The 144,179-nt window shown below is 32.8% G+C and overlaps 4 protein-coding genes across 6 annotated transcripts; 3 read left to right on the top strand and 1 right to left on the bottom strand.

Annotated features, from left to right (window-relative positions):
- Positions 1–28,371: 28,371 nt before the first annotated feature.
- Positions 28,372–35,785, top strand: LOC127732552 (uncharacterized). The gene is made up of 2 exons (XM_052241601.1): positions 28,372–28,396; positions 33,687–35,785. The coding sequence occupies exon 2, from the start codon at positions 34,556–34,558 to the stop codon at positions 35,645–35,647; it is 1,092 nt and encodes a 363-aa protein (XP_052097561.1). The 5' UTR covers positions 28,372–28,396; positions 33,687–34,555; the 3' UTR covers positions 35,648–35,785.
- Positions 35,786–43,106: 7,321 nt separating this feature from the next.
- On the top strand, positions 43,107–44,547 carry LOC127732478 (uncharacterized; the record flags this gene model as incomplete). The annotated part of the gene is made up of 1 exon (XM_052241516.1): positions 43,107–44,547. A coding segment is annotated over one exon (1,329 nt), but the record flags the coding sequence as incomplete, so codon positions are not given.
- Positions 44,548–52,107: 7,560 nt separating this feature from the next.
- On the bottom strand, positions 52,108–136,921 carry LOC127732554 (antistasin-like). Of its 3 annotated transcripts, none has more exons than XM_052241604.1 (7): positions 136,818–136,921; positions 135,747–135,765; positions 134,596–134,709; positions 133,428–133,532; positions 131,918–132,202; positions 129,765–129,861; positions 52,108–52,117 (listed from the first exon to the last, which is right to left on the bottom strand). In XM_052241604.1, the coding sequence occupies exons 1-7, from the start codon at positions 136,863–136,865 to the stop codon at positions 52,114–52,116; spliced, it is 672 nt and encodes a 223-aa protein (XP_052097564.1). In that variant the 5' UTR covers positions 136,866–136,921; the 3' UTR covers positions 52,108–52,113. The 3 variants fall into 3 exon arrangements, with proteins under 3 accessions (XP_052097564.1, XP_052097563.1, XP_052097565.1); XM_052241603.1 differs by lacking the exon at positions 52,108–52,117 and adding an exon at positions 128,582–128,755 and having other exon boundaries at positions 136,818–136,920; XM_052241605.1 differs by lacking the exons at positions 52,108–52,117; positions 133,428–133,532 and adding an exon at positions 128,582–128,755 and having other exon boundaries at positions 136,818–136,920.
- On the top strand, positions 85,602–89,033 carry LOC127732550 (uncharacterized). Its single transcript, XM_052241598.1, has one exon. It carries the CDS (start codon positions 85,608–85,610, stop codon positions 87,393–87,395), a length of 1,788 nt encoding a protein of 595 aa, XP_052097558.1. The 5' UTR covers positions 85,602–85,607; the 3' UTR covers positions 87,396–89,033.
- Positions 136,922–144,179: the final 7,258 nt, after the last annotated feature.

Raw genomic sequence — 144,179 nt, 5'->3', positions numbered from 1 at the left:
TCTGTTTGTTTTGTTCACACATTGTTGTCAATATAATGGAATTTTATGAGTCTGTCATACAAGTGAGAGGTTTAGCTAGCTATAAAACCTGGTTTTTCACTGAACCAGTACACAATTTTATTCAGGGGCCAGCTGAGTACCACCTCCGGGTGCGGGATTTTCTCGCTGCGTTGAAGACCCATTGGTGACCTTCGGCTGTTATCTGCTTTTTGATCGGTTGTTGTCTCTTTGACATATTCCCCATTTCCATTCTCAATTTAATTAATCCACAATTTTCTACATAAGAAAATGCTTGTACCAAGTCAGGAATATGACAGTTGTTTTCCATTCGTTTGATGTGTTTGAGCTTTTGATTTTGCCATTTGATCAGGGACTTTCCGTTTTGAATTCTCCTTGGAGTTCGGTATTTTTTTATTTTACACTTTACAATCAGGAATCAAGATAAAACTACCTTTCTGGTATTTTAAGATCTGGGACTGTTAAAACATACTGCTAAGGAAAACAAATATCTTGCATGCAAATACATTTATTGAGTTTTAATTTAAATAGTAAGTTTTTACTAGCTATACTTCCACTTAGTGCAGGTCTCTCATCTATAAAAAAAGTAGAAATGAAAATTATAAATAAACACAGATTAAATAAAATAAGAATAAGGGTACAGTTTTTTTATGTTGATAAGAGTAAATTGATACTTGTCTCTCTTTAACTGTTTGAATTTAAAATTTGAAAGCCTTTAAAAACTTAAAACCAATCAAACAATTAATCAGTATCTCAAGACAATCAGACAAATGCTTTTTATTAATGTATCACAATTTCATAATATCAGATGCCTTGAGAGGTACCGGATAAGGACACCTGTAGCAATCATAAGATAAAAACTTAAAATTTCGTACTAGAAGATGTTATATTCGATTGTCTTTTCTTATACCTAACTAATTCCTTTAACCTATTATACACTCAAGCCTGTATATAAGGGTAAACCACATGACCAATACTGACCTTTTTATTGAGATTCAAATTGCACATGCATTTCTCTAGTTGAAATCTTATTACATTTATATGTATCATGTTAATTACATGTGTTTATTAATACATATATATATATATATATAATAATAATTATGTATAATCTTTTAAGGATTAGCAAAACTACAACATTTGATTGGATTGGTACGTTACAATTCCTCCCTTAGTTTACACTTTAATGGACCCTGGTACCGATACTTCTTTCGTAACCCATGTAAATAATACATGTAATATGTTGATTTGGCTGTGACCTATTCATGTGGTCCTGGGGTTTCAAAAAATTTGAAATTTAAAAAAAATAATACAGAAACAATATTCCTATATCATTGCAAAACAACAGAAAATCATGCATTACAGCTTGGAAAAATGTATAAAATCAAAATGAAATAAAATTCCGCAAAATTTAATGAATGATCTTGGCGCGTTAACGTTATAGCAAGACGTCTTGTTTTTAGAATGAAAACTCGCAGGCTGAAGGTTTTTGAGTTAATTGTTCCAATACAGTTCGGAAAATATTTCCTCACAGTAGAGTTGTTGATGTAAATGTTTATTAACGTTAGATTTTATTGCATTGGTCTATCTTGTTTTGAGGATTTCAGCTAGTTGATATGGTACATGTAGCGCACTCATTAGTTACGACATGACAACTGTGGATATCTAAATGCAAAGGTTCGTGTTAACAATTCGAAGGATTAAACACATTTATCTAGAGTTTATTGGTGTGTTAACTTGGCTGTTGACTCACAAACTTTACATTCAAGTCTTTTATATTGTTATTCAGTTTGTGAGTTATTTGGCCAATTTTACACGTCAGTTAGCTCTAAAAGAAGATTAATTCCATAGTAAATCTGTTGTAATGTAGCTTTTCTAGGTTTAAATGTTGGTAAAATGAAATAAACTGTATTTTCAATTGGTTTTCTACTCCATGTTTTTGTCCTATGGATTTTGTACTAGTTTACGGAAGGAATAGAAAGCAGGCAAGTACCGTTAAAACTATGTTAACTAGTTTCCTACATCCTTCCCCACAGAGTCATGTGACTGTGTTGTGACCTCTTAGCCTTTCAAATCCTTTCAAACACTGGAGGTTTCATTAAAGTTTGTGATCTTCAAACTTTAGTTTTATATGTTGTGATTTGTAAGTAGTCGTTCGTTTACTTTCTGTTTTAATGGTGTTTGTATTTGTATTGCTTACGCTTTGCTTCTGCTACCTTACTATGTTCTTTTTTATTTACTCATTGTAGTATTAAATATCATTCACTTAAGTAAGTGACATGAAACCATTGTCGTGACGTCAGCCTATTCATTTACCGTGGATTCTTTTTCTAGAATCAACGCTTCCTAAATCTGTCGCTAAAATGAGCTCACCAAATTTTATTCATTTGTTTCCTTTGAGTGTCTAATTTCATTAAGTTTGAATTGTTTAATTTACTGATTTCTGTACACTAATGGAATTAATTTATAAACTTACCTTTAATTTTTGTAATTTTTATATGCCTTCACTTGGAATCGAACCCCTCCTTGAAATCTGTTTTGTGTGACTGACATCAACACATTGACGGAACCTTTCGGCTTCAATGGGTTGCAATTTAGATGTCAACTATAGGACCGGGACATCGATGCGGACGAAAATCATTTCAACATCTTTATCCAAATCTCTGTCTTGGGTCCGTTTCATCGATGATGTTGACATGCAATGGCTTGAATCCCAACAAAAACTGGATGATTTTTATCAGACATGCAAACAACGCCCACCAGTCAATTAAATTTACATATGAAATTTCCGACTCTAAAATATCTTTCTTAGACACAACTACATCTATAAAGGACAGTGTCATATCAACAGACCTCTACTGTAAACCTACAGATAAACATCAGTACCTTTCTCCTCAAAGCTGTCACCAAAAACACTGCACAAAAAGTATCCCGTACAGTCAAGCTCTTAGAGTAAAGCGGATTTGCTCCTCTGAGGAGGCTGTCACTAAACGGTTACAGGAACGTCGCGGATTTTTTACCAAACGAGGTTATAAGAAATGGGACGTAGATAAGGGGTTTGCGCGTGCTAACAATAACAATAATGACCCATTACAGTACAAACAGAAAAGGCGCAGCGAAATAGTTCCATTTGTTTTAACATATAATCCCGCCTTTACTAACTTTTCACGTTTGATCCGTGCCAATTGGCAAATTATTGCCAAGCACCCAAAATTATCCAAGATCTTTCCTAAACCTCCTGTCTTAGCTTTTCGGAGACCAGCAAGTCTAAAAGACTTATTTGTGAAAGCTGATGTCTCCTCTAATGAAAGCTGTTCAACTGCAGGATGGTGCAGGTCGTGTGATAACAGAAGATGTCTGACTTGCCAACAAATACTGAGTACTCAAACATTTACTTGCCATTCTACTGGGTCTGTGTACACTATATTTTGCAATGTAACTTGCAAAACCTAGAATGTTGTATACCTTCTTCAGTGTCGATGTGGCATGTAGTATGTTGGCGAGACAGAACAGCTATTCAACAAACGCATGAATGGTCATCGAAGTGACTACATCTGCAAGCCCGACCTCCCCGTTAGTCGTCATTTGAGATCCTCTTGGCACGGTTAAGCTGATCCCAAAAACCTTACCATCACTATCATAGACCACAACGAGGATTGGTCAAGGGTCGACAGACTTACTCGGGAAAGGTTTTGGATAAGAAAGCTAAGGACAGTTTCCCCAGAGGGCATAAATGAAAAAAACATAGAATGAGTCACTCATTTTCCCTACCATCACTCATTTTCCTACCATCACTCATTTTCCTACCATCACTTGTTTCCAGTAACTCAGGCTTCCGTACTGAACTCTTACAGTTTTAAGGAATTTATTCCTCCTCCCAAACATCAATATTGAAAAAAATTACCAGCGTATTGATCATTGATAATTTGTATAGCAATCAAGATTATTATTTCAGTTTGACTACCATATGTCAAGATAAGATTCATTTTACATCTTACTGATGAGGTATTAGTTATCCGAAATATCTAACATTTGTTCATGATTTTATTATTTTTTGGTGATGTTGTACCCTTTTAGACTTGTTATATATTATCTTTTGTAGTGTATTGTATCATAATTATATGATCCATCGCCCCGTAAGATTTATCGTTGGCTATATATATAAACGAATATATGATACACATCGGTACAACGGACACACCGGGCTTGTACCTTTATATATACATAATAGGCAATCGTATGGTATAAGTTGGTTGCCGCGAGGTTAACATGGCTAAGATCAATGAGTTAAAGAGCCTAGTTAAAGGTAGAGACTTGTCGGTTAAAGTTCGAATTTTTGTATTCTCTTTGAAGTCCCTATTCTTTAGTTTTTCCGTTTTTCTTATTTTGTATGTTATTGTGGATATTTTTGCAATAACAGCGGGGTTTTCCGTTTATCTATGGATTTTTATTGGCTTTTCACATATTTGAAAAGAAAATGATTACATTCAATTTGTCCATTTTTGTTTTATAAACATAGTATGATTTCATCTGTTTTACTACATATCTTTACACATGTTTATTCGCAAATCCTAATGAGAGTAAATCGTGATGTGCCTAGAATTAGGCTTCTCGCTAGAAAATGCGATAACATAACATACTTATCATATATACTTAGAAATAAGTTCGATTATGTCTTATTTTGTAAATTACGAATATTATTCAGATGCCTGATAATTAAAAGAAAGACCCCGCCGCATTTTTGTGGAGTTTAGTGTGATGTCCATTTTTTCTGAACTAGTACACATTTTTGTTTAGGGGCCAGCTGAAGCCCGCCTCCGGGTGCGGGATTTTCTCGCTGTGTTGAAGACCCATTGGTGGCCTTCGGCTGTTTTCTGCTCTTAGGTCGGGTTGTTGTCTCTTTGAAACATTCCCCATTTACATTTTCAATTTTATGTGTTCTGTTATATTTGTATGTCTCTAACCAATTAATTGTGAACTTATATTATTAATGCATCGTTGAATATGATAACATGGTTATTTAAACTCACTTGCAATACCTTCTAATTAAGAAAAGGCTTTAATTCTGAAAAGACATCAACACAATAGTTTAAGTTAGAGATCAATGATAAGCGTTGATTCATGAAAAACAAACCATTCGCCCTCCGGGCTCATGGTTTCTTTTTCAAGAATCAACGCTTATTCATTGTATCTATAATACGTATATGTCAGATGCACTTACCGAAGTACTTTATGAATTACTTTAAACCCAAGATAGTTATGTTTCTCATTAGAGTGGAAGTGTATGAACACTGTTAGACGAAGGATCATCCTGATATATGGTCAACCGTTGGTACGGTCCATTACCTAAAAATACTGCTATTTTATCTGGTGTTATTTGTCCGTTATAAACCTACACAGAAATATATATATCAATACGCATTCATATTTATCTGTTTTATTATGATTTTATGTTGTGACTGATGAACATATTGTAAACACAGCTATCATAGTTATTGATGTCATTGTTACAATTATGATGCAAATTAAATGATTTATAAAACATAACCACCTCTGTTTGATGCTGTTTTGCTGTTTTCATTATCGTTACTTTATCAATTAATAAATAGCAAACACACACTTGTATATGTGTCTGAATTGAACGATTTTCGTTTTTAAAATTATGGGATCATAATGATATTCAATTGATATTTTCCATTCACTGTATTTACTATTTTCGCTCATTAAGAAAAAAAGACAACTTAACCGTCAATTATTTAAAGAAAAATATATGATAATGTTTGACGACGACGAGGGTTTTTCTTAACGACCTTGACTACCCATGACGGTCTTGCACGTCGGTAATGTTGTATTATTCAATGATAATGTTTGAAGACGACGAAGGGGGTTTTAACGACCTTGACTACCCATGGGGGTCTTGCACGGTCGGTAACGTTGTATAGTTCAATGATAATGTTTGACGACGACGAGGTTTTTTTAACGACCTTGACTACCCATGAGGGTCTTGCACGGTCAGTAATGTTGTATAGTTCAATGATAATGCTTGACGACGACGTGGGTTTTTCTTAACGACCTTGACTACCCATGAGGGTCTTGCACGATCGGTAATGTTGTATAGTTCAATGATAATGTTTGACGACGACGAGGGTTTTTCTTAACGACCTTGACTACCCATGAGGGTCTTGCACGGTCGGTAATATTGTTTAGTTGAATGATAATGTTTGACGACGACGAGGGTTTTTTTAACGACCTTGACTACCCATGAGGGTTTTGCACGGTCGGTAATGTTGTATAGTTCAATGATAATGTTTGACGACGACGAGGTTTTTCTTAAACGACCTTGACTACCCATGAGGGTCTTGCACGGTCGGTAATGTTGTATAGTTCAATGATAATGTTTGACGACGACGAGGGTTTTTCTTAACGACCTTGACTACCCATGAGGGTCTTGCACGGTCGGTAATGTTGTATAGTTCAATGATAATGTTTTACGACGACGAGGTTTTTCTTTAACGACCTTGACTAACCATGAGGGTCTTGCACGGTCGGTAATGTTGTATAGTTCAATGATAATGTTTGACGAGGACGAAGTTGTTTTTTAACGACCTTGACTACCCATAGGGTTTTGCACGGTCGGTAATGTTGAATAGTTCAATGACAATGTTTGACGACGACGAGGGTTTTTCTTAACGACCTTGACTATCCATGAGGGTCTTGCACGGTCGGTAATGTTGTATAGTTCAATGATAATGTTTGACGACGACGAGGGTTTTTTATAACGACCTTGACTACCCATGAGGGTCTTGCACGTTCGATAATATTGTATTGTTCAATGACAATGTTTGACGACGACGAGGTTTTTTTTTAACAACCTTGACTACCCATGAGGGTCTTGCACGGTCGGTAATGTTGTATAGTTCAATGATAATGTTTGACGACGACGAGGGTTTTTCTTAACAACCTTGACTACCCTTGAGGGTCTTGCACGGTCGGTAATGTTGTATAGTTCAATGATAATGTTTGACGACGACGAGGGTTTTTCTTAACGAAATTGACTACCCATGAGGGTCTTGCACGGTCGGTAATGTTGTATAGTTCAATGACAATATTTGACGACGACGAGGGTTTTTTTTTAAACGACCTTGACTACCAATGAGGGTCTTGCACGGTCGGTAATGTTGTGTAGTTCAATGATAATGTTTGACGACGATTAGGTTTTTTTTAACGACCTTGACTACCCATGAGGGTCTTGCACGGTCGGTAATGTTGTATAGTTCAATGATAATGTATTACGACGACGAGGTTTTTCTTTAACGACCTTGACTACCCATGAGGGTCTTGCACGGTCGGTAATGTTGTATAGTTCAATGATAATGTTTGACGAGGACGAAGTTGTTTTTTAACGACCTTGACTACCCATAGGGTTTTGCACGGTCGGTAATGTTGAATAGTTCAATGACAATGTTTGACGACGACGAGGGTTTTTCTTAACGACCTTGACTATCCATGAGGGTCTTGCACGGTCGGTAATGTTGTATAGTTCAATGATAATGTTTGACGACGACGAGGGTTTTTTATAACGACCTTGACTACCCATGAGGGTCTTGCACGTTCGATAATATTGTATAGTTCAATGACAATGTTTGACGACGACGAGGTTTTTTTTTAACAACCTTGACTACCCATGAGGGTCTTGCACGGTCGGTAATGTTGTATAGTTCAATGATAATGTTTGACGACGACGAGGTTTTTTTTTAACAACCTTGACTACCCTTGAGGGTCTTGCACGGTCGGTAATGTTGTATAGTTCAATGATAATGTTTGACGACGACGAGGGTTTTTCTTAACGAAATTGACTACCCATGAGGGTCTTGCACGGTCGGTAATGTTGTATAGTTCAATGACAATATTTGACGACGCCGAGGTTCTTTTTAAACGACCTTGACTACACATGAGGGTCTTGCACGGTCGGTAATGTTGTGTAGTTCAATGATAATGTTTGACGACGACTAGGTTTTTTTTAACGACCTTGACTACCCATGAGGGTCTTGCACGGTCGGTAATGTTGTATAGTTCAATGATAATGTTTGACGAAGACGAGGTTTTTCTTTAACGACCTTGACTACCCATGAGGGTCTTGCACGGTCAGTAATGTTGTATAGTTCAATGATAATGTTTGACGACGACGAGTTTTTTTTAACGACCTTGACTACCCATGAGGGTTTTGCACGGTCGGTAATGTTGTATAGTTCAATGATAATGTTTGACGACGACGAGGGTTTTTCTTAATGACCTCGACTACCCATGAGGGTCTTGCACGGTCGGTAATGTTGTATAGTTCAATGATAATGTTTGACGACGACGAAGTTTTTTTTTAACGACCTTGACTACCCATAGAGTTTTGCACGGTCGGTAATGTTGAATAGTTCAATGACAATGTTTGACACGATGAGGGTTTTTCTTAAGACCTTGACTACCCATGAGGGTCTTGCACGGTCGGTAATGTTGTATAGTTCAATGATAATGTTTGACGACGACGAGGTTTTTTTTAACGACCTTGACTACCCATGAGGGTCTTGCACGGTCGGTAATGTTGTATAGTTCAATGATAATGTTTGACGACGACGAGGGTTTTTCTTAACGACCTTGACTACCCATAGGGTTTTTGCAAGGTCGGTAGTGTTGTTTAGTTCAATGATAATGTTTGACGACGACGAGGGTTTTTTTTAAGGACCTTGACTATCCATGAGGGTCTTGCACGGTCGGTAATGTTGTATAGTTCAATGATAATTTTTGACGACGACGAGGGTTTTTCTTAACGACCTTGACTACCCATGAGGGTCTTGCACGGTCGGTAATGTTGTATAGTTCATTGATAATGTTTGACGACGACGAGGTTTTTTTTAACGACCTTGACTACCCATGGGGGTCTTGCACGGTCGGTAATGTTGTATAGTTCAATGATAATGATTGACGACGACGAGGGTTTTTCTTAACGACCTTGACTACCCATGAGGGTCTTGCACGGTCGGTAATGTTGTATAGTTCAATGATAATGTTTGACCACGACGAGGGTTTTACTTAACGACCTTGACTACCCATGAGGGTCTTGCACGGTCGGTAATGTTGTACAGTTCAATGATAATGTTTGACGACGACGAGGTTTTTCTTAACGACCTTGACTACCCATGAGGGTCTTGCACGGTCGGTAATGTTGTATAGTTCAATGATAATTTTTGACGACGACGAGGGTTTTTCTTAACGACCTTGACTACCCATAGGGTTTTTGCACGGTCGGTAATGTTGTATAGTTCAATGAAAATGTTTGACGACGACGAAGGTTTTTTTTTATTACCCTGACTACCCATGAGGGTCTTGCACGGTCGATAATGTTGTATAGTTCAATGACAATGTTTGATAATCTCCTTCAATCGTGATGTTATAACAATGATCTTGATCATTGCAAAAGTAAGAAGGATAATTTGTTGAGGTAAAACTGTTTGGGTTTAGTTGGTTAGTACTTCGCTTGTGTAAATAGAATACGTATGAACAGTTCTGATTGCTTTTAATGACTCTACTTGCTTGTATGACTACAATAACGTAATAATCGTGTTGACATTACAAAGGTAACGTTAGTTACAGTCCGTGAAAGAATAGCGTCAAAATACTTAACACTGGGGGCGCCGAGAAGTGAAAATGATAAAAATTCTTAATAAATACATAGATATCACAAATATTCAGTTTAACTTAAAGTCAATGTATGTAGAAAATAGAATTCATTTGAAAATTAAAGTCTGTATAAGTATCAAATTAAGACATCAATTGGCGAATCTTTTCCCTGGCGTCCTTCTTCGATTAACGTTCTTTGGTGTCAAGTGTTGATTGAAACAAATCGCAAGAAACCTCTATAGGATATAACTTTGAAATTGGACGATTTGTATGTCCATTGTTTGTACGCAAGTTCACTGCTCTAACGAGTCCATTCTTGCCATCCAATAGCTCATCTACAATGGCTAGCTTCCAATTAATTCTAGGCGAATCTTCATGTATTTGAACCACATCACCAACTTTGATAGTCTGATTATTGTGTCCTTAAGTCGTGTGGTATTCCCTTAATGATGTAAGATATTCATTTTTCCATCTTCGTCGAAAATGTTGAATAATGTTGTGCTGATCCTGTAGACGTTGATTCAAGTTGTTATGTGTACTTGGTTCAACATTAATCAAATTGTTCATGTTTGTAGACGGATACGGTAAACATCTTATTCTCTGGCCACAAAGAAGATGAGAAGGTGCCAATGGTTCAGATTCGTTCACATCTGATGATTGGTCGGTCGTTCAATGTAGATTCCTATTGTTTGATGTCCAAGACCTAAGATGAAATCCTCCTTTGGATAAAAGTTGACGTGATTCTTTATAAAATGATTGTAAATTCTCCTCGCTATGAAAGCTCGACAACGTTGTCCACATGCAGGTCTCTCTTCATACGCTAGTAGTATCTGACAAATTATTTTTCAGATGTTTCATGATTGTGGCATTCAACATGAATGGAGAACAAGTTGTTCCGAAAAGAACTACACGGAAACGATAGGTGATTAGTGGACTAGTAGGGTCGCTCGAATCGCTCAACCAAAGAAATCTTGTTACATCTCGGTCTTCTTCGTCTAATTGAATCTGTAAAAACGTCTTCTCAATATCTGTTGTTACTGCGAATTTGTGTAGTCTGAATCTTGTGATAATTCCTGTCAAATCATTCATAAGTGGTGGAACTGAATTGAGACAATCATTCAAGCTGGCTTTGTCTTGTGATTCTCTACAGCTACAATCGTAACCTATGCGTATTGGTGTTGTTGTTGAATCTTTTTTAACAGCATGATGTGGAATGTAATGAATTCTTGTACTTCTGTCGGTTTCCTCATTAACCTTCTCAACAAATCCACGCTTTTCTTGATCTTTAATTATACTTCCGTATATTTTTAGCATGTCTTGGTCCTTACTGAGCTTGTTTATTAAATTTTCAGTACGACTTTTTGTTATATTGTAGTTAGTTGGTAAGTCCTGAAAATCGTCTTTCCACGGTAATTTGGCAATATATCGATTATCTTTGTACATAATACTAGATTTCTGATATGTTTCATAAAAATCTATGTCTGTCTGTGTTGACTTATCGTCTGCTGTTACTCCCATGGATTCCAATTTCCAAAAACGCTCTAAATCAATCTCCTCCTTCTTATGCTGTACCAAAATATTAATCATTGAAGCTGCAACTGTATTACCTGTTGTGTTGATCATCGGTCCCGATAATAAATACCAAATTTTTGATTTCACAGCTGTTGGACCATTTCCGCGGATTATATTGTTTTCAACAATGTCCCAATTGTAGTCTGCGCCTATTAACAAAGAAATATCAAATTTATCGTCTTAAAATACGGGGTGTGCTAATCTTAAACCTTTTAAATACGGAAGTTTAGATGCTTCGTAATTCATTGGGTTCTATAGAGGGGCAGCTATTGTGGGTACAATAAGTACTTCCATTGGTATTCTTTCTCCTTGCTGGGTTTCCAACTCAATAACCGCTTTATCAAGGCTACGTACGTTCCTGTTTGCGTCTCCAAATGCAGCTAGACTGACTGTGGTGGTTCCCTTTGTTGTAATTTGTAATTTGGTAGCTAAATTTTCTGAAATGAAAGATTTCTGTGAGTCTTCGTCTAGCAGTATATTTGCGTATACGGTCTGGTTTCCTGTCCAAACTGGTGAAATTGCTGTTTTCAGTAGTGCATCAGTTCTAGATTGCATGGGCAATGTTGACGAAGTGTAAAATATAGATTTGTTACTATTTCCCTCTTCAATATCAACTGTATTTACAGATGCGGTTGTCGGCTCATCGTGTTATTTTGTCTTGTCTTTATTAGGCTTGTGTGATGTTTGTTATTACATTTACGGCATTTAAATTTAGAACGGCTTTCTGAAACTTTATGATTTCCGAGACAATTGAAACAAAGGTTATTCTGTTTAACTATGGTAAAGCGTTTTTCGTGGTCTACAATGTTTGTACAATCTACTGACGAATGCGACTGTTTGCTATATACACATGGTTTAGTTGTCAAGCGTGTATTCATGGTCTTGATCTGATTTCCCCTAAATTGTTGTTTATTTGTGCTTGTCTTAGGAACGGCTCCCGTGTGAAAAGACGCAGTTGATGCAATATTATTGGACACACATGTATTAAAATTACCAGCCTCTTGTACATACATCTCCTTTGCTAAAGCTTCACGCAGCGATATTATATCCCAGCTATTTTTTCCGTGTTCCCGTGTTAAGTTTTTCCTCATTTCTGCGGGTAGTTTCCCGAAAATTATGGGTACAAGAAGGGATCCATATGTATCTTGCGTCTGACCTAGGGATTCAAGTCCCCTGATATTCGTTTCCAATCTGTCATAAAATGACTTAATACTACTGAGCGTAAATGAAGGACTTGGTAAATCAAGAAGATTTTGCATGTGTGCGTTGATAATTTTCTGTTGTTGAACGTAACGCTCCTTCAGTAAATTAATTGATTGATCATAGTTTGCGTTGGTAAGGGCTAACCCTGTAATACAATGTGCTGCTTCGTAATGGAGTTGTGAATTTAAATAACTAAACTTTTGTATGTTTGTAAGAGCAGGGTTCTGATGAACGGTTGATTCAAACGAATCAAAATATGTCTGCCAGTGTAAAATATCTCCCGAAAATGAAGGCAAGTCTAACTTTGGTAGTCTATGATAGAAATTCGGAGAAGGGTTATAAGTTGCGTTTGCTCCGTGATTTACAAAAGTGCTTTGAATAGCATCCTGTGTCTGATTTGTGTTGTGATTAATATTGCTTGTTGTTGGAAGTGTTGAAATATGTGCTGCTGGACCTTGATTTAAAAAATCACTCACCGTAGGTTTTAGAACGCTAGCTCCTGAGTTTGATGTAATGTCCTTGAATTTGTGAATTGACACTTCCAAATGTAAATTGAATTCATCACTATCCAAAATTTCCTGTTCCATATCTCCAACTTCTGTTCCATCTAGAATCTGTGTGTCCAAAGTTTCGAGTAAGTTCCTCTTCTTCATCAGAGTGTCTGTGGCTGCCGAAAGTTCTTAATTCTCGATTTCATTTTCTGAAATTTTCTGGTTAGTTCTATTGATTAGTCTTGTGACGGCGCTTCTGTGTCCACCACGAATTGCTTTCAGGTTCTCCATGAGTCACGGCACCAATGTTTGGGTTTAGTTGGTTAGTACTTCGCTTGTGTAAATAGAATACGTATGAACAGTTCTGATTGCTTTTAATGACTCTACTTGCTTGTATGACTACAATAACGTAATAATCGTGTTGACGTTACAAAGGTAACGTTAGTTACAGTCCGTGAAAGAATAGCGGCAAAATACTTGACAGAAACTTCCCTCCACATTCACCTGGTAAAAAGATTAGAAATGGAAAACGGGGAATGTGCCAAAGAGACAACAGCCCAACCAAAGAGCAGAAAACAGCCCAATGCAACAAATGGGTCTTCAACTCAGCGAGAAAATCCCGCATCCGCGTGAATTAGATGTTAATCATTATTCTCATGTATTGTTAAAAGATTTGCCGATCAAAATGTTGCCTATTTCCAAATGACTTGCAATCGCGCTTTTATCAGTTCGAAAAAGTATTCAATAAAAAAATCGCCGTTTACATGGATTCAATCATTTGCTTATTAAGTTTTGTGACTCTAAAATTTAACTGATGAATTATAAACCAAAAACAAAGTATTAAAATTGAAATTTGTTTTCTCTTTCTTCTTCAAATGGTACATATTATTGCAACATGGGTCAAAGAAGTTTAAATGTCAATATCAAAACTGAGGGTAAAAGACCTTGTTTTTATCGTTAAAATACGCTAAAAGTAGCGAAACAACAGGAATCTTATATGGGTTATATAGGTGAAACTTAAATGTGACATAAATAAAGACAACAGTAGTAAACCGCTGTACAAAAGTAAAAAATCGATTAAGACCAAACAAATCAGGGTTACAAACTAAAACCGAGGGAAACACATCAACTATATGAGGAAAACAACGGGACAACAGACACATTGAACTGCAAAAATAAAAACAAAAGTAAAGAAATGATGATACTATATTTGTTGTTTTCTTCTAGGTAAATATTATGATTGTAAACTTTTACTATTCAATGCATTTTTGGTAATATCTTTTTTGGCGTGGCTCGGTACTTATATATCCCGCGATTGCGTTTTGTGCTATGGTCTCTTTTTGTATTGATGTTTTTCATTTTTTGCTTATGTGATTTGTCTATATGCCACTTTGTTTTTCTTTGTTTTCATATGTGTTTGTCTTTATAGCGAATAATTTATAACACAATGTTGACTGCTATACCCTATTTTTGAAATGTTTATTTATTATGTCTGTTTGTTTTGGTCACACATTGTTGTCAATATAGTTGGATTTTATGCGACTGTTATACAAGTAATAAGGAAATGTCTGGAAATCGCACTCAAGACCTTAAGCATATGTCGTTTGATACCTCTACACCAGGACGATAACTCTCTGTTAATTTTACATATTTAAACATTGTTACCGGGGCTCATAAAGGGTATATATTATATAACTATATATAAAGTTTATTATAATTATTGTATGGCATTCTGAACTAGATGTTATGAAGCGTAAATTTCTTTTTCATATAGTCTACAAAAGCTGGGATGTAAAGTAGTTTTCCTACTCAGACTTGGTGTGTCAGTGTAACATCACCCTCCGGCATCCGGCCATCGGGATGTTCTTACATTGACACACCGCGTCCTCATCGGATAACTATTACTGAAATTATAATAAAATCAAATAGGCGAAATACTATTCACAAAAATACGAATATTGATATCGTTTAAAATTCATTGTATTGATTTTACACTAGGTATCATAGAACAATACATGTGATGTGTAGTTAATATTTGTAACTGTTCCATGAAAAGCAGAACCTGCTTACCCTTCTTGAGCACCTCAGATCATCCCCAGTTTTTGATGGGGTTCGTGTTGCTCAGTCTTTAGTTGTCCATGTTTTGTTTTGTATTCTTTTGTTTGTTATTTGGTCATTCATTGGTTTTTCGCTAAGGCATTGTCAGTTCGTTATCTCCTTTTGAATTAGATTATCCTTTTGGCATCTTTTCGCCTCTCTCTTGTAAAATGGTTGTTAATATTCCTTCGTTTAAAAAGACATTTGTTTGTAGATGCAGTGAAACGTAGTTAAATAGGTTTAAGGTCTTGGTGTGCTGAATAATGGAATGGAATGAGCTTTCAAAAACACGATAAACCCTGCCCAAATTCTGCATGTGTCAGTTCCGTTTGTTTTGTTCACACATCGTTGTCAATATGATTGAAATTTATGCGACTGTCGTATAATTGTGAGGTAAAGCCAGCTATACAACCAGGTTCAATCCACATTCTACATACAAAAATGCCTGTTTCAAATTAGGAATATGACATTTGTGATCCATTCGTTTGATGTTTGATGTGTTTGAGTTTTTCATTTTGCCATTTAATTAGGGATTTTCCGTGTTGAATTTTCCGCGGAGTTCGATATTTTTGTTATTTTACTTTTTCCAGTTACTAGTCTGGACATCAGTAGTGACCGATTTACAAACATATTTAATCAAAGACATTTTGACTGTACAAGACCAAAGTCAGGAGTCTACAAATCAATGGTTGACTTTCGTTGCTGTCAGTAATATTTAGGTCTTACCACTTTTTATGTAAAGACCTATAGATGTTGTTGTTATAATTATATTCAGGCAATCCAATGTTTTTTTTTCTTTCGGTGTATAGTGGTAGCAACTTTCTATTAATGAAAAACTTTTTTATCTTGGAATGAACCATAAAACCTTTTAGAATTCAAACCGAAAAGTCCATAAGCAAATTCAAAAGCACAAACATATCACAAAAATGAATAACGACTGTCATATTCCTGACTTAGTACATGTAATTTCTTATATAAGCTGGTTTCTCTTTTATAATTCATCGGGTCAATTTCATTAGTTTGAAGAGTAAAATATTAAAAGCACTATTGAATGATGACAAAAATAATAACAAAATTAAGACCTCAACACATTTCAGCGAAAAGGACAGATGAATATATCCACATATACTAGCTTCCGTAATTAATATTTCCCTGATTTAATTCTACAACTTCTGCAAAGTACAAGTATATTGACTTATCATTGTGGGCATTTGTTTTTAATGTTATCTGTAGCTTTTTATCGAAAGCATTTGTTTTACAAGAGATAAAAAAGATCGAAATATACATTTGAGTGATGGATTTACTAGTAGAACCAAACATGTAACCCACCATCTCGAATGACTTAAAGGCTTGTGTCGAGTAACATGAGTAGCTTCGACTTCGAACTATCGAGTTCCGCCTGTTTATAGCGAAACAATTAAAACATCGAATACGACGCTTGTTGTCCATTCGTTTGATATTTTTGAGCTTTTGATTTTGCCATTTGATTAGAGACTTTCCTTTTTGAATTTTCTTCGATGTTCCTTATTTTTGTGATTTTACTTTTTAAATTGTTTAGCTTTTTTAGAAAACTATAAAACGTTCGGGTATGCAGTGAAATAGAGAGTCATATATGTATAACAAAGGGAACATAAAGTGTTATATCTTTATTTATGTATAATACTTATGTTATATGTTAATTGATGGATTAATTGATATCTATAAGTATTCAATTGGTCATAACCCGACTATGTTTCTTTCATGCGAACAGTCACGTGATGTTGTTATACTATAGTTATCGATTATATATGATGCGCAGTAAAAATAGTCCTAGAAATTAGACTTTGGTCTATTTTTAAATAACGGCAAATACCCTTCAATTGGTACATGATCTATTTGTTTTTGTTCCGTCTTTCATTGCAATCTGAATAGCCAAGACCGTTCCTACTTAGATTTATAGTTATTTGTAATAGTGTGTTGTTACAACAATGTCCCATGTATAAATCTTTAAACAAATTCTAGTGAACTGCTGACGAAACCTTTGTATAGCATCAAATTTTAACAACAAAAAAATCATACATTAATTCGACCCTTGTGGTGATGCAGCCATTGTTTTATATTTGATCGTATCTTTTATATTCACAACATTTATAATGACTCAAACATAGAATTACGTAGTTGTAAATGAAAAGTTTCATCTGAAAAGGAAACGAAAGTAGATTTTAAGTAGATACATATTTCGCACTTAAACCACAACAGACTAACAAGATGGAAGGTAAACAATAACTTTTATTTATATATTTTTAGAAATCCTTATGTATCAATGGCATCATTCGATTTATCTATGTATTATTACGCTGATCTTTGTTTACTTAAAGTTATAAAAGAAATCGGTATGTTCATGGTGCACGAGTCCGGCCGGTTTGGAGTAATTTGTAAAATGTAACTACACAATTTGAAAAATCTTTAGAATTTTAGTTTATAGTAAATAGGTTCACCATTTCAAGATGAACAACGGTTTATTCAAGAGTCAAATGTTTAAGTTCTCTGAATAAAACTGAAAGGTAGCAAGACACTCCATCAAATCACCCATACAGTCATTTAAAGAAAGAGTAGAGAATTGGAAATAAAAATTAAACTTTGCACTAGAACATTACATGAACACGGAAGAAACTAAATTGTTTTCTGAGTAGATAATGTTAATACAATATATTTTCAATGAACTAGAAATAAACTTTCCGTTGACGAATACTATACAGTTAACCCAGTCCTTTGATAATGTATTACCATCTAACTGTTGCAAATTTTATTTACTAATTTCTTTTTCCATCATGTTTCACGTGATTAAGTCCGTCAATACAAAAAGAAAATGTTCACTTCAATGGTGAACTTGTTAATAAAACTGGCGTTCAAAACTGAATATGTTGCATTCCCATGAATATTATCAAAAACCTAAATAATGTAAGTCACTAGGATTATAACACAATGTTGACTACTGTTCACCCATTTTTTGACATCTTTGCCTATAATGTTCGTTTGTTTTGTTCACACATCGTTGTAAATTATAATGGAATTGTAAACGACTGTCATATAAGTAAGAGGTTAAGATAGCTATAAAACCTTGCTTAACCCACCATTGTCTGCATTAGAGAATGCCTGTACCATGTCAGGAATATGACAGTTGTATTCCATTCATTTGATGTGTTTGGTTTTTGATTTTGCCATTTGATTAGGGACTTTCCGTTTTCAATTTTCCTCGGAGTATTTTTGTGATTTTACTTTCCCACAATTTATATTTCCCTGATTTTATTCTATCATAACTTCTTCAACGTACTTGTATTTGTGAACATTTGTTTTTTTTTTCTGTAGATTTTTGATAAAAAACATTTGTTTTTAGAAGTGATGAAACAGATCGAAATAAACATTTAAGTGATGGTGTTACTTAGTAGCACTTAACATGTAACTCGCCATCTCGAATGACTTGAAGTCTTGGGTAGCAGTAAAATAGAGAATCATATACCAAATAGGGAAATAATGTTTTATCTTTCAAAATTGTTATATTCTTATAAATGGATAATACTTATGTTATATGTTTAAGAGGCAATGACAGTAAATTAATAATCATCGATTTGACTCAAATTACCAGATCTGATTCATAACTTACTAAAACTTATATTCAAATTAAATTATTTACTTGTAAGTTGATATTTCGTCATTGATGTTTCTTAGCAATTCCTAGCAATAGGCTTTGGTCTATTTTATAATAAGGGTGAATACTCTTTAATTGGTACATCGTCTATTGTTTTTTTTTTTATTATCTTTCATTGAAATCTTAATAGCCAAGATCTTTCCTACTTAGTTTTACAATTATTTGTAATGCTGTGCCGTTACAACGATTTTCCATGTATAAATACTTTAAATGAAGACTTATATAGTATCAAAAAGTAAAATTACCCCTAAATGGTAACGAGATAGAGAAGTATGGTCACCATTGGTCTTCCTCTGACCGGCAGTTAGACCCTCGCCAAAGTGTGGCGTCCGTCTGGCTGTGCGGGATGTACACATTTGCAGCCATGTCCGGTCAGATTTGGGCGTTAAATCCAATGACTCGTGTAAAGAGAGTGCCACGCTATTGAAAATTTGTTCTTGTCCTGAAAACGCATGAAATACTTGCCACTGAACGTTACACAACCAACAATCAATCAATCAAAAAGTAAAATAGCAAAAATACCGAACTCAAAGGAAAATCTAAGTTTAACATAAAAACAGTTTTATGCAAACAACACATTAATTTCGCCCTGTGGTGATCACATTGTTTTATATTTGATCGTATATTTTATATTCGCAACATTTATAATGACTCAAACATAGCATAACGTATGTGTAAATGGAAAATTTCCAGCGAAAAGGAAACGAAAGTAAATTTTAAGTAGATGCATATTTCGCACTTAACCCACAACAGACTAACAAGATGGAAGGTAAATAATTACTTTAGTCTATACATATTTACAAAATAATTGTTAACATATCAAGGGCATCTTTCGATTTATCTATGCCTTATAACTTTGATCTCTGTTTTCTTAAAGTTGTATAGAGAGTCTGTCTGCTCTTTGTGCGCGATATTGGCCGGTTTGAAGTTATTTGTAAAATGTTGCTACACATTTTGTTAAATAGTTAGACTTTTCTCAAAGGCGTTTAGTACAATATACACACACTCACATATATATATATGTATATATACTAATAGTAAATAGGTTAATTCAAGAGTTATATGTCTAAGTTCTCTCAATAAAACTTAAAGAAAAAAAAATAGAGATGCGGATATAAAAAGTGAACTTTACACTTAACACGGAAGAAACGAAATGCATAGTTATTGTGTTTATTGAGAAAAGAATGTTAAATACAATATGTTTTCATAGAACTAGAAAGAAACATAAATTCCAATAAGGAATTTAATACAACTCCTCTCACTGTCCATTCCATTTGGCGTTCCTGGAATCAGAAGAAATTCAATACAATTCCTCACCCTGTCCTTTGCATTTGGCGTTCTTGAATAAATAAGTATACCGCTTTTCAAAAGTCATAAATCGATTGAGAGGAAACAAATCCGGGTAATAAACTAAAATAGAGGGAAATACATCAACTATAAGCGGAAAACAACGAAACAACAGAAACACTGAATTGCAACAAAAACAAACAACAAGGCAATATACATAGAATCTAACTAAAAGATAACAACTGCCATTTTCCTGACTTGGTACAGGACATTTTAAGAAAAAAATTGTTGAACCTGGTTTTGTGGCTAACCAAAACTCGCGCTTTGATGGCAATGTTAACTATATTACTAAAATGACAACATTACAGAAGGAGTTCAATAGAATTCCTCTAACGGTTTCACCGCATTTGGTGTTCCTGAAACAGGAAGGAGTTCAATACAATTCCTCTCATTGTTCCTTTGTATCTGGCGTTCCAGTAATTAAAGGAGTTTAATGCAATTCCTCTAACGGTTTCTCCGCATTTGGCGTTCCTGAAACAGGAAGGAGTTCGATACAATTCCTGTTGCTGTTCCTTAGAATTTGGCGTTCCTGAAACCGAAAGGAGTTTGAAACAATTCCTCTCACTGTTCCATCGTATTTGGTGTTCCTGAAACAATTGTCTTAGCAATTAGGCGTTGGTCTATTTTTCAGTTACGGCCAATTCTTTTCAATTGGTACATTATCTATTGTTTTTGTTACGTCTTTCATTGAAATCTTAATAGCCAAGACCTTTTCTACTTAGATTTATAGTCATTTGTAATGTTGTGCTTTTACAACAATGTCCAATGTATAATACGTTAAACAAATATTTGTGAACTGCTGACGAAACCTTTGCAAAGCATAAAAGTTTAACATAAAAAAAAAGTATTTACAACTTCATTCAACCCTTTGGTGATACAGCAATTGTTTTATATTTGATCGTATCTTTTATATTCACAACATGTATAATGACTCAAACACAGCTTTACGCGTGTGTAAATGAAAAGTTTCATCGGAAAGGAAGCTAAAATAGAAACATATTTCGCACTTGACACACAACAGGCTAACAAGATGGAAGGTAAACAATTACTTGTATTAATATTTTTACAAATCTTAACATATCAAGGGCACCATTTGGTGTATCTATGCCTTATAACGCTGATCTTTGTTTTCTTAAAGTTATATAGGAAATCAGTATGTTCATGGTGCACGATACTGGTCGGTTTGGAGTAATTTGTAAAAAGTTACTACACAATTTGTAGCATTTTTTTGGAATGTGTGTTTATAATAAATAGGTTCACTATTTCAAGATGAACAATGATAAATTCAAGAGTTAAATGTCTAAGTTCTCTGAAAAGCAACAACGGACTCTATCAAATCACCCATACAGTCATTAAAAAAAGGAGATTTGGAAATAAAAATTGAACTTTGCACTAAAACATTACATGAACACGAAAGAAAGTAAATGATAAGCATTTGTTTTCTGAGTAGAGAATGTTAAATACAATATATTTTCATAGAACTAGAAATAACCTTTCCGTTGATGAGTAATATACAGTTAACCCAGGCCTTTGAGAATGTATTACCATATAACTTTGGCAAATTTATTAACTTATTTCTTATTCATCCGTCAATACTAAAAGAAAACTTTAACGTCAATGGTAAATTCGTTAGTAAAACTGATTATGTTGCATACCCATGAATATAATCAAAAACCTGAGTAATGTTAGTCATTAAGATTTTAACATAATGTTGATTACTGTTCCCATGTTTTTTTACATTTTTACTCATAATGTCCTTTTGTTTTGTTTACACATCGTTGTCAATATAATCGAATTTAAGGAATGTGACAGTTTTAATCTATTCGCTTGATGTGTTTGAGTTTTTGATTTTGCCATTTGCATAGGAACTTTCCGTTTAGGCTTTTCCTGTTTTTTTTGTTGTTATTGTACTTTTTTCTTTCATACATATCTTCTTTTACATCGTATAAACCTTTGAAATACGAAGTAAATGAAAAAAAAAAATTTACCATAGAAGTAGAAATACTTGTGTAATGTCTATCAGTAACATAATTGTCCTGAAAGATATTTCAAAGAAAAAAACAAGAAGTTTCCACGAAATAAACAAAAGGATACATCATAAAATCAGATATACTCTCAACAGACCAATAAACTGACCGAGTTACTTATCATTCGACTATTTTTAAATTCATCACAATTATAGCTCAATAGGACACGAAATGAGTCCTCGAATATCTGAATGATGCCATTGATTTATGTGATAAATGTTTTATTTCCTTGTATCATAAATTTCTGTTTTCACAAGGAAAATGAAAGGAAGTCAATTTTACATTGCTGATAAATCATTCAGCAAACGTTTGCATTAAGAGGGGTATACTTTGGTTCAGAGAGATATCTCTTTCAATCAGTTATACGTTTTAAAGTCAAGTTTCATCAATGTATTTTATGCATTTACCTGAAACAGATTTGAAATAATCTATGGACCCTACAAGCTTAATATATATTATGAAAACAGTTGACTAAACGTATTGATGATTTTAAGAGTTTTTTCCCTTAACCAAGGTCTACCTTCTTCAGTGCATGTCTCCGACGAATCCACGTAAAGTCAACCCGAACCGAAATAAAGGAAAAATTACATAAATATGCAACGTAGAGAATCTTCAAATATTAAAAACAAATAATTGAAAAATGGCAATTTCGTAGTTTACTTCAAATCAGAATATTAAATTTTTGGAAAATCACTTCCGTATGTGACAATTTTTTGTTTTTGAAAATACACATTTATGGGTATGACTGAACACTAGTTAATATGAAAATGTTATTACGGAACTTCAATTCTTTATGAACACATCATTAAAAAACGGCAAACATAACATCGCTATAGATTTTATTCTACCATATATGGACCAGTAAGGGTTCAGAAACAAACTATATCAGTTTTTTAAGTGATTGGAGTTCTTGTTTACATTTTAAGTCTAAAGGTACCAGTCGTGTATTACAACTTCAGTTTCCGGTTCATGAAGTGACATAAAAGTCCATATTTTTCTGAAAAAAAAACAAACATTCTGGACTATTTTTATTCTGTTTGATTAAAAGTTGATTCTGATTTGAAACATCTGTTTAGATTAAAAAAGAATATTGCATCTTTTTTTTTATATCAGACCAGGAAAGTGGAAGAATATCATGTTTACTTGAAGTGGTGCGATTTAGTAAAAACAGCAAGCAGGAGTAGTGGTTTCGACTTCAGGGTTTCCTAACCCTTTATTCTTCGAGGCATGACCCACATTTCCCCCATTAAATCAAAATTTCGTATTGCTACATACATGATATATACAAAAAAAGAAATTGTATTAAGCATTTTATTTTCTAAAAAATTTCAATGATCAGCTGTTTTGCATGTAAGCCTATGGAGCAGTCAATTACAAGACTGCAGTCTAACTGGGTTTGTATTGCTTTGAATTCAAACAATGACATGACGTTTATTTTTTTGCAACAAATAGTAAAGACATAAGAAATCAATTATCTAAATTATATGTATCACAATTCTGCCCAAAATAACTGGAATTCCATATATGTTACCGTTTTATTTCAAATGCATGTTTTCTCTCTTATGTATTTTTGAATGAATAGAATTAGGAAGATTTGGTATGAGTGCAAATGCAGCATGAGTGGCGTGTAAGATGAAACATTTAGCTTTCTGTTTGGTGTGAGCCAAGGCTCCGTGTTGAAGGCCGTACTTTTACCTATAATGGTTCACGTGACTTGGATAAAGAGTTGTCTCATTGGCACGTTGTCGAGTGTTGTATGAACCTGCGTGACCTCAGAATGTGTATTGCAGTCGCATTTCAATGACGTGTTTTCTTCACCTTATACGAACCCTAAATTATTTTTTAAAATATTTACTTTAACAAATGTTTAATAGTAAAATGAACTTTTTTTTTTCACAGTTTTTGATTCATGTTTTCTTACTACAGACACTGTAACACCAAACATATCAATAGCACTGTATCATTATCTTTGTTTACATTTTGAATAAAGTGTAATCTGTGTGTCATGTAAAATGTATTTACTTTAAATTAATAGTACTTTTTTATTCACAGTTTTCATTTTATTTTTTCTTATTACAGACACTATAACACCAAATATATCAATTGCACTGTATCGTTATCTGTGTCAACATATAGTAGGCTCAGAAGATCAAGTTAAACAAATTAGATTGATGAACGCTGTCAGGGACACTTTACAAAGTAACAAGAAAGAAACAACTATAACAAGTGGAAGTTTTGGTGAACGACTTGATATGCGAGGCAGTGATTTAGATATAATGTATGTATCAAGAACCTTAGAGGTTTATGAAGATGAAAAACTCCAGTTTAATCCAAATAAAATATATTTTTCAATGGAAATAGACGATGTTAAACCTGGTTATGCGCAGTTGAAACTAGATCATTGCGAATTTCGGAGTGATTTAAAACAATGTGAACAACAAAATGGTGAATATTATTTTTCGAGTACATTATATAAACAACTGCACGTCAACAAAGCTAATCTAAGTACGATTCATGGACCCTGTATATCTGACCCGACAGGATATTTGGACTAAGCTTGTTGTTTACATTGTAACACGTGGGTATCTCCTGCAGGGCAGTGGATCACAAAATCAAACAATTCATGGCCGAGTCATAATGTCAAACAAAGTATTATAAATCACGGAGTACTTTTTGTACCAATCGGAGTTAAGGGCTCACCAAAAGAAAATATAATGGCGAATATCTTTTTCAGTTGGTGAAAAAATTCTAATTAATACCTTTACACACACTCAACTACTGTGCTATGCCCTCTTAAAAATTATATTGAAAGATGTAATATCTACTTTCTCCGAATGTAAAGATTTACTCTGTTCTTACTTCCTGAAAACAATTTTGTTCTGGATATCTGAAGAACTGCCACATTCCGTATGGAAACCTTATTACATTATTCCTTGTTTTATGCGATGTTTCAGCAGGCTGGTTTATTGTGTTGAGCACTCAGTTTGCTTACATTACTTCATTCCGGAGAACAACATGTTCGAAAACAAAATTGTGGGCCATGCTCGTACAATACTTTTAGAAAAACTATATATGTTGCATAGTTATAATTGGCGATGCATTTTATTTTCTGATCAAATATCTATCTTTAATTTATCTATTTGGAATTTCTCCATCGAACCGCATGCACTTTATTCAAAAGAAGTAGAAAAAATACTTTCATCCAAGTTATTCCTTTCTGCAAATCCTACCTTAACATTCAAGCCACCAAATATAATGAATATTAGGATGATACAGACATTTTCGAGTCGTCGGTCTTCTAAGTCTTCTATTGAAGACGTATATAAATTCAACATGTCAAAGTACCGTCATGTTCATGCCCAGCGTGTTCGACTCATGAGTACATTACGTAATACTAAGTACCAATACAAACAGTACAAATCCTGTCTTAGTTTTGTCATAGAAAATATCTATCATGACGCTGTATCTGGATGGCTGATGGTTGCTTCTCTTTTCTATAAGACAAACCAGTACAGTAAAGCTTTATACATCGTCAGATATTCTTTATCGAAATGTACTCCCGAAATTCTCTGCCACTCGATGACGTTTTCGGATATCCATCTCCAGTTGTTAATACAGCGAACATTACAGAAAAAGAATTTGGTATATTTTCTGAAAACATTGGTTGTGGGCTATGTACTATTTGATGAGAATTCTACGTTATTACCAGATGAACTTCAAATAAACCAATTGAATAACGTGTGTGTATTTCAATCTACAGCGTATGCTTATTTCCTTAATTGCCTTTGTAATTTATTATCATCTCAATGATGTCAGACAATGCCAATATTCCCTCCAAGGTTTACAACTGGTTATAGATGAAGGTTATTTAATGGCATCTCCATATTTAAAAACTGGAGCTTATAATCTGTTGGGAATCGCTCTACAGTTACTAGGCGATAAGGAATCCGCAAGACACGCATTTTTACAATCAGTTAAATCATACCCGTCCGAATTTCGCAATTCTGCGGCAAAGAGACTTTCATTAATAGGTTAAATGTGACATATGTGTACTCATTTGACCTTCGGAAATTGAGATAATTGTGATAATAATTGTCTATGAGGCACAATTAAATTTCATTAAACGGGTTCAATATATAATTCTACCTGGAAAAAGTATCAAATTACCTTGATGGAGCAACTTGTCACTACAGAATGACGAACAATACAGATCATATATAAATATTGATTGAGTTACATGATTTTTTTTCCTGAAAGTCACTTCAAATAAACAGATATTGTTTGTTTATTTTTGTTTTTGTTTTTGTTTTTGTTTTATGTTTTGTTTTTATTTGGTCGTTTTTCTTTTTTGTCATGGCATTTTCAGTATGTTCCGACAAGATACGCGTCTCCTAATATGCATTCAAAAATGTCAAATTATTCAATGAAAAAACTCAAAATGTTGGAAAATCAGACCACGTTTGTAAATAGATTAGAGATTGAAAACGAGGAATGTGTCAAAAGAGACAACAACCCTACTAAACAGCAAAAACAGACCAAGGCCATCAATGGGTCTTCTACTCAGCGAGAAAATCCCGCAACCGTCTTTTAATTTTGCTAATGTGCTATGTCTATATGCCATTTTGTTTTTCTTTGTTTATACATATGTTTGTTGTCTAATAATGATTAAGAATATAACACACATGGTGTAACTGTTGTACCCCTATTTGTAACAATTTTAATTACTATATCTGTTTGTTTTGTTCACACATTTGATGCGACCGTCGTACAGCATTCAATATTTTAGAACCTAATTTCGGCTTATAAGCAGGTTTCTGTATTATTTTATCGGGTATATTTCACAAGTTTGAAAGGTAAAATATTAAAAAAAAAACCAATTGAGTGATGACAAAAATAAAAACAAAATTAAGACTTCAACACATTTCAGCAGAGAGGACAGATGAATATATCCATATATACTAACTTCCACCATTTATATTTCCTTGATTTTATTCTATATAACTTCTGCAGCGTACATGTACAGTCAGTTGACAAAAGTGAGTTCCCACTTAAAAATATGTCCTATCATTTCAACTTCAATCAATAGTTTTTTCAAAATGTTTTAAAAAGTAACTCCAAGACTGATTTATTTGAAATAAATAACATAAGATATGTTTTATATCATAATAAAAAAATCAAAATACTATTCACAAGTAGCCATTAATAGAGTGTATTAGCTAGCTATCAACCAAGGTTTAATTCACAATTTTCTACATAAGAAAATGCCAGACATGTCTACATATTAATGACATTTTTTGAGTGGGAACTCACGTTTGTCAGGTGACTTAACTTATCATTGTGAACATTTATTTTTAATGTTTTCTGTAGCTTTTCATTAAAAGCATGTGTTTTAAATGTGATGAAAAAGATCGAAATGATGGATTTGCCCAGTAAAACCAAGTATGTAACCCACCATCTCGAATGACTTAAAGGCTTGTGTCGAGTCACTTCGACTTCAAACTATCGAGTTCCGCCTGTTTAAAGCCAAACAATGAAGCTTTTGAATACAAAACTTGTTTGTTTAAATTGTTAAGCTTTTTATAAAACGATAAAACGTTTGGCTATGCAGTGAAATAGACAATCATATAAGTATCACACAGTGAAAATAAAGTTTTTGCTTCAAAAACTGTTTCATACTTATTTGTGTATAATACTTATGTTATATGTTAATTGATTGTTTAATTGATATCTATCAACATTCAATTGGTCATGATCCGACTATGTTTCTTACATGCGAACAGTCATGTGATGTTGTTATACTATAGTACACCATTATAAGATACATAGCGAACAATTGTTCTAGCAATTAGGCGTTGATCTATTTTCCAGTAACGGCATATACTCTTCAATTGGAACATTGTCTATTATCTTTACGTCTTTCGTTGAAATCTTCATAGCCAAGACCTTTTCTACTCCGATTTCTAGTTATGTTTTATGGTTTGCTGTTAAAAACAATGTCCAATGTATAATACTTTAAACAAATATTTGTGGACTGCTGACGAAACCTTTGTATAGCATCAACATTTAACAGGGAAAAAAAATATTCACACCGTAATTCGACCCTTTGGTGATACAGCAATTGTTTTATATTTTATCGTATCTTTTATATTCACAACATTTATAATGACTCAAATATAGCATTACGTGTGTATAAATGAAAAGTTTCATCGGAAATAAAATAAAGTAGATTTCAAGTAGATACATATATTTTGTACTTAACCCACAACAGGCTAACAAGATGGAAGGTAAACAATAACTTTTATTTATATATTTTTACAAATCCTTATGTATCAATGGTATCATTCAATTTATCTATGCATTATTACGCTGATCTTTGTTTTCTTAAAGTTATATAGAAAATCAGTATGTTCATGGTGCACGGTTCTGACCGGTTTGGATTAATTTGTAAAATGTTACTACACAATTTGAAGAATCTTTAGAATCTTAATATATAGTAAATAGGTTTACCATTTCAAGATGAACAACGGTTTATTCAAGAGTCAAATGTTTAAGTTCTCTGAATAAAACTGAAAGGAAGCAAGACACTCCATCAAGTCAGTCATACAGTCATTTGATAAAACAAATAGAGCTGCGGAAATAAAAAGTGAACTTTACACTAAAACAAAACACGGAAGAAACTAAATGGTCAGTAATTATTTTCTGTGTAAAGAATACTTAACATAACATAATTCATTTTCATTGTTACTCCCCCCCCCCTTTTTTTTTTATCTGTTAGTTTTTTCCTACAAATACATATATATAAACCCAATATCTCAATGTCAAAGATCTAGACACCATTTTTATTATTGTTAGCATATTAAGCTAATTCAAACTTGTTTTAACTTGATGGTCAGGTAAACAATTGTTTTAGTTTATACATATTTTACTTATATTAACACATCAATGGCATCACTTGGTTATTACGCTGATTTTTTGTTTTCTTAAAGTAATATAGGAAATCAGTCTGTTCATGGTGCACGTTACTGGCCAGTTTTGAGTAATTTGTAAAAAGTTACCTAACGGTTCTGGAAATTTGTTTATTCTCAACCAGATTTTTTGTCCAATACCCCTTGTAAGCATGATGTATTTGTATAGAATAAGTCTTTCCAGTTGATTTTTTTTTTATACCTCAACATGTTGAAAAGTTCTTGACCAGATTTCCAAAATAATATCAACGTCGACAATGAAACGAAATCAAGAAACAGGGGCAGTAAAGATAGGTATTAATAATTATCATTTAGGATTTTCCCTTAAAGAAATTGCAGTAGGTCGGAAATAAGTATTAAGAATCGAAAGAAGTTCGATACAACTCCTCACACTGTTCCTTTGCACTTGGTGTTCCTGGAATCGATAGGAGTTCTATGCAATTTGTATAACTGTTCCTAAGCATTTAGTGTTTCTGGAATCAGAAGGAGTTCGATAATATTCCTCTCACTGTTCCTTTGCCTTTCGGCTTTTTTGGAATCAGCAGAAATTCGATACAATTCCTCTTACTGCTGCTTTGTATTTGTCGTTCCTGGAATCAGATGGACTTCGATACAGTTCCGCTCATTGTTCCTTTGCCTTTCGGCGTTCCTGGAATCAGAAGGAGTTCGATACAATTCATCTAACTGTTCCTTAGTATTTGGTGTTCCTGGAATCAGCAGGAGTTCAAGACAATACCTCTCACTGTTCATTATCATTTTGTGTTCCTGGAATCAAAAGGAGTTCGATAATATTCCTCTCACTGTTCCTTTGCACTGTTCCTTTGCCTTTCGGCGTTTCTGGAATCAGTTGAAGTTCGAAACAATTCCGCTCACTGTTAATTCGCATTTGGCGTTCCTGGAATCAGAAGGAGTTCGATATAATTATTCAAACTGTTCCTTTGCATTTGGTGTTCCTGGAATCGGAAGGAGTTCAATACAATTCCGCTCACTGTTTCTTTGCGTTTGGCGTTCATGAAATCGGTAGCAGTTTGATACAATTCCTCTAATAGTTTCTTCGCATTTGGCGTGCCTGAAGACGGAAGGAGTTTGATACAATTCCTCTCACCGTTCCTTTGTATTTGGTGTTCCTGGAACCAGAAGAAGTTTGATACAATTCCTCTCACTGTTCCATCGTGTTTCACGTTCCTGGAATCGGAAGGAGTTCGATACAATTCCGCTTGCTGTTCCTTCGCATTTGGCGTTCCTGTCAATGAGTAAAGCTATACAAACACAAAGCAGATTATTTGCTTTGAAGAAATAAAATATCAATGTCTTGTTAAAGTTTAAAAATCTTTAAATATCAAATTAAGACAATGATATATGTGTCCTTATAATCTTTAGATATAAATAGAAGACAGTAAACTTGGGTTAACTTTCAACAGACCAATAAACTGACCGAGTTACTTATCAACTGACCATTTATCAAATTCATTATAATTATAGTTCAACGGGAAATGAGTCCTCGAATATCTGAATGACGTTCTTTATTAAAATGTGAAAAATGTTTTATTTTCTTGTATCATTAGTTTCTGTTTTCACAAGGAAAATGAAAAAAGTCAAATCAATCATCGCTGATAAATCAAACAACCAACGTTTGCATTAAGTATGTATGCTACTCTGTTTTAAAATAACAAGCTTTTTAAAAGATTTTTTTGAATTGGTATTATATAAATAAAGGAACTAAATAAGTAGAAAAAAATAAAGGGTCCGAATGCTTGTTTTCGATATATAAGCCATTCAAATTTGGCGTGAAATAACTTTCTAGATTTTTCATTCATTTAACACAATTTTATTTTATATAGTTTAAAGAGGAATATTTGAAAATTCTTTCAAAAACTGAGAAAAAATGACAAGGATTTTATAGGATTTTCATATATGGCTCTTTATATGAATTATATGGTCATTTTTAAAAGTTTTCTGTTTGCAAAAGTATGAATTATTCGAAATACTTAAGATTTTCTTATCCCAGGCGTAAATAACCTTAGCCGTATTTGGCACAACTTTTTGAAATTTGGGTCATCAATTCTCTTCAACTTTGTACTTGTTTGGCTTTACAACTATTTTGATCTGAGCGTCACTGATGAGTCTTATGTAGACAAAACGCGCATCTGGTGTATTAAATTAGAAGCCTGGTACTTTTGACTATTAACTATATGGAATAAAATTATGAAGAGAAATGTAGTTGTTAGCAGGGATTTTTTTTTAAATTGTACTACATGGATAAAACCAGAGGAATCCGAATCTCTGACAAAAATTCAAAAACAAAAGAGGCGAACAGCCTTAAGTGCCTGTCTCAGACAATTCCATGCAAAGTCTTCTAGAACCAAACTAAGGGAAACATTACATAGATATTAAACAATGGAAAATAGCAATTTCCTAGTTTAAATCAAAACACAATATTAAGGTTTTGGGAAAACATTTCCGTATGGGCCTATTTGTTGTGTTTCAAAATACACATGGGTATGACTGATCACTTAGTTCTCACGTGTAACCATGGTAACGTTATTACGGAACATTAATTCTTATTGAACACATTATTAAAAAAGGGCAAACATAAAATTGCTATGGATTTTATTTACCCTATTTGAACCAATAGGGGGTTAGTAACAAACCATTTAACATACATCTGTTCCTCAATTGATTGGAGTTCTGGTTTACATTTTTAGTCTAAAGGTACCAGTCTTGTATTACAACTCCAGTTTCCGGTGCATGTCAAAACATGGAATGAAATAAAAGTCAATTTAAAAAAAAAAACAAAAACATTCTGGACTCAATTTTTTCTGTTTTATCAAAAGTTTATTCAGAATTGAAACATAAAAAAATATTGTATCTTTTTTGGAATATCAAATCAGGAAAGTGGAAGGATATCATATTCACTGGAAGTGGTGCAACTGCGTAAAAACAGCAACAAGAAAGTAGAAAAAAGTCGTTTTGACTTTAGGGTTTCTTACTTTTTATTCTTCGTGGCATGACCTACTTTTTCCCAATTATATTACGATTTCAAATTACTATATACATGATATGTAGATGAAATTTTTGTTTATGCAGCATTTTTTTTTGGAAAAAAATCAGAAATCTGCTGTTTTGCATGTAAGCCTATGGAGCAATCAAGTACAAGACTGCAACCTAAATAGGTGTTTTACTTTTAATTAAAACATGGACATGACGTTTGTTTTTTTGCAACAAATAGTAAAGACATAAGCAATCAATTATCTGATTAATATGTGTTAATATTTTTGCCCAAAATCACTGTAATTCCATATTTGTTACCGTTTTATTTCAAATGCATGTTTTCTCTCTTATGTATTTTTGAATGAACAGGAATAAGAAGATTTGGTATGAGTGCCAAAGAAGCATGATTGGCGTGTAAGGTTTTTTTATATAGATTAGACCGTTGGTTTTCCTGTTTGAATAGTTACACTAGTCATTTTGGGGCCATTTCTGTTCGGTGTGAGCCAAGGCTCCGTGTTGAAGGCCGTACTTTGACCTATAATTGTTTACTGTTTACCCATTGTGATTTGGATGGAGAGTTCTCTCATTGGCACGCACACCACTTTTTCTTGTTTATACTGTAAACCAACTTATTTTCGCAACTTTTGCGAGTAGAAAAATAACGCGATTATAAATGGTCGCGAATATGTAAAACTTGGATTTTCCCTTATCTATCTACATCAAGTAAATTTGAGAATCGCGTATTTAAATCGCCGCGAAATCGGTTAGAAAGGATTAAACGATAGGTTATCAACATACTCCGTCTTGCTATTTTCAGAGTTTATCTAATCCCACATGTTATCAACATACTCGGTCTTGCTCCATTCAGAGTTTATTTAATCCCACATGTTATCAACATATTCGGTCTTGCTCAATTCAGAGTTTATTTAATCCAACAGGTATCAACATACTTTGTCTTGCTGCTTTCAGAGTTTATTTAATCCCACTGCAGCCGGTTGTACGAACGTTGCATTAGCCTAATGGGTCATTAAGTTTTCATTTAGCCTTTATGATGCATTAGGTTAATGAAGACTTAATGACTCATTAGCCTAATGACACGTTCGTACAACCGGCTGCTGGTAATCAACATACTCGGTTTTGCTACGTTCAGAGTTTATTTAATCCTACAGTTTATCAACATATTCGGTCTTGCTCCGTTCAGAGTTCATCTAATCCCACAGGTTATCAACAAACTCCGTTTTGCTCCATTCAGAGTTTATTTAATTCCACAGGTTGTCAACATACTCGGTCTTGCTACGTTCAGAGTTTATTTAATTCTGCAGGTTATTAACATATTCGGTCTTGCTTTTCACAAGTATACATTTTTTCGCTTAAGTTAACCTATTTTATACATAACATGATTTGTTTGTTTAAATGTTACATATCGTATACATACACAATTCACGTTAGTTGTCATGGGAACAAAGACATAATACAGTGTGAAGAACATAATAATAAACATTGTTATTCGAATGCATTATTATCAATGTTTACATTTTGAATAAAATTTGATCTGTGTGTCATGTAAAAATGTATTTACTTTGATAAACAGTTTTCATTACATTTGGTCTAATTACAGACACTGTAACACCAAACATATCAATAGCACTGTATCGCTATCTATGTCAACATATAGTAGGCTCAGAATATCATGTTAAACAAATTAGATTGATGAACGCTGTCAGGGACAATTTACATAGTAACAAGGAAGAAACAATTATAACAAGTGGAAGCTTAGGGGAAGGACTCGATATTCGAGGCAGTGATTTAGACGTAATGAATGTATCAAGAACCTTAGAAGTTTATGAAGATTTAAAACTACAGTTTAATCCAAGTATAACATATTTTTTAATGGATAGAGACGACGTTAAACCTGGTTATGCTCAGATGAAACTTGATTACTGCAAATTTCGGAGTGTTTTAAAACAATGTGAAGAACAAAATGGTAAACATTATTTTTCGAGTACATTATATAAAAAACTAAACGTCAACTCATTTCATAATAATCTAAGCACGATTCATGGACCCTGTATATCTGACCCGACAGGATATTTTGACTTAGCTTGTTGCTTACATTGTAACACGTGGGTGTCTCCTGCAGGACAGTGGATCACAAGATCAAATAACTCATGGCCGAGTCATAATGTCAAACAAAGTATTATAAAACACGGAGTACGTTTTGTACCGATCGGAGTTAAGGGCTCACCAAAAGAAGACCTAGAATGGCGAATATTTTTTTCAGTTGGTGAAAAATTTCTAATTAATACCTTTACACACACTAAACTACTATGCTATGCTCTATTAAAAATTGTATTGAAAGATGTAATAGCTACCTTTTCCGAATGTGCAGATTTACTCTGATCTTACTTCCTGAAAACAATTGTGTTCTGGATATCTGAAGAACTGCCACAGTCGGTGTGGAAACCTTATTACATTATTCCTTGTTTTATGCGATGTTTTATTAGGCTGGATTATTGTTTTGAGCACTCAGTTTGCTTACATTACTTCATTCCAAAGAACAACATGTTCGAAAACAAAATTGTGGGCCGTGCTCGTGAAATACTTTTAGAAAAACTATATATGTTGCATAGTTATAATTGGCGATGCATTTTATTTTCTGATCAAATATCTAACTTTAATTTATCAATTTCGAATTTCCCCATCAAACCGCATATACTATTTTCAAAAGAAGTTGAAAAAATACTTTCATCCAATATATGGAGTTTGTCAAATGCTATTTTCACATTCACGCCATCGAATATAGTCAATATAAAAATGAAACAGACATTTTTGTGTCAGCAATCTTCCGAGTCTTTTAGAAAAGATATATTTAAATTCTTCATATCAAAGTGGTGTCAAGTACATGCCCAGTATGTATCACTCATTAGTACATTTAGTAATAATAAATACCAATACAAACAGTACAAATTCTGTCTTAGTACTGTCATAGATAATATCTATCATGACGCTGTATCTGGATGGCTGATGATTGCTACTTTTTTCTATAAGACAAAACAATATAGTAAAGCTTTATACATCGTAAGTTATTCTTTATCAAAATGTACTCCCGAAAAACTGTGCTACGTGATGTCTTTGTCGGATATCCATTACCAGTTGCTAAAACTGCAAACATTTCAGGAAAAGAGTTTGGTGTGTTTGCTGAAAACATTGGTTGTGGACGATGTACTATTTGAAAAGAATTCTACGCTAATACCAGATGAACTTCAAATGAAGCAATTGAATCAAATTTGTGTATTTTCATCTACAGCGTATGCTTATTTCCTTAATTTCCTTTGTTATTATCATCTCAATGATGTCAGACAATGCCAAGATTCCATTCAAGGTTTACAACTGGTTATAGATGAAGGTTATTTATTAAGATTTAAAATTTTTAGAGCAGGAGCTTATAATCTGTTGGGAATCGCTCTACAGTTATTAGGCGATAAGGAATCCGCAAGACGCGCATTTTTACAATCAGTTAATTTATGCCCGGTCGAATCTTACAACTCTGCTATAAAGAGACTTTTGTTAATAGGTTAATTGTGACATATGTGTTTTCAGTTAAACTTAAGAAAATTGTAATATTTGTGATTTTTTTGTCTATGAAGCAGAGTATGAACTTGATGGAGCCACATGTCACTACAGAATGACGAACAATACATATCATGTATAAAAATTGATTTAGTTACATTATTTGTCTGTGAAAGTCACTTTGAAAAAAGAGATTTTGTTTGTTTTTGTTTTTGTTTTTGTCGTTTTTCTTTTTGGTCATGTCATTTTCAGTATATTCCGACAGGGTACGAATCTCCTGATATGCATGCAAAACTGTTAAATTTTTCAACGAAAAACTCAATTGCAAAGCTTGGAAATCAGACTACGTTTGTAAAATCTTTTTGTGGAAAATGAGGACAAAAATTAGTACTTAATTTCGAAAATGAAAATTTATTATTCAAATATCTGCACAAGCATTCACAAGTTTAATCAGACCATGTTTAGTTTACCTTTTTTTAGTTCTATTACAGGTGGTTTATTTTATGAATAAAGAGTTTTGATGTAAATATGAGACAAATTAGACATGTTTAAGTTCAGTAACGTGTGTCTAATTTTATCATATATTGAAAATGCATGGACTTGTGTTTTATATTGTTGACAGTTCGAACATGACATTTTGGTAGTATTCGGAATAAACCTTATATTTAGAGATTATGGTGTCCTTCTTGAAGGTAAGGACACATACTGATAAGGGATCGAATGGTTTAATGCAGACGATATGATACATAATCCTTGCCAAGCTATCTGTCATGCTCTCTGTATGTCAGAAATACTAGATTTTCATTATTTTATCATGACTTTCAACGAATAAGAAAAACGGATAAGCAATTCACCACATTCCAACTGTATATAAAATGACAAAAAACAGTCAAGGGAGAGAACTTATATGACAGTTATTATCCATTCGTCTGATGTATTTGAGCTTTTGATTTTGCCATTTGATTAGGGACTTTCCGTTTTGAATTTTCCTCGGAGTTTGGTATTTTTGTTATTTTACTTTACCATCAATAATTTTACATTTGAAAATTGTAATAATTTCTACTATGGGATGTCTGGGAAAATGGCGTATGATAAAATAGATTCTAAAGTTTCATAAAAAAAACAACACCAAAAAGCGGATAATACCAAAGATCATGTAGTATTTTATCCATCTGCCAACAACGCCATATTCTTGCATGACGCTGCGATGCATATACGAATATGTATTACTACAAAGGCCAATGAAACATTTTTTTACATATCCCAAGGCAGTGACGCTTTCATGTCCAGAATCAGTGTGTGAAGGTTCACGAATCAATGTCCGTAACAATATTTAGAGATTTAAATGATTTTTCGAAAAGGAATGATAGTTCAACATGAGTAAATTGTATCAATTATGATTCGCGCAACGAAATTGATTGTATTACCCGTCATCTATCAGTATCGTATGATAGTTTTAGGAAATATCTAATAGTTTTGAGGAATGTCTAATAGTTTTGCATACTTGGCATTACTCTTATGTCATTTATTCTTCTCCCTATATAAAAGTAACTTTAAAAATGACATTTCCCTATTCTAGGACTTTTCTGGAATACGAACTGAATTGCCTTGTACTTATTTTCATAAATGTTTATTCATAACTGCATTGATATTATATCTTCAGGTATAGTTGTTTATTCAAAGATTGAATATTAAATCAAAATCAAATAATCGTTATACTATTCACAAGTAGCCATTAATAGAGTGTATAAAGCTAGTTATAAACCCAGATTTAATCCACCGTTTTCTACATAAGAAAATGCCTGTACCAAGTCAGAAATATGACAGTTGTTATTCATTCGTTTGTTGTGTTTGAGCTTTTGAATTTGTCATTCAATTATAGACTTTCCGTTTTGAATTTTCCTCGGAGTTCAGTGTTTCTGTTATTTTACTTTTTTTTTCATACTAAAAGGAAAACAACATTTTAGTTTTCAGAACCTAGTTTCGGCTACTAAGCAGGTTTCTGTATTATTTTTCATCGGGTACATTTCATAAGTTTGAACAGAAAATAATAAAACACTATTGAATGATGACAAAAATGATTTAACAAGAATAAGACTTCGACACAATTCAGCGAAGAGGACAGATGAATATATCCATTTGCCTGAACCACAATATGAACTTCCGCAATTAATATTTCCGTGATTTTTTTGCATTATAACTTCCGCAAAGTACATGTTTATTGACTTATCAATGTGAAATTTGTTTTTTTAATGTTTTATGCAGCTTTTTATCAAAAGCATTTGTTTAAAAAGATCAAAATATACATTTAAATGATAATTTTATCTAGTAGAACCTACTATGTAACTCGCCATCTCGAATGACTTGACGGCATGTGTCGAGTCACTTCTCCTTCGAACTATTGAGTCAAACAATTAAAATATCGAATATAAAGCGTGTTTGTTTAAATTGTTAACCCTTTTAAGAATGGTAAACAGTTTGGGTATGCAGTAAAATAGAGAATCATATACAACATAGGGAAATCAAGTTTTTGCTTTCACTTCTGTTTTATTCTTATTAATGTATAATGATTATGTTATATGTTAATTGATTGTTTAATTAATATTTATCGGCATTCAATGGTCATGATCCGACTATATTTTTTTATGCAAACAATCACATGATGTTGTTATACTATATTTATTGTATATATGATTCACAATACAAAATATTCATATGAATAAGGCTTTGGTCTTTTTTCATTAACGGCAAATACCCTTTAATTGTTACATTGCCTATTGGTTTTTGTTACGTCTTTCATTGCAACCTGAATAGCCAAGACCTTTCCTACTTAGATTCACAATAATTTGTAATATTGTGCTGTTACAACAATGTCCTATGTATAAATACTTTAGGTAAACATTTATATAGTATCAAAAAGTAAAATAGCAAAAATACCGAACTCCATGGAATAAAAAGTTTAACAGAAAAAAGGTTCTATGCAAACCACACAATTCGACCTTGTGGTGAAACACAAATTATTTTATATTTGATGGTATCTTTTATAACTGAAATAATAAATTAGAGATGCGGAAATAAAAAGTGAACTTTGCTCTTGACACGAAAGAAACTAAATGCCTAGTAATTGTGTTTATCGAGAAAAGAATGCTAAATACAATATATTTTCATAGAACTAGAAATAAACTTTCCGTTGATGAGAACTATACAGTTAAAGCAGTCTTTTGAGAATTTATAACCATTTAACTTTGGCAAATTTATTTACTAATTTCTTTTCATTCATGTTTCACGTGATTAAATCCGTCAATATTGAACGAAATCTTTTAACCTCTATGTAAGTTTCATAATAAAATCTATGACATATTTGTTATATCATTTGTCATCCTGAAATTTGTTTAAAAACAAAACAAGAAGTTAATTCCATGATAAAGCAAAGAATCAAATGAATTTACATAAATTCCAAAAAGGAAAAGGTTCAATACAATTTCGTTCTCTGTTCCTTTGCACTTTGCATTCCTGTAATCGGTAGGAGTTTGATACAACCCCTCTCACGATTCCTTCGCATTTGGTGTTCCTGAAACCGGAAGGAATTCGATACAATTCCGCTCACTGTTCCTTTGCATTTGGCTTTCCATAAATCAGAAGAAATTTGATACAATTCCTCTTACTGTTCCTTCGCATTTAGCGTTCCTGAAACCGAAAGGAGTTCGATATAATTGCTTCCACTGTTCCTTCGCATTTAGTGTTCCTTTATATTTGGCGTTCCTAAAATTGAAAGGAGTTCGATATAATTCCACCCACTGTTTCTTCTTTTTTTGGCGTTTCTGGAATCAGAAGGAGTTCGATATAATTCCTGTTACTGTTCCTTCGTATTTGTCGTTCCTGAAACAAGAAGAAGTTTGATACAATTCCTCTCACCGTTCCTTCGTATTTGGCGTTCGTGAAACTGGAAGAAGTTTGATACAATTCATATCACTCTTCCTTCGTATTTGGTATTTGTGTAACCAGACGGATTTTGATACAGTACCTCTCAATGCTCCTTCACATTTTTCCTTCCTGGAATCAGAAGGAGTTCTATACAATTCCGCTCACTGTTCCGTCGTTTTTGGCGTGTCTGAAATCGGAAGGAGTTCGATACAATCCCTCTCACTGTTCCTTTGTACTTTGTGTTCCTGAAACCGGAAGAATTTCGATATTATTCCACTTGATGTTCCTTCGCATTTGGTGTTCCTGTCAATGAGTAAATCTATACCAGTACAAAGCACATTATTTGATTCGAAAAACTTAAATATCATTTTCTTGTTAAAGTTAAAAAACAGTCTTTAAGTATCAAATTAAGATAATGAAATATGTGTCCTTATAATCTTTAGATATAAAATAGATGACAGTAAACTTGGGTTAACTCTCAACAGACCAATAAACTGACTAAGTTGCTTATCAGCCGACCATTTATGAAATCATTACAATTAATAATTCAACGGGAAATGTGTCCTCGAATATCTGAATGACGCCCTTGATTGTCATGTGATAAATGTTTTATTTCCTTGTATCATAAATTTCTGTTTTCACAAGGAAAATGGAAGAAAGTAATTCAACACAGCTGATAAATCAAACAACCAACGTTTGCATTAAGGGGGTAGACCTTGGTTCAGGGGTCAGTTTATTTTCGATCTATGAGTTTGACTGTCCCTCCGGTATCTTTCGCCTGTCTTTTATTTAACACATCATTAAAAAACAGCAAACATAAACCGCTATGGATTTTAACTACCCTATATGGACCAGTAGGGGATCAGTAGCAAACTATCTCAATTTCTTTAATTGATTGGAGTTCTGGTTTACTTTTTTAGTCTAAAGGTACCAGTCTTGTTTTACAACTCCAGTTTCCGGTGCATGGAGTGAAATAAAAGTTTATATTTTTCTCAAAAAAAATATTCTGGACACATTGTTTTTCTGTTTGATGAAAAGTTGATGCTGAATTGAAACATCCGTTTAGATAAAAAAAAATATTGCATCTTTTTTGGGAAATCAAACCAGGAAAGTGGAAGAAGATCATGTTTACTGGAAGAAGTGCGGCATAGTAAAAACAGCAAGTAGAAAGTAGTGGTTTTGACTTCAGGGTTTCCTTACCTTTTATTCTGCGTGGCATGATCCAAATTTTCCCCATTAAATCACAATTTCACATCGCTAAATACATGATATGTCCATGAACAAAATTTCTATTAAGCATTTTATTTTTAAAACTTTTTCAAAGATCAGCTGTTTTGCATGTAAGACTATGGAGCAGTCAATTACAAGGCTGAAACATAAATGGGTTTGTCCTGCTTTTAATTAAAACATCGAATTGACGTTTTTTTTTTTGCGGCAAAATAGTAAAGACATTAGAAATCAATTATCCGGTTTACACGTTTTGAACATTTCTACCAAAAATCAATGTAATTCTATGTTTGTTACAGTTTTAATTCAAATGCATATTTTCTCTCTTGTATATTTTTGAATGAATGATTAACAAGGTGAAACATTTAGAGCAGGATATGCTTATGGTGTTGAGTGTCCCGGTTTTGTTACGTGACAAGGTGAAACATGTAGAGCAGGATATACTTATCATGTTGAGTGTCCCGGTCTTGTTACGTGACAAGGTGAAACATGTAGAGCAGGATATGCTTATCATGCTGAGTGTCCCGGTCTTGTTACGTGACAAGGTGAAATATATAGAGCAGGATATGCTTATCATGTTGAGTACCCCGGTCTTGTTACGTGACAAGGTGTAACATGTATAGCAGGATATGCTTATCATGTTGAGTGTCCCGGTCTTATTACGTTCAGAGACAAGGTGTAACATGTTGAGCAGGATATGCTTATCATGTTGAGTGTCCCGGTCTTGTTACGTGACAAGGTGAAACATGTATAGCAGGATATGCTTATTATGTCGAGAACCCGGTCTTGTTACGTTTAGAGTCAAGGCGAAACATGTATAGCAGGATATGCTTATCATGTTGAGTACCCCGGTCTTGCTACGAATAAAGTTCTATTTTATTTCTAATCTCAATTTTGAAAACCAGTTATATCTCTAAAAGCTATTTTCTCTTGAATTTAGCAGTTTTATACATAACATTTTTTTTTTGCTTAAATGGTACATATCATATACATATACAATTCACGATAGTTGTCATGTGAACAAAGAAATATACAGTGTGAAGAACAAAATAGTACACATTGTTATTCGAATGCATTATGGTCAATGTTTACATTTTGAATAAAATTTAATCTGTGTCTCATGTAAATCGTATTTACTTTAATAGTAAACCTTTTTATTCACAGTTTTTTTATTTTTTTTTCTTATCACAGACACTGTAACATCAAACATATCAATATCACTGTATCGTTATCTAATTACAGACACTATAACACCAAACATATCAATATCACTCTATCGTTATCGTATTACAGACACTGTAACACCAAACATATCAATAGCATTGTATTGTTATCTTATTACAGACACTGTAACATCAAACATATCAATATCACTGTATCGTTATCTAATTACAGACACTATAACACCAAACATATCAATAGCACTGTATCGTCATCTAATTAAAGACACTGTAACACCTAACATATCAATAGCACTGTATCGTTATCTTATTACAGACACTGAAACACTAAACATATCAATAGCACTGTATTGTTATCTTATTACAGACACTGTAACACCAAACATATCAATAGCACTGTGTCGTTATCTAATTACAGACGCTGAAACACTTAACATATCAATAGCACTGTATCGTTATCTAATTACAGACACTGTAACACCAAACATATCAATAGCACTGTATCGTTATCTAATTACAGACACTGAAACACCAAACATACCAATAGCACTGTATCCTTATCTATGTTTAAGTTTTGAATACAGTTTAATCTGTATTTCATGTAATATGTATTTACTCTAATAATTAAATAATGTTTTTTTTTATTCACAGTTTTCATTTTTTTTTCTTATCACAGACACTGTAACACCAAACATATCAATGGCACTGTATCGTTATCTGTGTCAACATATAGTAGGCTCAGAGGATCATGTTAAAACAGTCAGATTGATGAACGCTATCAGGGACATTTTATCAAGTGAAAAGGAAGAACCAATTATAACAAGTGGAAGCTTTGGGGAAGGACTTGATATGCGAGGCAGTGATTTAGATTGAATGAATGTATCTAGAACGTTAGAGGTTTATGAAGATTTAAAACTACAGTTTAATCAAAATATAACATATTTTTCAATGGATAGAGACGATGTCAAACCTGGTTATACTCAGTTGAAACTAGATCGGAGAGGAGTTTTAAAACACTGTGAAGAACAAAATGGTAAACATTATTTTTCGAGTACATTATATAAACAACTGAACGTCAACAAAAATCATTGACCTGTTCATACTATTTGTAGTGCTTTTTTGTTATTTAATGCTAACATGTATTTTATCAAAGTACGATTCATGGACCCTGTATATCTGACTCGACAGGATATTTGGACGTAGATTGTTGCTTACAATGTAACACGTGGGTATCTCCTGCAGGACAGTGGATCACAAGATCCAATAACTCATGGCCTAGTCATAATGTCAAACAAAGTATTATAAAACACGGAGTACTTTTTGTACCGGTTGGAGTTAAGGGCTCACCAAAAGAAGATCTAGAATGGCGAATATCATTTTCAGTTGGTGAAAAATTTCTAATTAATACCTTTACACACACTCAACTACTGTGCTATGCTCTCTTTAAAATTATATTGAAAGATGTAATAGCTACTTTCTCCGAATGTGAAGATTTACTCTGTTCTTACTTTCTGAAAACAATTGTGTTCTGGATATCTGAAGAACTGCCGCAATCCGTATGGAAACCTGATTACATTATTCCTTGTTTTATGCGATGTTTTAGCAGGCTGGTGTATTGTGTTAAGCACTCAGTTTGCTTACACTACTTCATTCTAGAGAACAACATGTTCGAAAACAAAACTGTGGGCCGTGCTCGTGAAGTACTTTTAGAAAAATTATATATGTTGCATAGTAATAATTGGCGATGCATTTTATTTTCTGATCAAATATCTTACTTTAATTTATCAATTTGGAATTTCCCCTTTGAACCGCATACACTATATTCCAAAGAAGTAGAAAAAATAATTTCATCCAAGTTATGGCATTTGGCAAATATATCCTTATCAGTCACGCCATCGAATATAGTCAATATGAGAATGAAACAGACATGTTTTTGTCAGCAGTCTTCCGGATCTACTATTAAAGACATATATAAATTCTACATGTCAAAGTGGTGTCAAGTACATGCCAAGTGTGTACCACTCATTAGTACATTAATTAATAATAAATACCAATGTAAACAGTACAAACTTTGTTTGAGTACTGTCATAGATAATATTTATCATGACGCTGTATCTGGATGGCACCTATACAAACAGTACAAATCCTGTCTTAGTGCTGTCACAGATAATATCTATCATGACGCTGTATCTGGATGGCTGATGGTTGCTACCCTTTTCTATAAGACAAAACAATACAGTAAAGCCTTATACATCATCAGTTATTCTTTATCGAAATATACTTCTGAAAAACTTTACTTGAGGACTATATCGGATATCCATTACCAGTTGGTAAAACTGCAAATATTTCAGAAAAAGAGTTTGGTGTGTTTGCTGAAAATATTGGTTGTGAACGATATACTATTTGATATGAATTCTACGTTAATACCAGATGAACTTCAAATGAACCAATTGAATGAAATTTGAGTATTTTCATCTACAGCGTAAGCTTATTTCCTTAATTTCCTTTGTTATTACCATCTCAATAATGTCAGACAATGCCTAGATTCCCTCCAATGTTCACAATTGGTTATAGATGAAGGTTATTTAATGGTATCTGCAGATGTGAAAGCAGAAGCTTATAATCTGTTGGGAATCGCTCTACAGTTATTAGGCGATAAGGAATCTGCAAGACACGTATTTTTACAATCACTTAAATTATTCCCGTTCGAATTTTGTATATCTGCTGTAAAGAGACTTTTGTTAATGAACTAATTGTGACATCTGTTGAACTGCCAAAATTATGACATTTGTGATTTTTTGTCTACGAGGCAGGGTAAAATATATTTATATATGTTCAATATATAATTGTACTAGAAAAAAGTGCTATATGAACTTGATGGAGCAACATTTCACTACAAACTGACGAACAATACATATTATATAAAATATTGGTTTAGTTACTTTAAATCTTAATTTGTGAAAGTCATTTTGAATAAACAGATATTTTTTTATTTTTTTTCGTTTGTGTCATGGCGTTGTCAGTTTATTCCGACAGGGTACGTGTTACCTGATATGCATACAAAACTATTAAATTATTCAATGAAAAAACTCACTTTCAAAGCTTGGAAAATCAAACCACGTTTATTAAATATTTTTGGTAACAAAAATCGGTATTTAAAATCGAAGATGAAAATTTAGTATTCAAATATCTGCACATGCATTTACAGTTTTAATCAGTCCATGTTTATTTTATGTTTTTCTAGTTTAATTAGAGGTGGGTTTTTATTATGAACAAAGAGTGTTGGTGTAAATATGAGACAAACAGGACATGTTTTAGCCCAGTACCGTGTATCTAATTGTATCATATATTGAAAATGCATTGCCTTGTGTTTTATATTGTTGCCAGGTATGTTTGTTGTAACAATAACTTTTAATTTCAACACACATTTTACAGAGTTGAATATATAAAACTTGATAAAATAACTACCGGTTACATACTAGCTTTACCATGTTTAATGGAAACTTTTTAGACGTGGGAAATATCAACAAAAGATTTGTTCGTTTTCAGTGAACCGTGAAATAGGGGTCACAATTGTAATTTGGAATGAAAATGAAAAAAGTCCGCCAAAAACTGAATCATTTGTAAAAAGTTTCAAGTTGATGTGACCGCTTCTACCTCAACCTCAAACTTTAAGGTAAGAATATACTTAAGTACAGCTATTTGTAAGAACCAGGCAGATATAAAAAAAAGTGATTCATCCAATATACCAATTCTCAGTTTATTTTGTTTAAATATCTTCACTATAGTATTAAAGATATGAATATACAAAAAAATGTCATCAACAAATAGTGATACAAATAAAATTAATGATTTTAAATCACTAGTTGTTCCTATCATTCCTTTGTAAATAGCACACTATTCTATGATGCTTACTTGAATGAACAAGTAAGAACCATGTATAACTATACACCAAATTGAAGTTTTATAACTCCTCTATGATTCTCATTTAAAAAAAGGATGGGTTTTTATACTAAAAGTGTACGAAGGACATACGAAACCATTTGATTTCCTACAAACTTGGAAAATGTACATGCTTAGATGAGGGGCATTTTCATGCTTTGATTTGTTATCAGGCTGGTATATTTTCTATCATGGGAGAATATTCTGTGTCCTACTCACTTCTTTTGGTATCAAGTGGAGGAGGAGTAGCATTTTATGTGGACATCCTGATCACCTGGTAAATACAAACCAGAATCCGACTGGACTGTCACACCTCAAATTAGCCACCACCTTTTCGGGACCAAAGAAGTTGTGCTACCAATAGGATCAGGTAATACTCTTACATTGAAAGATAAAAGAGGGACGAAAGATACCAGAGGGAGAATCAAACTCATAGATAGAAAATAAACTGACAACGCCATGGCTTAAAATAAAAAGACAAACAGACAAATTTTAGTAGAGAAGACACAACATTCATGGCCAAATTTTGAGGTAAAATTTTAATTGAACATGTCGAACAGCATGCATATTGTATATTATACAAAGAATATATGAATATAACAAGACAATGGTTTTTCAATGGCCGGATACAGCTGGTCCCTACACGATGATTGGATACTGCCCCAGCTTAAATGGACGTCACAATAAAATCCAAAATACATAGATGAGCCAAAATCAAGAAACTCCACACTTGGGACAGGAGCAAAAATGTGGCGGGTTTAAATCTATTTCGTGAGATCTTGAACCTCCCCTGAACCTCTAGCCAATGTGGAATAAATAAACACAGCAAAACGCACAGTAAAACTCAGTTCAAAAGAAGTCCGAGTACGATGCTAGAATACTTTACTACAGAAACAAACAATATGACAATGATACATAAATCAACAAAAGACTACTAGTAGTTACTTACCAGACCTCAATTAAACTGATTAAAATATATAATGTCTTCATCAGATAAAAATCAATCACAATCCCTCCCGATAGGGGTTTAGTGTCATACCATCATGAAATGTACGAGAAGAACATAACCCATGTCATGCCAGCAAATGGTTTTCTAATAAATGTGTCCATTTCCGATGCAAAGACCCTATGAGTGAATCAATATGACTGTGGATTCATTTATTTTCGTGGGTACCAATTTTTGTGGATAAGGGAAAACTTGCATGTTCGTGGATAATTATTTTCGTGGTTTTGATATACAAGCCTATAGAAAAGTTGCCATTCGTTGAACATTTAATTTCTTGGTTCACCTGTAGCCACGAAATCCACGAAAATTGGTATCCAACGAACTTTAATGAATCCACAGTAATACCAAAATATGCCATCCTTAATGACCTGACTACGGTATCGTACCTATATCCCTTCTGAATAAGATTGTTTAAAAGTTCGGTTAGATTTTGAGATGAATGACGACATGTTAGTGCGTTGTATAATATATCACCATAAATAAAGGCAACAGAAGTATACCGCTGTTCGAAAGTCATAAATCGATTGAGAAATAAACAAATCCGGGTTACAAACTAAAAGTGAGGGAAACACATCAAATATAAGAGGATAACAACAAAACTACAGAAACACTAAAGTGCAACAAAACCAAACGACAATGCAACACACACAGAAACGAACTTTAAGATAACAATTGCCATTTTCCTGACTTGGTACAGAACGTTTTAAGAAAAATGGTGGGTTGAAAAGATGGGATGTTAAGTAACTAAACGTATAAGATGTCTTCACGTTGATTGATATTTACGAATGATGTCCTTGTTTTTATGTTAGCATTAGCGGTGATATTGTGTATGTGTTAAGTCAAATGTAAGTCAAATTGGAAAGTGATGCTAAGATATTATAGTGAGAAAACATATTTTAATTGTATTGTGGTGAAAAATTTAATGATGTTTTCGAATTAGATCATAGCGGAAACTGTTTAAATATATGTGTTTTTCACGGGTTCCAGCTACCAATTAAACAATCTAATATTTTTAACAGTTTATATGTCCCTACCCTATGTCTATACCAAAATATGCCATCCTTCATGGCTTGACTACATTATCGTAACTTTATCCCTTCTGAATATGTCTTATTAAGGGTTTGGTTAGCTTTTGAGGTGATTGCCGACATTTTTGTGCTTTGTAAAGAATATTACCATAAAAGATTGGATGTGAAATACCTGAACGTACAAGATGTATGCATGTTGATTTATATTTACGAATGATGTCCATGTACCGATAGTAACTAGTTTGTGATATCGAAAACCCTGGTGTAATAATTTTTCAGTAACACATATATGTTTTCTTAAAATCAAATACGTTGTTACAAACACAAGCGCATCCAATCAGTTGAGAAAAGTTAACACCTTCCGATGTTGACATAAGAACGTCACCATCTAAAACTGGGTAATTAACAACAGCAAATGAAAAATCCTATCTTTTTTCATAAATTTGGGTATTACGCTTCTCGTTAAAGATATAGATATCAAGATCCAGGAAGGGGCAGTGTTAATAGTTCAGTTTTAACTTTATTTAAAGTAAGTTCGGCAGGATAAATCTATTTAGTGTACATACTGAAGTCGTCATTATTAAGAGCCAATATATCATCAAAAGATCTTTAAGAGTTATTAAATTTTTGTATCAGATGTTTTTTTCGATGGATCTTTGCTGATTTGAGTCATAAATTGTAACTCATAACAATACAGAAAAAGGTCCGCAATAGTGGTATACAGTAAGTACCAATTGGAATTCCGATAACTTGACGATATACGGAATCTCCATAGCGAATAAATATTTTATCAAGTAAAAATGCAAGGATAATTATAGTATCAAAGCAGGTCCAATTTACATAGTTATTTTGTTTGGTGTTTCTAAGAAATGACCTCAAAGAGTTTGAACATATATATTCGCATTCTGACTGTTTAAATGCCATAGCTTGAATATTATTATAGATAGAGATAAAATGTAATCAGCAATCATGTTCAGCAAAGTAAGATCCACAAATAAGTTAATAGAACCAAAACTGGTAATAGACCCCATAATGAGTTATTGCCATTTATAGTCATTTCTAAAACAATTTTTCGTAAACTTTTGTAATCTTTCACAAAAATCTTTTCCAGTTAAACAATTGGGCCAAATAGAACCAAACTTGGCTACAATAACCATTAGGATATTGATTTTTAGAAATGTGTCCGGTGACCCCGCCTGCTATCAAAGATGGTGGACGTGGCTAAGAATAAAACCTATGTGGTTAAATGCAAGTTTTGTCTATTATTTTGATAATCGTTATAAATGAAGGAAAACTGAATAGGGTATAAATGCTTAATATGTTGAGCTCTACCAATTGTCCATACACGTCAAAACTGACAGACAATTTCCTGTAGGAGTTATTGCCCTTTTTAGAATTACAAATTTACCTCTTTTTTTCATTTTTGCCTATTATCTTTAAAATTATAATAGATAGAGAAACTTTAAACTGCAAAAATTATCAGCAAGACAAGTTCTACAAATAAGTTAACATTGTCGAACAACAGTCTTATAGTTGAAATCGTCAGTTGACTAGAGCTATTGCCTTTTGATGACGATAAATACAATTTTATGGCGTTTCTCTCTTATAACTAAAAACTTATACTTGATAGAAAGAAACTTAAATAAACAAAAATGATCCGCAAAACAAGATCTACAATTAAAACAAATGGCGAAAATTGTCCGACGACTCCTTAATGAAGTTAGTGCCCTTTAACGACGTTTATAACCATTTTTGGTTTTGCCTTATATGATAGAAATTATAAAACATTTTGAGATAGATTCAAACTTGAATAATCAAAAATGCAAGACAAAACATACGAAAAAGTCAAATTTTGCCGATATGATTAGAAGACTGTTACCTTTTATAGCAGCCATTTCCCTTAGATTAGGAGTTTTTTTTAACATGTTTTGTGTTTTGAGCAAAAGCTTAATGAGATAGAATGAAACTAATCAGCAAAGTTAGATTAAAATAAACAAAGATTTTTGTCATTATTTCTATTCTCGTCTACAAAGTTGGAGTGGTGTCCTTTGTTGAATATGCATACAGACCAAGGTGAACGACACAGACTCTATAGAGCCTCTCATTATTTGTTTTTTAATTATGCATTTTTTTCATGGTGTTTCAGTGGTTAGAACCCCCTTTTAAAATGGATGGATTCGGGCATGATATACGGATGATTGAAATTGATATCATGATGTTTGTTGGAAGTATATGCTGATACTGTTTGAAATTACATATATGTATATATACTTTTGTAAGTGTATTGAAGTAAAGTGTATTACTTTAGAACAATCCTTTTGCGCACAGGATCCGCTACTCATACATGTGCTTTTTGTCATTACATAATTATGTAACGTTGTTACAAATGAACTTAAATTAATCAAATCAAATTAAGAAATTAATCTTCTTGTAAATATGTGACTTAAGATCAGCAAGCATTAAACTTTGTGTTTGGTAATTTCTATTTTGTATTAATATTGTAGTTATATAAAAAGAGCATAAACATAATACATCCTTTTGGTCCAAAGTTGTTCATTAGTTTGATGACAGCTGTACAAGGGTCTTGATAAGGTTGCCAGAATATAGAGATTACAGATGCAGGTCCATGATTTTAAAAGAGATGACCGGGACCTTGAAAGCCAACGCTTAATTAAAGAAAAGAAAAAAATACGACCAGAAAATACAAAAGGGATTAATTGGATGTTAGAATATACATATAAAAAACCATGGCAAAATAGTCGAAAAATTAAAGAATACAGAAATGATGTACCCCAATTCAGACTCTCTTGTGTGATCACAGACAACCAACATGTTGATAAATTACAACAATTATTATACCTCAGTCATCACTTTCTATATTAAATAAATACACAATATTTTCACTATTTTTTTCAAATATCAAGCGTTGAACTATTAGACCGGTCAATAGTTTCCAACTATTGGACCTCGGTGAAACTATTTGACCGCAAGCGACATTATATTTCGCGGAATTTCAATGCTTATTTTGAGATGCCGCGGGAGTTGCAACGTCGAGTTTTACCTCTTGTATATATCTAGAGTTGTATCAGTGTAGAACGTAGCCTTACCATTCAGAATATATATAAAGTAAACATGAAATAGTATGGTTGTGTTTCTGTTCTTTATATTACGATAGTAGATTTATCCCCGACATTTATTGTCTGGTGTCTCTTTCGATATGATAAAACACTTACTGACTGGATATTTCTGGAATAGTAAGTCTATTGTGCCCTCGGATACAACTATTGCCATCGGTTGTGCCTCAGGGCAATTGTTGCACCAGTCAATAAGTATACACTATTGTAGCGGTTTTGTTCATGTTCGCATCCGTTTAAGATTCTCCTTTATGTTTCAACTGACACGTGGAAACCCGACTATATTACTAAGGAATGTAAAACCTATTACATAGGGGTCGGGATGGGGGTCCCTTATCTTTTTTAATTCTTTTTTTTTAATTATTTTTCAAATCGTGTTTCTCTATTTGTTATTTATTATGGCCATTTTTCTATTATTCTCTATTTTTTTATATTTTTGCACCTCGTTTTCTCTATTCTCTATTTTTTTCGACCAAAGTTTCTCTGTTATTTATCTTTATTGTCCTTTATTCTTTACATTTTGTCCATTATTATCTGAACTTTAAGTAGATCGGAATACCAAAAAAAAAACGATTTGGTCTGCTTCGAATCTTGACCTAATCCTAGAAAATTAGTACACTTCAATTTTTTACATATTTAAATTTCATTCTTCACAAATCACTCAGATACGGCATATATATCAGCCAGTTGGTACAAATTCAAGTTGATGTTTTTTTTTCCAGTACACTGTTTACAAGGAAGCAAAATGCATTACATTCTGAAACTGTTCCGAATTGTGATTAATTTCAGAATGTTATCAGTGATTGGGTTAATTGTAAAACACAGACGAAAATTTCTTTATAAAATAACAACACCAACAAAGTTCAAACAAGTTTTATTAAAAAACAGTCAACAAAAAACATGAAGATAAAGTACCATACAACTTAAATGGGGACGGGGAAGGGGGGAGTTAAACGACTTACCACTGCACAAGTTTCATAAATCTTCTTGGAGTTCTTGATTCTCAAACGGTTACCAACCTTTTTCCCACATACTATCTACAATAAATCAGTATATATATATATATATATATATATATATATATATATATATATATATATATATATATAAGAAGATGTGGTATGAGTGCCAATGAGTCAACTCTCCATCCAAGGCACATTTTGTAAAACTTAAACCATTGTAGGTCAGTGCACGGTCTTCAACGCGAAGTTTCGGCTCACACTGAACAGCAAGCTTTAAAGAGCCCCCAATATGACTAGTGAAAACCATTCAGACGGGAAAACCAACGGTCTAATCTATATAAAAAAGAGAACATTTTGAAGTTCTAAAATTTGTAGAAGAGAAGATGTGGATCATTATCTAATTCAATGTTCTATTCTGTTTGCACTGTTTTAAATTCCTTCTGGTTAGTACCTTACAAAGATTCTACAAAAGCAGATTGTTTCCTTGGACTGGTTTCTTGTCCTGTATTTGTTTTGCTACGACGCCTATAGTTATCATATACCTCTGCATAACAGTTTATTATTGAATCTATACACATAATCCCACGTTTCATTGTTCATAATGAGCCGAAGTATATCTATCTCCGATACCCGTATGTTGCAAGGGAGAGAACAAGCCTATTGTTGATTATGAATCGAAGTATATCTGTCTCCGATACCCGTATGTTGCAAGTGAGAGAACAAGCCTATTGTTTATTATGAATCGAAGTATATCTATCTCCGATACCCGTATGTTGCAAGGGAGAGAACAAGCCTAGTGTTCATTATGAATCGAAGTATATCTATCTCCGATACCCGTATGTTGCAAGTGAGAGAACAAGCCTATTGTTCATTATGAATCGAAGTATATCTATCTCCGATACCCGTATGTTGCAAGTGAGAAAACAAGCCTATTGTTCATTATGAATCGAAGTATATCTATCTCCGATACCCGTATGTTGCAAGGGAGAGAACAAGCCTATTGTTTCCTTTGAATCATTGTAGACTCGTTTTGGAAGCGACCGTGTGCTTCTTCGTGCTTATGCTGTTGGCATACACATGTTTTCTTTGTTATTTGCCTGCATGTAGCGACCATGCATATCACGGATGTGTGTAAAAGAAAAAAAATATATTTTAATTTCTTGAACAGAGAAAACAGTGTAGTTTTTTCTTTATACCGAATAAATAAATTCCAACATCATGCTTTAGCCGACACATTTTCATGGTCCCAAAATATGGATATCCTTGCAGAAAACCTGATTATGCCGACACCCTGCTTTATCTGACATATTTTCTGGTCCCCCAGTGTGTCTGATAACACAGGTTACACTGTAAATGATTAACACTAACCATTTATTATTGTATCAGAAAGTATAATTCCACGCGTTTCATCGTTCTTTTGAAAGATAAAAACATTATGAACCGAAGTATATATTTGTTCAATTACCCGTTAGGTGTCCGGTGGGGTTTATTTCGCGTGAAACATTTACAGAAAAAAAAATCACCTTAAGTATTCGCAATTTTAGAATATAAAGCATTCTGGGTAATATTTTTCAAAAGCATACACCAAAACGTAGTGATTGGTTCAAAGGGGCATACACAAGGGAAATTAAACAAATGACGAGACGTTTTTGTTTAATTTTCATTTTGGGGAATGAACAATCAAATTAATCATAGTCCTTAAGATTCGGATACGCCCAAATAGAGACTAGGAATACAATCTCCATTATATGATGTTCTTCTCCGAATAATGAACTTCCAACGGTATGTTTATTCTGTTTGTAATAACCTACCTGCATCCGCACGTTGGACATCCATGTCTATCTTTCAAAGGGCCCCCACCAGGGTAACAATGTCTTGACAGACACATAATCCTAGGACATGGATAAGCTGAAATATAAAGATAATTGATGGACAGACAATTGGAGAACAGCCATCATCGGCAGTGATATACGTTTTCTTATTTCCTTATTCACGTGTTCATGAGGAGCAAACCCAACAAAGGAGAAATGCAAATGTTATGTAAAATTGAGAATGGAAATGGGGAATGTGTCAAAGAGACAACAACCCGACCAAAGAGCAGAAAACAGCCAAAGTCCACCAATGGCTCTTCAATACATGGTTACCAAGGATGGATGTCTGGATGGTGATTACAGATTAGAGAATAATTAATAGAGAAAAATTAGTAAAAATATAAAGAATAGAGAATAATATGATGCAAAAGAATAATAGAAAAACTGTTGAAAACAAAAGAATGAATAAAATACTGATTACAGTAATGAACGATGTACATCATAGTAATTACAGAAAATTCCCCTAAGATGTACCTTTTTCCAATAGTCCAATCAAAAGAAGCGTCCAAATATAAAACACCCCAATTTCAACATGTTAACCAACAACACAACCCATATTATCGACTGATTGATTAATGACTGTTTAAAAAACGACAATCGGCCGATATTAATCAGGATGGTAACACGTTAATCAATCTAATAAAAACATAGATACATATCTGATTTGATTTTGTTCTTCCTTCGGCGCATGCCAATCACATGACAATTACATGATGATCACAGATATTCTAATCAAAACGCCCCAATTCCACATGTTAATTTACATATTACGACAATCGGCAAACATTAATGAGGACAGTAACACGTTAATCGATCTAATACAAATATAGATACATATATGATTTCATTGTACTCATACTTCGGCGCAAGTCACAAGTGTTATCGGGTTTATACTTACACGAGCACGAAAGCTTGTGCCACATGTGAAGCAGGAATTTATTACTCTTCCGGAGCACTTGTAATTAAACCCGGTTTTTGGTGGGGTTTGTGTTGATTTTTCTTGATTTGTTTATGTTTTGTTTATTGTAATGGCGTGTGTCTTTTCTTGCTATGGATTTGTCAGCTTCGAATGTCCCTTTGGTATTTCGTATCTCTTCTACGATAGATCTATATTTTCATGAAAATGCACGTTAGTGCGATATGAATTACTGTTCGTGAACTAGAAATATAGTTTTCTTTATACAAGACCGAAACGCTGAGTCTGTTTCACAAAACATGTGACAGTTTATCAAAAGATATATATTACAAAACTCCTAACTTATCATTCTTTTTTAGCATGTTTAGTGTCCATCGGTCTTAACATGCCAAATTCATGAAAAAAAATACAAATGGTGTCATGTAAAGGTCTGCAAAGTTATTATTAAAAGAATAACTAATCCAAGAATTCAATTAGAGAAAAATATTCAACGAGTGACCGAACAACACATAAATTCACGATTGCGCGTAGCGCCTGAGTTAGTTATCATTGGTGTATGACGTCAGAGGAGTAAAATAAGGACCTACTTTTTCAAAATTGGTGGATCTGCGCCTTGTATTCTGATGCTAGGCCACACAAAAAAGAGTGGTTGTTTGAGATTCTTATATCAATACGAGTTAATAAAGGCATTAACATAAACTCCTTTAATCTCCGTTTATATATACATGATCATATAGGTTACATTGTATATCGGATGATAAACTCGCAATGAAACTCTCAGGGAACTCAGAGATGTATTGTTTTGCTCATTGTTGAAGACCTTACGGTGATCTATAGTTGTGATAAACATCTATGTCATTTGGTCTCTGGTGGATCATCTCTTTATTCTTATATACTAATGTGAAGGTTAACAGTCACAATAAAGTTTTACATCTATGAATATCAAATGTGTATCAATGTATACTTACGTAAAGGTTTACAGTCTCAAGTTTTACATCTATGAATATCATATGTGTATCTGTGTATACTTACATGAAGGTTTGCAGTCACAAGTATTACATCTATGAATATCGTAAGTGTATCTGTGTATACCTACGTGAAGGTTTACAGTCTCAAGTATTACATCTATAAATATCTTATGTGTATCTGTGTATACTTACGTGAAGGTTAACAGCCACAATTAAGTTTTACAACTATGAATATCAAAAGTATATCAATGTATACTTACATGAAGGTTTGCAATCAAAGGTATTGCATCTATGAATATCACATGTGTATCTGTGTATACTTACATGAAGGTTTACAGTCACAAGTATAACATCTATAATATCATGTGTGTAGCTGTGTATACTTACGTGAAGATTTGCAGTCACAAGTATAACAGCCATGAATATCATATGTGTATCTGTGTATACTTACGTGAAGGTTAACAGCCACAATTAAGTTTTACAACTATGAATATCAAATGTATATCAATGTATACTTACGTACAGATTTACAGTCTCAAGTATTACATTCATGTATATCATATGTGTATCTGTGTATACTTACATGAAGGTTTAACGTCACAATTATTACATCTATTAACATCATGTGTGTATCCGTGTATACTACCGTGAAGGTTTACAGTCACAAGTATTACATCTATGAATATTATGTACTATGTATATGTGTATACTTACGTAAAGGTTTACAGTCACAAATATTACAGCCATGAATATCATAGGTGTACCCGCGTGGACAATCGCTACTACATTTAACCTCGGGGCAGATATAATCTATTGATAGTCTTTTAACTGAAATTAACAATTGGATTATACATTTTAGTTTGTGCTGAGATAAATTACGAAACTAAAGTAAAAGAAAACAAATATCAAATTACTCCTTTATGAAGTTTTCAATATTCTATCACATTTTTTTCAAAGTTTACTGGAAAAAAAATACTCTTCAAATGGTTAATAGAAGTAACAAACTGACGCCCCTGCAATCTCCTCGTCCTCTTCAACCATAGGTGCTTGGGGATAGGACAATTATTTTCAGTCCTCTCCTTTCCCTTCTTTAATTCGTATTTTTTTTTTTTTCATTGCTGGTATTTTTGCCTTTTTCTTTTATTAACTTACACAAATATTCTAGAAACTATTATATTTATATTATCAATTCCTAGTTTACTGATACTATATTATATATCTATATTGGGTGGAAAGGTAGCAAAATAATTGTCCTTTTCCCCAGTATCTACCAATATGACGTAAATGACGAAAAACGATATATTCTTCTAAATTTATAAATACAATTTCCATCGATCGCCCGTTGATTCAAGTCGGACATGCTACAATAGCTTTACTATTAGTGTAAACATATACATGTATGATACAAAGAAAATATGCTTTTAATGTGTGTATATTTTCATTTACTATAAACAAATAATAATTATACATATTGACGTAGTTTAAATAACACTTACTCGTTAGAGATGACACATACTGAAATATAAAAATGCAAAATAAATTACTCACTGTGATTTGAGATGAAGAACAACAATAAAACCGCTGCTCAGCTTTTTGTGTGTTTGTTTTTGGTGTGTCATGGATGGATGCTCAAAAGCCTTTGGTTTTCTCTTATTTGTACAAATTGGCATGTAGCATAGGGAAACAAAACTTTTGCTTAGGTATAATTATTTATATAATCAAGTTAAGTGTTCAATCAATTAAAAATCTAAAGTTTTCCTGTAATAGACTATAATATTGAATAGATGTGTCAGAGAGACAACAACCTGACAACAGAAAAGAAAATCATGCACCCGGATGCAGACTCTAGATGGCCCTCAACAATAAAATATTTATAAACGCCTAGCATTTGTCATTTTCAATGCACAAATTTAATATAGATTTATCGACTGAAGGCGTTGGTGAATTTTTACTCCGTGTTAAAGGCCTTATACATAGTTACATAGAGATCAAGAGCAGCAATACATCAAGAAATAGAAAAGTCCGAGTAAAAAAATATTAAATCTGTTCACATGATTAATAAGAAGTTTATACTATAATAAAAGCGCTGATTCAACTAAAATCAAATATGTAATTGACTGGTCCAGCATTCTTACATAATGGTCAGAAAGAATTAGTCGTATTGTATTATCTTATCAGTATCAACAAAGGTAGTTTTCTTATTCGAAAAATATATCAATAATGGTACGCTCAAAAAGTAAAAGTAGGACTCGAAATAAATGAATATTTATTTTCAATTTCAGCAAATGTAAATATTAATGTAAAATAACGTTAACAAAGTAAACAAAAAGTGTCCTTTTTAAATATATGTATTTACCTCAATACTTAGTGACAAAAGTAAACTGCATATAATATTCCGTAACATGTTAACAGATGAGATACTTTTACATTCTCTGTCAAAAGTTTATATAACAGGTAAATTTATCATGCAACAAACATAAACATCCGCGTCATTCAGCGCGTCAAATGAAACGTCAAAGATGAAACTAAGGCCACCCCAACTACATTGTGGATTTCCTGATCTTAAGTTTTTACGCAAACAGTTTTTGATAATAAAACTTTTAAATATTTCCAGAAATCATAGATTAGCGAAGAGTATTCAATATCTTACAAGTTTTCAGTTAAGGGTTTCAATATACGAATTCAAAAGTATTTTTCTTTTATGAAATATGCATTTAAAAGAGCTAATAGAGTCTTGAATAACATGGGTACCTCTCAGAGGCGGATTTCGCCGGTGGACGGGGAGGGGGTCGTGGTAGAGGGCGTCACCCTTAGGGAGCTGCATATTTAGTTAACACTTAAACGTTTCACATGTCACCCTCCAAACGTTGTCTCGTTCGTCCCCCTCTTTTTTCCTTTTAAATCCTTATCTGCATCTGCTTCTTATATGTGAGATAATAGGTAGACTAAAAGTCCACATCATGATATGTCTGCATCAGAGTCGACTTGTAAATATTTATTGAAAAAGAAAGACAAGTTCACACTACATCTTAGTTGTGGCCTACATTTATATATGTAACATCCTGTTACGTTGCCATCCATGAATAATGTGTACAACAAAACAAAAACAAAAACACAAAGCATAAATATTTCAATAAAATCCTTTTCAGAATTGGACTTCAAGAATTATGTGCAAATGTATTTAATGTTAAAATATGAAATTACTACTTGGGGTTAACATTTTACCTCGTATTTCTTTGTTGATTATGCGTCAATGAAATTGACAGTCACACCTTTAGGGTTCAGCATACTCAAGAGAATGCGTGTTTTGTTTGTTTTCTTTTTGGCTTTCTTTTTTTGCACAGCTATTTATTGCAATATAGATTAATAGCAGTGCATCATAAGTGTTTGAAGACTGCCTGATATGACATCGGACTCGTTCATTTAAACTGAGTTCTACTGTGTGTATTGCTATATGTTTCTTTATTCTACATTGGCTAGAGGTATGAGGTCAGGTATAGGGGAAGGTTGAGACCTCACATAACATGTCTAACCCCGACGCCTTTTTGCGTCTGTCCCAAGTCAGGAGCCTCTGTCTTTTGTTAGTCTTGTATGTTTTTTAGTTCATGTAGTTTATGTTTTGGAGTTGCTTGTGAGGTCTATTTTCACTGAACTAGTATACAATTTTATTTAGGGGCCAGCTAAGGACCACCTCCAGATGCGGGATTTTCTCGTTGCATTGAAGACCTATTGGTGGCCTTCGGCTGTTGTCTGCTCTTACGTCGGGTAGTTGTCTCTTTGAAATATTCTTCATTTCCATTTTCATCTTTATTTAATTACTGTACTTAAACATGTTGTTGAAGTATAGTAATTAAATTAATGTGTTTTTTAATTTGATAGATGGTTTTGTGCCTTTTTGTAAATTATTGTTTGTTTTGAGATTGTAACACAGTGATGACGGCTGTACCCATATTTTGACTTTTGTTTATTATGTCTGTTTTGTTCACGCATCGTTGTAAATATAAAGGAATTTGATGCGACGGTCATATAAGTGAGAGGTTTAGCGCTATACAAACCAGGTTCAATCCACCATTTTTTACATTGAAAACGCCTGTACCAAGTTAGGAATATGACAGTTGTTGTCTATTCGTTTGATGTGTTTTGTCATTTAATTTTGCCATTTGATTAGGGACTTTACGATTGAATTTTCCTCGGAGTTCAGTATTTTTGTGATTTTACTTTGTATTATTATGTTACATCAAGTTGAACTATAAAATAAAAAAATGTATATATACAAATTGTCACGGTTCATATCCTCTGAACATGTTTATACCTACAAATAAAGTTTTCGGGAAATCACCATATCCGTCCGTCCATTAGTCTTTTTGTTTGCTTTTACAAATCTGTATATCCGTGTGTCATTATTTATTAAACCGCAACACGCTACATCCTAAACCACGGGGGTCATTCGGTTTATCGATTAAACGACTGTGAAAGAAGAACTAACTGTGGTCAAGCATTGCGATCGGATCGTAAAAGCAATTTCATACAATTTCACTGCTTAATTTGTGAAAATATGATGTATTATCAACATGCGGGCAAATTTGGAAAAAAGATATACGTCTTTCAAAAATGGTGCAACTTCTTTAAAATTAATGTTCAAGAAGTAGAAAAAAGGTGACACATTTCTAGTATAAGACTTATTAGATAAAATTACGCTTTGTACCTACAATCTTTATAATGGTAACATTGTAATAATTCATTATAAATTTGAAAATTGATCTTCATTGTATCCGGTAGTCCAGTAATATAAAATAAAATTGAGAATGGAAAGGGAGAATATCAAAAAGACAACAACCCAACAAAAGAGCAGAAAACAGCATAATCCCACCAACGGGGTTTCAATGCAGCGAGAACAACCCGCAACTGTAGGCGGGCTTCAGCTGGTCCCTTGTTTTGTAGGTTACAATTAACCATTAGAATCTATGAGCGGAGCCATTTTATGAACATAACATGGTTTTCAAAAGTAAGAGTATAGCTAATCCTGATTGGTCGATATGTGCGCCCGTTATCTTATGTTATAGAGACTTCAGGAACTCTGCATTATACAAAAGGCAAAATAAAATATTTTCCTTAGCCCTAACGAAAATGTGATGTTTTTTCAACGATAAAATGAGACACGTATTTTTAGTGCAAAATTGAAAGTCATGGGAGATAAATACAAATAACTCGGAGAATAGCAACGGGAACCCTATAATTTTTGGTCCAAAAAATACTGTCCAAATAAATTTTCTTTAATTCTAGCAAGATTTCTTTAAAAAAAATCATTTTTCTAAAGTCTGTATCTCGAATAGCTACCAATGTCACCTATGGGAAAGTTAGTTGTTTATTTTAATCTGTTTAGTGTTTAGTGTCCTGCATCTATTTTGATGCCATCAAACAATAAATAAAAGATGTGGCATGAGTGCCAATGAAACAACTCTCCATCTAACTTACACGATTATACCTCCTTATTTCAAAGATCAGTCTGTACCAATCATTTCTTATACCCATACCAAACCTATTGCAACTAAAATTTTCAATTACAAACATGTTTTGCAGGATGTCAATATTGACGACTTCAAGTCTAAACCTCCTGATTGCACTTGTGCTAGTTGTCAATTCACATATAATACGGCTAATCACGTTATTACCGGTGACCTCAACATTGTCCATTACACTTCCCTGCGAAATGTGTTATCGAAAGGTCCGAAATATCGTGAGCCTAAATCCATCAATTGGAAATACAACTTCAAAATTTTGGTGGATTCAGTCGAGGATTATGCCAGGCAATGGGCTAAGCGCGAGAAGCAAGACGTAGACACTCTTTCCGAATGGATAAAGGCAGTGAGGTCGTTGATCCAAATCAAAATTAAGAAACTGAATGGGTCTATCAATGCCCACGCTACGTCAATCTTTAAAGACCCATATGTTGCAAAACACTTATCTTACCTCCATGACAAATATGTTGTTGTCCCCGCAGATCAAGCCCCAAACAACATCGTTTTTGTGTGTAAAACTCATTACAATAACTGCTTGATAAACGAATTATGTATTGACAATTCACTTGGAAACGCAACATATACCCTCACGACACTTACCAAAGAGGAAATCCTGGATAATCATAGGTCTGTTCTATGTTCCTTAGGAATTTTAACCAAAAATGAAGAACTGGATCTTCCATCACTGTATTGGATACCTAAACTACATAAGTATACAAACAACGGTATATTGCTGGGTTTTCCAAGTGCTCCACAAAACCTCTTTTTAAATTATTAACATTTATTTTATCAGCAGTTAAAGACGGGCTTCAAAGTTATTGTGAAACTGCCTATTCTAGAGGTGGCAGAAATCAGATGTGGATACTTAAAAATTCCAAAGATCTTTAGGAGTACATACAATCTAACTCTCTTTCATCTTGCAATAGTATTAAAACATTTGACTTTTCTACACTTCACACAAGTATTCCACATTCCAAACTAAAAGACAAATTGAAAGAGTTGGTATTGCTTTGTTAATGAAAAAGAATGGCCAACGTAGATACAAGTATCTTGTCTTAGGAAGCGATAAATCCTACTTTGTAAAGGATCACTCTGATTCAAACAAAAAATTCTCTGAAACTGACATTATCAAGTTGCTTGATTTCTTGATTGACAACATATTTGTTACGTTCGGAGGACGTGTTTTTCAACAGACTGTCGGCATTCTAATGGGAACCAATTGTGCCCCTCTTCTTGCCGACTTGTTTCTTTATTATTATGAGGCTGACTTCATACAGGAACTTCAAAGGAAGAAAGATAAGAAGTTAGCAATATCCTTTAACTCTTCTTTTCGCTATATAGATGATGTTCTTTCACTAAATAATTCAAAATTTGGTGACCATGTTGAACGCATCTATCCCATCGAACTAGAGATAAAGGATACAACAGATACAATTAAGTCGGCATCATATCTTGACTTACATCTAGAAATTGACAATGAGGGTCGGTTGAAAACAAAAGTTTACGACAAAAGAGATGATTTCAGCTTTCCAATTGTGAACTTTCCATTTCTAAGTAGCAACATTCCAGCAGCACCTGCATACGGGGTATATATCTCCCAATCGATACGATATTCCCGTGCTTGCATTTCCTATTATGATTTTCTTGATAGAGGGTTGCTGCTCACAAAGAAGCTATTAAACCAAAAGTTCCAAATGGTGAAGCTGAAATCATCCCTTCGTAAATTTTACGGACGCAATCACGAGTTGGTTGACCGTTATGGAATATTTGTTTCACAGATGACTAAGTATTTTGTTTCCACTTTTTTTCTGTGTAAAGCTTTAGCAACCGTGTAACCTCAAGTTTCCAAAAAATTCGAGCATATTGAAGAGTGTATAGAATATCTGATATCGAACCATGCTTATTGAGAAACTTGTTATGCACGATGTCAAGCTTTGAGATTTGTTTCTATAATGATTGTTAGAAAATATAAAAATCGAATATCTAAGCTAATGTTGATAAAATTTATCTTACAAATATTATATTTGAAGTGTAAAAGTGCATCCGAAACAAACATTAGACAACAAACAGACACTCAAATCTATATTTAGAATCTTAAAGCAAGCGACCACAAAACAATTTCACTTCTAGAACAAAAAAAAAAATAGAACTGTGAAGTATACATCAAAAGTATAAAGAGGTTTTCTACTTTTGCTTTTTACATTTTGTCAGATATTCAGAATCATTTAGTTTTATCCATGTACTGCCATTAAAAAATTGCCCGCGTAACCCCTACTTCTCTGTTCATAATTTAAGTACTTACAATTTGAACAAAATATGTTTGAAAAATCTATTTTGATGCGCTAGAGGCGCGCTTCGTCTAAATAAGGCTCAAACAAGCATCGACCCAGTGGTGTAAATAGCTATCAAAGGTACTAGGCCTATAGTTTGATATATCAGACATACAATTTATCATGTTAGAGAAGATTGTAAGGTGAATAGTGTGAGTGTTTGCATTATTGAAAAAATACAATTTTGCCATTGATTAAATGTACATCGTATTAACCTTTGACAGATACAAATTATCTTGATTTGATACAGGCATTTCCTTATGTAGAACCAAGTGGATTTAACCTGATTTTAAAGCTAGCTAAACCTCTGAAAGTGTACAATTTCATTTATTTGAAAACAATATGTGAACTAAACAAACGCACATAACAGGTAAACATGGGTTGTTTCTCTCGTGATGTTGATACGGAATATTTTTCAACAAGGCCTTGATATCATAAATGAACTTTTTTAGAAAGAGGATGAGACGTTCTTTGACATTGCCCTGATTCATCAGCTTTCTGTCCATATACTGGTGACATTATATAAGGTATTGGTAGCAAGTGTATACTAGCTTAACGGATGATCTACGTTTTCTAATGTTTATCTTTATTTTTAATCTGCACTACTTTTTTTATTGCTATATACCCGAACACATAATATTTTCAGATGGAAAGTTTGAAAACTTAAAACTTAAAACGTGAATTAGGTGTATCTTGTGAATTTGTTACATGTTATTGACTATGTGGAACACTGAGATCAAACTTCTTTGGATTTTGTATGTTCGTTAAATTCTTTTAATCAATATGCAGTAAAGATTAACATTATTTTTTTTTACTTTTCAGTTTCCCAGGCTTCTAATACAACTATTTTTGAAAAAACACAAAATAGTGCGTCTTTCAACGCATTCTTTTTTAATAACACAGTTAAACTAATAATTTCTTTAAAACTTACAATAGTTGTTAACTTTAGTAGTTAGTTTAGTCATTGTTTTAACGTTGATTTACTCGACTTTTTTTATAACAAGAAAGAATGTTTTTGTGTAATCGTTTATCGGTTTATCCGCTGTGTCATATTTAAATCAAAAGACAAAACTTCCTAAAAAAATGAAAATTATAAGTGACTTCATCAATAAATTAAATAAAAAAAAATTTAAGTAATAACAATAAAAGGCGATGACCACGCAATGAAACATGTTCTCCAGCTTGATGCAAAAATGCATAAATGAACCAAAGTCATAAAATAACCAATGCCATTTTAAAAAGTAAAATATCAAACAAAAACCGAAATTCAAATCGAAAAATCTCTAATCGTATGACAAAATTAATAGCTCAAGCACATCAAACGAATAAAAACAAACTGTCACACTCCTGATTTGGTATAGGTGTTTCTGTATGTAGTAAATGGTGAATTAAGGTAGTCCGGGGGTATACCGCCATCTTTAATTATACAATCACAGTAAATAATCGGTCTTTGGCCAAATCTGCAAATTTGGAGGCAAATTTACAATTTATTGGTTTTCTATATGAGGAAAACTTAGTTATCCATTGCATTATCGAAAATGTTTTAACAAATACCAAATATTTATGCTTTTAGAATTAATTTTTAAAATAAGCCATGTAATTTTAGTACAAAATTTATACTGGACATATAGGAAAATTTTCATATTTTTACTTATAGCAAGAAAACAAGTTCGGTGACACCATTTTTTAATTTTTATTTTCTTGAAATATATTATAGAACCTATCTTCTCATTTTTATTTCAAAATTCTGTCTCATAGATTTCTTCTTATGCACAAACATGTGTTTTTTCATGAAAAATCTAAGCAAATTTTGGCAATTTTGAACAACTCGTACCTTGAAAATAGCGCGGTGACCAATACTTTTTATCATTTTTTTGGAAAAAAAGCATAGTACAATCTTCATTTTGGCAAAGAATAAGAAAATTCTGTCAAATTTTTTCTATACCCTTGATTTACCTTTAACCAGGTTTTATAACTAATTAAACCATTGACTTGTTTGTCTGCCGCATAAAATTACTATACATTGACAAAAATTATTCAATTCTTTTATGCTTACCAGTATGTTAACTACAATGGTGCTGTTGATTCTAAAACTTCTAGGAGGTATCACATATCGAATAAATGCAGTTACGTGACGGTAAATGAAGGTAAACAAATCAATGTCCGTAACAATATCAAATCATCTAAATGATTTTTGAAAAGGAAAGATAGTTTTGGGGAATATCTTATAATTTTTGAGAATATCTAATAGTTTTGGGGAATATCTAAAGGAATGATAGTTCAACGAGAGTAAATTGAGTCAATTATGATTAGAGCACCCAAATTGATTGTATTACCCAACCATCACTCAGTATCGTTTAATAGTTTTAGGGAATATCTAATAGTTTTGCATACTTGGGAATACTCTTTATATCATGTTTTCTTCTACCTATATAAAAGTAACTTTAAAATGACCTTTCCCTATTCTAGGACTTTTCTCGAAAACGAACTGTATTTGTTTGTACTTATTTTCACAATTGTTAATCAACTACATTGATATTATATCTTCTGGTAGAGTTGTGATAATAAATCTTCTTTATCAATACATTATCTTATCGCTTTGTTGTTTTATGTTTCCATATCTATGATATTGTATTTAAATCCAATAATCGAATTACTATTCACAATATATATCCTCGTCTCATGGGATTTCGTACTATTAAGATTTTATTGTGAAGTCACAATCCCCGTTGAAAAAGCTTGCATAGTACGAATTCATTTGACGAACGAAAACATATGACCATACAAATATTTACATCGTTTAAACATAATTGGTATATTTTGCCTTTCTCTTGTTAAAAAGTAAAATCACAAAAATACTGACTCCGAGGAAAATTCGAAAAGGAAAATCCCGAATCAAGTTAAACAATTGTTTTAAGGTTTGAGGTTGTGGGGTTGAACAATAGTGTTATGGGGTAAGCTTTCAAAACATGATAAACCCTTCTCAAATTCCGTATGTGTCAGTTCCCTGCTCTAATTCTGTATTTGTCAGTTCCAGTTGCTGATGAACAAATATATCTAATTAAAGACATTTTACTGTACATGTCCGAAGTCAGGAGTCTATAAACCAATGGTTGACTTTAGTTGCTGCCAACAATATTTAGATTTTTCCACTTTTCTTTGGTTAAACTTCTTGATTTTCTTCTGCTATTATATGATTTCCACTTGGTCGTGTTTTTTTTTTTCTTGCAGTGTGTAGTGGAAGCAACTCTCTATTAACGAAAACTGTTAAATATTGGAATAAAACATTAAACAGTATAGATAATAGTTCAAAATGAATTGAACCACAACTTTAACGTGGTGAACAGATGAACACAAGTAGCCTTTAATAATGTGTATTAGCTAGCTATAAAACCAGGTTTAATCCATCATATTCTACATAAGGACATTAAATGTAATTAGTCTGAAACATGACAATTGTAATTTAATCGTTTGATGCGTTTGAGCTTTTGATTTTGTCAATTGATTAGGGACTTTCCGTTTATAATCATATTCGGTGTTTTTGTTATTTTACTAATTATTTTTAAGCTTTTAAAACCTACTTTCGGCTAATAAGCGAGTTCCAGTGTCATTTTTCATCGGTTTCATTTCATAAGTTTGAAAAGTAAAATCCTGAAAAAAACAATGCAATGATGACAAAAATGATACAACAAGAATAAGACTTCAACACGTGTTAGCGAATAGGACAAATGAATATATCCCTATATACTAACTAAATTGTTTTAACCGCATTACAAACTTCCGCATTTTTATTCTATTATAACTTCAACTAAGTACATGTTTATTGATTTATCTTTGTGAACATTTGTTTTTTATGTTTTCTGTAGCTTTTCATCAAAAGCATTTGCTTTTAGACGTGATAAAAAAGATCGAAAGACATATTTAAGTGAAGGTTTTACTTAGTGTAGAACCTACTATGTATAACGCCATCTCGAATGACTTGAATGTGTGTGTCGAGTCACTTCCGTTTCGACCCATTGAAGATAATTGAATTCCACCTGTTTATAGCGAAGCAATCAAAATATCGAATACAAAGCGTGTTTGTTTAACTTATTAACCCTTTAAAGAAACGGTTAAACATTTGGGTACCAGTTAACTAGAGAACCATACACCCCACAGGTAAATAAAGTTTTGGCCTTCACAACTGTGATATACTTATTTATATGTAATCATTATTTTGTATGTTAATTGATAATAGAATTGTTTGTCAGCTTTCAATTGGTCATGATCCGACTATTTGTCTTTCATACTAACAATCACATAAATATGATATTCTTTTGCAATCGTATATATGATGCACAGTAATAACTTGTCCTAGCAATAAAGCTTTGGTCTATTTTTCAGTATCGGCAAATACTCTTCAATTGGTACATTGCCTATTGGTTTTTTGTTTCGTTTTTCATTGAAATCTTAATAACCATGACCTTTTTCTACTGAGATTTATAGTTTTGTGTAAGGGTGTGCTCTTAAAACAATGTCCAATGTAAAATACTCTAAATTATATATCATTTTTTTCTGGTATCACCTAAGTTGCACAAAGGTATACAGAAAAACGTATTAATTATATTACATTGCGTTGTACATTAATTAACAAATATTTGTGAACTGCTGACAAAACCTTTTTATCGCATTAGACACAAAAAGTATTCACACCTTAATTCGACCCTGTGGCGATACAGCAATTGTTCTATATCTGATCGTATCTTTTAAAATGACTCAAACATAGCATTACGGAGGTGTACATGAAAAGTTTCCAGCGAAAAGGAAACGAATGTAGATTTTAAATTTTAAGTAGATACTTATTTCGCACTTAAACAACAACAGGCTAACAAAGATGGAAGGTAAACAATTCATTAATATATTTTTACAAATCCTTGTTTATGAATGGTATCATTCGATTGATATATGCAATATTACTATGATCTTTGTTTACTTAAAGTTATATATGAAATCAGTATGTTCATGGTGCACGATTCTAGTCGGTTTGGAGTAATTTGTAAAATGTTACTACACAATTTAAAGAAACTTTAGAATTTTAGTATATAGTAAATAAGTTCATCATTTCAAGATGAACAACGGTTTATTCAAGAGTCATATATTTGAGTTGTCTGAATAAAATTGAAAGACACTCAACCAAGCCAGCCACACAGTCATTTGATAAAACAAATGGAGATGCGGAAATAAAAAGTGGACTTTACACTTAAACAAAACACGGATGAAACTAAATGATCAGTAAATATTTCTGCGTATAGTATACTTAACATAATATAATTCATTTTCATTGTTACTCCCCCCTTTTTTATCTGTTAGTTTTTTGCTTACAAAAACATATGATTAAACCCAATATCATAATCTCAAATATCTAGACACGATTTTTTTTATTGTTAGCATATTTAGCTATTTCAAACTTGTTTAACTTCATGGTCAGAAAAACATATTTTATACATATTTTAATAATATTACCACATAAAGGGCATCATTTGGTTATTTTGCTGGTTTTTGTTTTCTTAAAGTAATTTAGTAAATCAGATTGTCCATTGTGCACGATACTGGCCGGTTTGTAGTAATTTGTAAAAAGTTGCCTAACAGTTCTGAATTTTTTTTATTGTCAACCAGAATTTTTGTCAAATACCCCTTGTAAGTATGATGTATTTGTATAGAATAAATCGTTTCAGTTGATTTTTTTTTATACTTCAACATGTTGAAAAGTTCTTGACCGGAATTACCAATTAATAGTAACGTCGATAATGAAACGAATTTAAGAGGCAGTAAAGATAGGTATAAATAATTATCCGCTATGATTTTCAATTAAAAAAAAATACAGTAGACAGAAATAAATATGTCCCTTATTAAGACTCGAAAAAAGTTCGATGCAGCTGCTTTCACTGTTCTTTTGCATTTTGTTTTTCTAAAACCAGAAGGACTTCGATACAATTCCTCTCACTGTACCTTCGAATTTATAGGTATTCCTGTTCCTTCTTATCTGATGTTCTTCAAACTGGAAAGAGTTCAATATAATTCTGCTTGCTGATCCTTCGCATTTTCAAACCGGATACAATAACTCTCCCTGTTGCTTGGCATTAGGTATTCCTGGAACGGGTAGGAAGTCAATACAAATCCTCTAACTGTTCCTTTGTGTTTGGTGTTCCTGGTACTGTAAGGAGTTTGATACAATTCCTCCCATTGTTCATTTGCACTTGTTGTTCCTAAAACTGGAAGGAGTTCAATACAATTTCTCTAACTGTTCCTTTGTGTTTAGTGTTCCTATAACTGGAAGGAGTTTGATACCATTTCTCTTATTGTTCATTTTGCTTGGTGTTCCTAAAACCGGAAGGAGTTCGATACAATTTCTCTCACTTTTCCATCGCATTTAACATTCCTGGAATGGGAAGGAGTTCGATACATTTCTGTTTTCTGATCCTTCACATTTTGCGTTCCTGTCAAAGGGTAAATACAAGGCAGTTTTGGTTTTTTTTTTGCATTGACGAACTAATTTAATATCGTTGTCTTGTCAAAGATAGAAACCATTATTTGAATATCAAATTAAAATAATGAAATATGTGTCATTTTTATCTTTATCTTTAACAGATGACATTAAACTTGGGTTAACTCTCAACAGACAAATAAACTGACCGAGTTACTTATCAACCGAACATTTATCAAATTTCTAACAATTATAAATCGACGGGAAATGTGTCCTCGAATATCTGAATGACACCCTTGATTGTCATGTGATAAATGTTTTCTTCCTTGTGTCAATTATTTCACAAGGAAAATGAAAGAAGTTCAATTCAACATTGCTGATAAATCAAACAAACAACGTTTGAATTAAGGGGGTAGACTTTGGATCAGGGAGATGACTCTTGATATCAGTTATGCGTTTTTTAAGTCAAGTTTCATCAATGTATTTTATGTATTTACCTTTAACAGATTTGAAATAATCTAATATGTAAACTTAAAGCTTTGAATATATTTATGAAAATGGTTGACTCAAACGTAGTGATGATTTTAAGAGTTATTTCCCCTATTCTGGTAGAGTTGCGATGAGAAATCTTCTGTATCCATAGCTTTGTTAATCGCTTTGATGTTTTATATGTCTTAATATGAAATTATATCAAAACTAAATAATCGAAATACTATTCACAAGTAGCCATTAATAGAGTGTATTAAGCAAGTTATAAACCCAGATTTGATCTATCATTTTCTACATAAGAAAATGCCTGTACCAAGTCAGAAATATGACAGTTGGTATCCATTCGTTTGATGTATTTGAGCGTTTGAATTTGTCATTTAATTATTGACTTTCCATTTTGACTTTTCCTCTGAGTTCGATGTTTTTGTTACTTTACTTTTTTCATTCTAAACAGAAAACAACATTTATGGTTTCAGAACCTAGTTTCTGCTACTAAACGAATTTCAGTTTTATATTTCGGATAAATTTCACAAGTTTGAAAACTAAGATATTGAAAAAAACAATTGAATGATGACAAAAATGATTTAACAAGAATAAGACTTCAACACATTTCCGCAATGTATATTTCCTTGATTTTAATCTATGATAACTTTCGCAACGAATATGTAGTCAGTGGACAAAGTGAGTTCCTACTTAACAAATGTCCTATCATTTCAACTTAAATCAATATTTTTAAAAACAATATTATTAAGTTACTACACGACTGATTTCTATGAAATAAATACCATGAGATGTAGAAATGATTCACGTTTTATAGTATATTTGACCATGATAATATTCCGGCTCATTTTAATTATCTGACGAGGTGAACATAAAGAAAATTTTATCTGGAAAAGTTTGCTATGTATTCTAACCAAATTAAAATCGTAAAAAAATGCATTTGTGTTTAACCTTTTAGAAAATGAAAACATCTCTCACGAGAGTTATTGTTTCAGTATAACTTTATCGGGTATATTTCACAAGTTTGAAAAGTAAAATATTAAAACAAAACACAATTGAATGATGGCAAAAATGATTTAATAAGAATAAGACTTCAAAACCTTTAAGCGAAGAGGACAGATAAATATATCCATATATACCAACTTCCGCATTTTATATTACCCTGCTTTTATTCTATCTTAACTTCTGCAACGTACGTGTACAGTCAGTGGACAAAAGTCAGTTCCCACTTAAATAAAGTCCTATCGTTTCAACTTAAATAATATGTTTCAAAAATATATTAATAATTTACTACAAGACCGGTTTATATGAACTGAATACTATAAGATGTAGAAATGATTACAGTTTTATTTTTTATCTGACCATGACATTATTCTGGCTCATTTTAATTATCTGACGAGGTGAACACAAAGCAAAATATATCTGGAAAAGTTCGTTATGTATTCTTACCAAATTAAAATCGTAAAAATCTGCATTTGTGTTTAACCTGTCAGAAAATGAAAACGTCCTTCACGAGAATTATGGCCAAATAAACAATTAAACTTCAGACATTTCTACATCTTATTGTTCTATTCTATAAAAATCCCTCAAAATGTCACTTGATAATATTTTTTTTTGAAAAATATCGATTTTTGTTGAAATGATAGAACATGTTAAGAGTGTAAACTCACTTTTGTCCAGTGACTTTACTTATCATTGTGAACATTGGTTTATAATGTTTTCGGAAGCTTATCATTCAAAGCATGTGTCTTTAAATGAGATAAAACAGATCGAAATATAGATTTAAGTGATGGATTTGCCTAGTAGAACCAAACATGTAACCCACTATCTTGAATGACTTGAAGGCTTGTGTCGAGTAACTTCGACTTTGAACTATCGAGTTCCGCCTGTTTGAAGCCAAACAATTAAAATATTGAATACGAAGCCTGTTTGTTTAAATTACTTATAAAAAAAGAACATGTGGTATGATTGTCAATGAGACAACTCTCCACAATAGACCAAAATGACACAGAAATTAACAACTATAGGTCACCGTACGGCCTTCAACAATGAAGAAAGCCCATAGTCAGCTATAAAAGGCCCCGAAATGACAATGTAAAACAATTCAAACGAGAAAACTAACGGCCTTATTTATGTACAAAAAAAAAATGAACGAAAAACAATATGTAACACATAAACAAACGACAATCACTTAATTACAGGCTCCTGACTTGGGACAGGTACATTCATGCATAATGTGGCGGGTTAAACATGTTAGCGGGATCCCAACCCTCCCCCTAATCTGTGACAGTGGTATAACAGTACAAAATAAGAACGAACTTAGCCTTTTTATAAAACAGTAAAACGTTCGAGTATGCAGTGAAATGAAGAATCATATATGTATCCCAAAGTGAAAATAAAGTGTTGGCTTTCACAACTGTTACATCCTTATTTGTGTATAATACTTATGTTATATGTTAATTGATTGTTTCATTGATGTCTATTAGCATTCATTGAGCAAATGTTGGGCATAATCCGACTATGTTTCTTTCATGCGAACAGTCACGTGATGTTGTTTGCTATAGTAATTCAGTAAATGATACACAGTGGACAATTGTCCTAGCAAATAGGCGTTGGTCTATTGTTTAGTAACGGCAAATACTCTTCAATTGATACATTGTCTATTGGTTTTTGTCAACTTTCAATGCTAAATACAATATAAGTTCATTGAACTGAGAATAAACCTTCAGTTGATGAGAACTATACGGTTAACCCAGTCTTTTGAGAATGTACTAGCATATAACTTTGGCAAATTGCATTTATTTATTTATTTTTCATTCGTGTTTCACGCGATTCAACCCGCCAATATTATAAGAAAACTTTTAAGTTCAATGGTTATAACGGACGTTCAAAACCGATTTAGATTATAACACATTGTTGACTGCTGTACCCTTATTTTTGACTTTTTGACTTAAAATGTCTGTTTGTTTTTATCACACATCTTTGTCAATATAATATCATTTTATACGACTGTCATACAAGTGGGAGGTTTGATTTGATTGATGACAAAAATGATTTAACAAGAATAAAACTTGAACACGTTTCAGCGAAGAGGACAGATAAATATATTCATATATACCAACTTCCGCAATTAATATTTCTTGATTTTATCAATGTTAGTAAGTATTCTATCATAACTTCTACAAAATACATGAACAATCAGTGGACAAAAGAGAGGTCCCACTTAAAAATGTTATATCATTTAAACTTTAATCAATATTTTTCATAAAAATATAACCAAGTTACTACAAAACCGATTTATATGAAATAAGTACCATGAGATGTAGAAATGGTTAATTTTTTTTTGCTTTTTTTGGCAATGATATTCCGGATCATTTTAATTATACGACGAGGTGGACACAAAATATTTCTGGAAACGTTTGCTATGTGTTCTAAACAAATTAAAATCTTATAAAATTTGAATTTGTGTTTAACCTTTTAGAAAGAAAAAAACGTCCTTCAGGAGAATTATGGCCAAATAAACAATAAAACTTCAGACATTTCTACATCTTATGGTATTTATTTTATAAAAATCCCTCAAAAAGTCACTTGGTAATATATTTTTTTTTAAATTAACTTTTGTGGAAATGATGGACATTTTTTTGAGTAGGAAAGTCAAGTGACTTAACTTATCATTGTGAACATTTGTTTTTAATGTTTTCTGTAGCTTTTCATCAAAAGCATTTGTTTTAGAAGTGATAAAAACGATCGAAGTTACATTTAAGTGGTGGATTTGCCTATCAGAACCAAATATGTAACCCACCATCTCGAATGACTTGAAGGCTTGTGTCGAGTAACTTCGACTTCGAACTACCGAATTCCGCCTGTTGAAAGCCAAACAATTAAGATATCAAATATGAAGCCTGTTTTTTTTAAATTGATTACCCTTTTAGGAACGGTAAAATGTTTGGGTATGCAGTGAAATAGAAAATCCTATATGTATCACAATGTGAAAATAAAGTGTTGGCTTTCACAACTGTTACATCCTTATTTATGTATAATACTTATGTTATATATTAATTGATGGTTTAAATGATATCTATCAACATTCAATTGGTCATGATCCGACTAAAAAAAGGAAGATGTGGTATGATTGCCAATGAGCCAACTCTCCACTAGAGACAAAATGACACATAAATTAACAACTATACGGCCTTCAACATCGGGAAAAGCCCATACCGCATAGTCAGCTATAAAAGGCCCAAAAATGACAAATGCAAAACAATTCAAACGAGAAAACTAACGGCCTAAATTATGTACAAAAAATGAACGAAAAAACTATTATTTGACGCATAAACAAACAACAACCACTGAATTACAGGCTACTGACAGAATGTACAATATGTTTGTTCCATGCGAAGAGTCACATACTGTTGTTATACTATATTAATCGACTATATGGTACACAGTGAACAATTGTCCTAGCAATTAGGCGTTGGTTTATTTTTCAGTAACGGCAAATACTCTTCAACTGATACAGTATCTAATGGTTTTGTTACGTTCTTCATTGAAATATTAATAGTTAAGACCTTTTTCTATTTAGATTTATAGTTATTTGTAATGGTGTGCTGTTACAACAATGTCCAATGTTTAATACTTTTAACAAATATTCGTGAACTGCTGACGAAACCTTTGTATAGCATCAAAGTTAAACAGAACATACTATTCACATCTTAATTTGACCATGTGGTAATACAGGAATTGTTTTATATTTGATCGTATCTTTTATATTCACAACATTTATAATGACTCAAATATAGTATAACGTGTGTGTAAATGAAAATTTCCCTCGAAAAGGAAACGAAAGTAGATTTTAAGAAGATACATGTCTCGCACTTAAACCACAACAGACTAACAAGATGGAAGGTAAGCAGTTACTTTTATTCATATATTTTTACAAATTTGTATGTATCAATGGTATCATTCGATTTATCTATGCATTATTACGCTGATCTTTGTTTACTTACAGTTTTATAGGAAATCAGTATGTTCATGGTGCACGATTCTGGCAGGTTTTGAGTAATTTGTAAAATGTTACTACACAATTTGAAGAATCTTTAGAATTTTAGTATATAGTAAATAGGTTCACCATTTCAAGACGAACAACAGATTATTCAAAAGTAAAATATTTAAGTTTTTTTAATACAACTCAAAGGTAGCAAAACACTCCTTTAAGTCAGCCATACAGTTATTTGATAAAAAAAAAAATAGAGATGCGGAAACAAAAGATGAACTTTACACTAAAACATTACATAAACACGGAAGAAACTAAATGATCAATAATTATTTTCTGCGTAAAGAATACTTAACATAATATAATTTATTTTCAGTGTTACTCTCCCCTTTTTTATCTGTTAGTTGTTTTCCTATAATTACATATATGTAACCCAATATCTCAATGTCAAAGATCTAGAATTTTTGTCAAATACAATGTTAACATGATGTATTTGTATAGAATTAGTTATTTCAGTAGATTTGTTTTCTACTTTAACATGTTGAAAAGTTCTTCACCAGATTTCCCAAATAATATCAACGTCCACTCTGTCCACACTGTGTTAGATGTATTTCTATTTGTATTTATTTGATGAGTTAATCCTTTTTCAACTGATTATTATAGTTCGTTCATTTGTTGTACTGTTACACCACTGTCGCAGGTTAGGGGGAGGGTTGGGATCCCGCTGACATGTTTAACCCTGACACATTCTGTATGTATGTGCCTGTACCAAGTCAGGAGCCTGTAATTCAGTGGTTGTCGTTTGTTGATGTGTTACATATTTGTTTTTAGCGCATTTTTTGTACATAAATTAAGCCGTTAGTTTTTCTTTTGAATTGTTTTACATTTGTTTTTTCGGAGCCTTTTTATAGCTGACTATGCGATATCGGCTTTGTTCATTGTTGAAGGCCGAACGGTGAACTATATTTGTTAAATTTTGTGTCATTTGGTCTCTTGTGGAGATTTGTCTCATTTGCAATCATACCATATCTTCTTTTTTATATCGACAATGAAACGAAATCAAGAGAAAGGGGCAGTAAATATAGATATTGATAATTATCCTTTATGATTTTCCCTTAAAGAAATCGCAAAAAGACGAAAATAAATATATCCCTTATTAAGAATCGACAGAAGTTCGAAACAATTCCTCTCACGATTCCTTTGTAATTGGTGTTTCTGAAACCGGAAGGAGTTCGATACAATTCCTCTCCCTGTTCCTTCGCATTTGGCGTTCCTGGAATCAGAAGAAATTCGATACAATTCCTCTCACTGTTCCTTTGCATTTGGTGTTCCTGGAATCAGAAGGAGTTTGATAAAATCCCTCTCACTGTTCCTTTGCATTTGGCGTTTCTGGAATCGGTAGGATTTCGATAGATTCCTCTCACTGTTCCTTTGCATTTGGCGTTTCTGGAATCGGTAGGATTTCGATAGATTCCTCTCACTGTTTCTTTGCATTTGGTGTTCCTGGAATCAGAAGGAGCTTGATAAAATTCCTCTCACTGTTCCTTTGCATTTGGCGTTCCTGGAATCAGAAGAAATTCGATACAATTCCTCTCACTGTTCCTTTGCATTTGGTGTTCCTGGAATCAAGGAGTTTGATAAAATTCCTCTCAGTGTTCCTTCGCATTTGACGTCACTTGAATTGGAAGGAGTTCGATACAATTCGTCTTACTGTTTCTTCTTTTATTGGGCGTTCCTTGAATCAGAAGGAGTTCAACACAATTCATCTTACTGTTTCTTTGTATTTGGTGTTTCTCGAATTAGAGGGAGTTCGATACAATTTATCTCGCTGTTTCTTTGTACATTGTATTTCTGGAATCAGAAGGAGTTTGATACAATTTCTCTTACTGTTCCTTTGTATTTGGCGCTCCTGGCTTCAGAAGCAGTTTGACAATTCCTCTCACTGTTCCTTCGTGTTTCACGTTCATGGAATCTGAAGGAGTTCGATATAATTTATCTCACTGTTCCTTTGCATTTGGCGTTCCTGGAATCAGAAGGAGGTCGACACAATTCTTCTCACTGTTCAGTTGTATTTGGTGTTTCTGAAATCGGAAAAGGTTTCTTACACTTCAGCTTGTTGTTCCTTCCCATTTGGTGTTGTTGTCAATGAGTAAATCTATACAAACACAAAGCAGATTATTTGCTTTGAAGAAACAAAATATCATTGTCTTGTTTAAGTTTACAAAAATAAATACCAAATTAAGACAATGATATATGTGTCCTTATAATCTTTAGATATAAAATAGATGACTGTAAACTTTGGTTAACTTTCAACAGACCAATAACTGACCGAGTTACTTATCAACCGACCATAGATAAAATTCATTACAATAATAGTTCAACGGGAAATGAGTCCTCGAATATCTGAATAACGCCCTTGATTGTCATGTGATAAATGTTGTATTCCCTTGTATCATAAATTTCTATTTTTACAAGGAAAATGAAAGAAAATTAATTCAACATTGCTGATAAATCAATCAAACAACGTTTGCATTACGGGGGGTAGACCTTGGTTCAGGGAGATAAATTAAGGCAACAGAAGTATACCGCTGTTCGAAAGTGATAAATCGCTTGAGAGAAAACAAATCAGGGTTACAAACTAAAACTGAGGGAAACACATCAAATGTAAGAGGAAAACCACGTTACAACAGAAACACTAAGGTGTAACAAAAAACCAAACGACATTGCAACACACACAGAATTGAACTATACGATAACAATTGCCATTTTCCTAACTTGGTACAGGACATTTTAAGAAAACAATGGTGGATTGAACCTGGTTTTGTGGCTAGCCAAACCTCCCGCTTTTATGGCAATGTTGAGTATAACACTAACATGACAACGTTACCTGACAGGACTACAATTCAAATAAATGGAAGAACATTCAAGACAGAAAAATACACAAATTAAAAATACAATAGAACATTACGACATGCTAATAGTTATTACAGGTACAAAGCTTATAATTTTAATACGCCAGACGCTTTTTTCGTCTACATAAGACTCATCATTAACGCTCAGGTCAAAATAGTAAAGAAAGCAAAACAAAGATGAAGAGCATTGATGACCTAAAATTCCAAAAAGTTGTGCCAAATACGGCTTATGTCATATGCCTGGAATAAGACAATCCTTAGTATTTAGAATAGTTCATACTTTTGCAAACAGTAAATTTATAAAAATGACCATATACATGATATAATTGATATACATGTCAACACCTTTTAAATCAATTATGCGTTTTTAAAATCGAGTTTTATGAAGGTATTTTATGCATTTAACTGAAACAGATTTGAAATATTCTATCTAACCTAGAAGCTTAGAATATATTTATGTAAAAGGTTAACTAAAATGTACTGATGATTTTAAGAGTTGTTTTCCTTAATCTAGGTCTACCTCCTTAAGCGCTTGTCCTAGACAAATCCACGTACAATCATCCCGAACCAAAATAAAGAACACATTCATATAGATATTCACCGTAGATAATCTCTTGTTTTTAATAGAATAAAAACAAGAGTAAATTAGCAATTTCCTAGTTTACATCACAACACAATAATAAGGTTATAGGAACTCATTTCAGTATGTGCCGATTTTTTATGTTTGAAAATACATATGGTTATGATTATTCACTTGGTTCTCGAGTGTAACCATAGTACCGTTATTATACAACTTTAATTCTTATTGAACTCATCATTAAACAATTAAAAAACCAGTTTTTGGTGGGGTGCGTGTTGCTTAGTCTTAAGTTTTCTATGTTGTGTCATCTGTACTATTATTTGTATGTTTGTCTTTTTATTTTTGGCCATGACGTTGTCAGTTTGTTTCCGATCTATGAGTTTGACTGTCCCTCAGGTATCTTTCGTCCCTCTCTTTTGCAAACATAAAGTCGCTATGGATTTTACATACCCTTTATAGATCAATAGGTGTCAGTAACAAACCATATAACATTTTGTTTCTTTAATTTATAAGAATTCTGGTTTACATTTAAGTCTGAATAGGTTTGTCTTGCTTTTAATTAAAACATCGCTATGACGGTTTTTGTTTTGTTTTGCGGCAAATAGTAAAGACATAACAAATCAATTATCCAATTAATATGTTTTTAACATTTTTGCACAAAATTCCTGTAATTCCAAATTTGTAACCGTTCTATTTTTCAAATGAATGTTTTCTCTCTTATGTGTTTTTGAATGAATATAATTAAGAAGATTTGGTATGAGTGTCAATGAAGCATGATTGGCGTGTAAGGTGAAACATGTATATAGCTTGCTGTTCGGCGTGAGCCAAGGCTCTGTGTTGAAGGCCGTACTTTGATCTATAATTCGTAATTTTTCTACATTGTGACTTGGATGGAGAGTTATCGCATTAGCCCGCCTACCACATCTTCTTATTTATTCATAAATGAATAACAAAGTGAAAATAAAGTGTTGGCTTTATCAACTGTTACATCCTTATTTATGTATAATACTTATGTTATAAGTTAATTGATGATTTAATTGATATCTATCAGCATTCAATTGGTCATGATCCGACTATGTCTCTTTCATGCGAACAGTCACGTGATGTTGTTATACTATAGTAATCGATTATAAGGCACTCAGTGAACAATTGTCCTAGCAATTAGGCGTTGGTCTATTTTTCAGTAACAGCAAATACTCTTCAATTAGAACATTGTCTTTTGGTTTTTGTTACGTCTTTCATTGAAATCCTAATAGCCAAGACATTTTTCTACTTAGATTTATAGTTATTTGCACTGGTGTGCTGTAACAACAATGTCCAATGTATAATGTTTTAAATAAATATTTGTGAACTGCTGATGAAACACTAGAAAAGCATCAAAGTTGAGCAGAAAACAAACTATTCACACCTTAATTCGACCCTGTGGTGCTACACAAATTGTTTTATATTTGATCGTAACTTTTATATTCACAACATGTATAATGACTCAAACATAGCATAACGTATGTGTAAATGGAAAGTTTCCAGCGAAAAGGAAACAAAAGTAAATTTTAAGTAGATACATATTTCGCACTTAACACACAATAGGCTAAAAAGATGGAAGGTACAGCATAACTTTAGTTTATACATATTTACAAAATAATTGTTAACATATCAAGGGCATCTTTCGGTTTATTTATGCCTTATTACTTTGATCTTTGTTTTCTTAAAGTTGTATAGAAAGTCAGTCTGCTCTTTGTGCGCGATATTGGCCGGTTTGAAGTAATTTGTAAAATGTTGCTACACATTTTGTTAGATTGTTATACTTTTCTCAAAGGCATATACTACAATATACATATATATATACTAATAGTAAATAGGTTCAACATTTCAAAATGATAACGGTTAATTAAGAGTTAAATGTCTAAGTTCTCTTAATAAAACTGAAAGAATGAATTAGAGATGCGGAAATAAAAAGTGAACGTTACACTTAACACGAAAGAAACTAAAAGCATAGTAATTGTGTTTATTGAGAAAAGAATGCTAAATTCAATATATTTTCATAGAAATAGAAATAAACATAAATTCCAATAAGGAATTCAATACAATTCCTCTCATTGTTCATTCCATTTGGCGTTCCCGGAATCAGAAGAAATTTGATACAATTCCTCACACTGTTCCTTTGCATTTGGCATTCCTGAAGAAATAAGGGCAACAGTAGTATACCGCTTTTCAAAAGTCATAAATCGATTGAGAGAAAACAAATCCGGATAACAAACTATAATAGAGGGAAACACATCAACTATAAAAGGAAAACAACGAAACAACAAAACACTGAATTGCAACAACAACAATGCAATATACATAGAATCGAACTAAAAGATAATAACTGCCATTTCCCTGACTTGGTACAGGACATTTTAAGAAAAAAATTGATGTTTTATTGCTAACCAAAACTCGCGCTTTTATGGAATTGCTATATATACCACTACATGACAGGAATACAGTACAAATAAATGCAAAAACATTTAGGACAGAGAATACATAAACAAACAATACAACAGAACATTTCGACTTGTTTATCACAGAATAACAACGAACTCGTAAAATACTTTAGGGCAGTACAACCGGAAAGGAGGTCAATACAATTCCTCTCATTGTTTCTTCGTATTTGGTGTTCCTGAAATCGGAAAGAGGTCAATATAATTCCTCTCACTATTCCTTCGTATCTGGCGTTTCTGAAACCGGAAGGAGGTAAATACAATTCCTTGCATTGTTCCTTCGTATCCGACGTTCCTGAAATCAGAAGGAGTTCAATGCAATTCCTCTAACGATTTCTCCGCATTTGGCGTTCCTGAAACAGGAAGGAGTTTGATACAACTAATGTTGCTGTTCCTTGGCATTTTGCGTTCCTGAAACCGGAAGGAGTTTGAAACAATTCCTCTAACTCTTCCATCGTATTTGGTGTTCCTGAAACCGGAAGTAGTTAGATATTATTCCTCTCACTGTTACTTCGTATTGCTGTTCCTGAAACCGGAAGGAGTTTGAAACAAATCCTCGTATTGGTCCTTCGCGTTTCATGTTTATGAAACCGGAAGGAGTTTGATGAAATTCTTCTCACTCTTCCTTTGCCTCTCGGCTTTCCTGTAATCGGACGAAGTTTGATACAATTCCTGTCACTGCTTCTTTGTTTATGGTGTTCCTGAAACTGGAAGGAGTTCGATACAATTCTCTCACTGTTCGTTTGCATGTTACGTTCCTGTCAATAAAGTAAATCCATATCAAAACAAGGCAGATTATTAAAGTTAAGAAAACAATTTGATATCAAATTAGCACAACGAAATATGTTTCCTTATAATCTTTAGATAAAAATAGATTATTTTTAACTCTCATCAGACCAATAAACTATTTAAAAAAATATTGTTTATAAAAGGACATACGGATCAGACACAAAAACTAAGAAAAACGTGTGTCTAATCCGTTTGTACTTTTGACCATTAAACTGACCGAGTTACTTATCAACTGACCGTTTATTAATTTCCTTATAATTAAAGTTCAACGGGAAATGAGTCTTCGATAATCTGATTTGTGCGCTTGATTATTTGTGATAAATGTTTTATTTCCTTGTATCATTAGTTTATGTTTTCACAAGGAACATTAAAGAAAATCAATTCAACATTGCTGATAAATCTAATAACCAACGTTTTCATTAAGGGGTGTAGACATTGGTTCGCTACTCAAAATAATAAGCTTTTTAAATTGATAGTATATAAATAAAGGAACTAAATGAGCAGAAGAAATGTAAGGGTCCATGTGATTATTTTCGAGATATAAGACATCAATTTGGCGGGATATATTTCTCTCTAGACTTTTGCATTAGAACAAAGAAAACATCACATATATTTTCATCGTAGAAAATCTTTTGTTTCAAATAAAATAAAACAAAACAACAGAAAAATAGCAATTACCTTGTTTACATCAAAACATAATATTAAGGAGATTTTGAGAAATGATTTCCCTATGTGCATGTTTTTTTTTTTGTTTGAAAATACACATAGGTATAATTGATCACTTGATTCTCACGTGTAACCATGGTAATGTTATAACGGAACTTTAATTCTTAGTGAGGGTAAACATAAAATCGCTATGGATTTTACTTACCTTCTACGGACCAGTAGGGGGTCAGTAGCAAACATAAAACATATACCAGTTTCTTTAATTGATTTAAGTTCTAGTTTACATTTTAGTCTAAAGGTTCCGATCTTTTAATACGACCCCAGTTTCCGGTATATAGAGTGAAACATAATTCTATTTTTATTTCTTAAAAATTTTTCCGGACTTATTTATTTAGATTAAAAAAATATTGAATCTTTTTATGGGATATCAAACCAGGAAAGTTAAAGGATATCATATTAACTGGAAAGGGAGCGACTTATTAAAACAATAAACACAAGTAGAAAACACGTTGTTTCCTAACTTTTTATTCTTCGTGGCATGATCAGCATTTTCACAATAAATCACAATGTCGCATTACTGCATACATGATACATTGTATGTACATCAAACAAATTCTATGTAACATTTTATTTTTAAAAAATTCAAACATCAGCTGATAAGCTGTTTTGCATGTAAGTCTATGGAGTAGTTACAAGACTGCAACCTAAAAGGGTTTGTCTTCCTTTTAATTCAAACATCGACTTGACGTTTATTTTGTGCGGCAAATTGTAAAGATATAACAAACCAATTATCTATTTTATATGTTTAAACATTTCTGCCACACAACACTGTTATTTCATATTTGTTATCGTTTTTATTTAAATGCATGTTTTCTCTGTTATGTATTTTCGAATGATGAATTAAGATTTAGTATGATTGCCAATGAAGCATGCTTGGCGTGTTAGATGACACATATAGCTTCCTGTTCGGTGTAAGCCAAGGCTCCGTGTTTAAGGCCGATTAATGACCTATAATGGTTTACTTTTTATACAAAGTGACTTAAATGGAGAGTTGTCTATTGGCACTCATACCACATCTTCTAATTTATACTGTAAACAAACTGAATTTCTCGAGTGCTTTATTTTCTCGACTTTCGCGAGTAGAAAAATATCGGTAATATAAATCGTCGAGAATATTTAAACTTGGATTTTTATCTACTTCAAGTAAATTTCAGAATAGGGTAATTAAATCGCCGCCAGATTGGTAAGGAAATGCTAAACGCGAAATAAAGTCTCCGGGAAAATAAGTTGGCGTACAGTGTAAAGTAGGACAGGATTATAAGGTTGAGTATCTCGGTCTTGCTCCATTCAGAGTTTATTTAATCCTATAGGTTATCAACTTGATCATCGACAGACTACCGTAGTCTTTAATTTCTCATCTAAATTTTGAAAATCAGTTTTATCCTGCCATTGGGTGTCTTATCATACATGTATAGCCCAACAGACATCGCTAGGCTGTATCTGTATACTATACCTATATCGCTTTAAAGCTCCGCCCACTGCCACTACGTTGACGAGTGTTGTATGAACCTGCGTGACCTCAGACTGTGTATTGCAGTCACATTGAAATGATGTATTGCTTGACCTTAGGCGAACTTTAGATTAATTTACGTTCTGTTTGTTTTCAAGCAATTAAACACATTTTCTACTAACAAACAAACATGAACAGCAGGTTTAATTTACTTTTCTACGGCGCCAATCACCGAGTTCAAATCTCGAATATGTAGATGTGTAAAACAAAATCATCCATGTACAAATGTCAATTTCAGCATGTTAAGTGAATTTTCAATGGTTGTCATGTTATTTATTTGTTTAAATGTAAAATTTCGTATACATGTACAATTCACGTCGGTTGTCATATGAACAAAAAATATACAGTGTGAAGAACATAATAGTAAACATTGTTATTCGCATGCATTATGATTAATGTTTACATTATGAATAAATAAACTCATCATAGATACCAGGATTAAATTTTGTATTTACGCCAGACGCGCGTTTCGTCTACAAAAGACTCATCGGTGACGCTCAAATCCAAAAAAATTAAAAAAGCCAAATACAGTACGAAGTTGAAGAGCATTAAGGACCAAAATTCCTAAAAGTTTTGACAAATACAGCAAAGGTAATCTATTCCTGAGGTAGAAAAAAAAAGTTTGATCTGTATTTCATGTAAAATGTACTTACTTTAATAGTTAACCTTTTAATTCACAGTTTTCATTTCATTTTGTCTCTTTACAGACACTGCAACACCAAACATATCAATACCACTATATCTCTATCAATGTTTACATCTTGAATAAAGTTTAATCTGTATTTACTTTAATAGTAAAATAATGTTTTTTATTCACAGTTTCAATTTTTCTTCTTCTTATTACAGACACTGTAACACCAAATATATCAATTGCACTGTATCGTTATCTGTGTCAACATATAGTAGGCTCAGAAGATCATGTTATACAAATCAGATTGATGAACGCTATCAGAGATATTTTTTCAAGTGACAAGATACAAACATTTATAACTAGTGGAAGCTTTGGGGAAGGACTTGAAATGCGAGGCAGTGATTTAGATTTAATGCGCGTTTATAGACACTTAGAGGTTTATGAAGATATAAAACCCCAGTTTAATCCAAATGTAACATATTTTTCAATGGAAAGAGACGATGTTAAACCCGGTTTTACTCAGTTGAAACTAGATTATTGCAGATGTCAGTGTATCTTAAAACAATGTGAAGAACAAAATGATAAACATTATTTTTCGAGTACATTATATAAACAAAGGATGAACTTCAACGATCAAGATATTTTAATTACGATTCATGGACCCTGTATATCTGAACCTACAGGATCTGTCGACTTCGCTGATTGCTTACATTGTAACACGTGGGTATCTCCTGCAGGACAGTGGATCACAAGATCAAATAACTCATGGCCGAGTCATAATGTCAAACAAAGTATTATAAAACACGGAGTACTTTTTGTACCAATTGGAGTTAAGGGCTCACCAAAAGAAGATATAGAATGGCGAGTATCTTTTTCAGTTGGTGAAAAGTTTCTAATTAATACCTTTACCCACACTCAACTACTGTGCTATGCTCTGTTAAAAATTATATTGAAAGATGTAATAGCTACTTTCTCCGAATGTGAAGATTTACTCTGTTCTTACTTCCTGAAAACAATTGTGTTTTGGATATCTGAAGAACTACCACAATCCGTATGGCAACCTGCTTATATTATTCCTTGTTTTATGAGATGTTTTAGAAGGCTGGTATATTGTGTTGAGCACTCAAGTTGCTTACATTACTTCATTCCCGAGAACAACATGTTCGAAAATAAAATTGTGGGCCGTGCTCGTGAAGTACTTTTAGAAAAATTATATTTGTTGCATAGTTATAATTGGCGATGCATTTTATTTTCCGATCAAATATCCAACTTTAATTTAGCAATTTGGAATTTCCCCATCGAATCGCATTCTCAATATTCAAAAGAAATCGAAAAAATACTAATATCCAAGTTATTGCTTTCTTCAAATGCTGCTTTAACATTCACGACATCGAATATAGTCAATATTAGAATGAAACAGATGTATTTGTTTCAGCAATCTTCTAAATCTACTATTAGAGACGTATATAGATTTTACTTGTCAAAGTGTTGTCAAGTTCATGCCCAGAGTGTACCACTCATTAGTACATTACGTAATAATAAATACCAATACAAACAGTACAAATCCTGTCTTAGTACTGTCATAGATAATATCTATCATGACGCTGTATCTGGATGGCTGATGGTTGCTTCTCTTTTCTATAAGACAAAACAATACAGTAAAGCTTTATACGTCGTCGGTTATTCTTTATCAAAATGTACTCCAGAAAAACTTTATTACCTGATGACTTTATCGGATATCCATTACCAGTTGCTAAAACTGCAAACATTTCAGAAACATACTTTGGTATATTTGCTGAAAACATTGGTTGTGGACAACATACTATTTGTGAGGAGTTCTACGTTAATACCAGATGAACTTGAAATGATCCAATTAAATCACATGTGTATATTATCATCTACAGCGTATGCTTACTTCCTTAATTTCCTTTGTTATTATCATCTCAATGATGTCAGACAATGTAAAGATTCCCTCCAAGGTTTACAACTGGTTATAGATGAAGGTTATGTAATGGTATCTGCAGTTGTGAAAGCAGAGGCTTATATTCTCTTAGGCGTCGCTCTACAGTTAGTAGGCGATAAGGAATCCGCAAGACATGCATTTTTACAATCAGTTAAATTATACCCATCCGAAATTCGCAATTCTGTTGTAAAGAGACTTTTGTTAATAGGTTAATTGTACATATGTGTATTCAGTTAACTTCTGTCATTGTGGTATTTGATGAAGCAGAGTATGAACTTGATGGAGCAAAATGTCACTACAGAATGACAAACAATACATATCATATAAATATTGATTTAAGAAATATTTCCCTCATGGCATGCTCTATGTTCATTTTAACACGAGTAGGCATTAAATTTGCCTATATTTTACACAGAACGAAAGGGAGGTGTAAAATATAGTCAAAATTAATGCCTACCAATGATATAACAACCATAGAACTTGACATGAAGGAAATATTTTGAGTCTAATGAGACACATAATGTTGTGTATATGTCGAAACTTACGAAAATACTGTAAGAACATACTGTTCCCGTTTCCTTCTCCTGAATTATGTACATTTCATTTTCATATTTAACAAGTTTAAAATATAATAGCAAGGAAAATATAGGATGTTTTTATAATGATGATATTTAATAGACTTTTATGTAAGCAGTTAGGATCTATATATATATTTTACTAGTAAACAAAGGAAATACCGATAATGTAAACAGTAAGTTTGTGCGCATGAGTCAAACATATGCTGTGCTAAATAGAACAGGGATTTGTTTACATAGCAAAAAAGGACGTCATATTAGAATTATTTACATTATGATCTTTGGTGAAGTTGCTTTGATTAAACAGATATTTTTTTTAGTCATGTTCCGATAAGGTACGCGTCTCCGGCATGCAAAACTGTTAAATTATTTAATGAAAACATTCAATTGCAAAGCTTTGTTGTCACTATATATGAATTTTATGCGACCATCGAACAAGGGAGAAGGAAATGTTTGTAGCAAGTCAGGACTATGAAAGTTGTTATCTATTTGTTTGATGTGTTTGAGCTTTTGGTTTTGCTATTTGATTCGTGTCATTCCATTTTGAATTTTCCTCGGCGTTCTGTTTTTTGTGATTTTACTTAACCATCAATAGATATACATTTGAAAATTGTAATAATTTCTACTAAGGCATGTCTGGGAAAATGGCGTATGATAAAATAGATACCAAAGTTTTATAAAAAGAAAAAACACACACAAAAAGGCGGATAATAGCAAAAGATCATGAAGTAGTTTTACCCATCTGCCAACCACGCCATATTCTTGCATTACGCTACGATAAATATACGAGTATGTGTTACTACAAAGGCCAGTGAAACACATGTTTACAAAAATCTCAAGGCAGTGACGCTTTCACGTCCAGAATCAGTGTGTGAAGGTAGACAAATCAATGTTCGTAAAAATATCTAGAGATTTAAATGATTTTTCGAATAGGAATGATAGTTCAACATGTGTATATTTAGTCAATTATGATTAGCGCACCCACATTAATTGCGATGCCAACCATCTATCAGTATCGTATGATAGTTTTGGGGAATACAATAGTTTTGGAGAACATCAAATAATGTTGGGTAATTACTAACATGTCTAATAGTTTTGGGAATATCTTATAATTTTGGGGAATATCTTATAGTTTTGGGGAATATCTAATAGTTTTAGGGGAATGTCTAATAGTTTTAGGGGAATATCTAATAGTTTTAGGGGAATATCTAATAGTTTTGGGGAATATCTAATCGTTTAGGAGAATATACCATAGTATTGAGGAATGTCGAATAGTTTTGGGGAATAACTTATAGTTTGGGGGGGGGGGGGATATCTAATAGTTTTGGGGAATATTTAATAGTTTTAAAAAATATCTAATAGTTTTTAGATGAATATCTAATAGTTGTTGGGGAATATCTAATAGTTTTTTGGGAATATCTAATAGTTTTGCATACTTGGGAATAGTCTTATATCATGTGTTCGTATCTCTATATAAAAGTGACTTTGCATTTCCTTATTCTAAGACTTTTTATCGAATACGACCTTAATATCTTTGTACTTATTGTCATAATTGTAAATGACTTTTCTCTATTCTAGGACTTTCATCATAAACGAACTAAATTTCTTTGTATTTTCACAATTGTTAATTCATTACTGCATTGCTATTGTATCTTCTAGTAGAGTTGTGATGATAAATCTTGTGTATCCTTAGATTAGTTAATTGCCTTTCTGTTTTATGTGGCCCTATCTATGATATGATATCTTCTGGTAGAGTTGTGATGAGAAATCTTGTTTATCCAAAGATTGGTTAATCTCTTTGCTGTCCTATCTATGATATCATATCAAAATCAAATAGTCGAAATAATATTCACAAGTAGCCATTAATAAAGTGTTTTAGCTAGCTATGAACCCTGGTTTAAGCCCCATTTTCTACATAAGAAAATGCCTGTGCCAAGTCAGACATATGACAGTTGTTATCCATTCGTTTGTTGTGTTTGAGCTTTTGAATTTGTCATTTAATAATGGCCTTTCCGTTTGAATTTTCCTCGGAGTTTGGTGTTTTTGTTATTCTACTTTTTTTCTCATACTAAAAAAGAAAACAACATTTAAGTTTTCAGAACCTAGTTTCGGTTACTAAGCGGGTTTCTGTATTATTTAATCGGGTATATTTCATATGTTTTAGAAGTAAAGTATTCAAACACTATTGAATGATGACAAAAAGTTTTTTTTACAAGAATAAGACTTCAACACGTTTCAACAAAGAGAACCGATAAATATATCCATCTGCCTTAACCGCAATATTAACTTCCACAATTTACATTTTCTTGATTTTTCTTTATCATAACTTCCACAAAGTACAAAAAAGTCATGGATATTGACTTATCAATGTGAACATTTGTTTTTAATTATTTCTGTAGCTTTTTATCAAAAGCATTTGTCTTTAGAAGAAATAAACAAATAAAATTGGTGAATACAAAGCCTGTTTGTTTAAATTGTTTAACTTTTTAGATACGATAAATAGTTTGGGTATGCAGTAAAACAGAGAATCATATACCACATAGGGAAATAAAGTTTTGGCTGTCACAACTGTTACATCCTTATTTCTATATAATACTTATGTTATACAGTGAAACCTATTTAAACCGAACCTCTTCGGGACTTTAGATTGTCTTCGGTTTTTGCCAATGTTTGGTTTTATCAGGTCCACAACTCATACAATTTGATATGACAGTGCTATAGCACATGTTTGGTTTATACAGGTTTTCGGTTTAGCCAGGTTTCAGCATTCGATTGGTCTTGATCCGACTATGTTTCTTTCATGCGAACAGTCACGTGATGTTGTTATACTATAGTAATCGACTATATGATACACAGTGAACAATTGTCCTGGCAATCAGTCACGTGATGTTGTTATACTATAGTAATCGACTATATGATACACAGTTAACAATTGTCTTAGCAATTAGTCACGTGATGTTATTATACTATTAGTAATCGATTATTTGATACACAGTGAACAATTGTCCTGGCAATCAGTCACGTGATGTTGTTATACTATTGTTATCGATTATAGGATACACAGTGACCAATTGTCCTAGTAATTTTAGGCGATGGTCTATTTTTTCAGTAACAGCAAATACTCTTCAATTGGTATATTGTCTATTGGTTTTTGTTACGTCTTTCATTGAAATCTTAAAAGCAAAACCTTTTTCTACTAAGATTGATAGTTATTTGTAATATTGAGTTGTTACAACAATGCGTAATACTTTAAACAAATGCTAGTGAACTGCTGACGAAAACCTTTGTATAGGATCAAAGTTGAAAAGAAAAAAGATATTCACACAATAATTAGACCTTGCAGGGTTACAGCAACTGTTTTATATTTGATCGTATTTTGTATATTCACAACCTTCATAATGACTCAAACATACCATTACATAGGTGTAAATGAAAAGTTTCCAGCGAAAGGGAAACGAAAGTGAATTCTAAGTAGATACATATTTCGCACTTAACACACAACAGGCTAACAAGATGGAAGGTAAATAATAACTTTAGTTTATATATTTTTCAACAATTTATGTTAACATATCAAGGGCATCAATCGGTTTATTTATGCCTTATTACTTTGATCTTGATGCACGTTATTTGCCAGATTGGAGTAAATTTTTACAATGATGGTACACATTTTGTAGAATTGTTAGAATTTGCATAGAGTATAATATATATATATATACACACTAGTAGGAAATAGGTTCAACATTTCAAAATAAGCAACGGTTAATTCAAGAGCCAAATGTATATGTTCTCTAAATAAAACTAAAGAATAAATTAGAGATGCGGAAATAAAAAGTGAACATGTTTAACCCCGCCGCATTTTTGCGCCTGTCCCAAGTCAGGAGCCTCTAGCCTTTGTCAGTCTTGTATTATTTTTAAATTTAGTTTCTTGTGTACAATTTGGAGTTAAGTATGGCGTTCATTATCATTGAACTAGTATATATATTTGTTTAGGGGCCAGCTAAAGGACGCCTCCGGGTGCGGTAATTTCTCGCTGCATTGAAGACCTGTTGGTGACCTTCTGCTGTTGTCTGTTCTATGGTCGGGTTGTTGTCTCTTTGACACATTCCCCATTTCCATTCTCAATTTTATTTGCACTAAACACGGAAGAAAATAAATGCCCAGTAATGGTGTTTATTGAGAAAAGAATGTTTGATAGAAATAAACTTTCCGTTGATGAGTACTATACGGTTAACCCAGTCCTTTGAGCATGTATGACCATCTAACGTTGGCAAATTTATTTACTAATTTCATTTTAAGAAATGTATCATGTGATTAAATCCGTCAATATTGAACGAAATCTTTTAAATTCTATTTAAGTTTCATAAAAACATCTATGGCATATTTGTTATATAGTTTGTCATCCTGTAATTAAGTTAAAAGACAAAACAAGAAGTTAATTCCATGATAAAGTATAAAATCAAATGATTTTATTACAATTCCAAAAAGCAAGGATTTCAATACAATTTCACTCACTGTTCTTTTGCATAAGGCGTTCCTAAAATCGGTGGGAGTTTGATATAATTTCTCTCACTATTCCTTTGCATTTGGTGTTCCTGAATCGGAAGAAGTTCGATATAATTCCTCTAAGTGTTCCTTAGTATTTGGTGTTCCTGAAGCCGGAAGAAGTTCGATACAAATTCCTCTCAATGTTCCATCGCATTTAGTGTTCCTGAAGCTGGAAGGAGTTTGATACAATTCCTCTCACTGTTCCATCGCATTTGGTGTTCCTGAAGCCGGAAGGAGTTTGATACAATTCCTCTCACTGTTCCATCGCATTTGGTGTTCCTGAAGCCGGAAGGAGTTTGATACAATTCCTCTCACTGTTCCATCGCAGCAAGAACACGAATGTAAATGTTAAGTACTAGTAGATACATATTTCGCACTTAAACCACAACAGGCTAACAAGATGGAAGGTAAAGAATTACTTTAGTTTATGCAAATTTACAAAAAAAATGTTAACATATCATGGGCATCTTTTGGTTTATCGAAGCTTTGTTACGCTGATCTTTGTTTTCATGGTGCACGATTCTGGCCGGTTTGGAGTAGTTTGTAAAATGTTACTACACAATTTGAAGAATCTTTAGAATTTCAGTATATCGTAAATAGGTTCATCATCTCAAAATGAACAACGGTTTATTCAAGAGTCAAAAGTTTAAGTTCTCTAAATAAAACTGAAAAGTAGCAAGACACTCCATCAAGTCAGTCATACAGTTATTTGATAAAACAAATAGAGATGCGGAAATAAAAAGTAAACTTTACTCTAAAACATTACATGATCACGGAAGAAAATAAATGATTAGTATTTATTTTCTGTGTATAGAATACTTATTATGATATAATTCTTTGTCATTGTTACTCCCCCCTCCTTGTCATCTGTTAGTTGTTGTCCTATAAATACATGTGTATTAACCCAATATCTCAATGTCAAAGATCTAGACACCATTTCAATTATTGTTAGCATATTTAAGCTATTTCAAACTTGTTTAACTTGATGATAAGGTAAACAATTGTTTTAGTTTATACATATTTTACTAATATTAACATGTCAATGGCATCATTTGTTTATTATGCTGATCTTTGTTTACTTGAGAGGGGGACGAAAGATACCAGAGGGACAGTCAAACTCACAGATCGAAAACAAACTGACAATGCCATGGCCAAAAATAAAAAGACAAACAGACAAATAATAGTACAGATGACACAACATAGAAAACTAAAGACTAAGCAACACGAACCCCACCAAAAACTAGGGGTGATCTCAGGTGCTCCGGAAGGGAAGCAGATCTTGCTCCACATGTGGCACCCGTCGTGTTGCTTATGTTATTAAAAATCCGGTAAATAGTCTAATTCGGTAGGTCACATTCGTGAAAAGGGAAGGGTATTGTAGTTACGACATAAGGAACATATCCGATATCATCTGTGAAACGGTTATTCCATAACGGTCAACCAACTCGTGATGGCGTCCGTAAAATTTGCGAAGGGATGATTTCAACTTCACCTTTTGGAACTCTTGGTTTAATAGCTTCCTTGTGAGCAGCAATCCTCTATCAAGGAAATCATGATAGGAAATACCAGCCCGGGAATATCGTATCAATTGGGAGATATATACTCCGTATGCAGGCGCTGCTGGAATGTTGCTACATAGAAATGGAAAGTTCACAATTGGGAAGCTGAAATCATCTCTTTCGTCGTAAAGTTTTGTTTTCAACCGACCCTCATTGTCGATTTCTATATGTAAGTCAAGATATGAGGCAGACTTAACTGTCTCTATAGTATCCTTTATCTCTAATTTGATAGGATAGATTCGTTCAACATAGTCACCAAATTTTGTATTATTTAGTGAGAGAACATCATCTATATAGCGAAACGTAAAGTTGAAGGATATTGCTAACTTCTTATCTTTCTTCCTAAGAAGTTCCTGTATGAAGTCAGCCTCATAATAACAAAGAAACAAGTCGGCAAGAAGAGGGGCACAATTGGTTTCCATTGGAATTCCGACAGTCTGTTGAAAAACATGTCCTCCAAACGTAACAAATATGTTGTCAATCAAGAAATCCAGCATCTTGATAATGTCAGTTTCAGAGAATTTTTTGTTTGAATCAGAGTGATTCTTTACAATGTAGGATTTTTCACTCATCAAGACAAGATACTTGAATCTACGGTCGCCACTCTTTTTAATGAAACAAATTAATACCAACTCTTTTAATTTGTCTTTTAGTTTGGAATAGGGAATACTAGTGTAAAGTGTAGAAAAGTCAAATGTTTAAATACTATTGCAAGATGAGAGAGTCTTAGATTGTATGTACTCTAAAAGATCTTTGGATATTTTAGTATCCACATCTGATTCACGCCGCCTCTAGAATAGGCAGTTTCACAATAACTTTGAAGTAATAAAGGAAATCAGTCTGTTCATGGTGCACGATACTGGCCGATTTGTAGTAATTTATAAAAAAAAGCCTAACGGCTCTGGGAATTTGTTTAATCTCAACCGGAATTTTTGTCAAATACCCCTTGTAAGCATGATGTATTTGTATAGAATTAGTCATTTTAGTTGATTTGTTTTATACCTCAACATGTTGAAAAGTTCTTGATCGGATTTCCCAAATAATATCAATGTCAACAAAGAATCGAAATCATGAGAAAGGGGCAGTAACGATAGGTATAAATAAGAATTACTACTTATATAAGAATGCCGGATTTTGATTGGTAGGTAGCCTGTTTTTCACCACTTCTGGTGGATATGCCTCAAATTTCCCTCTATGCCGTGGTATTTGCCATTTTGGATATTCATTTTTTACCCTTGCAAGCCGTTTTCCACAATAATCATGCATAAACATGTTTTGGGAATACAGCATATTAGTAAAAAAAAAATTCTTCACCTGTACAGAGAGTTTCAATCAAAATCTATTCGTTGTAATTTAACAGATATACCATTTTATTGAGGGGCTTTTGCAAATAAAACCAGTCTTGTGACAAATTTTCACAGTCCCTTCACTGGTATTTTTCGCAAATACACCTCCATAACATGATTTATATGTTCATTATCCTTGATAATTTGCCCTTAAAGAAATTGCAATAGGACGGAAATATCCCTGCACTTGTTGTTTCTGAAACCGGAAGAAGTTCGATACAATTCCTGTCATTATTCCTTTGCATTTCGCGTTCATGAAATCAAAAGGAGTTCGATACAATTCCTGTCATTGTTCCTTAACATTTTGCGATCCTTGAGTCGGAAGGAGTGCGTAACAATTCCGCTTCCTGTTCCTTTGAATTCCTGTCAATGAGTAAATCCTTATCAAAACAAGGTAGATTATTTTATTCGAAAAGCAAAAACATCATTGTCTTGTTAAAGTTAAAAAAAAACAATTTTTAATTATCAGATTATGACAAAGAAATATGTGTCATTATAATCTTTAGATATATAGTAGATGACAGTAAACTTGGGTTAACTCTCAACAGACCAATAAACTGACCATTTATCAAATTCATTACAATTATAGTTCAACGGTAAATGAGTCCTCGAATATCTCAATGACGGCCTTGATTATAATCCGATAAATGTTTTATTTCCTTGTATCATTAATTACTATTACTGTTTACAAAGAAAATGAAATGAAGTAATTTCAACATTGTCAATAACATGATAAAACATGTATATAGCTAGCTGTTCGGTGTGAGCCAACACTCCGTGTTGAAGGGGGTACTTTGACCTATAATTGGTAACTTTTGTACATTTGGACTTTGATGGAGAACTATCTCATTGGCCTGCATACCACATCTTCTCAATTATACTGAAAACCAACTACATGTAATTTTCGCTTTCGGTTTATTTTCGCGACTTCCGCGAGTAGAAACACTTAGATTTTTCATTATCTATCTACATCAAATAAGTTAAAAATTGCGAATTCAAATCAGCGCGGAATTTCTTAGAAAGGGTTAAACGCGGAAAAAAGTATCCGCGAAAATAAGTTGGCTTACAGTGTATTAGAAGATATTTTCATGTAAGGTGTATCGGTCTTGCTCCGTTCAGAGTTTATTTAAACCCACAGTTTATCAACATACTCGATCTTGATCCGTTCAGAGTTTATTCAGTCCCACAGTTAAAAATTATGTTGAAAGATGTAATAGCTACTTTTTCCGAATGTGAATATTTATTCTGTTCTTACTTCCTGAAAACAATTTTGTTCTGGATACCTGAAAAACTGCAACATTACTCCTTGTTTTATGCGATGTTTTAGCAGGCTGGTTTATTGTGTTGAGCACTCCGTATGCTTACATTACTTCATTCCAGAGAACAACATGTTAGAAAACAAAATTGTAGGCCGTTCTCGTGAAGTACTTTTTAGTTTTAGAAAAATGACATATGCTGCATAGTTATAATTAGCAATGCATGTTATTTTCCGATCAAATATCTAGCTTTAATCTATCAATTTGGAATTTCCCCATCGAACCGCATACACTATATTCCAAAGAAGTAGAAAAAATACTTTCATCCAAGTTATGGTTACCTTACCAGTCACGCCATCGAATATAGTTAATATTAGGATGAAACATATATTTTTTGTGTCAGCAGTCTTCATGATCTTCTATTAAAGACGTATTATGCTCTCTTAAAAATTATGTTGAAAGATGTAATAGCTACTTTCTCCGAATGTGAATATTTACTCTGTTCTTACTTCCTGAAAACAATTTTGTTCTGGATATCTGAAGAACTGCCACATTATTCCTTGTTTTATGCGATGTTTCAGCAGGCTGGTTTATTGTGTTGAGCACTCCGAATGCCTACGTTACTTCATTCCAGAGAACAACATGTTAGAAAACAAAAGGTCTCATGGCAAACGCAAAAACCGTAATCAACGTATTAAACATCGTATAAATTATACACTTGCTGATCTGTTATTTATAATAAAAAATAATGACAGACATCAAGTATGATGCAAACTGGGTCAGATACCAATAAGTAAATTATATGCTATTTTTCTGGAGTGTGATACAATTTCTTTTTTTAGCCTAATGTATGAATACACCCGTATTATTACAGCCTTTTGTCATCATAGGCTATTTCCTAGTTACGATAAACCTGAAAATCATAAACGGCATTTTCTTAAATTAAAATATATAAATAGAGGTATTGATTTTATTAACTTATCTAGTATATTCAATGACTCTACCATCCAAAGCCAAATACCTCCATATTTTGATAATATAGAACCACCTATTATTTCGTATTCTTATAAAAAAACCAGCAGAAGTTTGATTTTTAATTATACGTCAGTTACATCAGACGTCAATATAGAAAATAATGTTCCTTCCACTTGAGATTGTGAAACATCTAGTTTTAGATATGTTCCCTATGGTCATGTCCTTACAGGAGACCTCAACATCGTCGAAGACCGTGAGGTCATAACTTTTCTTAAGAAAGGACCGAAATATCGTCCTCCATCTAAGATAGATTGGAAACAGTGTCGTCAGATCATTAAAGACGCTCTGTCTGTCTACTGTAAAAATTGGTGTAAACGTGAAAAATCTGATAAAAAATCTCTAGATTTAGTGTCCATGATATTCCCATTTCCAGAATAAAAAATAAACTCCAAGTACTCGCAAAGCGGTTTGTGTTCGTACCGGCAGACAAAGCAGCAAATAATGTAGTGGTGGTGTGACGCATATACTACACGGAAGTTCTCCAAACCGAAATTACAAATTCATCTACATTCAGGTCCGTACGCTCCACAGAGAGTCAAATTGTAAACAAACATATCACTGCAACTACCCAGCTTAAGGCCTCTTCCGAACATTTGAAAGTCCCTACTATGTACTGGTTACCTAAATTGCACAAAAAACCATTTAAGTTCCGTTTCATCTCCGCATCTAGTAAGTGTTCTACTACTAATCTATCAGTGCTTCTAACTACCTCCCTTACTACTGTCAAAGAACTTGTTATTAACTTTTGTAATAAAGCTTATGAAAATAATGGTATTAATTATTTTTGGAGTGTTAAAAATTCTTTAGAGGTTTTAGATAAAATACATGCTTTTGATGGTCCTTTTAATTCTGTTGACAGTTATGATTTTCTACTCTCTATACTACACTTCCACACAATCTTATCAAGAAAAAGTTTTCATATTTAATTAAATGGTCTTTTGAAAAATCTCATTACAAATTTATTTGCTGTAACTCGTTTAAAGCCTTTTTCTGTAACGAAAAAGGAAAGTATGCTAGATACACTTACTGGAAATGTGAAGATATGATTGAAGCATTAAAATTTCTCCTGGACAACATATATGTACGTTTCGGCGATAGAGTGTATCGACAAGTAGTAGGTATTCCTATGGGCACTAACTGCGCCCCTTTAATGGCAGATTTATTCCTGTATTGCTATGAATCTCAGTTTATGACTAAACTCAGTAAAGACACGTCATTGTTACATTTGGTTGATACATTCAACAATACCTTCCGTTATCTAGATGATATTTTTTCGTTAAATAATCCAGAGTTCTCTAAATATACTACCGAAGTTTACCCAATAGAACTTACTTTAACTAAATCTAACATAAACAGCAGTTGTTGTCCTTTTCTGGATTTGGACATTTCAATCTCTAAAGGAAAACTCCATACGAAAATTTACGACAAAAGAGACGATTTTTCATTCCCTATTGTTAATTTTCCTTTTTTAGACGGCGGTGTTCCTTTGGCTCCATCATACGGTGTATATATATCCCAACTCGTTCGTTATGTCCGTGTGTGTAGTGATGTCATAGATTATAACGAACGTAATCAATGCATCACTGGTAAATTATTAAATCAAGGATTTCGTTACCATAAATTACGTAATAATTTTGCTAAGTTCTTTCATAGATACAAAGATTTGATTAGTAAATTTGGCTGTACTTGTAGAAAACTGTTTAAAAACGGTATTTCACATCCTAAATTTTACGGTAACATTGTACTTAAAGCGCGGAAATCACTATGTGATCCGTGTAAACTCATCGAACCTTTAAACAAACTTATTAGTAAAGGTTATCTTACCAATGTTGTAATTAGATCTTTGAATATAGTTTACATTGGCACTAATATCGATTTTGTCATCAGCAAATTAAAACATAACTAAATTTGTATTTTTTTCAAGTGGGATATATAAAGACACACCCACGTTCGTTTAGATCTATAAAGAGGTTAAACTCCTAACTATCCTACTGTCTGTCGATACATTTATTTTTGGCATTGCACTAGTCATGTCTTCTTTGACTGTCCATGACGTTAAAATACTAAATCCCTGGGATGTGTTTTAGTTGATTTTAGTCTCTGATGCATGATTTTTTATTATTAATTGTTTCGGCTTTTAACTAGCTGTCAGTAACTGCGAGTACTCTCAAATCGTACTTTCTTGTTTATTTGACCTGTTGATACTAATTGTATTGCTTTTTTGTTATTTAATGTTATTCAGAGTAATATCTGGTCTATATACCAGCTTTGATAAGTGTTTGGTATAACTATAAATTTTCATTTCGTACTATGAACATCAAAATTATTTATTTTGTAAAAATATTTCCTTTCTCTATTGGTACTGTACACGTATACCTAACAACAAAATTATTTTCATTTACCTGTGTTTAAAGTTATTGCAAATGGCTGATATTTTTGTTCGAGCATATTGTTTTTCTTTAATTGTTTAACATTTCTTGCCGATATAACATGTTGCTTTTATTATTTTTCCCTTAGTTTATTTATTTTGTATTTATTTTGTGTCATAGGTCAAATTTATTTGTTCAGTGTATGTTCAATGGTGTTAATATGTCCTTTGATTGAGTTAAGCTATTTCAGTTGATATTTTATAGTGTGTCTTTCTATGTTGTGATGTTACACTATTGTTTCAGAAAAAGGGTGAAGGTTTGGTGCCATTAAAACGTTTGAACCCGCTGCATTTGTGTGCACCTGTCCTAAGTCAGGAATCTGATGTTCAGTAGTTGTCGTTTGTTGATGTGGTTCATAAGTGTTTCTCGTTTCTCGTTTTTTATATAGATTGGACCGTTGGTTTTCCCGTTTGAATGGTTTTACACTAGTAATTTTTTAGGGCCCTTTATAGCGTACTGTTCGGTGTGAGCCAAGGCTCCGTGTTGAAGACCGTACTGTGACCTATAATGGTTTACTTTTATAAATTTTGACTTGGATGGAGAGTTGTCTCATTGGCACTCATACCACATCTTCTTATATCTATGTATATAAATTCTACATGTCAAAGTGGTGTCAAGTACATGCCCAGCGTGTACCACTCATTAGTAAATTAAGTAATAATACATACCAATACAAAGTACAAATTCTGTCTTAGTACTGTCCCAGATAATATCTATCATGACGCTGAATCTGGATGGCACCAATACAAACAGTACAAATCCCTTCTTAGTACTGTCACAGATAATATCTATCATGACGTTGTATCTGGATAGCTGATGGTTGCTACTCTTTTCTATAAGACAAAACAATACAGTAAAGCTTTATACATCGTCAGTAATTCTTTATCTGGAATCTGCAAGACAATCATTTTTACAATCTGTGAATTTTAACCCTGACAAAGCTGTAAAAAGACTTTTGTTAATAGGTTAATTGTGACATATGTGAACTGTATTCAGTTGAACTTCTGAAATTGTGATATTAAGATAGTTCAAAATGTTTGTTTTAATTAGTGCTTTAAAGCCTTGAAAACACACGACATACGTAATAAGTATACAAACCAACACGTGTTTTCCTATTTCGTAGGATTTCTTTGAGTTATCTTTTCTTGATTTAAATGACTTTACGACGAGATTGAAAATGGCTGACCAAATAGGTTGAGTCGTATGCAAATATCTCTGTAATGTTCGTGCAAAGAAAAAATCAAACACTTATTGTGAATTGAAAGTCATCAAACTTTAGATTTAAAAACAGTTGAATATGCATCATACATGAATGGCTAAGTTTAACTCTAAAAGAAGTGAACGTTAAATGTTAAAGAAAATCCTTCATACTATCAAATTCCTCATTAATGTATACATTGAATTAATGTCCCCCCTCCCTAAACACTAATTTGCCGATATTTTCAAGTATGCAAAGACCTTAGCTACGAGTCCTCTCTTTATTACTTCGGCAACCGCACAGCGCAAGTGCCGAAAGAATATAAATACATGTGCTCTTGGAGGTATATAGAAATAATAGATTCTTAAAGAACACATGTCATACAATAAATCATATAACAACTGTTAAGGAAAACTTTGATTCACAAATAGGAACAAATAGAAAATAAACAAACAAATGTCACATGACTCATTCAATGTTCTAATCTATCACGCTTTCCACCTATTGTTCATCAATGCCACGATCCAGTTGATTAGCTGGCGATCAACAACCACTGTACTATGAAATATTATTTGTCGATAATACGTTATATAACTTTGATAAACTAAAAAAAAACGTGCATGGAAGATTATGTTTAGTATATGTAGGTATGCATTATTTCAATAATTTCGATAACATTAAAATTTCTCGTTCCATATGAATTCGATATAACTCAATATATTGGTAAATGAATTAATTGCAGCACATGTCTCTTTTTATCAATTTTAAAAAACAGCAGGTTGACTTCAACCAAGAAATTGACAATGAGGGTCGGTTGAGACATAACTTTTCAACAACGGATACGATTTCAGCCTCCCATTCGTGAACGGTCGGTAATGTTGTATAGTTCAATATTAACGTTGGACGACAACGAGGGGTGGGGCGGGGAGGGGGTTAACGACATTGACTACTGATGAAAACCTGCACGGTCGGTAATGTTGTATAGTTCAATAAAAATATTTGACGACGACGAGGGGTGGGGCGGAGAGGGGGTTAACGGCCTTGACTACCGAAGAAAACCTGCACGGTCGGTAATGTTGTATAGTTCAATGATAATGTTTGACGACGACGAGGGGTGGGGCGGGGAGGGTGTTAACGACCTTGACTACCGATGAAAACCTGCACGGTCGGTAATGTTTAATATGTGTTCCATATAAAATGTATTTACTTTAATAGTAAAATAATATTTTTTTTATTCACAGTTTTAATTTCATTTTGTCTTATTACAGACACTTTAACACCAAAAATATCAATAGCACTGTATCGTTATCTGTGTCAACAAATAGTAGGATCAGAAGATCATGTTAAACGAATCAGATTGATGAACGCTGTCAGGGACAATTTACACAGTTACAAGGAAGGAACCGTTATAACATGTGGAAGTTTAAGGGAAGGACTTGATATGCAAGACAGTAATTAAGATTTAATGTATGTATCAGGAACCGTAGAGGTTTATGAAAATATAAAGCCCTTCTTTAATCCAAATATGATATATTTTGCAATGGAAAGAGACGATGTTAAACCTGGTTTTGCTCAGTTGAAACTAGAATATTGCAGATTTCGGAGTATTTGAAAACGTTGTGAAAAACAAAATGGTAATTATTATATCTCTAGTACATTACATTTAAACAACCGAAGGTCTACAAAGATCATTATAATATAGTTACGATTCATGAACCCTGTATATCTGACCCTACTGGATATTTTGACTTAGCTAGTTGTTTACATTGTAACACGTGGTTATCTCCTGCAGGACAGTGGATCAAAAGATCAAATAACTCATGGCCGAGTCATAATGTCAAACAAAGTATTATGAAACACGGAGTACTTTTTGTACCGATCGGAGCTAAGGGCTCACCAAAAGATGATCTAGAATGGCGAATATCTTTTTCAATCGGTGAAAAATTTCTTATTAATACCTTTACACACACTCAACTAATGTGCTATGCTCTCTTAAAAATTACATTGAAAGATGTAATAGCTACTTTCTCCGAATGTGAAGATTTGCTCTGTTCTTACTTCATGAAAAACAATTGTGTTCTGGATATCTGAAGAACTGTCACAATCCGTATGGAAACCTGATTACATTATTCCTTGTTTTATGAGATGTTTTAACAGGCTGGTTTATTGTGTTGAGCACTCAGTTTGCTCACATTACTTCATTCCAGAGAACAACATACCAAAATTGTGGGCCGTGATCGTGAAATACTTTTAGAAAAACTATAAATATTGCATAGTTATAATTGGCGATGCATTTTATTTTCTGATTAAATATCTTACTTTGATTTATCAATTTGGAATTTCCCCATTGAACCACATGCACTATATTCAAAAGAAGTAGAAAAAATACTTTTATCCAAGTTATGGCAAACGGCAAATGTTTCCTTATCTGTCACGTCATCGAATATAGGTAATATGAGGATGAAACAGACAATTTTGTGTCAGAAATTTTCCAAGTCTTCTGTTAAAGACGTATATAAATTATACATGTCAAAGTGGTATCATTTTCATGCCCGGCGTGTACAACTCATTAGTACATAAAGTAATAGTAAATACCAATACAAACAGTACAAATTATGTCTTAGTACTGTAATAGATAATACATATCATGACACTGTATCTGGATGGCTGATGGTTGCTACTCTTTTCTATAAGACAAAACAATATAGGAAAGCCTTATATATCGTCAGTTATTCTTTATCGAAATGTACTCCCGAAAAACTCTGCTATATGATGAGTTTATTGGATATTCATTACCAGTTGCTAAAACTGCAAACATTTCAGAAAAAAAGTTTGGTATATTTGCTGAAAACACTTGTTGTTGACGAAATACAATTTATGAAGAATTCTACGCTAATACCAGATGAACTTCAAATGAACCAATTGAATGACATTTGTGAGTTTCCATCTACAGCATATGCTTATTTTCTTAATGTTCTTTGTTATTATTATCTCAATGATGTCATACAGTGCCAAGATTCCCTCCAAGGTTTACAACTTTTTATAGATGAAAGTTATTTAATGGCAACTTCATATTCCAAAGCAGAAGCTTATAATCTGTTGGGAATCGCTCTACAGATATTAGGCGATAAGGAATCCGCAAAACATGTATTTCTACAATCAGTTAAAGTATTCCCCTCCGAATTTCGCAATTCTGCTGTAAAGAGACTTTTGTTAATATGGTAATTGTGACATATGTGTATTCAGTTGAACTTCTAAAATTGTGATATTTGTGATTTTTTTTGTCTATGAAGCAGAGTATGAACTTAAAGGAGGAACATCGTTTTTTTTCTTTTCTGTCATGGCATTTTCAGTATGTTCCGACAAGGTACGTGTCTCCTGATATGCATGCAAAACTGTTAAATATTCAAGGAAAACACTAAATGGTAAAGCTTGGACAATCAGACTACGTTTGTAAAATCTTTTTTTTTTTTTGTAAATAAATTAGAAATTGAAAACAGGGAATGTGTCAAAAGAGACAACAACTCGACCAAAGAGCAAAAACAGACCAAAGCCATCAATGGGTCTTCCACTCAGCGAAAAAATCCCGCACCCGTCTTTCGTTTTTGCTAATGTGCTTTGTCTATTTGCCATTTTGTTTTTCTTGGTTTACATATTTGTTTGTTGTCTAAAAATGATTAAGATTATAACACAATGTTGACTGCTGTACCCCTATTTGTGACATTTTTAAATACTATATCAGTATGTTTTGTTCACACATTGTTGTCAATATAATTGAATTTTATGCGACCGTCGCACAAGGGAGAAGAAAATGCTTGTACCAAGTCAGGAATATGACAGTTGTAATCCATTCGTTTGATGTGTTTGAGCTTTTGATTTTGCTATTTGATTAGGGACTTTCTGTTTTGAATTTTCCTTGGAGTTTTTGTGATTTACATTTACCATTAATAGATATACATTTAAAATTGTAATAATTTCTACTAAGGCACGTCTGGGAAAATGGCGTATGATAAAATAGATACCAAAGTTTTATAAAAAAAAACACCAAAAGGCGGATAATTCCAAAGATCATGAAGTAGTTTTACCCATCTGCCAACCAAGCCATAATCTTGCATGACGCTTTGATGAATATACGAGTGTGTATTACTACGGAGGCCAATTAGACATAATTATACAAAAATCATAAGGCAGCGACACTTTCACGTCAAATGTCAATGTATGGAGGTAAAAAAACCTAAGTTTGTAGCATGAGCTAAAGTTTTAATGATTTTTCGAAAAGGAATGCTAGTTAAATATGATTAAATTGAGTCAATTGTGATAAGCGCAACCAAATTAATTGCTTTGCCCAACAATCTATCAGTATCGTATGATAGTTTGGGGAATATCTAATAGTTTTGCATACTTGATAATACTCTTATGTCATGTATTCTTCTCCTTATATAAAAGTATCTTTAAAAATGACCTTTCCCAATTCTAGTTCTTTTCTCGAATACGAACTGAATTTCTTTGTACTTATTTTCACAATTGTTAATCATAACTGCATTCATATTGTATCTTCTGTTAGAGTTGTGATGAGAAATCTAGTTTATTCAAAGATTGGTTAATCGCTTTGATGTGTTATGTGTCCTTATCTATGATATTATATCAAAATCAAAATAATCGAAATTCTATTCACAAAATATATCCTCGTCTCATGGGTGATCGTACTATTAGGAATGCATTGTGCAATTGAAAAAGCATGCATAGTACGAATTCATTTGACGAACGAAAACATATGATCTGCCCATATGAATATTTATATCGTTCTAAAATAATTGGTATCTTTTTTGCCTTTCTCTTGTTAAACGATTGTTAGTATTCCTTAGTTTTAAGATGCAGTGAAACGTAATAACACATGTTAAAGGTCGTAGTTTGCTCAATAGTGTTATGGACTGAGCTTTCAAAAACACGACAAACCCTGCTCGAATTCCGTATGTGTCAGTTTCAGTTGCCGCTCAATTTCTGTATGTGTCGGTTCCTGTTACTAGCTTGTACACCAGCAGTGACCGATTTACAAACATATTTAATTAACGACGTTTTACTCAATATGTCCATAGTCAGGAGTCTATAAAGCAATGGTTGACCTTCGTTGCTGCCAGCAATATATATTAATTTTACTCTTATTATTAGAATAAAAAAAGACACAGACACAAAGTCACAATATAAAAAGTCACAATTCAGTTTTTAGATTATTTTTCTTTGAATCGAAAATACTTATTTAGAAAAACATTTGTGTATTTTTTTTGAACTATTACATATAAAGTAAATATTTTATTCAAATTAATTTATTTAATATCAATAATGATCAAATAGATGTTAGAGAAAACAAAATGCCATAGTGGCTTGGTACTTAAAAGGCTTCATGGTGTCAAGAAATTTTCTTTGCATGATTACATTTTTTTGTCAGTCATCAATGTTAATGAAAAATTTCCTAATCTTTAATTTGAATATATGTAATAAAATGAAAATATTGCGAGATTTTTCTCTTATATATTCAAACAATTGTTAAGTAAGTATGTGTGACTCTTTGTCCTGTGATTTTTTGTCATGTGATTTTTTGTCCTGTGATTTTCTATCCATTTACCGAATATTATTATTAGATCTTTCCACTTTTCCAGGGTTTTATTTTTGCTTGCGGTGTATTGTGGTAGAAAATCTCTATAAATGAACACTTTACAATATCTGAATAACCATAAAACATGTTATTTTAATAGTACAAAATAAATTTAACAAACTTTGACATATAAGAACAGATAAACACGATTAGCTATTAATAGACTGTGACGTATCACAAAGAAAGCAGCATTTAAGCTTTCAGAATCTAGTTTCGGTTAAGTAATATAAAAATTAGGTCATATTCCTGACTTGGTTCATGCATTTTATTATGTAAGGTGGTTTATTGAATTATTCATCGGTTACATGTCGTTAGATTGAAGAGTAAAATACTAAAAACACTATTGAATGATGACAAAATAATATCAAAATTAAGACTTCAACACATTTTAGACAAGAGGACAGATGAATATATCCATCTGCCAGAACCGCAATATTCACTCCTCAATTTATATTTCCTTGATTTTATTCTATGATAACTTCTGCAAAGTACATTAATATGGACTTACCATTGTGGACATTTGTTTTTGCATGTTTAGTGTTATCTGTAGCTTTTAATCACAAGCATTTTTTTTTTTGTAGACGAGATTGATTAGGGACTTTCCTTTTTGAATTTTCCTCGTAATTCAGTATTTTTGTGATTTTACTTTTTATACCACATAGGGAAATACAGTTTTTTGCTTTTATTTCTTTGTTATCCTCATTATGTATGTATGTATGTATGTATGTATGTATGTATGTATGTATGTATGAATATGTTATATGTTAATTGATTTTTAATTGATATTTATCGGCATTCAATTGGTCATGATCTGACTATATTTCTTTCATGCGAACAGTCACATGATGTTGTTATAATATATTAATTGTATATATGAATCACAATACAAAATATTCATAGCAATTAGGCTTTGGTCTATTTTTCAGTAACGGCAAATACTCTTCAACTGTCTATTGGTTTTTGTAACGTCTTTCATTGAAATTCTAATACCCAAGACCTTTTTCTACTTAAATTTATAGTTATTTGTAATGGTGTGCTGTTACAACAATGTCCAATGTATAATACTTTTAAACAAATATTTGTGAACTGCTGACGAAACCTTTGTATAGCCTCAACGTTTAACAGAAAAAAAAACTATTCACACCTTAATTCGACCTTGTGGTGATACAGACATTGTTTTATATTTGACCGAATCTTTTATATTCACAACATTTAAAATGACTCAAATATAACATTACGTAGGTGTAAATGAAAAGTACCCTCGAAAAGGAAAGGACAGTAGATTTTAAGTAGATACATATTTCGCATTTAAACCATAACAGGCTAACAAGATGGAAGGTAACAAATTACTTTAGTTTATACATATTTACACAATTATTGTTAACATATCAAGGGCGTCAATCGGTTTATGTATGCCTTATTACGCTGATCTTTGTTTTCTTAAAGTTTTATATAAAATCAGTCTGCTCTTGGTGCGCGATATTGGGCAGTTTGGAGTAAATTGTAAAATGTTGCTTAACAATTTGTAGAATTGTTAGAATTTTCTCAAAGGCATTTAGCATAAAATTGAGAATGGAAATGGGGAATGTGTCAAAGAGACAACAACCCGACCATAGAGCAGGCAACAGCCGAAGGCCACCAATGGGTCTTCAATGCAGCGAGAAACTCCTGCATCCGGAGGCGTCCTTCAGCTGGCCCCTAAACAAATAAGTATACTAGTTCAGTGATAATGGACGTCATACTAAACTCCAAATTATACACAAGAAACTAAAATTAAAAATGATACAAGACTAACAAAGGCCAGAAGCACCTGACTTGGGACAGGCGCAAAAATTCGGCGGGGTTAAACATGTTTTTTGAGATCTCAACCCTCCCCCTATACCTCTAGCCAATGTAGAAAAAACAAACGTACAACAGTACGCACAGTAAAACTCACTTCAAGAGAAGTCCGAGTCCGATGTCAGAATAGGAAACAAAAGAAAATAAACAAAATGACAATAATACATAAATAACAATAGACTACTAGCAGTTACTGACATGCCAGCAGCATGTTTAGTATAATATATATATATATGTCGTGTGCATGTTATAGCTTTGTACTAGACAATAACTGTGTAGTGTCTTTAAATATCAGCTGTATTTGTACGAGGCTAAGTACCAGGTGTAAAACTCCTATTTTGAGCCGAGTACAAAAACAGCTGATATTTAAAGACACTACACAGTTATTGTCTTTATCCTGCAATTAGTTTTGTATATTGTTTTTGCTTTGAAAGACAGAAAAACTCACATTTATTGCATTTATTTTCTATTTGAAATACTTTGAGGCCCGTTGAAGACTGTGGGTTCGCGAAAAAAAAAGAATCTTGAATGGTCAACTACAATACATCGCTCAGAGTAAATTATTTTTTGTTATAACATAAGAACTAATTTCAACAGTAAAAACAAAAAACAAAACATTGTCCGATTTAAAACAAAAGTGTATGATATGTCCTAACCCTGCTGTTCATGTTTGTCTGTTAGCAGAAAAGGATTTAATTCATATTGCTCTAAAGAAATGCTTGAAAACAAACAGACCGCAGTTCGCATAAGGTCAAGCAATCCGTCATTGGAATGTGACGCAGGTTCATACAACAATCGACAACAACAATACACAAACGTAGTCCGGCAGTGGGCGGAGCTTTAAAGCGATATCTGTATAGTATACAGATACAGCCTAGCGATATATGTAGGGCTGTATCTGTATGATAAGACACCCAATTGCAGGATAAAAGTAATAACTTGTATGATGCCCTCATACAAGTTATTACATGTACAATTATAATTGTACAAGTAATTACTTGTACAATATTTGTGGAGAGAAAGATAATAACTTCTACAACTCACCAACTTTGAGTTATATTTGTTTCTTCTTCTGTTTTAAATGTTTTATTTAAAAACTCCTTTCTTTGGGATTGTTAGTCTGGGATATTTGTCATTTGTTGGTATTTGTTTTTCTTATACTATTTTCTCTTATTTGTTTTATTTTGTTTTGCTTAGTTGATATCAGGCAGCTTATGTGTTTTTGAAAATTTAAATTGTGTTTGTTTTTCCTTTCTTTTTTTCAAGTGTTTATTGGTATTAATTGTGAACTGTTAGAAGGTTACAGGTGAAAGACGGACGCAAAGTAATAACATAAGCTAACATGAAACCGAGGGCAAAGTTAGCTAAAGAGCTTGGCTCCACTTAAATAGGGACTACTTGTGCAAAGTAGTTAAAAGCAAAAATAAAATCAAACCCTTCTAACATATATTTTCAAACATAAATCATGATAAAAAGTTGCATATATAATATCATACATGGATATTGGAAACAAATATAAAGCCTAGTAGATCAAATAACCTATTTGGTTGCACGAGACAAGGAAGCATGACATCTGGAATTACATGATAAGTTCATTTTTTTGCATTTACATTTGCCTGTCTTATAGCCACTCAAACAGCTGCGTTAAACTTAGCCTTGGCCGCATCTCAAAGAAAGTCATTTCAGCATTTGTGCCAGTATTGTAGATTTCAGTCTCAATGTTTGTTCTGGCATTGTCGTAAAGTGATCCTGGTTGTGCATGAACCACATATATTCTCCATCTGGACATGACTGATAGTCAACAAAATTTACTTGACAACGGGAATTAAAGTCTTTATAAGTGATAGGACAAACGACTAATTTGGTGGTTTCAGAGCGACTGTTTTTCAAAATACACTTCACACATCTGCTTGAAAAGCCTGGTAATTTCTCTGCTGATATTGGCAAATTGTTTTTTTTTAACTCCTTGTAAGTTTTGTGAAAGCCTCCATGACCAACTCCAGAATGTGCTTTTCTAATCAAAGGGTAAATATCATCAACTGTACAATAATAAATAATTTCGTCTCCTTTGCGTATGAGTTTTTTTAATTCATGCTACATTCAAAACAATATACTGCCTTATGATATACCTTTGAAGACTTTGTGCTGTCTTTTTGATACTTAATTTGGCTTCCTCTACATTACTTATAGTCTCTCTGTATCTTACACGTGTGAATACTGAATTATTAGAAGATTTATTGTCATCCCACAATTTAATTATTTCATCCTGAAATTTCTTTTCTACGCTGTTTTCCATACAAGTCAGAAATAATATAGTTGTTATCCATTCGTTTGATGTGTTTGAGCTTTTGATTTCGCCATTTGATTAGGGACTTTTCGTTTTGAATTTTCCTCGGAGTTCAGTATTTTGTAATTTTACTTTTTCCAATCTTTACACTTTAGTTTTGACTACTAAACTGAAATATCTTGCTCATATATTTGTTATATAAAAAGTACTCATATGTTGAAAGTTTAACTTTACGGCTAAGTAATGAATTATTTATTTATGGGAAAACGATTTGTTGTGAACATCAAATAGACCAATGTAGAACAATGATTTGTATAAGATATTATCTTTTTCGCGGTAAAAATTGTAATAGTAATTACTTGTACAATTGTATTTGTACAAGTAATAACTTGTATGATGTCTTCATACAAGTAATTGCTTGTATAAAATCTTTGTACAAGTAATAACCTGTACAAAATGATAACATGTACACGACATATATATACTAGTAGTTAAATGTTCAACATTTCAAAATGAACAACGATTATTTCAAGAGTCAAATGTCTAAGTTCTCTGAATAAACTGAAAGAAAATATGTAGAGATGCGGAAATAAAAAGTGAACTTTGCACTTAACACGGAAGAACAGAATGATAAATGGAACACATTTTCATAGAACTAGAAATAAACTTGCCGTTGATGAGAAATTTACAGTAAAAGCAGTCCTTTGAGGAAGGATACCATCTAACTTTGGCAAATTTATTTACTAATTTCTTTTTCATTCATGTGTCACGTGATTAAATTCGTCAATATTGAACGAAATATTTTCATAATAACATATATGACACATTCGTTATATCGTTGATATTAGCGAATTTAGCGTTCCTGAAACCGGAAGGAGTTCGATACAATTCCGCTTACTGTTACTTCGCATTTGGTGTTCTCAAATCAAAAGAATTTCGATACAATTCCTCTGACTGTTACTTCGTATTTGGTGTTCCTGAAACCGGAAGAGGTTCGATACAATTCCTCTCACTGTTCCATCGTGTTTGGTGTTCCTGAAATCGGAAGGAGTTCCATTCCCCTAATTGTTTCTGAACATTTGGTGTTCCGGTCAATGTGAAAATACCTAATAAGGCAGATTATTTGATTTGAAGAACTAAAATATCATTGTCTTGTTAAAGTTAAAAACAATCTTTAAGTATCAAATTAAGACAATAAGATATGTTTCCTTATAATCGTTAGATATAAAACGGATGACAGTAAATTTTGGTTAACTCTCAAGGACCAATACACTGACCGAGTTACATACCAATCGATCATTTATCAAATTCATTACAGTTATAGTTTAACGGGAAATGAGTCCTCGAATATTTGAATGACGCCCTTGATTGTCATTTGATAAATGTGTTATTTCCTTGTATCATAAATTTCTGTTTTCACAAGGAAAATGAAATGAAGTCAATTCAACATTGTTGATAAATTAATCAACCAACGTTTGCATCAAAGGGGGGGGGGGGGGGTAGAGGTTCTGGTAGATAACCCTTTAAATCAGTTATGCGTTTTTAAAGTCAAGTTTCATCAATGTATTTTTAAACGTTTTCGTTGTAAGATACATATGGGTATGGTAATTCACTTTGATCTCGAGTGTAACCATGGTAATGTTATTACGGTACTTTAATTCTTTGTGAACACAACATTAAAAAACGGGTTACATAAAATCGCCTTGACAAAATACAGAAACTTAAACGATACAAGTATGTGGACCCTTGCATGCAAATTATAAAATGTGTCCCGCCCCTCTCAAGTAACCAAGGTAACGTTATTACGGAACTTTAATTCTTATAAAAAAGGGCAAACATAGAATCGCTATAGATTTAACCTACCATCTATCATGTCTATGGACCAGTTGGGGGTCAGGTAACAGCAAAATATTTAACTAATAACAGTCCTTTAATTAATTATAGTTCTGGTTTACATTCTTAGTCGCAATATGTTTTTCTTGCAGCTAATTTAAACATCAACATGACGTTTATTTATTGCGGCAAATAGTAAAGACATAAGAAATTAATTATTTAATTAATATGTTTTAACATTTCTGTCAAAAATTACTGTGAATCCATATTTGTTACCGTTTTATTTCAATGCATTTTTTCTCTCTAATATGTTTTTGAATGAATAGAAATAAGAAGATTTGGTACGAGTGTCAATTAAGCATGATTTGCGTGTCAGGTGAAACATTTATATAGCATTTTGTTCAGTGTGAGCAAGGCTCCGTGTTGAAGGCCGATTATTAATCTAGAATGGTTTACTATTACACATTGTGACTTGGATGGAGAGTTGTATCATTGGCACTTATACCACATCTCCTTATTCATACTGTAAACAAACTAATTTTCGCGAGAGCTTTATTTTCGCGACTTTCGCGAGTAGAAAAATAACGCTAATATAAATCGTCGCGAATATTTAAACTTGGATTTTTCTATCTACATCAAGGAGATGTCAGAATTGCGTTATTAAATCGACGCCAAATCGAAGTAGAAAGGACTAAACGCGAAATCAAGTATGCGCGAAAATAAGTTGGTGTACAGTGTATAGCAGGAAAAGATTATAATGTTGAGTATTTCGGTCTTGCTCCATTCAGAGTTTATTTATACCCACATGTTATCAACTTAATCATCGACTAACCACCGTTGTCTTTTAATTTTGAATACAGTTTTATCCTGCAATTGGGTGTCTCATCATACATATACAGCCCAACAGATATTGCTAGACTGTGTCTGAATACTATTCATATATCGCCTTTAAGCTCCGCCTACTGGTCCGTGAACACAGTTATCGTCCTTAGAGTTTCGTTGTCTACAAATATAGTTCCTAGTGTGGACAGTGTATAACTTGCAAATTTTTTTTATACACTTTCCAAATTATTTCTTTATATTTTATGCATGAATTATAAAGTAAGGGGATGAAATTACATGTTTAACAAATGTGGTTGCTGAATCTTTATGTTAAGTAGTGATTTGGTCCAGTTAAAAAAGGTCAAAAACTAGTATGTCTGAAGCTGTCAAACTGAATTTTAGACCCCCTTATCATAGAATTGTCAATATTTTGAGTTAGAGCTGGTAGACTTTTCTATAATTTTGATATTATTTGTCCCAATAGTAGTATGCTACACTGTAAAAATCTTTTTGAGATAGAAAAGGTGCAATTTTTTTAATATGACTTTATTGTCTAAAAGAAATGCACTACGAAATAACTGTGTTCTCGGACCTACTGCCACTACTTTGGCGAGAGTTGTATGAACCTGCGTGACATTTGTACTGCAGTCGCATTCTAATGACGTTTTGCTTGACCTTAGGCAAACTATACATTAATTTACGTTCTGTTTGTGTTTAAGTATGTCTTAAGAGCAATAAGAGTTAAACCCATTTTCGGCTAACAGACATGATCAACTTAATTTTTCTACGGCGCCAATCTACGAGTTCCAAACTTGAATGTGTATATTTGTAAAACAAAATAAACCATGTAACAATGTCATTTTCAGAATGTTAAGTGAACGTCAAGATTAGTTAAAAATTTTGAAGCGTAGTGCAAATCATATACTTTTGTTTCAAATTGGACAATTTTTTGTTATTTATTTTTACAGTTGAAATTAGTTGTTATGATAGAATAGATAATGATTTACTTTGCATGATGTAATAGTGTTGGCCATTCGAGATTTTCTTCTGCGAACCCGTCTACAACTGAATGTGTCATTTTAATATTACTATGCAGGCCTCAAAGGATTTTAAATCGAAAATAAATGCAATAAATGTTAGTTGTTCTGTCTTTCAAAGCACAAACAATATACAGAATTAATTGCAATAACTCATCTGAGCGTCACTGGTTGGTCTTGTGTGGACGAGACGCACGTCTGGCGTATTGAATTTTAAGCCTAGTACCATTTGTTAGCTATTATTCGTGTGTTTCTTTGTCCTATATGTTCTCCCATTTATTTGTATTGTGGTCCTGTCATGTGATGTTGTCGTTTTGGTGTTGTGTTTGACGTTGCCATAAAAGCGGGAGATTTGGCATGCCACAAAACCAGGTTCAACCCACCATTTTTTTCTTAAAATGTCCTGTTCCAAGTCAGGAAAACGGCCATTGTTATATTATAGTTCGTTTCTGTGTGTGTGTTACATTTTAATGGTGTGTTTTTGTTGTGTCGTTGTTCTCCTCTTATATTTGATGCGTTTCCCTCAGTTTTAGTTTGTAACCCGGATTTATTTTTATTTCTATCGATTTATGAGTTTTCGAACAGTGGTATACTACTGTTGCCTTTATTTAGTGTCTTTAAATATCAGCAAAAACTTGTATTACATCTGTTTCTCAGCCTCGTACAAATACAGTTTATATTTAAAGACACTAAACAGTTATAGTCAATATAAGTATATTTTTGTCGCTTAAAGTTTAGCTGTTTTATACATAACATTATTTGTTTGTTTAAATGTTACATATCGTATACATACACAATTCACGTTGGTTTTTATGTGAACAAAGAATTATACAATGTAAAGAACAAAATGATAAACATAGTTATTCGAAAGTAAAATCACAAAAATACCGAATTCCGAGGAAAATTCAAAACGGAAAGTACCTAAACAAATGGCAAAATAATAAGCTCAAACAAATCAAACGAATGGACACCAACTGTCATATATATTCACTTTAATAGTAAAATAATATATTTTTTATTCACAGTTTTTATTGTTTGTTTTCTTTTCTTATTAAAGACACCGTAACACCAAATATATCAATGGCACTGTATCGTTATCTGTGTCAACATATAGTAGGATCAGAAGATCATGTTAAACAAATCAGATTGATAAACGCTGTCAAGAACATTTTATCAAGTAACAAGGAATTAACAATTATAACAAGTGGACGCTTTGGGAAAGGACTTGATATGCGAGGCAGTGATTTAGATATAATGCTGGTTTCAAGAACCTTAGAGGTTTGTGAAAATGTAAAACCCTTCTTTAATCAAAATATAACATATTTTGCAATGGAAAACAACCATGTCAAACCTGGTTATACTAAGTTGAAACTAGATTATTGCAGATGTCAGTGTATCTTAAAACAATGTGAAGAACAAAATGATATTTTTTTTTCCAGTACATTATATTAACAACAGAAGTTGAACACTAAGCATGGTGATAGATTTTCGATTCATGGGCCCTGTATACCTGATGTGACAGGATCTTTGGACTATGCTCATTGTTTATACTGTAAAACGTGGATATCTCCTGCAGGACAGTGGATCACAAGATCAAATAACTCATGGCCGAGTCATAATGTCAAACAAATTTATAAAACACGGAGTACTTCTTGTACCGATCGAAGTGAAGGGGTCACCAAAAGTATATCTAGAATGGTGAGTATCTTTTTCAGTTGGTGAAAAATGTCTGATTAATAACTTTACACACACTCAATTATTGTGCTATGCTCTCTTAAAAATTATATTAAAAGATGTAGTAGCTTCTTTTTCCGAATGTGAAGATTGGCTCTGTTCTTACTTCATGAAAACAATTTTGTTCTGGATATCTGAAGAACTGCCTCAATCCGTATGGAAACCTGATTATATTATTCCTTGTTTTATGCGATGTTTTAGCAGGCTGGTTTATTGTGTTGAGCACTCCGTATGCTTACATTAATTCATTCCAGAGAACAACATGTTCAAAAACAAAATTGTTGGCCGTGCTCGTTAAATACTTTTAGAAAAACTATGTATGTTGCATAGTTATAATTGGCGATGCATTTTATTTTCTGATCAAATATCGAACTTTAATTTATCAATTTGGAGTTTGCCAATCGAACCACATGCACTATATTCAAAAGAAGTGGAAATAATACTTACATCCGAGTTATGGGGTATGTCAAATGGTAGCTTAACATTGACGCCATATAGTCAATATTAGGATGAAACAGATATTTTTGTGTCAGCAGTCTTTCGGATCTTCTTTTAAAGACATATATAAATTCTACATGTCAAAGTCGTTTCATTTTTGTGTCCAGAGTGTACCACTTATTAGTACATTAAGTAATAATAAATACCAATACAAACAGTACAAATACTGTCTTAGTACTGTCATAGATAGTATCTATTATGACACTGTATCTGGATGGTTGATAGTTGCTACTTTTTTCTATAAGACAAAATAATACAGTAAAGCATTATACATCGTCATTTATTCTTTATCGAAATGTACTCCCGAAGAACTTTGCCACGTGAGGACTTTATCGAATATACATTACCAGTTGCTAAAACTGCAAATATTTCAGAAATAGACTTTGGTATGGTTGCTGAAAATATTGGTTGTGGACAATATACATTTTGGTACGAATTCTACGATTATACCTGATGAACTTCAAACGAACCAATTTGATCAATGTTGTATATTTCCATCTACAAAAGAGGGACGAAAGATACCAGAGGGACAGTCAAACTCATAGATCGAAAACAAACTGACAACGTCATGGCCAAAAATAAAAAGACAAACAGACAAATAATAGTACAGATGACACAACAAAGAAAACTAAAGACTAAGCAACACGAACCCCACCAAAAACTGGGGGTGATCTCAGGTGCTCCGGAAGGGTAAGCAGATCCTGCTCCACATGTGGCACCCGTCGAGTTGCTTATGTTATTACAAATCCGGTAAATAGTCTAATTCGGTAAGTCACATTCGTGAAAAGGGAAAGGTATTGTAGTTACGACATAAGGAACATATCCGATATCATCTGTGAAACGGTTATTCCATAACGGTCAACCAACTCGTGATGGCGTCCGTAAAATTTACGAAGGGATGACTTCAACTTCACCATTTGGAACTCTTGGTTTAATAGCTTCCTTGTGAGCAGCAATCCTCTATCAAGGAAATCATGATAGGAAATACAAGCCCGGGAATATCGTATCAATTGGGAGATATATACACCGTATGCAGGCGCTGCTGGAATGTTGCTACATAGAAATGGAAAGTTCACAATTGGGAAGCTGAAATCATCTCTTTTGTCGTAAAGTTTTGTTTTCAACCGACCCTCATTGTCAATTTCTAGATGTAAGTCAAGATATGAGGCAGACTTAACTATATCTGTAGTATCCTTTATCTCTAGTTCGATGGGATAGATTCGTTCAACATAGTCACCAAATTTTGTATTATTTAGTGAGAGAACATCATTTATATAGCGGAACGTAGAGTTAAAGGATATTGCTAACTTGTTATCTCTCTTCCTAAGAAGCTCCTGTATGAAGTCAGCCTCATTATAATAAAGAAACAAGTCGGCAAGAAGAGGGGCACAATTGGTTCCCATTGGAATTCCGACAGTCTGTTGAAAAACACGTCCTCCAAACGTAACAAATATGTTGTCAATCAAGAAATCAAGCATCTTGATAATGTCAGTTTCAGAGAATTTTTTGTTTGAATCAGAGTGGTTCTTTACAACGTATGCTTATTTCCTTAATTTCCTTTGTTATTCTCATTTCAATGATATCAGACAATGTCAAGATTCCTTCCAATGTTTACAACTGGTTATAGATGAAGATTATTTAATGTCATCAGCAAATTTGAAAGCAGGAGCTTATAATCTATTGGGAATCGCTCTACCGTTATTAGGCGATAAAGAATCTGCAAGACACGTATTTTTACAATCAGTTAAATTATGTCCGTTCGAATTTTTTTAACTCTGCTGTAAAGAGACTTTTATTAATGAACTAATTGTGACATCTGTTGAACTGCCGAAATTATGACATATGAGATTTTTTGTCTACGAGGCAGATTAAAATATATTCATATATGTTCAATCTATATTTGTACTATAAAAAAAAGAAGTATTAGATGGAGCAACATGTCACTACAAAATGACAAACAATACATATCATATGAAATATTGATTTAGTTGCATTAAATTTTGTTGTGATAATGTTGGGTTTTGTTTTGTCGTTTTTCTTTTTTGTCATGGCATTTTCAGTATGTTCCCACAAGGTACGCGTCTCCTAATATGCATACAAAACTGTTAAATTATTCAATGAAACACTAATTTGTAAAGATCTTTTTGCGGAAAATGATGACAAAATGGCACTTAATTTCGAAGTTGAAAATGTAGTATTCAAATATCCGCACATGCATTCATAATTTTAATCAAACCATGTTTAATTTGACCTTTCTCTTTTAGTTCTATTACCGGTGATTTTGTTCTATGAATAAAGAGCTTTGATAAGAAAACAACATTCTATAAATGTGAGACAAACTGGACATGTTTTAGATCAGTACCGTGTATCGAATTTTATCATATATTGAAATTGCATTGCCTTGTGTTATATTATGTTGACAGGTATTTTGCTGTAACCTTAACTTTTACTGTTAGTAAAAAAACATAGAGTTGAATATATATTCCATGCAAAAATAACTATCGGTTATGATCCATGAAAGCAGAGTTAAAAACGTTATTTGGTATCTACTTTTAAATGTAGACATGTGTACTAAGTGTCAAGATGATATAAACACACCTTCATGGTACACTTTTGTAACCAATAACTTTAACCTGGTACGGTATGCTGGACGAACGGATGTAGGGCTTGTAATGTCAATTTAATAAAGCTGCAATTTTTCATAAAATATATCCACATTTGTGCATCGTTAGTTTTTATTGAAGTGTTACCCTTGACCGTCCGTCCTTCCATCTTTCCGTCTTTCCGTCTTTTTTGTTTCAACACTCTAACGTTAGTTTGCTAGAGTTCGACTTTGCGCAGTGAGTCATTTACTGTTCTACAACTATGCCCCTCTTTAACTTGAAAAATTGCACAGCTTGAATGAAGCATTCGTGTCCTCAGACTCATTCTTCTTTTATTCTAATATATAATACCAGTTTGACGGTGAATAGATAAAAACATCTTTTTGATCGTCAAAGTAAGTATGAAATGTGAAAGCATCAATATACAAATAAGGAGATGTGAGATAGTTTCCAATGATAACTTTCATAAGATCAAAAGACATGTATGTAAGCAGAAATAAGTCACCGTGAGTAAAACAAATGACGTATAGTAAGCGCTAGAATACACCGGCTTGACTAAGCGTGTAAATTTAAACACGATAACTAATTCAGTGATTTATTTTAAAACAAAAGACAACAAATTATCATTGCAGACATCAACCAACTACAACGACTGCATTATATTTTGTCACTTTAGACAGGAAAATTAAGAATTTGTTTTGATTTAAAATGTTCGTGAGCGTTCAACACTTCCCCTTGTATCATACATGCAGTGGTGTAACAGCTCAAAACAAGTGAAACTGAGAGCTACTGTTCACTGATGATACCCCCGCCGCAAGTGGATAATTTTAATAATGTAAATACTTGAAAGTGTTCGGTAAACAGGAAGTTGTTCAGTGAAGAATATGAAAACGCATCACACGGTATAGCTGACTTATATAAACTGGGAAACAAAATTTCAAAAATCCTTGTATTGTAGTTCCTGAGAAAAATGTGACGAAAATTTTCAACTTGGCTATCATGTGTAAAATGTAACAGTGTTTGGTAAACAGGAAGTTGTTGAGTGATGAATCTGAAAACGCATCACATGGTATAGCTGGCTTATATAAACCCTGAAACCAGATATCCTTTTATTGTTGTTTCTGAGAAAAATGTGACGAAAATATTCAACTTGGCTATCATATGTAAAATGATACAAGTGTTCGGTTAACAGGAAGTTGTTGAGTGATGAATCTGAAAACGCATCCCACGGTATAGCTGACTTATATAAACCCTGTAACCAAATTTCAGAAATCCTTATGATGTAGTTTTTTGAGAAAGATGCGACGAAAAATATTCATGGGACGGACAGACGGACTGACGGATGGATGGACTGACGGATGGATGGATGAAAGGATGAACGGACAGACGGACGGACGGACGGACAGACAGAGGTAAAACAGTATTCCCCCCACTTTTTTAAAGCGGGGATATAATAAGAACAAACTGCGACAATCAGTTGAAAAGATCTTCACTCATTAGATCGAAACAAAGCTCAAACAACATCTACTGACGAAGATAACACAAATAAAATTGAGAAAGGAAACAGGGAATGTGTCAAAGAGACAACAATCCGACCACAGAGCGGGCTTAAGCTTGCCTTTGAACAATAATTTTATACTAGCTCAGAGAAAATGGACGTAACACTAAACTCCGAAATATATAAATCAGACAAAACCAGAGGCTCCTGACTTGGGCTAGGCGCAAAATTGCGGAGAGGTTAAACATGTTTCGTCAGATCTTAACCCTCCCTTGTACCTCTAGCCAATGTGGAATAAACAGACACACAGCAACACGCACATAAAAACTCAGTGTAAAATATGTCCGAGTACGATGCTGGAATAGGTTACAGAAGAAGCAAAGCAATATGACAATGATCAACATAAATTAACAAAGGACTACTAGCAGTTACTGACATGGCAGCTCCAGATATCAATTAAACCGATCGAAATATTACGTTTCCGTCATATGAAAATCAAACACAATTCCTCCCGTTAGGGGTTTAGTATCATACCTTCATAAAATATACAAGAAGAACATAACCTGTATCATGAAATAAATTGGATTTAGAGTAAATGTGTTTATTTCCGATGCAAATAATCTATAAGTGAACCAATATTCATTTAAAGGATACCATTTTTAATGACCTGACAGTATCGTAACTATTTCCTTTCATAATAAGTTTGTTTAAAGGTTTGGTTAGCTTTTGAGGTGAATGACGACATTTTAGTGCTTTGTATAATATATAACTATACACGGTGGGATGTGAAATACCTGAACGTATAAGATGTCTTCACGTTGATTGATATTTACGAATAATCTCCTTGTTTTAAATATTTGCATTAGTGGTGATATTGTTTATGTGTTGTTAAGTCCATTATTAGTCAAATTGGAGAGTGATGCTAAGACATTATAGTGAGGAAACATATTTTAATTGTATGGTGGTGAAATATTTAATGATGTTTTAAAATTAAATCATAGTAAAGACTGTTTAAATATATTTGTTTTTGACGGGTTCCTGCTACCAATTAAACTATCGTACATTTTTAACAGTTTATATGTTCCTACCATACACTTTTATTGCCGCGTTTGAAAAATCATAGATCATAAACACATGTATCGACATCACAGAGAAAAAATAAAAGGTGGTCTTTGATTTAAGCGCCTACAAGCATAATTTCAGCATGAATTCATATCCCTTGGATTATCTTTGATCATATATGCTGTCTCAATTTTAGTTCAAGGCTGCAGTTTGATACTTTGAACTAGACATATCGCCAATCTTCATGCGTTAATACAAATTTTCGGAATATGATTTGTTACTTATATATGTATTTCTCACGAGAAAACATTTACATATCGTTTATCTATGTTCTTTACAAATATTTTAATGAGTATTAATTGAAGAAATGAATTGATTACAAGCGATAAGGAATGTTATTTTCCACTCTATAATATCCGCGTAATTATACGAAATACGTTCGGTTATCAGTCAAAAGCGCAAGTAAATTTCTGCGGCAACATTACACCAGTATGACCTTTCAAGGTCACATCCTATGTAAAAAGGAAACATTAAATGTAATTATCTATAAATATTTCGGATATCAAATATCCTTCTTCAGTATGATTATGATGTAAAATGAATCATATAAATTCATTCTGATTTAACTATAACTATCCTGAAATGAATACAGTTAAAACCGAACAGAACCAGTCTATTTAAGAAGCGAATCAATAACACCGTTTCTTATATGAAATGGCGATATTGTCTGATATGAACGAGTTGCATTGTGGGAAATTTCAGACGAATGTTTACATTTGTATGAAGACAAAAAGATTTCTCGGTATAAAGTAATGACCATTCTTTTTAAAACAGGGTAACATTTAACATGACAAACTTCTGCTGTATAAATTTCATGAATTGTGTAATATAATAACAAGCAAATTGTATTAATACGAGAAAATCGATATTTTGAATAAATGAAACATAAATACACGATTTATCATTTGTAGATGTACACATTCAATTAATATCATGTAGCAAAATTAGTGGATTGCAATTTAGATGAATTCAATCGTTTGCTAAACCAAAGTTACCTATAATTCAATGATACTGTTATATTTTATAATATGGATGCGATAATTTTCTAATATAATAGCAATGTGTTTTTAATATGAAAAATTTATGAATGCAATATTTGTCTCATATAAAATAAATACGATAACAAGTCACAATGTATGTCAAGAAAACCGGAAACATAATTCACTATCATAGTTCATGACAGGTTAAATGGTATAAGCCAAATGTCACTAAAATTTCGTACATGTACCTGTAACAAAATTAACACTAACATGTACTAATCATGTCAAAAAATGTTGTTTGACACTTTCGATGTTGACAATGTTAACCGGCTAAGTCTATTATTTTTGATCATATGGTTGTACCGAGTAATTCTATTTTCAGTGATGATGCAATGGCGGAATTTTAATGTGGCTACTATGAATATTCTACTGGCCTATTTGATTCTATCATAGGTCATGCTGTAAATATCCACATAAACAAAGAAATATAATTTCTTAAAAGAAGAAAAAGAACATTCCTATAAACAATTTAATCCAATACGGTTCCCAATTACACCTGGAAATGAATATTCAAATGTAAAAATAATAATTCCAAACAAAGAAAAATGTACAATTACTGTTGTCCTGAACTTTGAAGATACCATTAGTCATCAAAATAAAAAACTTAAAACAACTTATGAAAATCCAATTGAGCAGCCTCGGACAATAAATAAAACAACTTCAGATACCACGAATGAAACATGTTGTCAAACAGAAGATGTATTTTATTATTAACATCAAAAATTTGTTGACAAGGAAAAACAGTTCTTGTTGGATATCAAAGACTTTTCTTGTTGGCAATTCGATATCTCTGTAAATGTTATCCAGTTTGTCGCTTGTACGCTTCTTTCCAGATGCCTTGCCAATAAACTTCTCCCTTTTAACAGCATATCGTATCAGTTATTTCTTGATGTTGTTACCTGGTTCACTACTGAAAATGCATGTGCAATCCGATACAATGAAGTAGTATCAGGTTTTGGAAGACTGGAAAGAAGTTATTTGAGGGGAAATTTTTAAGATTCATAGATATAAGAATATGTGGTATGAGTGTCAATGAGACAACTCTCCATCCAAGTAACAATTTGTTAAAAGTAAGCCATTATAGGTCAAAGTACGGCCTTCAATACGGAGCCTTGGCTCACACCGAAAAGCAAGCTATAAAGAGCCCCAAACATGACTAGTGTAAAACCATTCAACAGGAAAACCAAAGGTCTAATCTATATAAAAAACGAGATTGAAAAATACAGGTTAGATTTTGTCGAATCAAATTGATCGAGGACAGAACGATACATCTTTGGCTCAAGTTAATTTCATTGTTTCATGCATGTAGGGAGAATATCGGATAAGTATTGTTTAAAGAAATTTAATAGGTGTAACATATTTGAACAATAATTTTGATACTTGGCTATTTGATTACGATGATGTTTATGAACCTTTATTTGATTGATATTGCTTCAAAAACAAATTAAGAAATTGGAAAGATGCTACCAAAAACATTTTGACGTTTAGCAATGACCTTAAGACTGCTTATTAACATACGATGTTACTTGTAGTGACTTTAAAAAAATACTGCTATCATATTTTAAAAGTATCGCATTCATATTAGAATTTATAACATTTGTTTATTTGTGTACATAAGAAAAATACAGCACTTAAAATTTTAAACGGACATAAGCTTTTGCTTTTAACTAACTATTGAGTATATATTTAGACTTAATTGTTGTTTGTATTTGAACAATATGTTTTAAATATAAAAAAGGAGATGTTTAAAGTTGGTATTTTCTTAATTTTTCGTCGCCGAAAACAACTTTTCCGCATGGCGTGTCGTCTGCATATTTACAATTTCATATTAGACAATATCGCTTTTTCATATAAGAAACGTTTTTTATCGATTCGCTTCTTCCATAGACTGACAACAACGCTTGTACAATTCTAAAATTTCAAAAAATGACGTAGTTGAGGTATTTATAACAAAGACTGCATAGTAATGTGCGATATGAACATCTCTAAAGTTTCAAAAGTTTGATAATGATTTAAAAAAATAAATTTTAAAACAGGTTAAGTAATTGGACGTGGCTGCGTACTTGTAAATCCCAAATGAATATCACCCTGCGATTTAAACTGGTATAATTCTAGAATTTTTAAGTTGACAAAGGTATATGAATAGCAACAGAGACTGCGTAGTAACATGAAATATAACCCAATTGAAAAACAACTGCGCGAATTAGAACTACACATTTTCATTGATCCCATTTGGTGCCAAAGTTTTTTTATTTTATTATCCATAATCTTTCCTGAGCGGGTCTATCATCCCTAAACCAAGTACTGTTGTGGTCTATGATTGTACTGGTTAGTCGATTAAGGTATGTCTTAGTAGGGCCTTGGGATGTTAAATGTCGACTGAGAGAAAGGTCTGGCATTCATAGTCGCTACGATGGCCGTTCATATGTTTATGAAATGGCTGTACTGACTCGCCAACATACTGTTTACCACATTTCCACTGTAGGAGATACACAGTATTTGTAGTCTTGCAATTTACATTGCGACATATGGTGTATTCCGTACCAATGGAGTGACTGCTAAAAGCCTGGGTATTCAATATTAATTGCTTGCAAGTCAGACATCGTCTGTTTCCGCATTCCTTGCATGAGTCCACAGACGAAGAGCCAGATTTAGAGTAAAAATCAGCCCTCAACAGCAACTCATTAAGGCTTTTGGGCCTACGGAAAGTCAGTACAGGTGGCTCGGGAAAGATCTTGGATAGTGTAGGATATTTTTAGATTTCTTTCCAATTTTCACGGATAAGGTGTGATAACTTGTCAAATTCAGGATGGTAATATAAGTCAGCACAAACGGCACTCTTTTGTCGACCTATTTGTCTTTATATTGTAAAAGTTCATCTCGGCTGATGTTGTTGGTACGAGAGGAGCCTTTATCAATGTCTTTTCTTCTGAAGTCCCGACTTTTTATGTGACCGCGAAGTTCTTGTAGTCGCCTTTTTGCAGTATCATAGGTGTAGCAAATTCGTTTTATTCGCATGGCCTGGCTATAGGCAATGTTCTAGGTGCAATGTTTAGGATGACAACTCATAGAAGTGTGACTGGATTGCTTCCCTTAGAAAATGTGGTAGAAACTCGGTCAGCCGTAAGCGGTTGAGTTAAGGAAGTACTTCTTTAGCTCAATCGGTAAACACGCTGCCTTGTAACACAGAGGTCCCGGGTTCGAGTCCCGGTGGAGACGATGATGATTTTGTAAGAAGAATCATGCTCTCCGGTTACATTGGCGCCCAACTAAAAAAACCCACGGTGGTTAGAGAGAAATTCTAGCTAGGGTATGTGATGTGAGAGTCATAATGGTATGATGACTCTTGAGGTGGGGGAAGTGTGACGGGTTTGCTTCCCTTATAAAATGTGGTACATACTTAGTCAGCCGTAAGCGGTTGAGCTAAGAAAGTACGTCTTTAGCTCAGTCGGTATATGCGCTGCCGTGTAACACAGAGGTTTCGGGTTCGAGTCCCGGTGGAGACAAAGATGATTTGTAAGAAGAATCATGCTTTCCGGTTACAGAAGAAAAATATTAATGTTTGTCTGTGGGCTTGCAATACAGATCTGTAAATATGATGCCATCTTTCACTTGTGAAGCAGTGTCAAGAAATGTGATCTTAGAGTCAGAGATTTCATAAGTGAAATATATAATATATATACTTTTTGTAAGTGTATTGATGTGAAGTGTATCCCTATAGAACCATCCTTATGCGAACAGAATCCGCTACTCATACATGTGTTTTTCGTCATTACATAATTATGTTACGTTGTTACAAATGAACTTAAATTAATCAAAACAATTTGAGAAATTAATCTTCTTGTAAAAATGTGACTTAAGTTCAGCAGGCATTAGACTTTGTGTATGGTAAAATGTATTTTGTATTGATATTGTATTTATATAAAAAGAGTATAAACATAATACATCCTTTTGGTTCAAAGTTGTTCATTTATTTGATGACAGTTGTACTAGGGTCTTGATAAGGTTACCACAATATAGAGATTACAGATGCGAGTCCATGATTTTAACCAGATGGTGACTGAGGGCCTTGAAAGCCAACGTTTGGAGGGATTCTGATAAAAAGTATATGCATTTATTATGAGAAGTTCCACCAGAGTGTTCAGGGCCCCTATCCTACCCCCACCCCATCCCACCCCCTTAATCTGCCTCTGGAGAACAATAGACAAAATGTAGAGAATAATGAAGTAAATAAAGAATAGAGATAAATAGGCCCAGAAAATAAAGAATAGTGAATAATTAGATGTTAAAATATATTAAAAAAAATAGCCTTATGCACAGAAATGATGTACCCCCATTCAGACCCTCTTTTATGACCACAGACAATCGACATGTTTGTGTCGGTAAATAACCTAAATCATTGAAGCGGTTTTGTTGATGTTTGCATCCGTATGTGATTCCCCTTTTGTGTTTCAAGTGACACGTGGAAAACCGACGATAGAAAATAAGGAATGTGAATCCTATTATATGAGGGTCTGGATGGGGGTCCCTCATTTTTTTAATTTATTTTTTATATCATTTTACTCTATTTTTTATCTATTTTGCCCATTATTCTATTATTCTCTACATTTTATATTTTAGCACCTCATTGATTATTCTCTATTCTCTATTTTTTTGCCTATTTTTCTCTGCTTTTTATCTTTTTTCTGCCCATTATTCTGTATTCTGTAAACCATATCCAGACCCTCAGTATCGTAGTTTGACATACTCCTAGGAAGTGTGTGTACAGAACATCACGCCACAAGAGAACACATCAATTTTTTCCATATATAAATTTTGTTCTCCAAAAAGCACTTGCATATTAAATATATATCAGCCAGATGGTACAAAATGCCAGGTGATGTTTATTTCCAGGACACTGCTTACAAGGAATCATTTGACCCAAAATTTGTAGTAGTACAGATAAAGCCATCTACGCACATGATTTTGGTTGACCTTTTTTTTTTGGGGGGGGGGGGGGGGGGGGGGTAGGTCTGTCGTAGCCACTAAATTATTGTTGTTTTTGTGACTGCTTATTATTTCCTTCTTTGACTTTCGGAGCACTCAGTTATGAAACTATTATACCATTATCAAAGAGGGTCTGGATGGGGTTTATAGTATAGAGAATAATGCACCAATACTACAGAAAAAAAGGCTTAAAAAGAAAGAATAGAGTAATATTGGCAAAAAAGGAAACATTAGAGTATAATAGTTTGTTAAAATAAATATAATATAGAATAATGGGTAAAAATATAAAGAAAAGAAAAATATGTCCTGAACAATTGAAGAATACAGAAATGAAGGACCTCCATCTAGATCCTCGTCAAATGCGATTTATTCCAGGTCGAATGGTGAACAGTTAATGGTAATAACATGCTTGACTTAACATATTTGACATAAAGGCAGCCATTTAAACCTGTGTTAATTGTAAAACACAGAAGAAAAACAATTTAAAGAATAACAACAACAGCAAAGTTGTTACAAGTATTATAAAAAAAGTCAACAAAGAACATGAAGATAAAGTAACATACAACCACTGAAATGGGAAAAAAAGAAAGTTAAACAACTGTCCACTGCACAAGTTTTATAAATCTTCTTAGAGTTCTTGATTCTCAAACAGTAAGTAACCTTTTACACACATACTATCTACAAGAAAAATAAACAGAATAATAGTTTATATTTGAAGTTTTCATTAAATATTTTACAAAGGCAGATTGTTTCCTTATACTGGTTGCCTGTCCTTTATTTGTTTGGCTCTGACACCTGTATCAAATACCTCTGCATAACAGTTTATTATTGAATCCGAACGCACAATCCCATGTTTCATTGTTCATTATGAGCTGAAGTATATTTGTATCAGATTTCGTATGTTACAAAGGAGAGAACAAGACTATTGTTCCTTTGAATCTTTGTAGACTCGTTTTGGAAGCGGTCGTGTATTTTTTTGTGCTTTATATGCTGTTAACATACACATATTTTCTCATTCGTCACAACTCGGCCGATTCCGTACCGAAAAAGAGTAGCGGATTCACCCGAGGATTGCCGATTGATCTTTTCTTTGTTGTTAATGTTTGCCACCATAGCGTATTTGCCATGCATATTTATCGCCATGTTTGTAAATGAAAAAAAATTATAGTTTAATTTCTTGACAGTGTAGTTTTTTTTCTTTATACAGAATAAATAAATCCGTTGTCTCAGAATTTCAAACATCTATATCATGTACTTACCACTTACCGTTTATTATTGAATCAAAACGTAAAACTCCGCGCGTTTCGTTTGTTCATTTGAAAGATAAAACATTATGAACCGAGGTATATATTTGTTCAATTACCTGACAGGTGTCCGGTGGGGTTTATTTCACATGAACCATATGTTAACCATACAGAAAAAAAAATCATTGTTTCAGAATTTAATGCATTCTGGGAAATATTTGAAAAAAAAAACGTACACCAAAACGTCGTGATTGGTTTAAAAGGGTATACACAAAGGAAATTCAACGAGACATTATTTCATTTTTGGGTACGAACAATGAAATTACCCATAGTCCTTTAGATTCTGATACGACCAAATAGTGACTAGGAATCACATGATATGTTGATCTTCTTTGATATAATGAACTTTCAATGGTATACTTATATTGTGTGTAATAACCTACCTGCATCCGCACGTTGGACATCCATGTCTATCTATCGAAGGGGCGCCAACATGGTCACAATGTCTTAATGGACACATAATCCTAGGACATGGATAAGCTGAAATATATAAAGATAATGAACAGAAAAATTGGAGAACAGATCATCATCAGTGAGATACGTTTTCCTATTTCCTTATTCGTTATGTACGTGAGTAGCAAATCTAACAAAGTGGAAATGCAAATGTTATATGGTAACATAAGATGGGTGTCTGGATGGTGTTTACAGACCAGATAATAATTGCCAAAAAAATAATTAACACAGAAAAATGACAAAAAATATAAAGAATAGAGAATAAGATGATGCAAAAGAATAATAGAAAAAATGTTGAAAATAAATGAATTAATAAAATACTGATTACAGAAATGAACGATGAACAGCATATCAATTATAGAAAAAAATCATGTTCATGAGAATTTTATTTAGTTTTAGAAGTAAAGAAAAATGCCTTAAAAAGAAGATAATGGTTAATTACTCCCCCCCCCTAATCTAGGCCCTCTAAGATGTGCCTTTTTTTTAATATTCCAATCCAAATAAACGCCAAAATGTAAAACGCCCCAATTCCAACTAGTTTTAAGTTAATAATAATGTGGCAGCTACATGCCAACCAACAACACACACCCTATCGACTGATTGATTAAGGACTGTTTACCATACGACAAGTGGTAAATATTAATCAGGACAGTAACACGTTAATCGATCTAATAACAATATAAATACATAATTATCTGATTTAATTTTACTCATACTTCGGCGCAAGCTAGGAGTGTCATCATGTTTGAACTTACATGAGCAAGAAAGCGTGTGCCACACGTGAAGCAGGATTTGCTTACCTTTCCGGAGCACCTGCGATCACACACCGGTTTTTGGTGGGGTTCGTGTTGCTCCGTCTTTAGTTTTTTTTTATGTTTTGTTTAGTGTACTCTTGTTTGTCTTTTGATCTTTTTCCTTTTTTTTCTATGGATTTGTCAGTTTATTTTCTTTTTATGAGTTTGAATGTCCTTTTGGTATCTTTTGCATCTCCTTCACGATAGATCTATATTTTAATTAGATTGCACGTTAGTGCGATATGAATAACTCCTAATATATCCTTCTTATTTTGAGCCCATCGGTCTTAATGTGCTCTTGCCCCCCCCCCCCCCCCCCCCCCCCCCTCCTCCTTTTCCAAACTGACTCGGGATAGGTGTATGAATAACAGCGAATTACATTTTTAAAATCATTGTTTTATGTCTCATGCATTCGTAGAGAGCTCGTTTCCACAAGACCATCGAATCAAAACCGATATGTTTATCATATGCTCCGGAAGGGTATCAGTTATCATGAAAAAAGTCGGTAATGAGATAAGCATCTACATTTGAATATAAAAATAAGGAGATGTGGTTTGGTTGTTACTGAGACAACTATCAAACAAAGCTAAAATGAAGTGGATGTAAGCAATTATAAGCAACCGTACAGCCTTCAACAATAAGAAAAACCAATACAATATAGTCAGCTATAAAAGTCCCCGACATGAAAAATATTAATCCATTCAATTGAGAAAACTATCGGTCTAATTTATAACAAAACAATTTACAAAAAACAGTATGTGAGATATGAACCAACGACAACCCTTGAACTACAGGCTCCTAACTTGGGACAGGCACATTCGGAATGCGGCGGGGTTAAACATATTTGAAGTTTGTTTGTCTTGTACACATATAGTAATGATTAATTCGCCGTTTCAGAATCTAATGAATTCTGGGCAATATTTTCAAAAGCGCACACCAAAACCGTTTGTGATTGGCTTAAAGTGTCTTAAGCAATTGTAGTCAACAAATGACATGACATAATTTTCATTTTGGGGTACGAACAATGAAATTACCCACAATCCTTTAGATTCTGAAACGGAGAATTTTTTTACACTAACGTATCGGTCTGGGTTTAGGTTTACACTAACGTATTGGTCTGGGTGTAGGTTTACACTTACGTATTGGTCTGGGTTTAGGTTTACACTTACGTATTGGTCTGGGTTTAGGTTTACACTTACGTTTTGGTCTGGGTTTAGGTTTACAGTTACGTATTGGTCTGGGTTTAGATTTCCACCTACGTATTGGTCTGGGTTTAGGTTTACACTTACGTATTGGTCTGGGTCTGGGTTTAGGTTTACAGCGGCATGTTTCACAACCACGGCTATCTACGACCTTTCCGTACGGACATGATATAAAGCAGACTCGTCCACAAGCCGGAGGATATATCAACGGTCCGTGCTTTGGATAAATACACTTCCTAGTACATCCGAAAGTGCAACATTTCTTTCCTCCACTGCAATCATAGTCAGTATCACAACTATGACTTAGTTTAGTGGGACATTCTATATTTGACTTAGAACTTTTTGGACATTTGCCAACCACAGTTTGAAATGCTGAAATAAAAATAACAAATAACTTCATGTCATGGTCTGCAAATACATTCTCAACGAATCTTGTCTTAAGTCTTTAATAAATTATTATATATATAAATATTATTCTTCCACACTCGTAACCTCTATCACACGTAAATTGTATATTTGTGTCATTGAATTGGCCTGGCGCATGAATATATTTGTTGGCTAACGCAAAAATATGTACTACATGAAATTTGCTCTCTGATTAAAATTAACTACAAAAACTCTTTTGTGTTTATTATTTAATTTAATGATTAACGCGAAGTGAAAATAGATATTTTAACGTCGAGCCGGATTGTGTTATTATCGCCGCTATCTTGTTTACATTGGTTACAAAAAAGAAGTTCGGTCGACCTCGTCTATCGAAAAATAAACAACGTCAAGAACATCTACCGGAAATCCTCTCGACCAATCATATCAACGTATTCCCTAATATGCAAATCATATAAGAATTATAAAGCTATATTTCAATCAAGTGCATTCGTGGTTTCATTTTGAATCCTGCATTTCGATAGCACTATTCATTATAACAAAATGGAGAATGGTTCATTATCTAAAAGTACCATATGTTTATATCATGTCCCAGATAAAGCATCTCATCAAAGTTTGTTTCCAACATCCGGGATATCCATTTTGAGCTTTTAAGTTGACTTCAGAACTAATTATGATATCAATGCCATGAACCGAATATTTCCGTTTATTAAATTTTCAGCAACTTTTAAGTATACTTTAACTCTCACAAGCACCAAACTTATTGACATCTACACGCTTTGATTTCACAGCGCGTAAACAATACCATTGGAAGTTAATTCATCATTACCGCAATCGACGAACGCTTACAGAAAATGTTGAACGAGCTTCTATTATCCGTTATTGTTTAACCGGGTGTTCCTCGTGAATTATGTCTTACAGATCGTCGTGACTTGGGGTATGTAAGATCCTCGTTCAATCACGTATTCGGAGAATAAGTTCTCCGTAATCAGATAATGAACTTTCAATGCTATTTTAAAACACGATGTAAATTGTTTAATTCATTTATACAGATTTTAAAGCTTTCCATGCAAATGTTTACTCTTGCTCTCATTTTGTGTAACATGTGTAATGAAGATTAATTCATAAAAGGGTTTAGAGTGAAGCAAACTTTAATTTTATCTTTTTTGTTTCAAACATTGTACATCAGTACCAGATAGAATTTTATACTGACATTTTGGCTTACAATGACATGTTGGGCATCCATGTGCATCTAATACATTCCAATATATACAGCCAATCTTACAAACAGGTCCACAACTTATAGGTTCTATAATTGCTATAAAATTTGTAAGGTGAAAGTAAGATGGCCATATATATATATGAAAAACAGCGCCAAATGAAACAAGCAGAAATGCACAAGAAATCTTCAAAAGAGTGGAATGAAATCAATTTACAAAAAGAAGCAAATGAAGAAAATTTGGAGTAGGCTTTTCAAGGAAAGAAAACTAGCCTTCTGGAAATGCTTTTGTATGGGAGTCACTTGACTTGATAAAAAGGCATTAACATAAACTCCTTTTAATGATAGACTCTCAATTATATTCTCAGTGAACTCAGACATGTATTGTAAGGGTTTTGCTCATTGTTGAAGATCCTACGGTGAACTAAAGTTGATATAACCTTCTATGTCATTCGGTCTCTGGTGGAGAGTTTTTCATTGGCAATCATACCGCATCTTCTTATTTTGATATATACATACGTGAAGGTTTACAGTCACAAGTATTACATTCATGTATATCATGTGTGTATCTGTGTATACATACATGAACGTTTACAGTCACAAGTATTACAACAATGAATATCATGTGTGTATCTGTGTATACATACGTGAAGGTTTACAGTCACAAATATTACATCCATGAATATCGTGTTTGTATCTGTGTATACATACGTGGAGGTTTACAGTCACAAATATTACATCCATGCATGATTATCATGTGTGTATCTGTGCATACATACTTGGAGGTTTACAGTCACAAGTATTACATCTATTCTTATCCTGTGTGTATCGTGTATGCATATCTGGAGGTTTACAGCCACAAGTATTACAACAATGACTATCATGTGCGTATCCGTGTAAACATACGTGAAGGTTTACAGTCACAAGTATTACATTCATGAATATTATTGGTGTTTCTGTGTATACATACGTGAAGGTTTACAGTCACAAGTATTACATCCATGAATATCGTGTGTGTATCCGTGTATACTTACGTGAAGGTTTACTGTCACAAGTATTACATCCATAACTATCATGGGTGTGTTCGTGTATACTTACGTGAAGATTTACAGTCACAAGTATTACATCTATGAATATCATGTATGTATCTGTGTATACTTACATGTAGGTTTACACTCACAAGTATTACAGCCATGAATATCATAAGTGTAGCCGCGTGGACAGTTGCCACTACATTTAACCTCGGGGCAGATATAATCTGTCGGTGGTCTTTTAACTGAAATTAACAATTGGATAACATGTGTGCTGAGATAAATTTACAAAATTAAAGTGAATAAAAATTAATGTATTAAATTTCTCCTTTAGTAAGTTTTCCATTATTGTACTACTTTTCAAAGCTGATGGAAGACCAATCAATACATGAAACAGAGAATGGAAACGGGAATGTGTCAAAGAGACAAGAACCCGACCAAAGAGCAGAAAACAGCCTAAGGTCACCAATGGGTCTAAAACGCAGCGAGAAAATCCCGCACCCGTAGACATGTATTACTGAATTAATACTCTTCAACGGATTAATAGAAAAAAACAAACTGATGCCCCAGTGTAATCTATAAATCCCACCATCATCTGTTGATTCGAGTTTGACATGCTGTCATTTCTTTAATTGCACTTTTGTGTTGAGTCAGACAAGAATTATCACTGATAATTATAAAGTTGGCCATAATTATAAATTAACTGTTTATAAAACTTTCAATTTTTCAAAATGCTGAGGATTATCTACCCCTGGAATAGATAACTTTAATTGTATTTCGCAAAACCTTTCGGAATTTTGAGTCCTCAATGCTCTTTATACACGTTCTTTATTTGGCCTTTTTACTTTTTTTATGCGAGCGTTACTGGTGAGTTTTTTGTAGACGAAAAGCGCGTCTGACGTATAAATTTTAATCCTGGTACAAATGATGAGTGTAGTTGCTAATCATGTAAACACATACATTTATGAAACAAAAACAAACTAAACAACAATTATATTGTTTTAATGTGTGTTTATTTTCTTTTACGAAGAAAATCCCACGTAATCTTGATCCCCGTACGACTGAGGGAGGGTGGTCATCTTATTAGATTTAAATTTCCCAAATATTTTGTGCAGAATAAAATCAAATTTTTCACCCGTTTGCTCAACATGTGCCGAAAATTTGGAAGTGACGATGCCTACATTTTTATCACGTGGTGATGGAAGTCACATGACAGATTCAACTAAAATCCGTATCCCGGAACTAAAGTAATACATTGTGACGTAGTTTAAATAACACTTACTCGATACAGATGACACTGACTGAAATGTAAAAATGTAAAATGAATTACTCACTGTGACTTTGGAATGAAGAACAGCGATAAAAGCGCTGTTCCTTTGCTTTGTGTGTGTTTTGTCGCTGTGCTTGTACTAATTTAGTGTCATAAAATTGAGAATGGAAATGGGGAATATGTCAAAGAGACAACAACCCAACCAAAGATCAGACAACAGCCGAAGCCACCAATGGGTCTTCAACGCAGCGATAAAATCCCGCACCCGGAGGTGGTCCTCAGCTGGCCCCTAACAAAATTGTGTACTAGTTCGGTGAAAATGGACGTCACACTAAACTTCAAAACATATAAACATAAATGGATAACCCATATCTTTTGTTTTTCTATTATATTTACAAATAGGCATATAACATGGGAAAACAAAACTTTTGTTTAGGTCTAATTACATATGTCAAGTTACGTTTTCAATCAATTAATACAAAAACTCAAGTTTTCCTGTAATAGCCTATAATATTGATTAATGTGTCAATGAAACAACAACCCGACAAAAAAAAGAAAACAGCCCAAGGCCCGGCACCGTTTTCAACGCATCGAGAAAATCCCGCACTCGGATGCGGGCTTCAGATAAACAATAATACTTTTACATAGCGCCTGTCATTTTCAATATACAAATCTAATATAGAGTTATCGACCTGAAGGCGTTGGTGAGATGTGAACTTTTACTCTGTGTTAAAGGCCTCATACATAGTTATTTAGAGATGAAGGGCAGCAATACATGAAGAAATGTAAAAGTCCGATTAAAAATATCTCAAATCTGTACACATGATTGATACAGAATTCTTACTATCAGTTAAATGGACAGAATAAATTAGTCTTATCGTATTATCAGACTCAGTATCAACAAAGACAATTTTCTTATTCGAAAAAAAATTATCAATAATGGTACGCTCAAAAAGTAAAAGTACGGGTCGAAAGAAATGAATATTTTTTCGATTTCAGTTAATGTAACATTTGTGTAAGTAATTATGTAAAACAATGTTAACAAATCAAATAAAAAGTGTAATTTCAAAAATATGTATTTACCTCAATGTTTAGTAACAAATATAGAATGCATATAATGTTCCGTAACATGTTTACAGGTAAAATACTGTTTTCATTCTCTGTCTAATATTTATGTAACAGGTAAATTTATCACAACAAGCATGATCGTCATTCCGCGCGTCAAATGAAACGTCAAAGATGAAATTAAGGCCGACTCAACTACATTTTGGATTTCCTAGTACTAAATTTTGACGCAAACAGTTTTAGACAAAAAAATGGTAATGAATTAAAGGGGTAGCACCTAATAACTAATGGAGCTACCATATGATTTTTATGGGGGGCTAGGGTGAAATTTGAAAAAAAGGCAGGACTGGAGTTTTGAGTAAAAAAAAAGACAGGATGCATATGAACAACTTTGCAAAAAAAAAAAAAAAGCAGGATGACAATGTATGTAAAAAAAGTCAGGATAAACTAATTTAAAAAAGGCAGGACCAAATAGAGTGAAAAGAGCAGGACTGAGATTACAATATCAATCATTCCATGCATTTAAAAGACTTAAAAGAGTCTCGAACAACATTGGTACTTCTGCAGAGGCTGTTTTATGGGGCTCGAGGCACGGGGCGTCCCCCTAATGGGGCCTGCTACATATATGATGAACACATAGACTTTTCACTTGTCCCACTCCAAACGTTGTCTCGTTCCCCCCCCCCCCCCCCCCCTTCCCCCTCCTTTCAAAATCCTGGATCTGCATCTGCTTCTGATATGCGATATAATGAGTACACTAAAATAAGTTCCACATCATTATATGTCTGCATCTGATAGATATAGGAAGATGTGGTCTGAGTCCACTTTTAAAAATGTATTGGAAAAGAAAATCACGTCCAAAATCTAAATGTGTTGTGGCCTACATTTATATCCTACATCCTATTACGTTGTCATCCATGAATAATGTGTACAACAAAACAAAAAAGCGATTAAAAATTTTCATTTACAGGATTGGACTTCATGATTTATGTGCAATTGTATTTATTGTTAAAAACATGAAAATGTTACTTAAGGTTAATATTTTTCCTCACATTTCTTTGTTGAGTATATGTCAATGGAATAGCTTCTAATCAACATGAAAACAAACTAAAAAGAACAGTGGAGGATCCAAGGGGTGGGGGATTCCGGGGGTTGGAACCCCCCTTTTTGACGATCAATGCTTTTGATGATAAAATATGGTTGGAACCCCCCTTTATCCTGGGTAGAAACCCCCTTTCGTGTTTAGTATACAACTTGTCACGGTTTGTATCCTATGTATATTTTTATCCTTGCAAACAAAGTTTTGGGGGAATCACCATATCCGTCCGTCCATTAGTCTTTCTGTCTGTTTGCCATGATGTGTATCCGTGTGTCATTATTTATTAAACCGCAACTCAATACATCCTAAACCACGGGTGCCATTCAGTATACGGAGAAAAATGATCGTGAAAGAGTAACTAACGGTGGTCAAGTCAGTAGATTAAAAGAAAACTCAATATTATTGTTATATACATATGGCACTTATACCGTTATCTTGATGATATTTTTTCGTTAAATAATCCAGAATTTTCTAAATATACTGCCAAAATTTACCCAAAGGAACTTACTCTAAATAATTCAAATGTAAACGGTAATAACTGTCCTTTCCTAGATTTAGATATTTCAGTTTAACACGGGAAACTCCACACTAAAATTTACGACAAAAGGGACGATTTTTCGTTCCCTATTGTTAATTTTCCTTTTTTGGATGGTGATGTTACTTTAGCACCATCTTACGGTGTTAATATATCACAACTCGCTCGTTATGCCCGTATCTGTTGTGACGTTTTGGATTTTAATGAACGTAATCTATGTAATACTGGTAGATTATTAAGTCCGGGATTTCGTTACCACAAATTATTTAAAACCTTTACTAAATTCTTCCGTAGATATAAAGATTTGGTTTTGAAGTTTACTTGTACCTGCGAAAACTTATTTCAAACGGGATAGCACATCCTCATTTTTACGGAGATGTTGTTTACCGTGCCCGTAAATTTAGAAACGATCCTTTAAATAAACTTATTTTAAAAGGTTACCAATTCAACACTGTAATTAGATCTTTGAATATTGTTTTTATTGGTAATGATATTGATTTTGTTATCAGTAAATTAAAAGCAGACTTAATATTATTGTTATTTAAGAATTGAATGCTTCTTTTTGTAACTTCATTGGGGTGTAAAAGCGTTGACCGAAGTACATTTTATTCTAAAAATGTGCGCACGGTCAACGCTTTTACAACCCTATGAAGTTACAAAAAGAAGCATTCAATACTTATAATTACATTTTATTTTAGCTAGGATCATGAAAACACGATTTTTATTAATTTTTTATTTAATTTACCTGTGCACTTTATTGTGGGACCTCGTGTCATCATGAATGATAAATTTCATTGTGTAATGAAGTTGATTACGGAATAACGCGAGATTGCAGTGTAGCCAATCAGAATAATGTATTATAATGAAACCTACATCTAATGTAATTATATACATATGCACATTCATGGATCTACAATCTGTCGTTACCTGTATCTTGGCATTGCACAAGGTCATGTTTTTTTCTCTGACTGTTTATGACGTCTTTACACTAAATCCATTAGATGTTGGATGTGTAATGATTGATAATTTAGTCTTAGATGCATGATTTTTTTATTAGTTGTTATTGGCTTTGAACTAGCTGTCAGTAACTGCGAGTACTCTTAGATCTGTACTTAGTGTCTTTTTGTTGTTGGGATGTACAAGTACCCGGCCACGTTCACTCTGTGTTTTTGTTAGATGTATGTCTATTTGTATCCATCTGATGAGTTAAGCCTTTTTCAACTGATTTGTATAGTTCGTTCTTATGTTGCAGCGTTACACCACTGTCTCAGGTTAGGGGAGGGTTGGGATCCCGCTAACATGTTTAACCCCGCAACATTCTGTATGTAAGTGCCTGTCCCAAGTCAGGAGCCTATAATTCAGTGGTTGTCGTTTGTTGATGTGTTACATATTTGTTTTTCGTTCATTTTTTTGTACGCTGACTATGCGGTATGGGCTTTGCTCATTGTTGCATCATCGTACGGTGACTTATAGTGGTTAAGTTCTGTGTCATTTGGTCTCTTGTGAAGTGTTGTCTCATTGGCAATCATACCACATCTTCTTTTTTATAATTGCAATCGGATCGTGAAAGATGTTATATTATTAGCATAGTATTCCGAGTTTAACAAATAAACTTTCGAACGCTGTAAATGATTTGTGACCTGAATGACAAGCCCACATTCCGTTCAGCAAAAAATAAAAAAATCATCGTCTGGCGGAAAAATATAATAAACAGCAGTGTCTAAATATTTTAAGAAGCATGGCAGGAATATTCCCTCTTCGTTAATTTTAGAGAAGTTACGTTATGTGTGCTTTTTTGCAGGCGTAATTTGTTCCTAAGGAGGCGGAGTTTACCCATGCAATATTGGTTTCAGTGTTGTTGGTTATTGCATGACTGTTTTCTTATTGGATTATATAGGCCCATATGTGACCTTTCATGCAATATTATTTGGTTGCGTTAATTTAAAGCATACATAATTGTACATGCTTGTCGTCTCTGTCTTATTCCATAAAACGATCATTATGTATACCTATGTGTTTTTATCTTACCTCCTATACATTTCTAGGAATATCATTTTCGTTTGCCGGAGATTTAATCTGGTGCGCACTGGTTTGAAATATCGTGTGCATGACATTAAAAAATGGTGAACACTTCATTTAAAAAATGGTGCGCACGACTTTCAAACTGGTACGTACGACTTTCAAACTGATGCGCACGAGTTTCAAAAGACGTGCACACGAGTTAAACGGTTAATCGACTTTTCAAAATGGTGCACACGATCTTTCAAATAGGTGTGCATGACTCTAAAAAAAACTGGTGCGCACAACATTCGAACTGGTGTACATGCATTTCAAAGTCGTGCTCACCAGTTTTAGAAAGTTGATTGCACCATTTTGAAGATCGTGCGCACAAGTTTAAAGGTCGTGCACACGAGTTTAAAAATCATCCGCATCATATTTTAATGGACGTGCGACCAGTTTGAAAGTCCAGTACACAAGTTTGAAAGTCGTGCGCAAGAGTTGTAAAGTCGTGCGAACGAGTTTCGTATTCGTGCGCAGATTTTTCTAAACTGGTGCGCACTAGATTAAATCTCCGGCAATAAAAAAAAATATATTTACATGGCAGTTAAAGGGCTTGTGCAGTAATTATGCTTTACTATACTGACTGTATTGTCAGCTGCAAAATCTTTTTTTTGTTGGAGTCTTTGTTTGATTTAATTGTAAGTGTGTTTGAACGCGATGTGTGTTAACACACGTTTGGCTGCTGGGTCCCAGTAATTGTCATATTAACCAATTAAAATTGAGAATGGAAATGGGGAATGTGTCAAAGAGACAACAACCCGATCAAAGAGCAGATAATATAAGTACTTGATAAATTGCATACTTATATTGGTGATTTCGAATCTGTTCACAGTTTTGATTTTTCTACCCTATTTACCACTTTGCTTCGTATATTATATCAGATATCTTGTATACTATATAAGATATCTTATATAGTATATAAGATATCTCATATAGTTTATAAGATATCTTATATACTTTATAAGATATCTTCTAAAGTTTATAAGATGTCTTATAACTTTATTAGATATCTTATATAGTTTATAAGATATCTTATATAGTTTATAAGATATCTTATATAGTTTATAAGATATCTCATATAGAGTATAAGATATCTCATATAGTTTATGAGATATCATATAACATGTATAAAGAAAATTATATGAGATATATCTTATAAATTATACAAGATATCTTATAAACTATATAAGATATCTTATAAACTATTTAAGATATCTTATAAACGTTATATGATATCATATACACTATATAAGATATCTTATAAACTATATATAATTTGTTTTATAAGTTATCTTATATAATATATAAGATATCTTACATAGTTTATAAAATATCTTATATACTTTATAAGATATCTCCTAAAGTTTATAAGATACCTTATAAATATTTTTTTTATATTAGATATCTTATATACTTCATAAGATATCTCATATAGTTTTTAAGATATCTTATATAGTTTATAAGATATCTCATATTGTTTATAGGATATCTCATATATTTAATAAGTATCTTATTAAGAAAATAATTATATGAGATATCTTATAAATTATATAAGATATCTCATAAACTATATGATCCTGATCACGATCATCAAAACGCGTGACCCGATATTGAACTAAAAACAAAATAACTTTTAAGAACTGTTTTAAACAGTAACATTGAACGGTATTTTAAAGAGAACCGTAGTTTATTCATTAGAAATTTAAAGAAAAAACACATGTTTGCTTACATTTCTTTTTCTCTGAAATTTCGAAGACTAATCTACCTCTTGTAGTTTTTTTTAAAACTGACAGTCTGTGTACTTTTAAAACTTTATTTTTCTCGGATACTGACCATTTTGATAGACAGTTTTATTTTTCCAAAATTTGTCATTATAATTGATTAAATTAGATTATTTACTAATTTCTATATGCTTAAATAATCTCTAAAAAATAAAATAAATACAATTTCTGTGTATATTGAATTCATAAATACTTTATTAGATATCTTAACTAGTTTATAAGATATCTTATATAGTTTATAAGATATCTCATATAGAGTATAAGATATCTCATATAGTTTATTAGATATCCTATAAAGAAAATTTTATAATATATCTTATAAATTATATGAGATATCTTATAAACTATATAAGATATCTTATATACTTTATAGATATCTTATAAAATCTTTTTTTATAAGTTATCTTATATAATATATAAGATATCTTATATAGTTTATAAAATATCTTATATACTTTATAAGATATCTCCAAAAGTTTATAAGATACCTTATAAATATTCTTTATATAAGATATCTTATATACTTTATAAGATATCTCATATAGTTTATAAGATATCTTATATAGTTTATAAGATATCTCATATAGTTTATAAGATATCTTATCATATCCAACTAAGTCAGACATCACGTGACTTTTGTGACGTACACTAGCCGCCATTTTGTATTATATTGCCCCATATAAAATGCATAGGTGCTTCAATAAAGTTTAGTATTCTCATTAACCTGACCCGTTTTCTAACTTTTGCAAATCAATCCTTGATATTCAAACATATTTCTATCAAACAATGTTGGTCCTAACAGTTTAATTTTTGATTAAATTCTGTCACTGGAGAATCGTAAAAACATGTACTTTTTCTCGTTATTTCTCCGTTGACTCAATGCTAAATGTACCGATACCCATGTCTACTTGTATAACAAATAAAGAAATTCCGTTAATAAAAATAAAACTTTGCAAATCGATTAAGTATATTCAAACATATATCTGGCGAAAAATACTATTTAAAACAGTTTAATTTCTGGGCAATTTCTGTCAAAAATCGATTTAAAAAAGTGAATATTTCGGGATTTTTCAAAACGGCGGATGATGTATATGGAAATGTTGCATCAAATCGAGGATTTGTATAGTAAGACTTTCCTTGATTAAATTTAATTTTTCATGTAGAATCTCTGATGTTTCTGTTATTTTCTTTGGTGATATTTCGATATGATTGATTTCAAAATTTCTTGATAAAAAAAAATATTATTTTAAGTGTGACACGGGAACATTTTATTTTGACAGATATCCAGGATATTCTGTTACCAGAAAATAGTTAACAATAAAATATATGATAAAAATTTTTCTCTTTTTTTTTTTAAAGGTTTTTTTCCTGTTTTCTGTATAATTTATCTTTCTTTAGAAATATATTTATACATTCCTTTTGGAACAAAAAAATATTTACGTCCCAAGAGAGTAAAAAATCCCAACAATTATTATAGATAAATATTCCATACCTTCAAAATCCCATCACTTGACGAACAGGTGAACTCTGACTTTGGATGTAATGTTACATAACAGTATATTGTCAGGTAGACGTGCAAACCAAAAGCAACCAGGTGACATTATACATCCTGTGTATACATGTATTACCAGAGTTTAAATTTTGTGATATACAAAAGTTTTCATAACTGTACAAATAAATATCTTCTCTTCCCCGTGTCAAACCAGAAGAAGTATGTATCAAAATAAACTTTAAGAAAATATGAATATTATAAAAAAAAATCTTCAAAAAAAAAAATTTTTGCTTTAAAAGATAATCAAACTAATATTTATGTTTCTAAAATTATTTAAAAGAAATATTATGATTCAAATTTTAATTTAAATGGATTTTGTATTATTTCGTAAAAAATTAAACGAGATTTCATT

This window comes from Mytilus californianus, unplaced genomic scaffold (genome assembly GCF_021869535.1).
Source record: "Mytilus californianus isolate M0D057914Y unplaced genomic scaffold, xbMytCali1.0.p SCAF_25, whole genome shotgun sequence".
Lineage (NCBI taxonomy): Eukaryota > Metazoa > Mollusca > Bivalvia > Mytilida > Mytilidae > Mytilus > Mytilus californianus.
Note: the sequence above shows the minus strand (reverse complement) of the source record. Positions and strands in the feature narration are given on the sequence as shown.

What these genes read in the sequence shown, in the direction of transcription:
- LOC127732552 (XM_052241601.1), top strand. Translation starts at nt 34,556, where the DNA reads ATGCGATGTTTTATTAGGCTGGATTATTGTTTTGAGCACTCAGTTTGC.
- LOC127732550 (XM_052241598.1), top strand. Translation starts at nt 85,608, where the DNA reads ATGCGAGGCAGTGATTTAGATTTAATGCGCGTTTATAGACACTTAGAG.
- LOC127732554 (XM_052241604.1), bottom strand. Translation starts at nt 136,865, where the DNA reads ATGTTACGGAACATTATATGCATTCTATATTTGTTACTAAACATTGAG. An exon ending in TTGTGAGTGTAAACCTACAT is followed by an intron (nt 133,533 to 134,595) that starts GTAAGTATACAC and finishes CAAATTTTATAG; the next exon opens with CAATTATAGAACCTATAAGT. An exon ending in ATGTCATTGTAAGCCAAAAT is followed by an intron (nt 132,203 to 133,427) that starts GTCAGTATAAAA and finishes TTTTTATTTCAG; the next exon opens with CATTTCAAACTGTGGTTGGC.